We start from the raw sequence: 118,880 nt of genomic DNA on the forward strand, positions 1-118,880 counted from the left end.
AATAATTTTGTAAAGACCAGCTCTGCCCTGATTTATAGGCCATGTAGTCCTATTCATTTCCCAAGATGTTAAATTTAAAGTGATTTCAGCTAAAAATCTAATTTGTGTTCCATTAATGATTTACTTTTTGCACTGTGATCTGTTTGGCTGCTGTTTAGAATCAATTTAATTTTTCAGTTCCTTCCCCACCAGCACGCTTGCTGTTTTCAAGTGATTAAATACTTTTTAAAATTAAAGATTCTAGTAGAAATTTGTATCGGTGGGAACAGTTCTAGTTTGGCCAACTATTGCTTTTTGGGTCATAAAACCAACAGTGTGGGCCTGTGTTCACCTGACACCATCCCTTTAATCATTCACCGTTGAAGATCACCGCTCCTTTAACTGGTACCCTGCACAGTTTACACCCTACCCGCTGCCTTTGGGAATGGGGACGATCACTTCTGGGGTGAGATGGCGTCAGGCTTTTTCTCCCCTTCCACAGGCCAGCTTTGAAAGCGGCCCAGCTTTGCCCGCCGCCGCTCCTGCCGTGTCACAAACAGACCGCATGTCCGAGAGGTATTAATCTTGAACAAATATTTAAAAAATTCTGTAATGTACAATAAAGCAGCAGGGTTCAAATGCATATTTAAATTAGGGATGGGCCGACTTTTAAAGGGTTCTGATTATCACCCTCCTGGCCGGATGTCTAGCTGAACCTCAGGGGCCTGGGTGGCACCATGGCTGGTATGTCCTACCCTCCCCAGGCCCTAGCTCCCTCAAACCAGCTGTGCTGTTTTGACTCAGCCGGCTACTCCACCTTCTCCTACCAGGTCTCTTCTAGGGAGTGGAGAAGTGGCACCTTCTCCTTCCTTCCCAGTATTCCTTCAGAGGAGAGCCGTAGCCCTACCTCCGATGCAGCAGGAGCCAAAGGATCAGCTGCTGGGTTTGTCTTAACCGCCCCAGCACTGGAGTTCAGAGGTTCTTGAGAGTGCCCGAGGGTAAAATCCCCATGAGGTTGGCGGGATCTGACGTACATTGACTGGTCTCTTATATTTTATGGTGATGGGCTAATCATTGCCCACCACAGAGGCTCCCATTGCACCAAAGCAGGCTTCCTAGTCAGACTCCTAGAAACGAGACGCCAGTAGTGGAAAAGGAGGAGCCATCATCTGTTCTCCTGCTTCACCAGCAAGAAGATCCCACAGTGACCGGGAGGGGTAGTAAACTGCCCAACCACTCCTTCTCCCTCCAGGAAACCTACCGCTGTGGAGCATGGAGGGAGACCCTTCTCTGCGCTTTCAAGAAAGGTTCTGTTCAGGGCTTATTTCTGAGGCTGGGCAAAGCTGCAGGTTGGATATGCCCATCCTCTCCCATCTATCATTCAAATCTTATTGTAAGGTTTGAGGTAGTTTGCACATGTAAATTTCAAGCTTGCAGCACCTGCATGTTCTCAGGAATAAAATGATTCCAGAGCCTCTCGCTTATTTCATTCGCTCTGTATTTTACAAACTGACTTAATAAAAGGGGTGGGGGCAGGTCCGATTCAGCCGAATCCTAAACAATACTGTAAGGGCCTGCTCCGAAGCCCACTGCAGTCTTTATTGACTGTCAATGGGTTTTGGATCAGAACCTAAAGCTGGGATTGCCAAAGGAGTTAGACATCTGGGCCAATGTTTTCAAAAGTCACTCACCTTGACATTGGGAAGGGCCTGATTTTAAGATAGTGCTGAGCCCCTGCCTTCTGAAAACTGGGTCTCCTCTAAGATGTCCCAGCTTGGACACCCAGCAGTTGTGGCATCTAAAAAATCGCAAGTCGCTTCTGACAATTTTGGCCTTCAATTCCCTAGCAAAATCCCAGCTGAAATTAACAGTAGCACTGCTATGTTCACAGGCCAACTGCTTTGTTCATTCCTTCCAGACCAATCTCAAGAAGAGAGTGAATTAGAGTGTCAAAAACATTATCTGTGCCCTCTCAGGAGCATACGTGTTTCACAGGATCGCACCGATTTCATTCAAAAGAAAAAAAAAAAAGAAAAAAAAAATAAACCTCTCGGTTACTATATGCTTTAAAAAAAGAAGAAAGTTCCAAAAAAATAAAAAAAGCCTATGAGGTGTGTGTACCATTTCAAGGGAACAGTAAAGCAAATCCTATTAAAAAAAATTAAATTAAAAAAAGTCTTCAACTGTCTCATACCAAGTCTGCGTTTCTGATATTTTTTTCCCCCAGAATCTAAAAATAATCAAAATATTTGGAGCTAAACATTTTAAAAAAAAAGACTTTTCTGGTACTATATTACTAATGTTTACTGTCTTTTTCTTGCTTAAAAAAAAACCAAACCAAAATCTAATGCCCAGGAAACATAAAATGTAGCTTAAAGGCAGTTTCTTTTTAATATTTACACTGAACTTTAGTCAATTTTAACTCCTTAAAAACCTTCCAAGTATGTCAATTTGGTTAGGTTGCAATTATCACTGCCAGCAAAGGAGCACATCGTCCGCCATGGCTGCTGAACCATAGCTGTGTTTTTAATTGCCGAGCAAGTGTTCAGAGTTCAGAAGAGAAAAATACTGTGCAGGCTGGTTTAGTCATTTTTGCCCCTTGCTGACTGGCATGACAAGATTATGATAGCACTAGGTAGGTGAACCCAAAACTATAGTGTTGTTTTAGTTACTCCTAATAATAATACTTTGCACTCTATATGGCACTGAGGATTGCAAAGTGCTTGAAAAAGATTAATTTGTTAATCCTCACAACAGCCCTGTGAGGTAGGTATCATTATACCCATTCCACAGATGGGTAAACTGAGGCACAGATAAGTGGGTTATTTTATTTTTTTTTGCCCCTAGGCCACAAAGCAAGTCAGTGGCCATGCTGGGTGCAGAACCCTGTCTTCTAACCACTAGACTGCACTGCTTCCCTCATTTAAATTCTACACCTTGGAGCTACCTGATGCATTAGAGCCTCCACCGTCCTCCAGAATGAACCCAGATTCTGTCCCACTTTTTATTCCCCTCAAGTTTAAAACCAGGGAACTTTTTCAAACCCTTTGAAAAGGATCTACAGAAACCAAACCAACCAAATTCACACTTAGTCGAGGAAATGTGCATGCTTGAGAAACTCTGCTGCTTCTGCTATCATAAAAATGAGGCGCCAGCTCAGAAGAGATGAGATATTTCTCTGCTCCTCACCCTGTCCAAAGCCAGCCCTGGCTCTACAGCGGATGATGCTCCTGGTACTACTTCCTTTCTGATTTCAAACCTAAAGATCCTGCCACTTAACAAGGGTTTGCCTCCAGGGCTTCTGGCGCCTGTTGTTCATGTTTCTTTTTAATTCTTGGTTGACTAGAAATGTATTTGCATCATCAGGTCCCTTTTCCTTATTATTCATTTAGGCCTGGGTCAAAGCTCAGTCAAATCTCCTTCCATTGACTTCATTGGGCTTTGCAGCTGGTCCAAAGGGCTCCTTGCAGAACGCTGGAGTCTAGGCTGGTGCCAGAGAAATACAGTAGGTGCACAGTCCAAGAAACTACACAGGACAGGCCGGTTGCCTACTGGGAATAACTTCACTGATACTCAAAGCAACTTGGGTGTGCAGAGTTCTGCACTGGGAGACTTAGCTCTCTCTGACTCCTTAAACAGGTGCCTAAGTCCCATCAAAGTCAATAGGATTAAAGCCTGTGTAAGTGCTTTCCTGAATCAGGGCCTCAGGGAGGAGATAAGTGATTTGCATAAGTCCACAGTGTAGAAACAGAATTCAAACTCAGGATATCCTAGCTCCCTGGCCTGTCCAGAAACTACTAGGCAATGCTGCCTTCCTTAATGGAAACTGTTATTTCTAAAGCATTGATCCCAGCAGAGTAATCACAACTGATCTTAAAAGAAACGAGGGGGGACAAAGATGCCCCCTTGAACATATAGAAAAAGTATTGCAATGGTGCAATGCTTCTAAACATTTTACAGGGTTAGGCCTGTATTATGGAAAACACCAGAGGTTCCCATTGAATAATCGAACTCTGGGTAAGTGGCAGGACCCCCCCTCAATAGAACACTGCAACAATCAGATTTACAGTACTGTGGGTTTGTTTGTTTTTTCTCTTGATGATACAGTTTGAACCAGTTATCAAAAATGCTTGCTGTTGGAAAATACAATTCACCGATGTCTGAATAAACTGTTCTGTGAACGTCTGTAAAAGGTAGAGCCAGAGATTTAAAGAAGTAGGAAACCATTTTTCGTAGGACAAGATGACAAATGCAGGTAAAAGAAAAAAAAAATCAAATCAACTGCATCAACTTGAAATCTATTCCACGTCTTTCCTGTCTTGTAACTTTCTGCCCTCAGAGGAGACAGGTGCAAGGAGTCAGAAATGAAGGCCTTGACTACCCAAATCTTCCAGTGGTAAAAAGCAGAATTAGCATCCTGCTTTCTCCTCATTGGGGCTTTGGAATGTGTCACCCACTCAAAGGAGATTTTTAACTCTTGCTGTTTGTTTGTTTGACATTCCCTGTCTCTACAGAAAAAGGGTCATTACTTCTTTAAAGCTGCGTACACTTAGGGGCTTGATCCAGCGTTCTTCACACACCCAGAATTCCCACTGAGTTTTGGGGGCACGGGACGCAGGTTCAGCCTCTTTAGAATGGATTTTACCACCACGGATCTTTTAACATGACATTCTAAAAAAAAGGGTTAATTTCTGCAGGTACAATAAAAAAGTAGCAAGATGTGATTAAAAACGTGAACCTTTCTAATAGCGATAGCTGGGTTCACATCTCTCTCTCTCTCTTTTTTTCCCCTTGTTGTCTGCATGTATAAAATTTTGGCTCCCATTTCTCTCTCTCTCTCTTTTTAATTATTTGTTTATCCTCGGTAAAACTGAGGCAATCTCTGTAAAATACTTAAAGCATCATAGTGGAGAAGATGGTCTGATGCTGCCTATTTAGATACACGAGGCCGATCCATTTGGGTTGGTTAATGAAGTATTTAGAATCAGAGGGGTGGCCGTGTTAGTCTGGATCTGTAAAAGCAGCAAAGAATCCTGTGGCACCTTATAGACTAACAGACGTTTTGCAGCATGAGCTTTCGTGGGTGAAGTGCCACAGAAGTATTTAGACTACTTGGAATTACCACAGCAGGCCAAATTCGTTAAACATACCAGTCAGCCCCTCCACATGCCAAATTTCATTGCTGATTTCAATGGCTAGCAATTACTGCTTGATAGCAAATCCATTCTACTCTCTTGCCCTTTCATGAAATGTTTCAAATCTAAGACTCTTTAACAGTTTGGGTACCTGATGGACTTGGGTTAAGCGTAGACTTTATTCCAATGGCTAGTTTTAAAAAAAAAATTTCCAAACAAAAAGTTGGTGGGTTCTAACAATCAAAATCCTAGATGAATTTCTACAGCCAACTCTTGCATCACGGTGAAATTAACCACCCCGCTTTAAAAGGCCAAAAATCAGCGGCTGCCATCTTTTCCACTATGTCTGAAATTTCTGTCGTTCTCAATAGAGAGCTCATAACACTTGGTTACCTGCACATAACTCCTGGCTCATAAGAAATTATGAAACGTAACTTCTCTTTTCATTAAAAAAATAAAATATTCAAGACTATCAGCTTTTATATAAAATATCAGCAAGCCCCAAAAACAAAACAAAAAACAATGGCTGAGGTAACTTCATACCTTGAGGTAGCTTTTTTTTTTCTCTTTTCTTACTCTTTTTTTTTTTTTAACTTGTTGCTAAAACACACAGCAATACCTGACTTTCCCCACATCTTCTTGTTGTTGCAATGTTTAAAGGACAGTAACTGCTTGTATGTTCCCTTTATCAAAACTAGCAAGCATTCCTGCAGCTGCGTAATCCAAATTCAAAGACAGTCATAACTCAGGCTATGTCTACACTATGCGATAGCAGCTTATGTAGCCAGACCTGGGCTAGCATCTAGCTAGCTAGCATGGTGAAAAATAGCAATGAAGATAGGGGGTCGTGCACGTCAGTGTGGTCTCCCTCGGTACGTACTTGCATTGCTATCCTGTGCCACTGAATCTTCACTGCTATTGTTAGTGGTGCTAGCTAGCTTGGTGGGCACACCAAACCATGCTGCAATCACATCTCTGATTGCAGTGTAGCTATAACCTAAGCAAGATGTACGAAGGAATGCACCAGCAGAACAAAAGGTCTGGTCTCCCCTACAAAAACAAATCAATGCAAGGGTGGTTCCCGGCTCACTTCTCAGAGCCTAGACAGATCATCAAATTCCAATAGCCCACCCATCCTTTGGCTACACAGGCAGAGTTGTTCTCAGTTATACTCTGCTTCTCCCAATTCTCCACTACCCTGCACTTCGTGAGGGCAGAATCATTGTAAAACGCTACCAGATCAGAGCGGCCGCGATTGCAATTGACTCCCGTGGATTTAACTCTGCTTTTACACCGGTGTTACGGAGCGCAGCATTGTAAATCTGGAGTTAAACAACAGACTTCAATGGAGTCTCTCTGGATTTACCCTGGAGTCACGGAGAGCAGGAGCTGACCCCTATAAATCCTCCTGCTTGTATTGAAGTCACTTCTACCTGACCTCAGTGGGGCAGGCTTGGGCCTGAAGGCTGCCCTATCCCAGCTTGTTCAGTGCTGTGTGGGTGAAGGGTAAAGCAGCACTTCAGGGGCTGCTTTCAGCTCATAAGCCATGCCGAGGGAAGACGAGACCTTGCCCTGCATCTAAGATGCCATCACAGCAGTTACTGTCCCTTCCAAATACTCATATAAAAATCATTAAAATATATTTAAAATATAAAAATCCACATAAGAGTGACTGGATTCAGTAACCATATTACATTCTTTTGACGTATATATTTGGTTTTGTCTCATGAAAAGAAGGTATTTTTTTACTGCAGAAAAGTTTTGCTTGCGGGTTTACTTTTTTTTTTTTTTTTAAATGTGCCAAATTTCAGGAATTCCCCCACCACCTAGAGAGACTAAAGGGAAAAATAAAAGACAAATATCCCCAGGAGAGTGTATTTGAATTGGGATCCTTGTTCCTAGTTAGCTTATAAACCTTCCCTGGGTGTTTTCAAAGATTCTATCCTTTTCTGTTTAGGCTGCAATTTTCAGAGGCCAGTGGGAATTGGATGCTCAGATCCCATTGGATGCCTCCTGTCTGCAGTGAGGTAAGCAGGTGCCTGATGATGATGATAATAATAATAATACCTAGATTTTATCATCCATAAATGTCAAAGCATTTACAATGTCAAAGCATTTGTAGATGGAGAAACTGAGGCACAAACACTTCCCCAAGGCCACCCACCAGGCTACTCGCAGAGGGGGGAATAGAACAGGAGCTCTCACCCTTTTTCTTTCTGAAGCCCCCTCAACATGCTATAAAAACTCCACGGCCCACCTGTGTCACAACAAATGTTCTTCTGCATATGAAATCCAGGGCTAGAGTTAGCGGGTAGCAAGCAGGGCAATTGCCCGGGGCCCCACGCTACAGGGGGCCCCATGAAGCGAGCTGCTCAGGCTTCGGCTTCAGCCCTGAGTGGTGGGGCTCAGGGCCCCAGGCTTCTGCCCCACGTGGTGGGACTTCGGCTTTCTGCCCTTGGCCCCAGCAAGTTTAACGCTGGCCCTGCTGGGCGGACTCCCTGAAACCTGCTTGCTGCCCTGCAGAGGGCCCCAGTCCCCTGGCTGAGAACTGCTGGAATCGAATACAAGTGTCCTGTCTTAGTGCAGTGATCTATCCACTGGAAAGCACTGCCTCCCAGGCGTGAGCCTGTCAATTCATTTCTGTAGGAGCTTCCAGGTTTTGGCCTCTCTTGAGGTGTGAAGCCCTGCCTTCGGCTGGACACCTGACACTCTCAGGGTTGGTTAAAAATCCTGGCCTTAGTGTTTTTTTAAAAATAAGATGATTATTAAATAGAGGAAGGTTTAATCATGTTTCCTACAAAGCAGTTTTTTGGGGTAGGGGTGGGGGATGTCGTTTAAAAGAGGGAGGGACCAGAACTTTTTTCCTCGGGTGATTTCATTCTTGTGAATAGTGTCACTTGGTAGGATGGGGCGTCATGCCTGGTTCTTTCCAGTGCTGATCACCCAGAAAGGTTACTGTTTAGGTTTGCCTGTGCTAGGGTTAGCCTTGGCATTTCTTCCCAATTCTGCAATCATTTCATAGGCTTAGTTAAAAAAATAAAATTAAAAAAAAAAAGTCATCCTGGAAAATATAGCTGCTCTCCTGTCTTATAAGGCTTTGCAAAGTCATTGCACTGAGTTTGGTACAAAATGGAAGAGAGTTCTCTCTCCTCCATCATGTTCTCGGATGTTCTAAGACTGATCAGTGCAGGGTTCCGGTGTTATCCGAGTCCATTTTGTTCTAAAACCTTCACCCACGCTAGATTTTACTGCGAATGGGAGTAGGAACCATCCTATCTTTTGGAATTTCTAAAATCAGCACTAAGAAAAGTTACTTTGCTCTAAGAATTTTTTTGTTTTTTTTGTTTTTTAATCAGTCTCATTTCTATGTGTAACGTGATGGCCAGAAAGCCGCACCCTGGAACTCTTCTACGAAGGGTATGAGGGCACCACAAGTTTGGGGTGGACTGGCCCACAAAAGTCAACTTAAATGAGCATCTATGTTGCATCTGCTGCAGTGCGGGGGGTGGGGCGGGAGGGGACGGACTGTTTCCAACTTTAATTGCTACGCACTAGATTCACTGCAGCGCTGCGGCAAGGGATGGTGGAACCTCCGTTGCTAGGCGCTGGCCAATCACAGCAGCAAGAGGATGTTGGGGGGTGACACACACCGCAGCACATGTTGCTTCATTTAAGCAGCTTTTGCGGCATATAGATTGTTTAGCTAATTGATCCTTTTTTTTTTCTTTTTTTTTTTTTTTTTAAATGTAGGCATCTACCTTGGAAGCCAATCAAACTGCCTTTTAATCTCAATCTGGTCATGAAAAGTTATCATCTGTCTACGGTAACTGATTCCCAGCCACTCTTAAGCCCGGCATCGACTCATTCATTTTCCAATTTTTGTCACAGTCGTCGCGTGCTAGCGGCTCTTATTTCCTCCGCGCTTGCGTCTGACCGCTCTGTCCCTTCTGATGCTGCTGTTTCACTTGGGCCAGGATATCGCGTATCTTGCGCTGCGCCATCTGGGGGAAGAGGAGCCGCGGCAGAGTTAGCAATAGGCAGCGTGGTCTGGTGCTCAGAGGGCGGGACCGGGCGTTAGAAGATCCTGCCTCAGTGCACTTCATCGCTCCCCGCCCCCCCTTCTGTCTCTTTAGACCAGTGGTTCTCAAACTGTGGGGCAGAGCAGGGACTGTTTCTCACTCTACGTCTGTACAGCCCCTAGCACAATGGGACGCTGATCCTGGCTGCTACAGCTGTACAGCAGAAGAGGGAGAGCGAGTGGTGGTCACAGTTTGGAACGTTATATGTTAGTCCAGTGGTCTCCAACCTTTTTACGCCCAAGATCACTTTTTGAATTTAAGGGCAACCCAGGATCTACCCCGCCCCTTCGCTGAGGCCCCGCCCTGCTCACTCCATTCCCCCCCCTGCCATCGCTCGCTGTCCCCCACCCTCACTCAGTTTCACTGGGGTTGTGGCAGGGGGTTGGGGTTCAGGAGGGGGTGCGGGCTCTGGGCCAGCTCTTTGGGGCTGAGACCATGTCCAGCCCATTGGTTGCACAGTGCCCGGCACAAGGGGGCCTCGATCCTGATTGGACCCTTTGGGGCCTCTCCAATACAATATTAAATAAATAAGTCTAGTAAAAATTCTCGCCCTTTCATTGGCACCTTCCACCGGAGGATCTCCAAAGCACTTTACAATCATTACTGAGCTAAGCCTCAAAAAACTCCGCAGCTGCGTTCCATTATCTCTGTTTTACACATGGGGAAACTGAGGCACAGAGTGGGGACATGACCTGCCCACGGTCACACAAGGAGTTAGTGGCAGAGAAAGAACAAGAACTTGGGGACCCTGCGAAGGTGATAACTGATGTCAATTCATGTCTTTAGGAACTTCTCTCTTCTGGTCTTAGCCTCTGTTGAGCCTCAGAGGTTCCCTCTGCTGGTGGTAGGTCACTTCAATTGTAGGACCACGGACTACCCTGTCCTCTCCCCTCAGTGATGGTGCATGCACAGATACAAACACACCACTGCAGGCAGCTAGCAGGACTTTATAAGTTTCCATCTGCCTCCTGCAATTCTCTCCTCTTCCTCTCCTCCCTCCCAGCACAAGCCCTGCACAGGGAGAGATTCCGTTCTCCGTACCTGGCTGGCATAGAAGTGTCCAATGATTTTTACGATGACTTGCTCATTCTCATCAGGAGTCTGGTCCCGTGGCACCACCACCTCTGCTGCCGTCAGGTTCTGCAGTTCGTTGACCTACAGGAAAGCAGCAGAGCCCACTCGGTTACTGCACCATTTCAGGAAGAAGAATTAAAAAAAACAAAAAACCTGCTCCCCAGGTTTATAGTTATAGAAATTTCTCCAATTGGCAAAAAATAATAAGAATAAAAAAATCACTCCCCACCACCACCCTGGACTTTGCATGGAGCTCAGACTGCGTCAGAGCCGCCCTCCTCACAGTGGGATGGTAAGTAGGACTAGCTGGTGAAATCAAGGATGCTCACAGACTGGCTGTGCCAACGGCCTCCTCTCTGCCTTCATACTTGTCCAGGAGAGCACCAATTGAACCTTGGATCTTGAGATAACCCTGCCTCCTCTATGGCTCCGCCCTTCTCCACCCTCTCCTGTGGGTTACCAGCTGTTTCTGCCTGACCTGACCCTCCTGCCTTCCACACTGGTATGTGGGAGGAGAACAATCCCCTGCCAGGTCAGCAGAGGAGCTGGGAAACAGAAGCACCAGCAAAAAACCCCTCCAAGCAATAGTCTTGACCCAGGTCTGCCTCACAGCATCCCCTCCTCTCTTCCCTCAGTGACGGCTTCCTAGCCATGACAGCCAATCCTCAAAAGCTTCCACACCTGGGGATGAACCAGCCTCCTAACCCCGTCTCCCTGCAGCCCTGATTCTCTCTCTCTCCTTGCCTTTACTTACAGTTTTGCCTCCTTTGCCGATAACTCTCCCTGCGGCCGAGGCAGGAACCCTAATGTGCGTCTCCAGCTTCACTTCTTCTTTAGGCCCAAAAAAGTTTTCCTCCTTGAGTTTGCCATAAATTCGTCCTTGTGCCTGTGAGAGGGGGGTGGGGAATGTGGTTAAACTTGGCTTGTGATCTCTGGATCCGAGTCTGTACTTCTCCTGGGGCTTTTTCTCCCTCTGGCCTCGGGGCACAAAGTTATGGATGAGGCCAGACCAACCTGAGCTCTGGTCTCCTTGTACTGTTGCTAGAACAGCAATCGGGAGATAAGCTGTGTTGATACAGTCATGCAGCTCTCTAAGGCTGGGGGTTCTCAACTGGGTGGGCAAACAGGTGTCGGGGGCTTGCATGGGAGGGGGATCCCACTAAAGAAAATGGGATCCCAGTAAGGAAATGGCTGAGAACCACTGCTCTAAGGGGCATTAAAAAAAAAAAAAGCCTCAAGAAACAAAATACTAAGCTGCCCAGACACCATGGTGATGGGTGCCCATGTAAGAGAGGGAGCAACACTACACTCAGGAATGCCAATCCCAGGATGCATGGCCACCCAGACCTCCTACCCTTTTCTACATAGAGTTATAGAAATGTGGGGCTGGAAGGGACCTTGAGCGGTCCTCTAGTCCAGCCCCCTGAGCTGAGGCAGGACCAAGTGAACCGAAACCATCCCTGACTGGTGTCTGTCCAACCTGTTCTTAGAAACCTCCAGTGACGGGAGTTCCACAGCCGCCCTAGGTTACCTCTTCCAGTGCTTAACCATTAGAAAGTTTCTCTTAATATCTAACCTAAATCTCCCTTGCTGTAGATTTAGCCCATTACTTCTTGTCTTACCTTCAGTGAACACGGAGAACAAATGATCACAGTCCTCTTTGTAATAAACCCATAACCTATTTGAAGACTGTTATCAGCCCCCCTCTTCTTTTCTCAAGACTAAACGTGCCCCCATTGTTTTAAGCTTTCCTCCTAGGTCAGGTTTGTTAAACCTTTCATCCTTTTGGTTGCTCACTTCTGGATCCTCTTTGTAAGAAAGAGACCCCAGTGAAGAAACATCTGCTCACAGGGGCTTTGTTCAGTACGGACCAAAGCAAACTAAGAACCCCAGTCCCCCAGAGTCACCTCCACGCACACCTTCTGTACATTGCTTGTAGACTGGAAGACCTTTAGCGCCTGTAACTAGGTCACATTTCTGTTGCTAAAGCACCTAGCACAAAGATATCCCCATCTGGATTAGGGCATCTGGACACTTGTGGGGATATTTTTAAAGGCACCAGGGGCTAGCTCCCCTTTGAAAAATCAACCGCTGATGCTGATTAATCCTTAATTAACAATCAGAACGGGACCCTGTTGCTTTCATCCTTAGTCAGATCGATAGAACTTTTTCCATAAGGGGGAAGGGCCCAGGGAGGCAAAGTGACTCGCCCAAGGTCATTCAGCAAGTTAGCGGCAGGGCCGGGACTCGAACCCAGGTCTGCTGACTGCCACGCCTGTGCTCTAGCCACTGGATCATGCTGCCTCAGAGAACAAACGCTTTATAGAGTACGCTCAAAAAATAAAATAATTATATCTAGCGCTTGGTGGAACCATCGCATCTCTAGCACTGGGCTTCGGCCTTGTCTGCTCTGGGATTTGAGGCTCTAATCTAGGTAATCCATATTATGGGCCACCCCTAGCGTGTGGTTTGCATGGGTGTTTCAAGCTGGGGAGAGCTGCACTGGTGAAGGTCACACAGGCACTAGGCAGCTACCCCCGGGCTAAAATTCTCATGCAGACAAGGCCTGTGGGGATTATAGCAATGGAGGAAGGAACCTTGAACTGAGCTTCTGGTGGGCCAGTGATTATAACCATGCGCACTTTGGAATCCGGTGTCTCGGGTGGTGCGATCTGAAAGGGAGAAGGGGAGACAATTTTAACACAGGGGAGGGAAGCATCGGGGGCAGGTGGTTTCCTCCCCGCCCCATGCCCTGCTTGCCGTTGCTATTCTATCTTTTCCACTGCGTTAAACAAACTGGAACGGAGGGAGATCCCAGCCTTGAGAGCACCGAGCACGCAGGGTGAGCCATGCTAGCAAATTCCTGCCCGGATATAAAATCTTGGTAGGACTGGGGAGGGAGGGAGGGGCGGGGTTCTAAACTGAATCACCTCCCGAGTTCTCCAGCTCAAGGGGCATAAGGGAGACGGGCAGAGAGCTGTCGTTGAAAGTCTAATTGGAAAAGAAAATTGCTGGGAATTATACTTCAGCCAGGCAGGGCTGGGTCACTAATGGGCTACGAAGCCTTTGGTCCCCTTCTATAGGCTGCCAGACAATAGAGACTGCAACCCATTGTCATCTGGTGGCTTTCTAGAGATCGAAGTGCAATGAGTTTGCCGGATCTCAGCCCAGCTCCTAGCCGACAAAGCGTCCACATCACAGAAATCACCACCGCTGTTGACATTAATTGGCTCCATTCACGTCGGTGAGACTCAGCCGAGGCCGAGGACCAGTTGGGTGGCGGGGACTGAAAACGAAGGCATTGTGTGCACCGGGGGAAGCATGTAGTGGTGCTGCATCTGTTCTGGGGAGAAACCTTCAGAGCTGCTGGCCCAGCCCTTTTCCCCGCCAGCACTAAAAGTACGGCCAGTTGTTTGCTCAGAGCTAACCTGTCAGAAGGGCTAATCGGGGTCACCGGACCATTGGCTGCCTGCCTGGCAGCCGGCTGCATTTTACTCACTAAAGGGAAATGCCGTTTGCGGCTGCAGCAAAGCCGCCTTGGGAAGGCTACCTTGATGGAGGCGCTCGCAAATCTGGAGAGCTGTTTAATGTGCTGTCCTTTCTTGCCGATGATCGCGCCGACTGCCTGCGCGGGGATGAAGACGTGCACCGTCTCTTGCTCTGGGGGCTGCCAGCACAATGCTCAGTGTTACCATTAAGGGTCAAATTCAATTGGACGGATCCAAACAAAGCAAACTGCCTAATGTAGCGGGCACAAAGCCGGCGGGGCTGCTAGACGGGCACTGTGTGTCCTCAGGATCCACGGACCGTCTGCAGTGAGCCAAAGCCAGAGACGGACAGACACCCTGGGTGACAGCCGGGATCAAGCCCGGGACTGTCAGCAGCGAGGATCTACTCCTGCAAAGGGCTGGGAGCCTCCTGCATGGTGCAGGGCAGAGAGCGAACAACACCTTCCGGGAGGAGAACGAACCACGAATTAGTAGTGGGCTCATCTGTGCCGGTCGCCACTAGAGGGAGACACAGACACTCAGCCCGTGAGTTGCACTTTGGAAGAGCTGGATCCATACAATCATTTCCCTGATTGCAGGGAGCCCAGGGCATCAGGGTCTGCTGGTCCTTCATGTTCTCTTCTTTGGAAGGGTTGGGGGGGGGTGTCTGCATTTCATCACACATCCCAGCTGTGCCGCAGCCAACTCTGTGTTACAAGGAAGCCCAGAGGTCAAACATTCCCTTTTCGAAGGAGCTCTCCAGACCGGGCACCCAAACGGACACCTGAGCTACAAGGGAGTCTGACTGGCGTTCAACCCACGTCTCAGATAGGAGCCCTCCACATTCTTGGCCTGTAAAACCAGGCAACCCAAGCCTGTCTCTGGGTACAATAAAACCAGGCCAGGATCACAGACACAGGGCTTGGGGAATTATCACCTGAGCAGCTAGCCAGAGCACGTCCAGCCCCGTTCCCTCCCTTCCCCGCCCCCAGGACTGCCACGTTCCTCAGTGCCTAGGAGACGCTCTCCCTAAACAAGCGGGACTGAGTCAAGAAACATGGCATCTGCCTACCATGAAGGAGTTATATGGCGCTGCCCCGGAGATGCTGCTTGGAGGCGGTGGCACCGCGTTGGAAGAAGCCGGGAAGAGTCCGACAGCAGCCAAGTTAAGGCCGGGGATCAGATGAGACTGTAGCTGAGGGAATGAGAGACAGGGATAAGACGGGGAGGGAAACAGAGGCACATCATTATTGGGATCACGGGGTGGCGGTGGGGAGGAGACAGACTTGTGGGCATCAGGGACTGAACCCGGAAGTGGAACAAGCTGCCAGGGGCGGCTGGGAGACTGTTCGCCGTCCGCTGGAAGAGAAGGTGGTGACACGCCAGGCTCACCCATGCTGCCGATGCCAGCACTGCTCGGTGCACACACCCGGTTTTCTCCCCAGTGGCAGGCGGCTCCTTGGCTCCACGGCCAGGGGAGAGAGACACCGAGCCTTGGTGTCCCAAGGGGAAATGGCCCTCTTTGATACTCACACTCATGGCAGCCACGTCATTTTCGTAAGCTTCCCTCACTTTCTTCATGATCTCCTGCTCGGCTTTGCAGCAGTTCTCGATGGAGCCCTTCACCGTGATCGTCCTTTCAGGGTTGTAGAGAGTCAGATCCTGCAAACTGGAAGCAGGGGGAGCCATCAGAGAGAGAGAGAGAAAGTGTGCCGCCGGCAGCCCCGCACCCTGATTCGCTGCCGCCACGGCACAGCAATACCTGCACGGATCTGATACAACATCCAGGGCTTTGTGACTCACCTTATGGATTGACCCAGAGCCTCCAAGCTAAGAGCAGGAGCTGCTACCTGAGCTTAAGAGCCATAGCTCCCTAGATGGAGCTGCAACAGACTCACATCGTCTGCGGATCGGTACCGCTGCGCGACACACACACACACACACACACACACACACACACACACACACACACACACACACACACACAGCTACAGTTGCCTGCACAGAGAAATGAACCCGCTGGGACTCAGTTCTTCAAGAGAAGTTAAGGGAACCTGAATCAAACGGGTGTCCCACTCAACGAGAGCTGTGTAATGGCGTGTGCTCCCCCACTCTCGTTCCCCCCCAAATTCCGCTGCCTCCTCCTGTGTGTAGGTATTGCCACGCAGTTTGTTTATAGCGCTCGCCCCACTTCCCATGTGAATGCAACAACTCTACTTACGGGGTCAGTCAGCTTCACAACCCCCTTCTCCCACAGGAGGGGAGAGATCTCTCCCCCCGGACACTGCCCTTACTCTGGTACTGCCAGCCCCCACTTTCCCCCCCAGTTCCTTCCCGGTTTCCTCTTCTACCCTGCCAGGCCAGGGCTACACTTAAAAGTTATGTTGACCCAGCTAAGAGCTGCCGTCCCCCTCCACCCCACACACGCACAACACAGTTAAGCCAACCTAATCCCCGACATAGGCAGCGCTAGGTCGCCGGAAGAATTCATCCATCAGCATGGCCACTGCCTCCCGGGGATGTGGATTCACTACAGTGACGGGACAGGTTCTCCCATCGCTGCAGAAAGGGTCTACACTGCCCCAGTGAATGGGGTAATTAGCTCTCCTCAGACCAGGCTGATCTGGTAATTAGCCCCTCCTTGCCACACTGGAGCTCCAGGGACCAGAGTGCTAAAAGCTCTGCTCGGCAACGTTTCGGGGGCGGGGAGTGAGAGAGACTTACGACGAGATGGTGATTTTCGTCTCCGTGTCCTGTTCCACCTTCTTCAGGTTCCGCCCCTCTTTGCCGATCAGCCGCCCCACAAAGTTATTATGGGCCAGGATCTTCAAGGGAACCTCGTCAGCTCTTGAGAAAGAGGAAAGGGAGTGGAAACCCGGCAATGGCAGAGGTGGGGAGTGGGTGTGGCCGAGCGGGGACTTGCTAGGCCCATGGGGGAAGCAGTGGGACCGGATGGGTATATTCGAGCAGCCCATTGGCTGCATCGCCAGCACAGAATCAGGGAGTCACAGTCAGGCCCCTGATGGCCCCTCTGCTTCCAAGGTGCAGAACGGACCTCACGTGTGCGGGAGAGTCAAGACCTCCCATTTGGTTTCCCGTCGGGGCTAGTTTTCTAACGTACAGACACTGACATCTAAAGCGTGGGGGGTATCAGGCTGGGAACCGCCTTTCCCCCAGCATTCTGTGGCCTGAAGGGGCGGACCTGGGTAGCTTTGCAGGATCTCAGGTGGGTGGCCAAAAAGCCTGGTGGCCGCAGTGCCTGTGGATAAGTCCAGCCCTGAGCTGTTACCCTCTTTCCCGGACAGAGCCTCTTCAGAAGTGTGTCAAGCCCCATGAGCTAAATCCATTGGCCCCTGCAACATCCTCTAGGGAAACCCCCCACTTCCAAAGGTGCTTCTAAGACATCACAGTGCAGTGAGTCCACAAAGGGGGAGCAGGAGGGGGGGGATGAGACCTCCTGCGTACAGCCAGGAAGCTGAAAGCCTTACGTCTTGGTGTCTTTTGCCTCCTTCTGCATAATCTCCAAGATCATCTTGCAGGCCGCCGAGCAGCCCTCGGGGGTGGAATGGATGCTGATGGCTTTCTCCGCTGCTCCCGCGTTCTCCTTCCTGTGCACGTCGATTCTGCATGGGTACAAAACACACAACAGTGAAACACACACACCGGGCATTCTGCTCCGTGACCTTTGAATGGCTTGAATCCCTGTTGGCGAGTGAGGATCAGCTGGCTCGAAATCTGAGCCCTCTCTTAATCGGGTCAAGAACAGCGCAGTGCAGGGTTTGCTCAATAACAGGCTGACCTGGAGCAAGTGCTTGGGGCCGTACGGATCAGAATCTAGACTCTGAATTCTTAGGCTCCACGGCTGTCTTGGAGAAAGGTGTAATGGGAACCAACGGCTGGAAGTTAAAGCCAAGAAAATTCAACTTAGATATAAGGCACCAATTTTTAACCGGCGAGGGTGGAACAAACCACCAAGGGAAGAGGTAGATTCTCCATCCCTGGACGTCTTCAGATCAAGCCTGGAGGTCTTTACGGCAGACGTGCTTTAGTCAAACCCGCTCAATGCAGGAGTAACTTGGTGCAATTCTCTAGCCCGGGCTAGACAGGAGATCTGATTAGACGATCTAACGATCCCTTCTGGCTTTAAAAGTCTATGGTTCTGAATGGACACTGCAGGGGGCAGGGTGGGACCCCAGTTACAACCAGATGTCCTAGGAGAGGGGAAAGAAATGGGAAGGTTCACAGAGCACAGCTCACATCTGTAGGTGGGTGGCGGTGGGGAAGAGCAGTTCGGTCTCTGTCTCCATTTGCTAAGGGATGGAGGAGACAGATGCAGCCTGGGTGGGAATAACAGAGGATTGGAGGCTCCGGGATAATTCTTACAACTTAATAATACCAGTCCTTCTCCCGCCCATGAAAAATCCAGCCCCTTACACCCACATGGCCAATGCTCTGAACTCCCCCACAACAACGTGCAAAGCAGCCCTTTCAGACTAGGGGCAGAGGACGGATGGGCAGGGAGGCAGCCAGGAGAAGGCGGGACTCACTTGGACTGCGTCTGCTTGGTGATGTTGCGGATGGTGGCCCCCTCCTTGCCGATGATGGCCCCCACGTACTGCGTGGGCACCAGGAGTCGGAGTGGGATGTCCACCGGCTGCTGCTTTACGGGCGCTCCTGCGGCGACGGGCGAGCCCTGCCTGGGGGCCCCCCGTGTGCCGAAGCCGCCCCGCCGCCCGTTCTCAGGCCCCTGCATGGACTGTTCGTCGGGGATGTAGGAGACTTTCAGTGCATGGTTTTCCAGCTGGTGCCCATTCAGTTTCATGATCGCCCTGATGTAGAGAGAGAGAGGAAGAACATCCCAGGTTATCTCTGGCTCTTCTGGCCATTCATTCCCTTCTACGTCAGGTGTGACGTTCAGAGATCACCCAGTGCAAAAGGTGTTTGCAAAAGCGTTGCTTTATTCCAGTGTCCGGTTCCAACTGGCTGGGCATAACAATATGACCTTCATAGCCCCCTGCTCAGACTCTCTGTCTGGGAAGCTCAGCCCTTAAAGTCACAGACCCCAACACCACAGAAGGCACCAGAACTCACGGCAGTCAGGCCATCACTTGACTTTGTAAGTGGATGGGGGAGGTCTTTAAGCTGATCATTCTGGCTTGAGCACTATATCAATCCAAGTTATGGAATGAAAACACAAAATGGCCAGATTAATTCCTGGTATAACCCCCCCACCCGCCACACACTGAAGCTGCCCCAAGGATGAATTCTGGCCTATTTTTTAATCAATTTCTCTCGTTTTAAAAAGCTGGCTGCAGTTTCACAAAGCTACCAATAGATGGCACTACCTGCATAAGCAAGAACCATCCATGCTACAACCCCGTCTATCCAACTCTCATTCAAACATCGGACCATGTGGAAGTGTCCTACTTTACCCAGTTAACCTGAACCCCCGTTTATCCAAGAAGTCTGATACTCCAACCCCCGTGAAACGCAGGATGACCAGACTTCCTGATATTATCAGGACTTTCCTGATATTAGGGGTTTGTCTTATATAGGCAACTATACACCCTTCACCCCCGAAAAAAAGTGTCCCAATTTTTCGCACGTGCTATCTGCTCACCCTAGTGAAACGTCCCCTATAAATGGCGCCATACCAGATGTGTCTGGTTCCTTATACATGTTAACTGCCATTCAGTGGGAGATTTGCTGAGCTCAGACTGGTCGGATTATCGGAAAGAAGATAAGGAAGTGACCCAATTACAGTCTATAAAGACCTTTGTGGGGAGAAGATATCAGATACTAAAGGGTGGAGAATGGCATAACAAGAATTAGCACCTGGAAGTTAAAGCCAGGCAAATTCAACTCAGAAATAATGCACAGAATTTTTAAAGGGAGGGTGATTAACCAACGGAACAAACTATCCAGGGAAGAGGTCGATTCTCCATCTTTTGAGGTTTTCAGATCACTACTGGATGCATGTATGGAAGATGAGCTTTAGACAGACACAAGTTAGTAGGCTTTACCGTAGGGGTAACCGGATGACATTCTATGGAGGTCTGACAAGTTGATCTAAAGATCCCTTCTGGGCTTTAAATCTATGAAATCCTCCTGTTTCAACTTAAATTTAAAATGGTCTGAATCAATCGCTCTCTTTTAGGGCTTCGGACAGAACCTATCTTTGTGGCACCTTCGCAAAAGGGAAATTTAATCTGTGCAGCAGCAAGATCCCAATTCACGTCACATCAACAAGCCATTCAGAATCGGAATCATCCTTGTGCAAGTTACATTTGGCTGTTGCTTCATCGGGGACTGGGGTGTGCAATTTAAAACTCATTCATACCATAGATCTTTCCTTCAGAGGCCCTAACTCTCGCAATCTTTGGCATATTCCTAAAGCCCGAGCTCCTGGAGTCCTGTGATTAGATAAGGAATCTCAGCTTTCTTTCAAATAAGTATGTTTTGAGCCCTTGTGATTGCACAGAAATGCTTGACCACCTGACCTGAGTGCCCCTAAAGGCTCAGCAACCTGGAGGCAAAGAAAAAGAACCCCAAATGTTTTAAAGAGGCTCATGATATTTAATCCAAACTCATGATTTTGGGTGGGGGGAGGGGCTGACACTTGATTTTTGAAGGCTTGGGGTTGGCCAAGCCATTTTCTACAAAATCCTAGAGGGGCCGGGATGGGGAAGGCTTTCTGTTTGGACAAAACCAACTCCCTCCTTCGTCACCCTTAAAAGAGCACGGGGCATAGGCGCAGGTTGATTTCACTTACTGTCTGGTCTGCTCCCGGTTTGAATAGGTGACGTTGACGACGGCCGTCTCACTGTCTGTGTTCACTTCGAGCAAAACACACATGAATTAGTGGGAATGGTGCAGAAGGGCAATTGGTTTGAGGTCTGCTTTTTAAATTAAATGACTTACATTTTAAATGTAAGAACCCCCCAGAGCCTTTTTCCAGTTAGGCCCAGAGTGTCGCCTAAGACCCATTGACTTCAATGCCTAAATATCTGGGAGGATCTGGGCCATACTGCCAACCAGCTAAGGCATCTGACTGCTCAGTTCAAGCAGTAGTGGCCCACAATTTTAGTTCTAGCGGTCTTGGGTTGAATCCCTGAACCCACCATAGAGGGCTTATCATACAAACTCCCTAATAGGGATTTGAACCCCCACGGACTGCTGACACTTGGGACAAGCTGGCCCAGGTCGGGGAGGGTGGGAAAGAGGGGAGTGTAACCCGCATTATCCAGCCAATATACCAAGGCGTAAAGCTAGAGGAGAGATCGGCTTCTGTGGCCTATTCAATCCTTGACTCCTCTGCTGGTTCTTGTTCTTTGATCATCCATCCTACACGCGGGGGACCTGACCACTGGGAACAGAGATGCCCAACCCAACTTGTTTCACAAAGGACATCGAAGAGCCGTCATTACTCCAAGGAGTTTTAGTCACTACCAGATTTGAACCAGAAGGGAAAGGGTTATGGCAGTAGTCCCCAAACTTTTCCGGGTGGTGGGCGCCAGATGACGAGCCACCGAGGACCGTGGCTTGCGGACAAGCATCTGCCGAAATGCTGCTGAGAAGCAGCAACATCAAGAGGCATCACCGCCAAAATGCCGCCGAAGTAGCGTCATCAAGAGACGTCGCCGCCAAAATGCCGCCAAAAATCAGCAGCACTTCGGCGGCGACGCCTCTTGATGATGCCGCTTTTCGGTGGCATTTCGGTGGATGCTTGTCCGCCGGCCAGTAGGCGGGTGCATAGATGTGCCTTGCGCCCACGGGCACCGCGTTGGGGACCACTGGGTTAGGGTTTCAAAGCCTGGAGGTCTTTACAGAAGACGTGCATTAGTCAAACCCACTCAATGCAGGAGTAACCTGGGTGAGTTACTCCCTACTCATTCCCCATTTCCTCTCCACATGTCCTGTTACAGGTTGAGGATTTGCCAGGAACATGACAAGATTCAGAAAGCGACTGGGCGTGTATGTGGGGAACAAGAATGTCCACAGTTATAACAAACATCCGGGAGGGAATATAAAACTTCCTGCTTCAGGGCTGTAGCCCTAATGCTCTCTTAGAGACCAGGCAGAGACAGAATAGAGGGAGCAGATTATCCCACTTCTACCTACTGGGGGGCTCTTACCTCTTCCTCTGAAGCATCTGGCACTGGCCACTTTCAGACAAGACACTAGACTAGATGGCCCTTGGTTCTGATCCAGTCTGGCAAGTCCAGATTTTGGATCAGCCCCAAAAAACTTTCCTAGCGCGCCATCATAGGGAAAGTGACCGGGAGTTACAGAGGAGATAATGACAACCCATTGGTCAGACGCACTGAGTTAAGTTTGCCCCCGGTCAGAGGACCAACCCAAGGCCTATGAACATGTGACCCTCTGCACAGGATTAAATTTCACCCTCTATGAAATGACTGAGCAAAGAAGCGTTTACTTCCCAACGGCTTCTAAACCGAATTCTACTGACTCTGGAAAAAGTTAGTGTCTAACTTTAGAAATAATCTAACCGAACACACACACACTTACACACTTTCTTACCTTGTTCACAATTTTCTACAGTACCATACTGAGCTAGCAAACCATCCAACACCTATAAAAGGAAAGGGAAACTACATTACATGGGTTGCATATGACCAGACCTGGAAGATAAAACAAATCTTCAAGCAAACCCGGTTTCTCATGATCAGACGGCCTAACTTTGGCAGTTCTATAGCATGTGTGGAGAAGGCATTGGACTGGGAGTCAGAAGACTTGGATTCTATTCCTTGCTCAACCCCTGGCTTGCTGCATGACCCTAGGCAAGTCATTTCCCCTCTCTGAGTGTGTCAGTTTCCCCTCTCACCCCGTGTCTGTCTAGATGGCAAGCAGGGAGTGTTTGTACAGCCCCTAGCACAATGGTTGCCCAACCTCAGTTAGGGCTTCTTGGTGCTAGGTAAGACAAAAAAGGGGTGGGTGGGTGTCCGTTCATTCATCCAGCTTGTAGTATGAAAGCCACCATTTCCAAACATGGCCAATGATTTTGGGCACCTCCATTTCTTGCTGCCCAATTTGAGACACTTTAAAGGAGCCAGATTTTCCGAGGGCGCTTTTCAGCAGTTTCTGAAAACCAGGCCCCTTTAAGGCATCTCCAGCTGGACACCAATAATCACTTGTGGCTCTCGAAGCCCCATGGCTCAGGACTAGAAGGGATGAGTCCACCATAGGTTTTAAAGACCAGGGAAGTCAATTTGGAACTGCACCCTGACACCAACCGGGAGACAGTGGGAGTGTTGGCGGAGGGTGAAGCTTCTCATGTGCATCAAAAGCAGCCAACACTTTGATCAGGAGAAACAGAACTCGGGGAGGTCACGGAGATGGAAGATGCAGCAGTCAAGGTGATCCAAGCACAGTTTGGGTACGTCTTCTGGAGATTTTTGTACCTTGAGTTAATTCGTTACCAACTGGAGGAGCTTAATACATTTTAAAAGGCTTGTGTGGCTACTCCTGACATTTGTCTCAGGGTACAAATGTTTGTTCATCACCCTAGAGAGCAGACTAAATTCCAACCAATGAACGAGAGGTGCAAAAGGCTAGTGAAGACAAGATCAATAGATCCCTGCACGGATACAAAATTTGTATCCGCATCGGATCCGCAAACACAGACATCCGCAGATTTGCAGTGCTCTAGATACAAAATTTGGATTTGCATCCATCCGCAATCCACAGGTATAAAGCGGAGATCTGCAGATCTGCAGGGCTCTAAAGATCAAGTGTCGGTATTTAAAAGGTTTGTACGTCATAAGTCAGGTCTGCAGTTGCTCAGTTGTTTCACTCACCTCCCATCGTAACTGGGGTGGGATATTTCTTATCTGAATTTTGCGGCTCCTGAAATAAAAAGAAAATCAATTTCAAGCCCTGGTTGTTGTCGGAAATGAGGCCCTTTGCATTTCAAAATACTTCACTTCCGTACACTGAGTAATGTGCTAACACATATTTGCCCCAAAGCACTTTATGGGCATCAGTTAATCAAGCCCCACATCATTTAATGCCGTTTTGCAGACAGAGAACCTGAGGGGCAGAGAGATGAAAGTCACTCATGAAGACCATGTCTACACTGGAAACTTTTGCAGGAAAAGCAGGGTTGGTGAGGGGCATGATTTCTTTATGACATTTCTGTACCAGAAAAAACTTTGGGGTAGACTCAGTTATACGGACACAGAAGTGCTTTTGCCATTATAGATTCATAGATTCTAAGGCCAGAAGGGACCACTCTGATCATCTGTTCTGACCTCCTGCATAACACAAGCCATGGGTCTTTCCCTGAATTAATTCCTGCTTTAACAAGAGCAGATCTTTTTGGAAAATGGACGGTCTTGATTTAAAAATGTGTAGTGAAGGAGAATCATCCACAACCCTTGGTTAACTGTTCCAATGGTTAATTACCCTCACTGCTAGAAACTTCTGTCTTATTCTTGGCCTAAATTTGTCTAGTTTCAATTTCCAGCCACTGGATCTTGCTAGACCTTTGTCTGCTAGATTGAAGAACCCTCTATTATCAAATTTCTATTCTCCATAGAGGTACTTACAGACTGGGATCAAGTCACCCCTTAATCTTTTCTTTGATAAGACAAACAGATTGAGCTCCGTTAGTCTCTCAAAATAGGGCATGTTTTCTAGTCCTTTGATCATTCTCGTGGCTCTTCTCTGAACCCTCTCCAATTTACCAATACTCTTCTTGAACTGCGAAGACCAGAACTGAAAACACCAGAACTTTATGCCGGTGCCAAATACAGAGGTAATATAACCTCTTTACTCCTGCTTGATATTCCCGTTTATATATCCAAAGATTGCATTCCCCTATTCAGCCACTCCATTGCACTGGGCTCATGTTCAGCGGATTATCCACGAGGATCCCATGTCACTGCTTCCAGGATAGCATCTCCCCGCTCCTGTAAGCATGGCCTGGATTCTTTGTTCCTAGACACGTGACTTTTCATTTGACCTTTTTGAAATGCATATTTTTTGCTTGCACCCAGTTTACCAAGCAATCCAGATTGCTATTTCAGTGACCTGTCTCTTATTATTTACCACTCCCCCAATCTGTGTGTCATCTGCAAACTTCATCACTAATGATTTTCTGTTTTCTTCCAGGTCATTAAAAATATTAAATACCTTAGGGCCAAGAACCGATCCCTGCAGGACCCACTAGAAACACAACCACTCAATGACAGTTCCCCATTTACAATTAAATTTTGAGACCTATCAAAGAGTTTTTAATCCATTTAATGTGCACCATGTTAATTTTGTACCATTCTGTTTTTTTTAATCAAAATGTCATGGAGTACGAAGTAAAATGCCTTACTGAAGTTTATTACATTAACATTATTACTTTATCAACCAAATGTGTAATCTTATCAAAAAGATATTATGTGGATTTGAGAAGATCTATTTTCCATAAACCCAAGTGGATTGGCATTAATTTATATTACTCTTCTTTAATTCTTTATCAATTAACGCCGATATCAGCTATTCCATTATTTTGTCTAGAATCACTGCCAGGCTGAGAGGGCTGAAATTACCCAGGTCATCCCTTTACCATTTTTAACTAGTGGCACAACATGAGCTTTCTTCCAGTCCTCTAGAACTTCCCCAGGTTTCCAAGACTTATTGAAAATCAACTAACAGTCCAGAAAGCTCCTCAGTCAGCAATTTTAAAGCACTTTAAAGCAAGTGATCTGAACCGGCTGATTTTAAAATGTCTAACTTTAGCAGTTGCTGCTTATCAACCTCCGTAGCGATTGTTGGAAAGTATTTCATTGTCGTTTAATATGAATACATCATCTGACTTTTTCCACAAGACAAAACAGAAATATGTATTGAACACTTCTGCCTTTTCTGACTGTTCACTGTTCACACTTTGGTTTGTTTTTTTTTAAATGATCCAGGGTACAATTAGCAGAAAAATGATCCATCAATATATAGTTTATAGAAAATCTTGAAGGAAATGAAGGACAGGCCCAAAACGAAACCTACGGCTTCAAATACCTCAACGCTTGTGTCGTTCGGAATCTGGACCTAGGTTCCCAATACTTTGGCTGGAGTCCACCTCTACAGAAAACTAAAATTTTATCCATCTAAGGCTGATCCCAAAAGCCAAACTGCACTGTAAGGCCTGATCTACACTGGGGGTGTGTGGGGGGGTGTCAATGTAAGATACGCAACTTCAGCTACGGGAATAGCGCAGCTGAAGTCGACGTATCTTATTTCAACTTACCTCCTGTCCTCACGGTGCGGGATCGACAGATGCGGCTCCCCCCCGTCGAATCCGCTACCGCTGCTTGCCCTGGTGGTTCTGGAGTCAATGGGAGCGCGTTTGGGGATTGATATATTGATCCCCGATAAATCAATCGCTACCCGATCCGGCGGGTAGTCTGGACATACCCTAAGTAAGTGAGGTGGAATCCCTGGAGGTCATACAAGACTGAGGGGAATCTCTACACAGGGGTCAGAGGAAAGGACTATAAACCATGCTCTAATTTTAATGCTTTAGAAGAGAAAATATTTTTTTTTTAAATTTAAATCACACGTTCGAGTTGAGAACAGGCCACTTCTCCAGTCACATCTTGGCTCTTTCTAACCTCGAGTTCCCAAAATAGAAAAGAATCTTTTTTATTTCAAAGCCAAATTTACCTCACTGACTCCCACTCCGACGCCGGCCCCTTCGCAACAGCTGTCACAAACAGCTGAGATGAGCGCAGCACTGAGGGGCTCGATGGGCTTCCTGACGTTTATTGCAGAAGGGAGCGGAGGGCTGAGGCCACTGGTACTGCAGTGAAACGCGTAGACACGCGGCTCTTTGGAAAGCTACTGATGCATAGATTGTTACCTAATGTCAAATTCTCAGGAATGGTTTCAGAGTAGCAGCCGTGTTAGTCTGTATCCGCAAAAAAAACAGGAGTACTTGTGGCACCTTAAAGACTAACAAATTTATTTTAGCATGAGCTTTCGTGAGCTGCAGCTCACTTCTTCGGATGCATAGATTCTATGCATCCGAAGAAGTGAGTTGCAGCTCACGAAAGCTCATGCTAAAATAAATTTGTTAGTCTTTAAGGTGCCACAAGTACTCCTGTTTTTTTTCCTCAGGAATGGGGTTCCCCTCCCCCGTGGTTAGATTTAATCCCTTTAAATCACCTACCATCATAAGATGGCTCACAATGGACCAAATCCCGGGTGACGCCGAGCACCCTATACCCAGGCTAAGGGGAGGTGAAGGTATGCAGTTGTCCCATGCTCAGTGAGCGATCTGAACTACAGCACACAGATCCAAATTGGGAGTCCACCCCATTCAGCAAAGCCCTTAACGCTCATGCTAAAATTCAAGCTTCAATGGGATTTAAGTGCATGCTTTAAGGGAGTGATCCAGCAAGAGGAAGGATGGTTCATTGGTTATGGCGCTAGCCGGCGACTTGGTTCAAGCCCCTGCTCTGCCACAGATTTCCTTTATGACCTTGGGCAAGTCACTTGTCTAGGTGGACAGTTAATGCTCAGCAAGCTGGGGTATTAATCTATGCCAAGCAGTGTGCCGTGCACTCTGTGTGGGACCCTGCTGCCACGCTCTAAAAGCTTCCTACTGTGCTTTGCTCTACTGCCATTTGAAAGGGACGTGAGATCAAAGCATGCAAGGGAACCTCTAGTAAGCAGTGGCAGGGTCCCCACAGGCAGCTAGCGAGCAGCAGGCTAATGCACTGGCGATTTTCAACCCCAGCCTTACTGTTCTCTGTGCCTCTATTCCCCAGCTGTGAAATGGGGTCATAGCACTTCTCTCCCTCTCACCGGGGCGTTACGAGAATAAAAGCTTGTGAGGTGCTCTGACACTACACAGTGGGGGCCATATCAGTCCGTCACATCTGTAAGCAGCCGCGTTTCCACTGATGTCGGTGGACTTTCGATCATGTCCCAGGTGCTTTGCTGAATAGCATGGAGCTAAATGCAGTGCTGAATGCCTTAGGCAGGACGCACACCAGGAGTAGTTAAGGATGCATTTAGCTTTTTGATTTTATTGTCTTTCGATGTAGAACAATAAAAAGCTGCCATGTGTACCGGCCCTGGGGGCCTGGCTATTGATTTGAAATTACCCAACCAAATACTAGTCAAAATGCTCCCAGAGAGCAAATATTAGGTTTGCGCATGCAAATGTGCTGAAAGCATGATATAGGTTATGTTCATATATCCAGGGAATAGAAACCCTACTGTGTGACTTGCGATCGTAACTGTATCTATCGATGTGTCCACCATGGTGTTTGAGAGCTCTTCAACCAACAGAGCTCAGCGAACAAGAGAAAGTAAAGGGAATTGGTTAAATCTGGTTGGCTCATTCTGAATTATTAATAAATTCCAAAAAAAATTGCGGTAGAGTTTTGCAGACAATCCCCCAAATCAGGATAAATAAAAACCTCTTGGGCTTCGTTTTTAATCTGAATTTTTCATTAAATATATTTTTCCTTTTTAAAAATAAACCTATTTAAAATCCAGTGTGAAATTATGACAACCTATATTAAAGTCTAAATTTACTATAATTTATTAAAATCATTTAAATTAAATAATAATAATATTCAAGTAGTGCATGTTAACTGCTGATGTTTTAAAGAAAGCCAAACCCACTGAACTGGTAGAAATCATTCGTTAAGCACCTGGAACCAGAGAATTTGTTGAAGTGCTAAACCAGTTTTTGACAGCAATAGCTTCTTCCGCAGGTGCAGAGAGAATATTTTTTACATTTTGATTTATTCAACTTCTCCAGCTCAATGACTACTTCGTTCAAAGTTGAGAAATTGACTGGAAGTTGAAAAAGCAGGAAAACTTGTTTTTCTTTTCCAATCTATGAATAAAAATGAGGTGTGAGAGGATGAGATCTACTAGTTCTAAAAACTTGAAGGACAGGATGACCAGAACAATCCATTCAATTCACTAAATACAGATCCTCTTTGTTTCATATAGCAATTAGTTTTAAATACAAATCATGTTTTGACAAATATACTCTGATGTATCCAGCACATTAAAGATTGTTTTTGTTAGTTAAATAATCTATTTTAAAATGCTGTTATATATTTTTAATTCAATTCCAATTTCCATCCAAATACAGCTTGACACAATTCAAGAAGGAAAAAAAAGGAATCATCTAGTAAAGAAATGTAATATTCACCCTTTTTCTAACATAAAATGTAAAAATTAAGAATAAATGTATGTGAAGCTATATAATTGCTTAAATAAATGTGTATATATTTTGTGCATCTTCCTAGCTAGCAAAAAGAAGCACACTATTTAGTGCAAAGGCAATGTTTAGTTGCAAATCAACATGTTTTTAATGGATACCAACCAATGAGAATCAGCCTTTCTTTAGGAAAATAACTAAAAAGTACAAATGCCAAAGAAGATTAAAATTGGATATTTAAATCAAGGTTTCCTGCTTGCCAATTTCAATCACTTTTGATTTCAATCGATCCACTCTGCCCCAAAAGGAAGGCAAAATGGAGAGCCATCAAATTATTTCATTATGAGTTGTTTGTTCTGCTCATATAGTAACATGCAGCACCACCACTCCAATAAGCTCTATGCTTGGGTGAGTTTCATACCATGCCCAAAAGGTCAAAAACTCGGACCCAAGCGGCATGACTTTCAAAGCTCAGAATTCCCCAAGACTAAGAACCCCCTAGCTCTTAGCATCCAAACGTCCAGATCTAGGAAACGGTTAGCTTGCACATCACTGCGAATTAACTGTCTTGGCAATATAAGGAGAGAGGATTGATTTCCCAGGTAGCTGACCCCCTACATGACTCAAGCGCTCAAGAGCAATCAGTCCACTTACTGAACTGCATCCAGAAATGACCTGGAAAGTAGTGCCATCCTGGGAACATTTCACACCAGTGCATCAGCCAGCCAGCAAGTCGGCCAGTGTGTTCTAAGACACCGGCAGCTTCCAAGCGATTTTCAAGCATTAGCTTTACTGAACCTCCCCGACGCTGGCCTATGATCCACACCGCTAGAAAAATATCCATTGCCTGCCCTGGCACAGAACTATTCAGGGGGACATTTGTACAAATCTATCTTATCGTAGCCGATGGCATGTTCTGCGTTAAGGAAACCTGCAGCAGTGTAACAAAAGATCCACTTTAGGAACATGGGGGCCTTACCCTGCTTTCGTGCAGCACCATTCACCAGGGCACAGCAGCTGCATTAGATAGCCAAGGCGCTTCTATGGCTGCAGTATCTGAGCACCTCGCAATCTTCAATGTAGTAGCCTAACACCACACTCCTGTGAGGCCAGGCAGTGCTATTATCCCATTTCTGAGGGGACATTAAGGCACTGAATGATTAAGCAATTTGCCCAAGGTCACACTGGGCGTAGATAACCAAGGAGGGAATTGAACCTAGGTTTCCCCAATCACAAGCTCACAGCCTAACCACTGGAGCATGCGTCTTCTATTTAGGAAGCTGTTATTGTAAACAGGGCCTACAGAAAGACTAAGGGTTTGAGTGACCCTGCTGTAAGTGACTACACAAAGTGCCTGGCGATGGAAAATCTGGACCCTAACAACTATATAACAACAGGTAACCCCACTGAAGCCAAACCCAGCGGGATTGAGAAGCAATTGCTAGGGCGGCTCTGCCTCCAAATTCCCTTGCTTTTACCTCTCAGACGTCTTACTTTGCTAGCAAAGAGTTGGCATATCAATTAAACTTATTTTAAGGCATTCCTGTATCAGCCCTTAGCTGAAGGTCATGAGAAGGGATAAAGCCTTGAACTATCAGCTCAGACAAATGGGCCTTTATGGACATGATTTCACATGAGTTAATTTACTTAAGCTAGTAGCAGTAGTAGACTATTATCCTCTATTGACACAATACATTTAGCTGGCATATTACATGGATAAATATCTACTTCCTTTACTACACATAGAACTGGGTTAAATAGTGCAAAAAAATGTCCACTAAAATTCTTTCAAAATTTTAACTGCATTTGCTTCAACAATGTTCCTCTCCTTTTTGCATTTGCTTTTCATGATCATTCAGAATTTTCAGACCGATAATTCATGAGAACCAATCAGGGAGCAGAACCAATGACACATGACTCCTCTAACCCACTGCAGCCAATCAAGACAGCTCAGATCTGTTCACAATTGCCCCAGAATTAAAGAGTCACAAAACTGTCAAATAAGAAGAATCAAGAACATGAGATTACACAACCAGAAAGAGGGGATGTATATTATCAGTCATTATTGATTATTTGCTCTAATTACATGATAAATCTGTAAATTAATAAACATTCAGAATATGGTTTAGTTAATTTCTAAGTGTGAAGAAGAAATGTTCCCAAATAAAGAGGCCAAATCAATTTCCAATATTTTTTCTCCTACAAGGCTACCACCATATTCTGCTACAACAGTTTGTATTGATGACAGGGTGGATTTGATTTCAATCATGATTTAAATCACTAGTCAGGAAGACTCGATTTGATCATGGTTTTCTACATAAAAGTGCATTCTTGTTGGTTGTTATTACCTTAATACATATTCATCACAACTCAGAGATAGATGTAGGTTTCATTTTTAGAAGGTACACACGATACATTTTTAAACAGTGATTTATTTTGAAAACTTTTCAGATGAGTTTTACAGCTATATCAGAAAATGAACGATTGTTTGGTTATTTCATTTACCAAAGGTAATTGAAGCAGATATTTATGAAGTCATTGGGAGGTGAACTCTCTCCAATTCAACAGGTTAATCATTAATATTTGGAGGATTTTCTTGCCATGCTGAATTAGGAGAAAATCACCAGACAGACATTTAATTTGTTTTATTTAACTAAAACAACATTAAATATTCTGGATTTTTTTCTTCAACAGCAAACATATAATATTTTAACAAAACAAGCATATGTCCCCGCTTCCCAATTTATCTCCAGACGTCTTCTCCTTCTCCAGATCTATTCCGCCCCAACAATCTTCTATTCATTGAACTTTTTGAAACTTTGCACTTGTAGATAGAGGTAAGGGATTGTCTCTGTGTACACAAATTTGCAGAGGCACGACAGAGTTGAGGTCTGTTATTTCTCACCTCTATATATTATTTATTTATTTAAAAAACATTTTTGCTGTTAACAAGCATGTTACCTCTGGAGACAGGGATCCACAGTTTGAGAACTGCAAAACTAAGCATCTCTGATGGTATCTTCTAGACTGAGCACTGAGTCCCATTGGGTAGATAGAAAAAGTAACCTAAATAATCTATACAGAAGCCACTGGAACCCCATAAAATTGGATCCCTAATCCATGAATTATTGGAACTCATTTAAAAAACTTTTCTTAAACATTACATGAATATATTGTCTCATACTCTAGGATTAGAATTTCTAATCCCTATTCCATGATGAGATATCTTTGAGCTATAATGTATCTTAATTAAAACTATCTTTAGATAGGTTTTTTCCTCAAAAAGCATTTTATCAAAAAAATCATTGATTTTTATCCACCCTCTTGCACACAGCAAACCTTTGAATGCGACCCCCTCTTAGAAATGAAAAACACTTTTTTTATATTGAATGCTGGAGGTGAAGCAAGGTGTGGGGGGTGGAGGCTGACAGCTCACGACCCCCCATGTAAGCACCTCATGACCCCCTGAGGGGTCACGATCCCCAGTTTGAAAACCTTGGTGCTGCAACATCACAAATCTGTCGTAGGTTTCACCATGAACAAAGGGTGAAATCCTCGCTCCGTCAAAGTTAATGGCAAAAGTGCCACTGACTTCATGGGGCCAGGATTTCACCCCCTCTAATGAAATCTGACATGGAGCTGTGTTGGTACAAACAAAATATATACTTTTAATGGCCCAGATCCTCGGCTAATTTAAGTCGGTGGAGCTACACTGATTTACACCAGCTAAGGCGCTGGCTGAAATAATCTAAATCACCAGTGACATTAAAGGATCCCCCATGGGTTGTTCTACCCCAAAAGGAAAAATATCTGAGCTTGGAATGATCCATATTACTAATCTGAAAATGCCCCATATCCAACCCTACGTCTTCCTTCCAGCTCAGTGAAACCAAATGGCTGGAAAACTGTTTACTGAGGTCTCTCAGCTGAACTGGAAAAAAAAATCAAATCAACTCCATGCGACCCAAGAGAGGAAATCTTTTAAAAACTATGCTTTTTTCTTTTGGACGTTCAAGTCAAAATGAGCCATAAAAGGCTTAAAAAGCACTAACCAGTTCAGGAGACAGGAAAGTCCTGACATAGAAAATGCCACAGAAGCCAATGGGTTGGGTTAGAGAAACTTCAGTCTGATTTGCGATTTTCTTTTGGGGGAAAAGTGCGATATGAAATCAAATCCCTTGCTTGGATGTTGGCTAATCCATGTCCCGAAATGAATGGAAGAGCGATTGCTGAAGAAGTCGGGAATGCAAGGAATGTCACAGTTCAGAGAGGGTCAAAAGGATTTAAACTGATAGAAGAAAACATGTGTCTGACTACTGCTTGCCCCTAAAACTTCTTCCGACAGCTACAAGCATCCGCATGCTCAAAGAATGTATTCCTCACATACATGACCATAATCTAGTCTCCCGCGTATTCCCCTGTGCATACGAGAACTGCTCATATCCCACCCCCTTGCCATGAGTTTGTAGATGGAATCTGATTTTTCTTCATACAAACAAAAATTCCCTCTGATTGCAGCTTCTGTAGATTAGCAAGAATGAAAGGGGGGGAGGGGGAGAATGTCTGTCTGGTACCTAAATCTAGGTGAATGGAGACCTCAAGGTTCTATTTTCAGCTCTTGCAGTCTTGCTGGGTGACAGATCGGAAAACACTTCGCTCCCGGACTCAGTTTCCCCACAGTGCAAAGGATATCTGCTTGCCTCCCACAGCGGCTACTGAGGCTTAATTAATATGAGTTAATTAACTTTAAGATCTTCTAATCAAAGATGCTACACATTATTCTTCTTAGGCATCCTTTATCAGCTTCCTTTCCATTCCTCACATTTTCTCTCTTTACATCTATATCTGAACATCAATGACTCCTAAAAACCCATCTAATATAACAAATCATGGCAACAACAAGGACAAGACCCCTCCTGCCCAAGAACAACAGAGCTGTTAAATACTTAACCCAAACGAGGTTATAGCAGTATAGGGCTTATTACAGAATTGTGTAGTTTCAATTCTGCCCAGTAGAAGGCAGTGGTACACATATACAGCAGTAGAATATATGCCAGGGGTAGGCAACCTATGGCACGTGTGCCAAAGGCGGCATGCGAGCTGATTTTCAGTGGCACTCACACTGCCCCTGTCCTGGCCACCGGTCCGGGGGGGGGCTCTGCATTTTAATTTAAATTTAAATGAAGCTTCTTAAACATTTTAAAAACCTTATTTACTTTATATACAACAATAGTTTAGTTATATATTATAGACGTATAGAAAGAGACCTTCTAAAAATGTTAAAATGTATCACTGGCACGCGAAACCTTAAATCAGAGTGAATAAATGAAGACTTGGCACAGCACTTCTGAAAGGTTGCTGACCCCTGATATATGCCATTATACCATAAGGGATATGGCTTGAAATGAAGTTCGCCAGCCGTGAATGACACCCCTACACCTTCCATTGTTGTTTGCAGTGCTGTTGTAGCCGTGTTGGTACCAGAATATTAGAGAGACAAGCAGGGCCAGCTCCAGGCACCAGCCCAGCAAGCATGTGCTTGGGGTGGCCAACAGAGAGGGGCGTCATGTCTGCCTCTTCAGCGGCAGTTTGGTGGTGGGTCCCTCACTCCCTCTCGGAGCAAAGGATCAGCCGCTGAATTGCCGCCGAAGACTGAACCGGAGGCGGTAGTGCCGCAGATCGTGATCGCGGCTTTTTTTTTCTTTTTGCTGCTTGGGGCGGCAAAAATCCTGGAGCCGGCCCTGGAGACAAGGTGGGTGAGGTAATATATTTTATTGAGCCAACTTCTGTTGATGAAAGAGACAAACTTTCGAGCTACAGAGTCTTCTTCAGGACCTGAAGTTGGTCCAGTAAAAGATATTATCTCCTCCACCTTGTAGCTCTACTCCCCTTTCAGTCAAAGACTAACAACCTGTTACATTCTGGCTCCTTCTGAAATCTCAGCAATGGCCAGGTCTGATGGGTGAAGTAATGAATAAACAAAGCTATAAATAAACCACTGTCTTATTTTATTTAAAAAAAAACAGAGTGGAACCTGCTTACGGGAAACTCCAATAGCGAAACTCCATTCATTGCAACACTGAAACGGACGGTCCGATCCTGCTCGCTCTGACCTCCGCTCAGAGCACGGCTTTTACTCCAAATAAATAACTCACCAGCAGGCAGTTCCCTGGCATTCAATTCATGATGTGCCAAAGCCGGAGACTCCTGGGACCTCTTCCCTTTTGCGGGGCTGAAGTATCCTTGCTAACGTATCATGACCAATTTAATTGGCTTGGCAGCAGGGACTGCCTCTCAGTATGTGTCTGATATAGGGTCTAGCATGCCAGGGCCCTGATCTAGTTTGCAACTGGTAGGCACCACCATAATACCAATAATAATCCGGTGCCCCCTGTTTCCTGGGAAGCTAGCGGCTGCTAACAGCAAGGAAGGGTTTTTTTCCCCCAACGGCACAAACTAGTATTTGTCTTACGCTGACAGCAAGATCCCACTTCAAAACCTTCCTTACATTGCAAGTGGCGATTCCACCTGGTGAAATGCGTCTCCCTTCGACTCTCTGTCACAGGATTCTGTCCACATGCTGCTGCTTTTTAAAATAAACTAAAAAGCAGCTGCGGGGATATTCGGGGGGGTGGGGACCAAACAATTCCCAGAAATGCCTCAGTGCTAATGGAAACTCTTGCATCTTCCCAAGTTTGCTGCTTGTATTAAATATAAAATGCCAGCAGCAGATTACAGCATATCCCGAACACCTTCCTCCTTCATTCTCTTCCAGACACTTCACTGACCCCCATGTATCTGTGAATTCCAAAAGCAAACTTCTTTCAAGTTTAGGTCCTTCTATGGCCTGTTACCAGAGCAACTTCCAGTCTTTAAGGTATTCATCTTCCCAAAATCCTTTACGTTAGGGAAGTGATATTACCCTCATTTTACAGGGAACAGAGGCACAGGCAGGCTAAGGGACTTGCCCAAGGTCACACGGGAAGTCAGTAGCAGAGCAGGGACTTGAACCCAGGTTTTCCAAGGCAGAGACTAGTGCTCTAATCACTGAACCAACCTTCCTTTCACAGCTCTCTGCAAATTTCCCCAGCTGGGGAGAGGGGAGAAAAGGCAGAGAATATCCACCCTGTAGATTGCTTAATGATCTATAGATGAAGGGAAAAGCACGATGTTATGCAACTTGGTGTAACAAATCTATGACCAGTCAGAACTTAATGCTTTTTACCATGCGTTGCTTTGTGGGGGTAGAAACAAGACCCTCTTTCTCCAAACAGCACAGGTCTTCTCCATGGAGAATCTCTGTTATCTGGTAGCAGTATAGCGTCTTTGACATGCATTTGCTAACTGATTTAAATTTCCACAATTATAGGAAATTACTGGGGGTAGGGGGCAGCCATCAGGGCAGAGGAGGAAATCAAACGATAATTATTTAATGATAGTTGGCACTGAGATTCAGAAAGTTAAAGCTTTATAACTGTTAAAAAATTGTTAACATCACATATCAAACACACAGAGCAAATACCAAGTTCTCAAGCAGCATTTTTCTTACTTTGGCTATCTGTAAATTTTTATTTTCATTGATGAAAAATGTGTGTGCGCGCACGCGGGGTGAATCAATGTTTACCAACAGTTACCAATAAAAATCAAATCCTTCCAAGCCTAAATATAATCAACCCTCTCCCTCAGCCAATATGGGCTCATTGTTTCCGTCTGCTCCCCCCATCTATCTGTCTGTCTTCCTCTGTTGTCTTGTGTCTTATTCATAGACCGAAAGGTCTTTGGGGCAGGGACTGAGTTTTTGCTCCGTTTCTACAGCACCTAGCACAATGTGGGTCTGGTCCATGACTGCGGCTCCCAGGTATTACTGCACTACAAATACAATTAATTAATTATAATTACTAATTATAATTATTATTATATTAATACCATCTTTAGGTTCCAAGGTGCCTTATAAATACCTAAGCTATTAAAGGCATAGTCTGAACACAAAACTAGGAGCCTCAGTTTCTCCACCTGTACAATGGGCAGAATGACACTTACCATTCTTTGTCGAGCACTCGGAGATCGATGGAGAGGTGCTAATTAAAGACAAAGGATGAAGTGTGGCTATTACAGTCCCACGGAAAACCTGAACATTCCCTAGCAAGAGCACGAATGCTCTCTGAGCAAAATCTAGAGTCATTTGAGAAAGAGTCCTCAAGGAGGAGTCTAGATTAAGTAGATTCATTAGCAATGTCAGCATGTTACATGCCTTCCATCACAATGATCACCAGGAGATCCCCCTGTTCAGGACTCTTTTCCTTTAAATATCACTGTGAAATACACACGGCCAGGTTCAGCTATCAGACCCCAGAGCAGATCTCCAGAAACCGGCTTTATTTATGCATTCGAGAGAGTGACAAGAGCCTCCCACTTAATTGAGACTCTGGTGGTAATTCCCCTGGAGCAGACTGGCACGTCAACAGTGGCATGGCCCCAAAAAGGGGGCATGGCCTGGTTATAAGTGGGTGGGGATGGCAAGGTGCCAGCTTCAGCATGAACTAGGAGGATGGGGACTTGCAGGGTATGGAGTTTGGCAGGCACTGTTGTGCAGGGGAATCTGCACTTCTCCTGAACCAAAAGCAGGGCGGGGGGAATGGGGATAATCCCTTTGCCGGAGAAAGAGAGTCAAGTGGAGGTTTAAAAGCAATGCAGCTGAAGAGAAGAAAAAGCAGCTTCATTTGGGGACGGAGGGTGATTGGATCTGTGCTGAGCATCTCACTGGTGCTTTGTTGTGCATCCCTCTTCTCCTGCGTGCGTCACGGCTCGGCTCCAACGTGTGCTGCCGTCTCCTGCTTTCCCACCTCCTCCTCAACTCAGATCTGCTCTGCGTAGTCAGAGGAGCTCCCCGCATCCTGTGCTCCACTCTCCAGCTCACATCTGAATGACTCATTGTACGAGAATCCTGCCTAGCGGTCCCCAGCTGAGATCAGGGTGCTTTACGTACATATAGAAAGAGACAGTCCATGCCCTGAAAAGCTCACAGTCTAAACAGACCAAAGGCAGGAGAGGAAACAATGGCTCAGAAACGGAAAGTGACTTGGCCATGGTCACACAATGGGTCAGTGGCAGATCTAAGGACATGACTCAGAGCTGCAGCATTACGGGAGTCCATCCCCCCCTCCACTGCTTTTCCATCTCCTCCCTCAATGCCCGGGCTCTGAAGCCCCAGCAATATCGCACTACGATACCGCAGGGGTTGCCCCACTTTCTGCTCTCTTTGGGCACTAACCTGCAGGACGATTTGGTTTAACTTAAGTCTGTCCCAACTGTAGCGGAAGTAATTTTTGCTCCTGGGAACCCTGGGTTCCAAAATCCAAATGCCGAAAGCTAAGGGGGCACCGCGCTTCTGAGAAGTGCTCCCTTTTCAGCACAGGTCTTGGCCGTGTGTAATCATTAGAGATCCCCTGGCACTTTCCATGAGAAATGGGGAGGCCCGCGAGATACCCTGGTTAGCTAACGTCCTCCTTGCTGTTTCGGCTGGACACGAGATTCTCTCCTGGCGTGTCACACGGGATTCCTGTGTGCTGTCACCAGCTGATCTGAGCTGCCCGAAAGGCAGCTGCATTTCAAACGTGACCCTGGTGCATACACAGGGGCCAAACGTGAAAGCCTCCCTCCCATTTTAGCCCAATAGGAATCTTGTCTGAATAAAGATTTCAGGATTGCACCAATCGTTTGGGGGGAGTGGAGGGATGCAAGAAGCGCCCCTGTCGTGTGCAATGAACGGGGCCTCCGAGAGAAACCAAATGTGTGACCCTCTAGTAATAGGATCTGGCATGCAAGAGACAGCCTGTGGATCTGCAGAATTCCCTGGAGGACTTTGGTTCTACAAACCAACTAAGGATGGTGGCCAGACCAATACCCCAGATCCCAGCCCCCTCAGCCTTTGAGAGAACGTAGGTCTGAATCCAAAGGCGCGTCTCGCATTTAGATGGCGCAAGGATGGTAAGGGATATTTATGCGCCTACACAGGACACTTCCATCCATAGACCCCCCAAGCACTTTACAATGGTATTAGCAGCCTCATATTGCAGCTGGAGAAACTGAGGCAGAGAGAGTCGTGATTTGCCTACGGCCAAGCTGGAAACAGACTGAAGTCCAGACCATGCAGTGCTATGGGGCCATTCTGTGCCATAACTGAACACTGGTTACACCCGTCAAGCCCACAACGAACGAATGACAAAGAGCTCAAACCTATCCTTTATTTGCTCCCTTATTTGATTTAAATGAAAATCAAACCCGCTTTCCTCAACACAGCCCTCCGGAAGTCTGAAATTTTCCACAAGGGGTGAGGGAGAATCAACATAGAAATAAATTTGTCATCATCTTTTAAGTCTTCTGGTTTTCTGCCAGGAGCATAATAGGTGCAATGTCCCCCAGTCACTTAAGAACCTAAGAACGGCCACACTGGGTCAGACCAATGGTCCATCTAGCCCAGTGTCCTGTCTTCTGACAGTGACCAATGCCAGGTGCCCCAGAGGGAATGAACAGAACAGAGAATCATCAAGTGATCCATCCCGTTGCCCATTCCCAGCTAGAATTAAATCACGCGTGAGAGAACAACAATTTTTTGTGCTTTTTCATCCAGACGTCTCAAAGTGCTGCACAAAGTTGACATCATCCCCAACTGACTGATGGGGAAACTGAAGCACAGAGCAGAGCAGTGACTTGCCCAAGGTTGGTGCCACAGATAGAAATAGAACTAAATTATCTTGATTGACACTCCGGCTCCTCACTATTATTTTCCTCTAGCCTCTCTGTGAGACTAGAAGGGATGCAAGGTTCAGGCCTTGTCCACACTAGACAATTCCGCTCTTAACATTTTCCACCACTGAAACTGGAATGACACCCCTTGCCTAGGGCTGTCTGCAGGGATTGAACCAGCACCTCTAGGGATATAAGCAGGTGTCTCTAACCTGCTTGAGCTGAAGCCCACCTCCATAAGCTCGGAGGCAACAGCAGACTCATAAACCTCTCTACGTCAATCTAGCCTCTAGTGGGAGACAAAGAGAAACACGGCATTTGTGGGGGTACGCTATGGCTGTTGCAAGCTTCCTGTCTATAAGACAGGAACAATAAGACACTACATGCCTTTGGAATGGGCTCTGAAATCTTTGGATGGGAGCTGCTATGAGAACAAACGATGAATTAATTCAATATTATTTTTATTTTGCCCTATGGGTGTAAGTTAGCGTCTTCCATCCACAGCTTCGGTGAACAAGCAGGAAGTGAACACACACGGTCAGGTTTCAAAGGGAACTTGGGTTTCTGTTTAGGCACCAGTTGGATTTTCAGGGGGGATCAGCGTGTGGGGTGCTGAGCTCTTAAAAAAAAAAAGTGGAAGCTGCCAGGTGCTGATTTTCTGGCTTGCATTTAGGCACTTACGTGGAAGCTGAGTACTGGGGAGAATCTGGCCCTGACAGTGCGTGCTGAACACTTGAAAGCCCAGCTAGAAACTCCTTCAACTATCTGTCCCATAAGGCCTGCCCCTGCTCCTACTCCCACTTAAGTCAAAGGCAAAATTTCCATAAACTTTAACGGGAACAGGATCAGGCTGTTAAACTTCTCCTTGATACTCCGGCTTCAACCATCTTCTCCCCCTCTAAGTTTATCAGCTGTTTTGCTGACCCTGGGAAGAAGCCTTGGGCATAACAGGTGCTATCGTCTGTCCCATGTGAGGAATAGCTCTGTCCACTCCCTACAAACGATCACACAATCATCCACGGCTGTTGCCCTGCAATCCCAACCTCCAGCAGAACTGTCCTCCGTTGACGGACGCCTGGGAAGTATTTATGAGCATGCAGCTGAAAGGAAGGCAGAGAAACCGCTCCATAAGGCCACAAGCCACTGCATTAAAGCCCTGGCTGCTTCCTATCTTTGGTCAGGAGGAAAGGTGGAAAATACAGAATGAGCTGGGAGAAGCTGAGAGAGAAAAGGGGGTGGAACGTGGAGCAGGCTTGGTGGTGCGGAGAGATAGGGAAAGGGGGAAGGAGATAAAGGTCCATCTAGCCCAGTATCCTGTCTTCCGACAGTGGCCAGTGCCAGGTGCTTCAGAGGGAATGAACAGAACAGGGAATCATCAAGTGATCCATCCCTTGTTGCCCATTCCCAGCTTCTGGCAAACAGAGGCTAGGGACACCATCCCTGCCAATAGCCATTGAGGGACCTCTCCTCCATGAACTTATCTAGTTCTTTGTCTACATTGCAATTACAGCTGTGTTAAGGAATCCAGTTACAACACAGCTGCATCCAGGCCCCCGTTGTTCTGGAATCATATACACGTAGGGCTGAAAGGGACTGAGAGAGGCCATCTAGTACAGTACAGTGGTCCTCAACCTTTTTTCATTTGCGGACCCCTACAAAATTTGGACTGGAGGTGCGGACCCCTTTGGAAATCGTAGGCATAGTCTGAGGACCCCCAGAAGCTGAGAAGCACTGATCTAGTCCACACTGAGGCAAGAGCAAGTTTACCTAGACCTAGGTTATCTCACAGTTGGTTTTAGACCATGTCAAACTGTGTTAAGGGAACCATGGTCTATACATGTGTATCACTAGGGTCTTAGGGTTCCAGACCAGGTCTATGCTACAAAACTTCATTGTGGCCTAGTCTACACACACATTATTTATTATTTGTATTACCAGAGCACTTAGGAGCGCCAGTCATGGAGCAGGATCCCACTACGCTAGGGGCTGTACAAACGGAACAAAGACGACAGTTCCCACTCCAAAGAGTTTATAATCTCACGCTTAACTCATTTTTAAGAAAAAATTTAAAATATTTTCAACATTTTTCTAAATAGGAAAATGTGGTTGTTAAAGCCACAAACGTTGGCCGGGTGAGTCAGACAGGTGTAGAAGCTGAAACTACTTTTAACTTGTTCCTTTTTATAATATGAACAGATTTCAAGTTGTCAACAACTCTGTAAAGATAGGAGAATATTATTATAGCCACTTCAGAGAGAGGGAAACTGAGGCACAGACAGACGTGTGCCTTTGTGTATGTCACCCAAAATCAGTGGCATTGCTAGGATTTGAACCCAGGAGTCCTGATGTCCCATTCCCCTGCTTGGACAAAATCCCATGTAAGTTTTATTAAATCCTTATGCCTTTTCTCCAGAATTCTGTACATCTTCCACTTTGCACTATCGACTAATATGTGATTTCTCTTTCTGGCATTCTTATTTTTTAATTAAGCAAAATACACTATGCACTTCACAGACCATATAAGAATGCAAGATCCTGCCCAGAAAAATTTACAGATTAGCGAGACACGACAAAGCGCATGTTCCAAGCTTCACCAGGTGATGCTACTGAATAACCAAAGTTTCTAAATTCTGTGTTTAAGCCAATGCTTCCTAAAGTGTGAGCCACGTGACCTCGGGGGCACAAGGGAATAGTCCTGTGGCATGGACAGACAACTTCGTTGTCCTCCAGAATCTCAGCTTTCATTTCATTTCACTTCCCCCCACCCTTTTGAACAGTAAGTCTCTAGCTATTATGGTTGTGAAGAAAACCTTCAAAACATGAAGTGAGCATACGTAACCCATGCAGAAAGCGCAACCCATGCAGAGAGCCTGCTTGAGTTTGCAGAGAGCCTGAAACAATAGCTCTGAGGTTTGAATGGCCCCATTCATTTCAACGAGTGCTAACTCAGCGCCAGCGACAATATATTTGAAACGTCAGCATTGCTACCTATTTCACTGCTCACCAAAGCATGTGAGAGAGGAAGTATCATATTATGGAGATCTGTACTAGCATTTCCCAAAAGGGATAGCAGCAGGGAGGGGGCATGCAGAAGACATATAAATTAAAAAGATGTGTAGGCTTTTAGCAGCAGAATTGCAGGGCAGACAGGGAACAGTGTCCAGTTTTGGGATGTGGAAAAATTGGAAAGAGCCCTGCAGAGAGCAACAAAAATGATTAGGGGGCTGGAGCACATGACTTATGAGGAGAGGCTGAGGGAACTGGGATTGTTTAGTCTGCAGAAGAGAAGAATGAGGGGGGATTTGATAGCTGCTTTCAACTGCCTGAAAGGGGGTTCCAAAGAGGATGGATCTAGACTGATCTCAGTGGTACCAGATGACAGAACAAGGAGTAATGGTCTCAAGTTGCAGTGGGGGAGATTTAGGTTGGATATTAGGAAAAACTTTTTCACTAGTAGGGTGGTGAAGAACTGGAATGGGTTACCTAGGGAGGTGATGGAATCTCCTTCCTTAGAGGTTTTTAAGGTCAGGCTTGACAAAGCCCTGGCTGGGATGATTTAGTTGGGGATTGATCCTGGTTTGAGCAGGAGGTTGGATTAGATGACCTCCTGAGGTCCCTTCCAACCCTGATAGTCTATGATTCTATGAACAGAGTTGATTTCATTTTTCTGAAATGGGACTCGACTTTCAAATTTTTGGGAAACCCTAATTTTGTTGTTGTTATTTTTCTGTGTTACCCACTGCACCTAGGAACCCTAGTTATGAACCATGTTGCTGGACGTTGTACAAACACAGAACAAAAAGAGAGAGGCCCTGTCCCACAGAGCGCACAATCTATGTACAGGGTAAGAGAGAACAGGTGGCTACAGAAGGAAAGGGAGGTGCCAGGAAACAACGCAAGAACGTTGGTCAGCAAGAGCGGCAGCGGTCACAGCATAGCAGCAGCCTAAACGCGGTCACGTTTTTTGTAGGCATCATGGAACTAGAGAGTTGTCAGGAGGGTTTGGAAGGAAGATAATCAGTTTCACGGAGATTCCTGGGGAGCACCTCCCAATGCTTGGCAGAAAGCACAAAGGTGCTTGTTTGAAATTTTAACAAGAGGCTGGGCTCCCGGGCTGATCACTGGTGAGACCAGTAACTTTGCCGCCCCTTGCTTAATAAAAGGGGCCGGGGGGAGGAAAAAAGACAAGTGCTCAAGATCAGAATGATCTTCCTGGGCTCAGGAGTTATGTTTGAACCCACCCGTGCAATGAGATTATTCAAATTACTTGATAAATATCTGTCCCTTGTCAGATGTCGTCTTCTACGAGCAACAGGCCAGACAAGTGTCTTGCAAGAATTTTGCTCCTTGCTTTTCTTTCCACAAGAGCTGCAGTGAGTTACTGGTCAGAAATATAACCTGCTAATCGAGCAGCCCCTTTAGGATACCTCCGCAAACCCGCACACGCTAAGCGCCTCTGTTGGGCCATTAGACCCAAGGTTGTGAACCTCTGTGGTGGACTCGGTGAGCCAGCAAAAGAAAGAGAATATTCCCAGTTGAGCACGTGTAACTGGGGAACCAGAGCCATGAGGCGGCTGAAGAGAGCGATTTGGGGGTGGGATAAAAGGAAGAGGAGGTTGCGGGAGTTACCACTGAGGAAGAAATCTGTAAAAATAGAGAGAGTCACTAGGACCAGTTCCTTGGAGATTCACAGGTGCAGAGAAGATGACGTCTAGGAAACGCATGCTGAGGAGATCAGGACATGCAAGATCAACAAAGGTGTGAAGATTCTGGCTCAAACCTTGCTGCAGTCACAACCTTGGGGTATCTCAGAGAATCATACACTCGTGTTTGTGTGTGCGGGAGGGAAAGACAGACAGACACGCACAATTCTATTTGCCCAAGCCCGTAGTTATTTTTGAGAGGCAAGCACAATAGCATTAATTTTTTCCATCAATCAGCTTGGTAAAGGATAGGCAAGTGGCATCTGTGCTTAGATTGGTGATAACCGATCTGTGGCTAGAGAGAATCACACCTAGCAGTAGATATAATACGGCTCTGGGTAGGTCTCCATTAGAAATGGAGTTCTTCCGTCCCTGCAATAAATCCATCTGCCCGGAGAGATGGTAGCTAGGTCAATGGAGCAAATCTTCCTTCAATCTAGCCCTGTCTATAGCAGGGCTTAGGTCGCCTTAATTAGGTTTCTCAGGGGTGTGAACTTTTCACACTGCTGAGCGACACAGCTGAGTCAACCTAACTTTCTCGGGTAGACCGACCCTCAGATTTTCCAAAGGGATGAAGAGGTTCAGGTATCCAAATCGCATCGTCCTTTAGGTCCCGTTGGAAAATCGCAATCTAAATTATTCTCTTTTTTTCTTACCCATCCCAAAGGTGAATTCAGAAGGAAGGGCACCCTCTGGTGGCTAGAAGACAAAGAATGATCTGGGTTCTAGTCCCAGCTCTGCTAGGCAGTCACGTCACTTGCCTCAGTTTCCCCCATCTGTAAAATGGGGATAAAAATATTTTCTTACCTCACAGATGGTTGCCAGACTAAATTCATTAGCATTTGTAAAGCAGGTAGGGATCCTGGGATTAAAGGTGCAATATTAATATCAATGTATCTCATCAGAATTGCCACCCCAGACCCGTGGTCCATCTAACTCAGTGTCTGACTATGGTCAATACCAGATAATCCAAAAGTGCAAGAAATCCCATGCCTCCTCGAACAGGAAAGTTTATCCTGCACTTGCCCAGAAAGGAACTCTATCTATTAATCTTGCGTACAGTTACTGCCAAAGTCAATACATCAAGTATCTGTGGACAGGGCCAATTTAACAGTAAGTAATAGGAGGGAAGATAAATAGGTTTTATACGTGTCCATTTTGCATTATTGGCCAATTCTAATTTGCTGGCAACCTGCCACATATTGAAAGGCTCTTTCTGCTGTTCTCCATGGGCCGACGCCAGGAACTGCAGCCCCAGCTCAGCTCTTTGTACAACCACCACCAATATCCTAACCCCACAACTGAGATGGGGTTCAGCACAGTACAGTAAGGACCAAAAGTCGCTACCATCTAATGGCTGTTCAGTGGCCCACGTGAAATAAGTTGGTAGGTCTCCACCCGGCCACCAATAACCACTACAGATCTGCCACCTCAACTGGTACTAATTAGGTCCCCTTGGTGGTGATATTAGCTCAGAGATCAAGGACAAAATGAACTCTATTAATGGACTACTAAATTCACCCCATCATCCATATGCACCATCTACTGTAGTATTTAGCGCCACATTTCCTTCAAGGGCGGACTGATATGTATGAAAATAGCTCCAAGATTCACAAGCTGGATGACTAGAAATTAAAACTCCAGGACCTTGGAAAAGGCAAAACAATTCTAGACTCTTGATCCCTTTTGAGGTTCTCTTGATCCACATGTACGTCGGGAGGGGGATGAAAGAGGGAGCAGAACGTTTACAAGAGCTGTGAGAGTGGAAACGTTTATTTCTGAAGGCTGTTCTATGTATGAAATTGCACCAGCTTAAATACAGCAGTGATTTTACTGTAATTTAGTGAAACAGGTACGATTTTGTACGTGGCTACTCTTAAACCTGACTTAGATCAGTTCAGCTTGCAGAGGTAAATTCGCAGGTGCAAGTTAAGCCATATAACCAGTTTTAAATCAACATAAGAGTGTCCACACGGGGTTTTGCACCACTTTAACTGCATCGTTTTTTCAACCAATTTAAGTTAAACTAGCATAATGATTGCATGTAGCCAAGCCCCAGGAGACACAGTGAAATTGGAAAGGGAATCAATGAGACTATTGAGAAGCCAGAAATTACAACGTGGGTTGTGCTGTCTCCTGATGCCTTTCCCAAGATTCAGGCTCGAATTGTTGGAACTGTGTGCGTGTTCATCAACCATGAAAGTGTGAGCCAATACCTGGGGACTGACTCCATACCGTGTCTCTGAGAAGTATCTATTTTAACCTGAGCTAGTTGAATATTAAGCTAGGTATTTTCCACCAAAAATTTCAAATGGAATGAACATTTTTCATTTCATTTGTAATTTTTCATTCCCTCCATCCCACCTTTTCTCCTTGCCCTTCCCCCCCCACTGGAAAAGAGGTGGGAAGTGAAAAGGAGATGGGGGGAGGAGGGGGCAAGATAAAAATTTTCAAATGAACAAAAAAATTTGCATTTCATTTGAAAATTGTAGGGGGAAATATATTGCATTTTTAAACCAGCTCTGGTGAAATGAACACAAACCAAAAAAATCTCAAAACCATCAAACACCTCCCCCCCCAAAAAAACAAACAAAAAAAACCCCATGGTGTTCTTTTTTTCATTTGAAAACACGACAAATTTCAACCAAAACTAAAATCTTCCACAAATGTTTTCATTTTGGTCAAAAAGTCATTCTCATAAAAAAATGCTTCAATTAAACAACTAAAACCAGCTTTAATTTTAAGTTATACAAAGACACTAATGATTTGAGAAGTATACCACCATTTCCACCACCCCTCTCAAAAAACAAAAAAACCCACAACCCCGCTTCCTTCCTAACAGCAACAAAAAAGCTCTATTCGACATAAAATTCCCCAGCCATTTCAAAGGAGACTATTCCCTCCTGTGAGACAGGAAATACAGCCACTGAAGGGGAAGGAGTGGTGTCCGGGAAGCAGTTTAGGATTTGTTTAAAAAGAGACCATGCTGCTGAGTTTAGTTTGAGGACCACAGACTGGGGTTTCATCAGTATGGAGGGACAACCCTAGCCCAGCTGGGCCCTTTAAGAACCACAGGGAAAGGGTTGCTGGGAAATGGAGTCCCTCCTGATAGCCATATTGTAGTCCCAGGCTGTGGCAAGGCATGCTGGGAAACAAGGAGGCGTATATATACTCTACCTTTCTGCAGCTGGAGACAAACTTGTAAGGAGACAGGTTATGAAAGTGGTCTTACCTGGATGCAATGGGCAAATAGGCCCAGGCTCTTTTTTTAACTTGCACAGAATATCAGGGTTGGAAGGGACCTCAGGAAATCATCTAGTCCAACCTCCTGCTCAAAGCAGGACCAATCCCCACACAGATTTTTTTTCCCCGGATCCCTAAATGGCCCCCTCAAGGATTGAACTTACAAGCTTGGGTTTAGCAGGCCAATGCTCAAACCACTGAGCTATCCCTCCCCTCCTAAAGCCAGCATCTGTGATAAAAGCAGCAAAGAATCCTGTGGCACCTTATAGACTAACAGACGTTTTGGAGCATGAGCTTTCGCGGGCATCCGACGAAGTGGGTATTCACCTATGAAAGCTCATGCTCCAAAACGTCTGTTAGTCTATAAGGTGCCACAGGATTCTTTGCTGCTTTTACAGATCCAGACTAACATGGCTACCCCTCTGATACTTGACATCTGTGATAAGTGTCTGATCCAACTTTCTGAGACATTTTGGACAGGATTTTCTGGAGGTTGGGTGAACAGACACTTATCACAGATGCTTGCTTTAAAAAGCATAAATATTATGCAATTTAAAATAAAGCCCTGAATCGGTGGTTATTTTTGTTTGTTTGCTTGTTATGCACTGATATGGGATTTTTTTGTCTGGCTTGTCACAAGGTCTCTGTGCACTCAGAGATGTGACGCAAATATTAACTACACTTTTCTTTGATGGTTGAAGTGAAAAACTTGGCATTGCAAATCCTCATGGTGGATTATTGAATTGCTTATTCTGAAGGGGAAAATAACTAGTTATAAGTAGAACTGGGCAATTTTTTTTTAAATGTCAAAATCCTCCCCCCCCCCAAAAAAAACCCAACCAAACAAAAAAACAGGAAAAGTAAGTTGACGATTTTCATGATTTTTCTGAGCCATTTTTGGACCAGCTCTAGTCTGAGCACGCTCAGTAGGCATCTACTAAGATGCATTAGAATCTAATGTAGCCCCACCCACTCTGTGACATCACTACACATTCTTCTGGTCTGACCTGACCAAGAGGCTCTGGCAGGAGTTGGTTTTGCTGTTGGGACAATTAAATATTTACCCCCCTGGTACGAACCTTAAGTGCTTTAACATCCGGGAGGTGAGATCATCATAGGAATGGGAGCAGAGGGGGAAGTTGCTAGTCTTGCAATAGATGCTGCAACTTGTTTTGCACGGCTGCAGTCGCTGACATTACTTCGATTGTAAACTCTCTGAGGCACGGACCATCTGTTGTTCTGCGTTTGTACAGCACCAAGCACAGTGTGGTCCTGGTCTGTGACTGGGGTTCTTAGGCACCACAGCAGTACAATTAATTAATTAATTAATAAGTAATTCAACACATTTCAGGATTGGAGCTTTGGCGCGTATCCTCTCCTACGGCGCCACTGTAAAATATTCTACAAATCTGACACATATTCAGTTTATAGCCTCCTCTTTTGGGAGCAGGCAGCCACCACGATGCAAACTAACAATGCGTGTATGGATTACAGACGTTTCGCCCCTAAAATTTCCCCTCCTTGCTATTTGTGGCTTAGCCCCCACCTGTCATAACTAGCGCAGACCAGCTGCTGGCGCGCTAGGCACTGCATTGGCTAAACTGGCTTGTAATAGGGCTAAATGACACAGTGGTTAAAATGTCCCCCAGTCTCTTGTAGTCTTGCACTGGAGATGAACAAGTGGTAGAAGCCATTATATAAAAGCAGTCAAAAAAAAATCTATAGTATAGATGAGGCCCAGGAAAATCATTTCCATTCATCCAGCAGCAAAGATGGCACTTTTCCCACACTCCCTGCCTGTTCACCTTAATAAGGTGAAAAGGCAAGTGCCTAAGGAGGGTCTGGGAAATGTTGACACTAAAATACAGGCAGCATTTTTTTTTAAATGCAAAGTTAGGCAAATCCTGCACAAATTGTCTGAATATTTGCTCCGATTTTTAAATTCGTTCCCTTCAGCCGTGCTCGTCGTCCTCCTCACCTTTCCTGTCTGCTTTCCGTGAACATTCACGTGATCACATTTTGTTGGCATGGATGTTTGCGGAAAGGAGATTTCAAAGTTACATCCGCAAGTATTCAGGAAAACCCAATGTAAAAGTCTCACCTGCCTGCACACTCCTCCTGGCCAGGGGGCAGAAACAGTACCGTGTGGCTTATCTGACCCATAAAGGATAACCAAAGAGAACTGTCTGATCAATCCATTGCGTCAAAACATACACGCAAATTCACTACTCTCAAATACGCATTTAATGAAAGGAAATCATTAACTATTCGTGTCTGCGCCACAAGCAAGGAGAGAGGCTACATTTGTCAGATACATTTCTTGAGTTACTTGTTCTGCTGCAATGAAATGCTCAACACTGGTCTTCACGTAAGGTGTTACATCTAGGCTGAGATTCAGCAAGGTGTTTAAGCTGGGGGAGGGGAGGGGGGCAAACTTTTTGGCCTAAGGGCCACATCGGGGAATAGAAATTGTAGGGCAGGCCATGAACGCTCACAAAATTGGGGTTGGGGTGCAGGAGGGGGTGAGGGCTCTGGTGGGGGGTGCGGGCTCTGGGGATGAGGCGTTTGGGTTGTAGGAAGGTGCTCTGTGCTGGAATCAAGGGGTTTGGAGAGTGGGATCAGGGCTGGGGTAGGAGGTTCAGGCGTGGGGAGAAGATCAGGGGTGCAGGCTCTGAGCGACACTTACCTCAAGCGGCTCCCAGAAGCAGCGGCATGTCCCTTCTTTGGCTCCTATGTGGAGGCGCGGCCAGGTGGCTCTGCATGCTGCCCCATCTGCAGGCACCGCCCCTGCAGCTCCCATCGGACCACTGAAGGGGGCCATTGGAGCACATAGGAGCTGGAGGGGGCCATGCCGGGCTTCTGAGAGCCAAGTGGTGCAGCCCCCGACACTGCGCCCCAGCTGGAGCAGGGCAAGCCCCACACCCCGCTCTGCAGTGGAAGCTCGCGGGCCGGCTTAAAACAGCTCCGGCCCGCGGACCGTAGTTTGCCCACCCCAGTTTAAGCACATGCCTCATTTTAGCTTGTGAGGAGCCCTGTTAACTTCAGCTGGAGCAATCACATGCTGAAAATGAGGCCACATCTGTACTAGGAGCCAGTATATTCTATACTTCGCCAGTATAGCTACACTGGCCTATCGCACTGGTAAAGAGCTCCGTAGCGTGATTGCTTTTATACTGGCAAAGCTGACTTTTACCAATTTAACTTATCCCACCACCGTGACAGAAACAAGCTATACCCCTAAAAGCACAGGTTTGCTGGTAGAACTGTCTACTCAAGGGGCTTTTGCTGGTACAGCTATGGTCAGGGATCCCACCCCTCCCCAACACAGCTATGCTGGGGCAGGTGTCTGGAGCACAGACGTGGCCTGAAGCTTGTGCTTAAATACCTTCCTGAATCAGGCCCTGAGTCACTAGAGGTCAGAAAATGCAAGCAGCAGGTCCAACGGCAGAGCGAATTGAGCCTCAGTGCACACCCCAGGATGTGGAGGCAGAGAGAGAGAGGTGTACGTAAGTATTACTGCTGTAAAATCTGCATTACAAAAAAAAATGACATAGGGCCTGATTCTGCTCTCACTTGCTCCAATGTAAATCAAGGCTACGTCCGCCCTGAAATCAACAGCATTCCACTGAGGCACTATCAGAATTGGGGCCCCCATCACTGCTGCATTGGCTTTCGCATTTGCTGACATCTTGTGGCTCAGCTTGTCACTTTCACTGTGCGTGAATATGAGGGCGTGGCTTATTTAAGGGTTGGTTTTTACATGTCATGTAGCCAAAGGACCTGATCCTGGAGCCTTTAGTCATGCAAAGCGAGTGGGCATTTTGCCTGATTACGGAACTTCTGCCTCCACGGATCTTCTCTGGCCCATGTGACTTAGTCGGATCATCATTCACTTCCCCCTACCCAGCCAAACCTGATATGAAATAACTTTGTACCAAAAAAAAACTTCATCTCAAAGGAGTTTTTATCCTGCAACTTTCCAAAAAAGTCTGACAAACCCTTAGCAACAGCAAGAGCAACTGAACTGGAAGTCTCGAGACACCAATTCCAGAAAAACCAATTGTATTAACCATTTAAAACATTGATTTGGCTCTGATAAAGTAAGTAGCCTTTTAAACAGCTCGACCAAGAAGACTCTAAGAGCACACCCCACACTAAGAGATCACCTCGTGGAGCCGGAAAAACATCTGGCATATGGTGGGGGGGGAGGGGAAGAGTTTTAGGGGATGGATGCAGACAGGAAAACTTGGCTTGGAATGGAAAATAAGATGCTGTGTACAAGTGCCATGTACGCTGCCTAGTTTTTAAGCACACGTGTAAAGGAATCAGCCTGCTTTACAGGAGCGGTAGACACGCACTTGGCTTGATGGAATAAGCTACTTCACTTGCTCCTCTCCAGGTTTGAAAACAGCTTGTTATTCATTTTAGATATTCCTGGTTTTAGAAAGCTTTACTCTAAAGGGGGGGGGGGGCTGCAAATGCTCCACCCCCTTCTCCAGACCCTGTGAAAGCACCTCTGCATGAGTAGGTGCCTCGTGAAGATGAGGGAAGCGTCATTATTCAATCCCCACCCCCCACACACGTGTGTCTAAAGGAATGCAGCCTGGAGGGGTATTAATTCAAGGCTCCAGTGTCAATGTTGCCCCCTTCATGATGGGAGAAAGGGGGCATATTTTAAAAGAAAGCAAGAGGCAGAATGGAGGAGCTAACCCTCCCTGGGACTCATAGGGAGGATCTGTGGCCACGGAACTTGTGCATGCATAGGGTTGGCAGGCTAAATTCCCTCACTTTTCCACAGCATCCCAAGCTCATCACAACAGCGGAGCTGGGAAGACTTCAAAGGAACTCTCCAAGCCTTTTCAATGCCTCCTGGGGAGCATCTCTGGGCCATGGAGGGCAAGATTTTCTTGAGCGCTCAGCACCCTGGGCGCTGAACATTTTTGAAAAGGTGGCTTCCAGTTAGAGGCTCAAATGGGAGGTGAAAAATCTAGCCCTGGTTCTTGACAAAAACTGGCTCTCAACCATTATTTTCTTGTCTACTTTGAGGTCTATTAATGGAGCCCATAACCATAGGATCTATGCAACTGACTTTATAAAATGAAATACAGCAGGCTCCTCTTCAGAGCAACCCCCCCCCTTTTTTTTTTTCGCACCGCTCAACTGAGTTCTAATCTGAAGTGCTGTTTACACCTTACAATACACCGAGCCGACTCAGGACTTGCATCTCGCTGCACCAGACGTGGAGTTTCGCCAGAGCGGAGTGGCTCCCTTGTTATATGTTCGCGTGTCAAACTGTGTGTGTGTGTATTGCTCTACAAACAAAAACCCACCCACTGACTTTTTTAAATCGCCATCACGTGTGTTGATGGGAACCCCACAGCAGCCAGAAAAGTGTGAAATTTCAGCTCCAACCATGTCATGGCTCACCAGTGTCAGTTACAATAAAATAAACGACCCATTTCCTGCAGGACCAGGAGCACTCTTGGGAGGGTTGGGGTTGGGTTGGGTTTTTTGGAGACAAGCTTGGACTCCCCCTCTCGAGCTGCCCTTTTTGAGAGGAGGCAGGGCATGGATTAAGGATGCGCCGCTAGCTGAACCGGTCCGCCAGCAGCATGGCTGCTTCTCGCTGCCCTCAGCTCGGGATTAGGGCTAGCAAATGGGGAAATTAGAAATACCTGAGCCGGCTACCCACCTCCGCGGCCGTAGTCCTATCGGTGCCCCTCCCCCACCTCTTCACTAGGCTCCCTCAAGAAGCTCAATAAAATGTCTTCCACTGTTCAGATATTATTGCCAGGCCTGTTGGGGAAACCCCCCGGGGGGGGGAGGCTGGAAAGGGGGCAATTCAAGGCAACTGCAAAAGCAGGAGCGGCAGAGGCTACAGGCACAAATAAGAGTCAGGGGTAGAAATGTCAAAAGCACCTAAGTGACTTAGGAGCCTAGGTCTCATTTTTCAAAAGGCATAAACACTTAAGAGCCTAAATCCCATAGACTCTCAACGAGACTTAGGCGCCTAAGTCACATTTGAAACAGGCGCTTAGGCTCCTAAGTGACTTGGGCACTCAGGGTAAGATTTTCAAACGTGCTTAACTCCCACTGAGAGTCGGGGACCCAGTTTCTCTTTGTGCCTTTGAAAATCCCCCCCCCCCCACCACACACACGATAAACTGAGAAAGTGCCCCATTGTTTGAGACACGTTAAAACTAGGCTGGACAAAGCCCTAGCAAACAGACCATAGGGAACAATTCTGCATTGCCCCCTGTGGGGAGGTGGGGGCAGGGGGATGGACTAAATGAGCCTACCAGGGGCCCTAAGCAGCCTGGCCCCAATCCAAAGCACAGCAAGTAAGTGCTTAGCTTGAAGCAAACGAACAGTCCAATTAAGTCAATGGAACTAGTCGCTGCTTAAACACGTGCTTTGCTGGATGCAAACCAGAATACTGCGAGCCTTATCTACCCCTGGCCTTCTCCATGCAAGAAAACTGCTCATTTAATTTAGGCTGCATCTACATTTAAACCACTCCAGCAGCACAGCTGCAACATAAGAATTATTCCGTTGACCTAAAAACAACAACGAGGAGTCCGTTGTTTAGATTTAAAGACTAACAGATTTATCGTCAGAAGGGGATTTTTTACCCACGAAAGCTTATACCCAAATAAATCTGTTAGTCTTTAAGGTGCCACCGGACTCCTCGTTGTTTTTGTGGATACAGACTAACACGGCTACCCCCTGATCCGTTGACCTAGAGATGTCTACACCACGGCTTAGGTTGGCTGAATTACGTTGTATGGGCCATGAAATTTGTCCCAGCCCTGAGCAATGTAGGTAAAGCCAACCAAACTTTGTAGTGTAGTCCTGCGTAGCCACCTAAGGGCTTGGCTACACTTACAAATTTGCAGCGCTGCAGCAGGGTGTGAAAACACACCCTCTCCAGCGCTGCAAATTGCGGCGCTGCAAAGCGCCAGTGTGGTCAAAGCCCCAGCGCTGGGAGCGCGGCCCCCAGCGCTGTCCGTTATTCCCCACAGGGAGGTGGAGTACGGGCAGCGCTGGGAGAGCTCCAGTTTCAAAGCTTGGACTGATAGAAATTGGAAGAATTGGAAGAATTTTGCTGAAAAGTGAATGAGGGTCGACTAGCTATGCTAAAAGTCTATCGTAGCTGATCATCTTATCAATGAATATAACACATGGCGAGTTCTCTCTCTTCCAGGTGTTCTCTAGCCGAACTCTTATTCTAAGGCATTTCAGAAATACTTTCCAGCAACATTCAGTCTGTTAACGAGGGGTATACGCTTCATGCAGCCTGCATCACTGCAGCTACACTTTGAAACTTGTAGAGTAGAACAAGCAGCTATAATTAAACCCTAAAAATGTTTCCCTAGATGGATTCCCAAGAGACCTGGACACTTCTGGGGATAACAAGAACACCCAGAACTGTAGCAAGAATGAAAAAAAAAAAGTTTGGATTTTATATAAACCTTCAAACTTCAGGGCATCATCCAACCTCTGACTGATACAATTAGGAAGAAACTTTCCCTAAACAGACTAGTCCATAACTGCCTTCTGCAAGGTTTCCTACAACATCCCCTGAAACAGCTCGTACTAACTGCTACTGGAGACAAGACCCTGGATTAGATGAACCCCTGGTCTTACCTAGTATGGCAAATCCTATATTCCTCTTCTGCCTTTTTATTTTAAACATTTTGCATGTTAAGTAACTTTTTTTTAAAGTATCAGCATTCCTTTCTGGAAGACCCTCCCTGTTCATTCACAGTTTTCAAACCAAAAGCAGGTGGAATAAGAATTCAGAAGAACAAGTGGGCTCATGGACAAGACTGACAGAACATTGACAACAGGGGCAGAATTTTCAAACGTGTCTAAGGGCTGGTCTACACTAGACAATTAGGTTGGTGTAATTACATTGCCTAGAGCATAGAAAATGCACCTCAGTCCCTGTGCATTACCTACACGAGGGGGAGAAACCCTCCATTGGCACAGGTAGTGTCTACACTGAAGCGCTGAGTGGTTTAAGTGTAGACAAGTCCTAAGTGACTTAGGAGCTCATGTCTCAGTTTCAAAAGTGACTTATGAGTCTTGGATTTAGGTATCCAAGTGTCTAAGTCACTTTTGAAAATGAGACGTGAGCTCCTAAGTCACTCAGAGCTGGTCAACGCTACGGGGGGTGTGTGTGTAATCGATCTAAGTTACGCAACTTCAGCTACGGGAATAATGTAGCTAAAGTCGATGTACTTAGATCTACTTACCACGGTATCTTCTCAGTGAAGTGGATTACCCAGTGGTGGCTCCAGACCCCAGCACGCCAAGGGCGTGCTTGAGGCGGCATGCTGAGGGGGGCGCTCTGCCGGTCGCCAGGAGGGCGGCAGGCGGCTCCGGTGGACCTCCCGCAGGCGTGCCTGCGGAGGGTTCGCTGATCCCGCGGCTCCGCTGGCCGTGCAGGACCAGCACACCCTCCGCAGGCACGCCTGCGGGAGGTCCACCGGAGCCGCGGGACCAGCGACCGGCAGAGCGCCTCCCGCGGCATGCTGCCCTGCTTGGGGCGGCGAAATGTCTAGAGCCGCCCCTGGGAGTACCAGAGTCGACACTAGCGCGATTGTCGGTCAGTTTAACTCGTCTATACTAGACACGATAAACTGACCCCCGCTGGATCGATCGCTACCCTCAATCTGGCCGGTAGTGTAGACAAGCCCTTGACCCTTTTGAAAACATTACCCCATCTAAATAAGAAAACAACTTATCAATGACTTTCTGGGTAGGTTTTGTTTTGTGTTTTGTTGAGTTGGTTGGTTTGTTTGTTTGTTTTTCAGGAAATCATGTGCTGTAGAGCTTAAGCTTTTCCAATCACTGTTAAAGTCTTCATCATCCCAATTCATCTGCCTTCCTCTCTACTGTAAGAGAAGCATGTTGAAGAATCCCTTGGTATTGACAAAACAGTTTTACACGCATCATTTCTTCATCATCAACATTTTTTTCACACTTTCTTGTTTGTAAAAGCAACATCTCCCTAAGAAACCCACAAGTTGCCACAAAATGCGTGTGTGTGTGTGGGGTGAGGGTGTTTAAAAAAAACAATGGCATCATTAGTGGAGACTGAAAACCTTTTACACACTGACACTGAGTGAGGTACCTTCCATTCATTAAGTCAGCAAAACCTGTAAATTACTACTAGAGGTAGAAGGGGACTCTTTCTGTTTCTTCAGCCTGGAATTTCAAACACTGGACTAACTCAATCTTATTTTTCAACAGCCTCTCCTGCTTTCTGAAGTTTCCTAGGTCCTAGTGGCACATTCTGGAAAACATTAACATTTCTATATCTGAGGGGAGGAAGGGGGATGGATGTCTTCTTAAGTGTCTAAATTCTTAAAGCTGTAACTTTTTTAAGGAGAAAAAATATAGTATTTTTTTAAATGGTTTTAATCTAAAAGGCAAAAGTATAATCAATCTCTACTGGAGAAACCGATTCAGAAAGGGCATCTACAGGACTTCATTTTTCATTGGTCCAAAAGCTGAGACTAGAAAGTTTGCAATTAAGTTGCAACTTCTGATAGACACTTGCCAGTTATAGTTCTTACTGGGAAATGAGGGGTGAGCCAATTGCTTCAAACTGTAAATTGTTAAGATTATCTTTTATTTTCAGTTATATTAAAATTGCGCACATCTCAAGTGATCAAAACTTTAAACCTAATTTTTCAAATTTACTCCAGAAGAACATGGAACTGACAAATTATTTCTATCCTTCATGGTTGGAAATCACCAACAGTGTTCATTTACTACAGCTATTGAGGGTGTATTAATCGGTATTAATAATCACTGATTTAAATGTACTAAATCCAAAGAGAACGTATTAAGATAACCAAAAAGAAGATCTTAAATCAAAACTTAGAATATTAAAATGGAAGTTTTTTTCCTTATCTCAGGCATTTAAACTTTCAGAAACTGCTCTAAACAAGAATGATGCTAACTTCTCTGGAAGGCAGAACCTTTAAAAAATAAACAACCTCTGATTTGCGGGAGGTAAATAACCTCAAGAATGGATTATAAATTTAATTTGTCTCAACATTCAAGAAAGTTTTCCTGAATTAAAAAATAAAGAACTACCTAGATTTTCTATGAACTTTTTGTAGAACCAAGAAATCAGAAGCGAGTAAGATGCAATTTTTGTCAACTAATACTTAAAAAGAAAAAGGTGCCACTTGCTGTTTAAACAAAGTTTTAAAATATTTCATTATGAACACACTCATCGTGGGATTATGCATGTTCAAAATTATATTTCTACACAAGTATTAACTTGAAACAAAGACTGGGGGGAAAAGGTAATACAACCCCACTCAAGCAAACTTGTTAAATTATATCCAGAACAATACAGCAGACAATTAAATATTTGCTTGTAATTAATAAATGTCCTTCTTCTGTTTGGGGACAAACTTTTCTGACTGTATCTGTTCTTTGCTTAAAAATAACCTGTGCAAATCCTTTTAGTTTTAAGTGTATTTTTATCAGCCATATTCACTATTTCCCCCAAATTACTAAATTTCATTCTCTCTGGGCTACTCACTTCCACATTCCTCATATTTGGAATGTTTGCTTGATGGATTCACTTCTTTCATTCTTTCTTTCTCCCCCCCCCCCACCCTTTATTCATTCTTTTTTTTTTTCAAATCTATCCACTTAAGTCTTTTCAGTTTCAGACAGATCTACCCCCCTAAAACATTTCTTAATCTTATAGGGGTTTGGGGGGTAAATCTCATTTATTGAAGGGGTCATTTCTTCAGTAAGCCTTTCAACACACACAATTTTTCAGGTTTTTTGTGTTTTCTTTTTAAAACATAATTCCTAATTTTGCCAATTCCTCTTCAGTAAAGTCACAGAATAGCAATGAGAGAAACTTTAACCTAAGCAAGTTTAATAAAACTTTCAGTTTTATAATATTAATCTCCACACAATGACAGTGTATATTTCGCATCAGAGTGATTTCTTTCTTTTTAACCTAATATTTTAAAAATATTTATTTAAAATGGTTTCCCATCAGCATTAACAAAATGAATGTGTTTCTCTTATATTTTGGGGGCAGGAATACATACCAACAATTCTCTTGTGTACTGTTAGTTTATTCTGCATATTTTAATTCATATTTATATTGAAGTGAGAAGAGAAGAAACATTTTAAAGAAGAAAGGAAACCCTCATGAAAGATGAATTCACTATATGAAGTTTAATCAAATACATTCATTTCCATAAACATCCTTCAATCTTATTGAGCATTATTTTTTATTTCTAATCAAACAGATCCAATCCATAAATCAACTTTTATTTTTAAAATTCCCAGAAAAGTAAATGAGTGAATGTAACTTTATTTTTTTAAATTCCTGTACTTAACAACCTTGTCAGGTTTTATTTCATTTTATTTTTAAGAAATCACAGTAAGAACATCTGATCGAATCCTTGCCTATCCTACTTAATTAACTAATTCCTGTTCTGTATGTCTTTAGACTGGAAAATCCAAACTCAAAACAACCAGAAGAACAAACTCACACAGAAACACCGCCTCTAACATAATATCACTCTGTATTTAAAAAAGAGAAAAAATATGGTATACCACCTAGTAAAGATTATATTTGCCTAACAACTTCCAAGTTTACTAACATTTTTAGAAAAAACAGAACTACAAGCCTGTCTTAGAAAACTGAGACAAAGTTACTTTATCAAACCATAATTAAGTGATACAAGAATGTATCCAACTTGAACACCACCACAATATCGTACTAATAAAAGTTATTTGAAGTTAAGCACTTTAAGGAGAACATCAACATCAAAAATGGCTTCTGTAGCTTTAAATAAAGCAGACAGTGTGTGTATTTATACACACACACACACACACACATATATATCTAATGTGTGTTCACACAATCACCACACCATGGCATATAGATTCTATATGTAATAAATTTTATTTCTCTTGTTTCTCACTAAAATTTGCTAACTAACCTTAGATCTGATTCCTCTTATTATAAACTTTAAGCCACAATTTGTTTGAATTACACTGTGTTTACATTTAAAGAATAGCTGCTCTTTGACATTATTAATAAAATCCAAAAAGGGTTAGGGGAAAGGGAAATAAGAAATATCTTGAAATCTACTGTGTGCCACACAACCTATTGAGTACAGCTGCTGTTTGATATTGTTAATAAAGTCTGAAAAGGGTTGGGAGAAAGTGAACTAAGAAAGAGCTTGAAGTCTGCTGTGTTCCACACAACCTATTGATTTTCTAGCAGTGCTAAGAAAAAAAAATCAGACTTTTTTTTTTCGATTTTATAATGTTACCTTTCATACTGTAATTGCCTTTCCAATAACATTGCATTCAATCGAAATTTACACCACAACCAAGTATTTGAACACGGTAATAAGCAATAATTGATCACCAATGCATACATTGGGGGCTTACTACTAAAATATTTTATATTAAATGATTAGATCGGTTTTGAGGTTTGAGCTAAACCTGCTGGGTCTCACTGACCCATAGAGCACCCTGCTTTCAGCCTTGCAGTCTCTGGGATTCAATGGACATATTGGTGTGTAATTTTAAAAGGCCAACAAATGGGGAAAAAAAAGAGAGCTGGGAAAGCAAAAATTAAGGCTTACCCTTTGCTAGTAAGCCAGATTCCAAAAGAGTCTTCAGGTATTTTTTTTCAGTCATAAAAAAGCTAAAACAATCTTTTAAGAAGCCACCTCCCTCCTGCTCTGTTGTTGAAGTAACTGCCTAGTCACGTGGCTCAAGCATATTACAGATTCTGCTAGAATTCAACGTAGACTATTTGTGTTTGGGGCCAACTCCCCTGCTTCCTGCGGGGTAGGGGAAATGTGTCTTTGCTAGAAAATATTTATTCTCCTTCATGTGGCATCTGCCCTAAACTGCAAAATATCTGCTGGTCACCAGAATAAATCATCAGCCCAAGGTGAGCACCCAACAACAAAAGGCCAAGAACATGGAGAAGACTGTAGACTTCTGAAAAAAAATCTAGTGGAAGAAATTATACTTGTAAAGAAGGGAGACACATTTTCATGTTTAAAGTAAAGATAAAGGAAATGTAATAATTACAGCTCAGTGAGAGTTCTTCTCTACAAGAAGCTGGGTCAAATTTCCTTAATTTAAACTACACCTTAGCATGAAATGTGAAAACAAGCCCCCCCCCCCTTTTAAATCCAATTTAACTTTTTTCAAATATTAGGTGAGAAATTTTAAAAATATGTGTAAAAGGTATTTCAAAGTGAACAAGACAGCAGGGAGCCTTCAGCAAGATCTCAGCAATACTGTACACCAACTTGGCCAAACCACTATTTAGTATCTGGGTTTTTTTAAACTTACTTTCAAAGTAACTTAAACAAACAAAGACGAAATGTAAAAGTTGATCATCAGAATTGACTCACGCCTAGCTTTGGGCAGCTCTAAAACCCAATAATCCCCTCTTAAATTTAATTTCACATGCCCATAATTGTGATGATAAATCACTCCTCCACCTCACCCCCCCCCATTAGTTTAGCTATAACCTTCCAACAGGGAAAAATAAGAGGAATTAAAACTCTGTATTACCTTTGCTTTTTGGGTACTGAATGTTCAATCTCTAGCTGTTTTCCATGTAGCTCCACTTTCCCTAAAAACAAAATGTGTCTTTTTTTTAAATCTGAGCAGGGGTGGGATGCAGAAAGGTTTGGGTAACATTCTTTGCCCCTAAACCTTTTTATTTTAATTCCAATTACAATGGGCCACACAGCACAAATCCATGTTTTGATTCCTCTGCCAGTGCACTTTATTAAATACAAAACTGGTTTCAAGCTGGAGAGCATTGGGAGGTACCGGCCAGTGGCTCCCTGGACAATGCTGCTTAGGAATATTTGATTCCTTCGCTTGGCCTGAGCTGTGTTTTGCACAGAGAAGTCTGCTTCAGAGAAAGAAAAAAGGAATTAAATGTTAAGATCCATTCTTTGCTGCTGCTGCTTTTTGTGTGTGTAAGGATCTCAGGGGCAGAGTTTTTTGCACACAAGGGCTGAAAAGATAAAATGTTATTCAATGAAATGAAGGGATTTCTCCCTTCAAAATGGGGAGATCTGCCTTGCAACTGATTTATTTGGGGGGGGGGGAGAAGAGGTAGAAAAGGAGCATTTGAGTTTGGGAGATCCTGGCATCAGCAAAAATATATATATATATATATTCTTCTCTAGTAGTTTCTCTCTGTGAGAACACAGCATGGCGACCTTCGCGCTACAACACATATGCCCCAGGAAACCCCACGTTCAAATCAAAATGGCTAAAGTCCCACGCCCCCCTCCCCTCCTGCAGATGGGACCCCCCGCCACACACACGGATTACGACCCCCACGCCTTGGGGGGAGCCAAGCTGGGGGCGGGGAAGGCTGCTGGGAACCCCGAATGGCCTGGTGCTGCTTGGAGGGAGGGGCTGGATGCAGGGGGACCCCTCCAGCCCGGATACGGGGTGCTCTGGCTGAAGGTGGAAGGCAAGAGTAGGGGGGAGCAGAGGGGAGAATCGGTCTCGCCCATCTTCCCAAGCTTGTCGGGGGGGTGGGTGGGAATCGGGGAGCTCAGCTCCCCCACGCGCGACTTTGCTGGGGAATCCCCTGGTGCTGGCCCCGCGTGGCCTTCGTCGCACCCACAAGATTTGCTGGATTGGGGGGGGGAAGGAGACGGTTTCGTGATTGTGGTTTCTTCAAGGCGATCCGTGTAAGGCCCTGGGAAATGCAATGGGATCCGGCCCACTGGCGAACCAGGAGGGCCATGGCTGAGTGGGTGCGTTCATCAGAGATGAACTGGGGGCGCCGTGAGAAAGAAGGGAGGGGGGGTTAGAACAGCAGACCCCCCCCTTGATATTATTTTGCAGGGACTAAGAGATTTGGTGCAAAACCAGAAAGGAGGGGGGGAGGGGAAGGAAAGAGAGAGAGAGATAATCTGCTTACCAGAAAAAGTTTCGATGGCTTTCATAGCCCATTGCTCATCAGGGCAGTCCACAAAGGCATAGCCCGATTTCACCAGAAACTGACCACTGAAGGAGATCTTGTGGTCATTGAAGACTTTCTCCAAATCGCCTGGAGTCACGTTTTCGTTTAGATTCCCAATGTACAGCTTGTTCATGGTGGATCACAGGAGATGTGGATGGTCGGTGGGTGGGTGTTAAGAGAGGGAAGGGGGGGGGAGGAAGGGTTGATAGGGCTGGGGAAGGGGAAACAACTTTTCTTTACGGATTCTTTAAAAACAAAAAAAAACCCACCCCCACCCTTTACACAAAAAAAGGGAAAAGTTCCCAATTCAAACTGGAGCACAACAACTGGGAAAGCGAGTTGGGTGTTTGGTGGTGGTGGTTGTTTTTTAGGATTTTCCTCTGGGCAGGGGCTGGGGGGGGGGAGGAGGTGGGATTCCTGGTGATTACAGGCTCAGTGGGGGAGTTGGTTGGTTCAACTGGGATGGCGGGCTGGGAAAAGTGCGGCGGCTTTTTCGGCCGGCCCCCCAACTCCTTTGAGTCGCACTCATGTGTCACAGGACGTTTGGTGAAGCTGCCTGGCACCGCCTCTAAATAAAATCGACCTGAAAAAATGAGTGAAAATGTTTGCAAGAGGAAGCCACGTGGTGGTGCCGAAAGCCCAGCCCCTGCAGTGGGAGGGGCGGGCACCGCCAGGGGAGCCTGGCCCTTTATTTAAAATAATAATAATAATAAAGAAATTTACTATTTTATTTACAATTGGCCACGGGAGCCTTTCGAGCTGGGGACATTGGCTTCATCTCAGCAAGCAGCCCTCCAGCTTCCCTCCTCCCCTCGGCCTTCTCTAAACATCAAGCCCACCCACCCCCCAGCCGGGCTACCCTCCCCCCATGGCTTCCCGGTGTAAACTTCTTAATCAAAGGAGAGAGGTGGATTCCCTGGCGCCGGACGGGGGGGGGGGGAGGCTTTGCACAGGGTTGGCAAACAGCAGCTCCACCACACTCTGCAGGCAGTGGGGGCACAGTGTCCTGGGGAATGGGGACCATAAAAATCCCTCGATCCGAAGAAGAGAGGTGCGGGGGTGGGGGGAGCTGATCTCATCTATGATGGCTCCCTAGGACGGGCAGGAAGATGGGTCCCTTTATTCTTTGAAATCTTCTGTCGAGGATCACTCAGCTGGGGGGGGGGGGGAGAAATCAAGCCATATTGGTGACCCTGGGAGGAATTCTCCAGGGACTCACCGCCCCCTCCGCACGAAGGACAGGCACAGAGACCACGTTGCGGAGAGAAGGGTGAATGAATGAAGCCCTGGCTCCCCGCCCCCCCGCCGCAGCGATTTGTGCTTCTTTGCATGCTCCATGCGTTGAGAGCACCGTGGGGGGAGGGGAGACACACAGGGCCATGCACATGGTCTTTTTTTTTTTTTCCTCCAAAGGGCGCATGTTTTGATCAGCCAAGAAGCGAGAGGGTCGAACCCATCCAGGATGGTAGCAACAGGGGGATGGGGAGGAATGGCTTGGGCTGCGAATGCCCTGGAAAATGTCACTAATCCCAGGCTAAGGGATGGGAGCTCATTCGTCCCCCGCCTCTCTGAACGGCTGGGGTTCTCTGAATGGCAACGGAATTGAACATCAGGCTCCCAATAAATAGACACACACACACACCCTCCCCGCCCCCCCCCCCGCCGCTTTCCAGCTTGCCCTAGTCTCAGCCTTTCTTCTTTGCAGACTTTATTTTTAGGAGCGGTTTAAAATAGCAACAGCCGAAATCATTCCTCCCACCCCCACAAAAGAGAGGTGGGGGTGTGAAGAGAGCCCAGTTGTGTTCATTCCTTCCCCAGGCGCTGAGGTTAGATTTCATGAATGGAGTGGAAGCCGGTGTGTAGTAGCTGATCGCTGTGAAAACAACAACCCCCCCCCCTCCGCCTTAAGCATCCGTACAAAATGCTTCCGCTTCACACCCACCCCCTCGTGGCAAACGTCACGTGTAGGTCCCCCCCTTGCGGGGGCTCCCACGCGCGTTCCGATGCTGAGTGGGGAAGGTTCTTGGCAGCTGCCTCCTGGGAGTGGAGTTCCCTTCATTGTCTGGGGGAGGAGGGGGTCAGCTAAAGAGTCCATGATCTTGGAAGTTAAGTCACCAAGATGGGGGTCGATCTCTTTCAGTTCCTACAATAGCCTGGGCTGAGGCCAGCCCCGTCAGTAAAACACCGGGAGAGGAAGGAAGCCGCGGAAAGGGAGAATTTACAATCTCCTTCCAGCTTCCCAAGGAAGAAGAGGTGCCGCCGCAAAAGCAGTTAGCCCCAAAAAAGGCAACGCGCTGGTGGCCAGTCCCTTTGCTGGATGGGATCTTTTTTTTCTAAACGTGCCACCCCTCGGTGCAAAAACCCCGGTGCGGAGCGAAGCGGGTGGCTGGTGGTTGCAGAGAGGGAGGCATGTGCGTCTTGCATCTTTGGACTCCGCCAGCTAAGTGGCGCGGATGAGTGTTTCTAACCGGGTGGCATGAACCGATTCCTTTGCAAGCTTGGGGATAAGCGCTCCAGCTGCAGGTTGTTCGTGTTTGGAGTGTGTGGTGCGTTTGGGTTTGAAATGCTACGCGTCAACAACAACTGCTGCCTGAACTGTGGAGTTCGATACTCATCCTTAACCATTAGCCAGACTTTTTTTTTTTTTAAATCCCAATAAGATCCACTGTTTCTGAAACAGACAATAAAGCAAAAAATATCCTCTGCCCTTTTCTGATTTGTTATGAACACATTCCGGACAGGCAACAACTGATTTATAAACTCCCAATAAGAGTATACACCAGGCTCTCCCCTTTTATTGTCTTTAAACAGATCCTAATAACATTTACCAACACGTGTTTTATTTGGGGGGGGGGTGTGTGTGTGCAACGTATTTCATTATGTTAATGTTAGGTTTCAAAAGCAGTTTAGTAACATGTGCATAGCATTTCAGTTATTTCAATCCATCAAGTAAAACTCATCTGGAAAATCCTTGTTTAAGGATTATTATCGGCATCATATCTGCATTGATAATCGCCCAGAAACTTTGGTATATAAAAAATACTTCCCAGTTTCTTTTCTTTTGGTAACCATTTCTTTAAACTGCTTACTTTGGTTTTGGAGGGTTTTTTTGGACACTAATTGAACGATACATGCCCTACTAATATATGCTACTTAATTTGGTTATTCTCTAGAAATACATTTCCATCTTTAACTTATTTGATTTTAGTTTTTAAAATAGTATTTATATTAAAAATTGCTTTGATGAGGGTTTGCATGCAAAGGTTGGTAGTAAACAAACTTTGAATCACTCCAAGATATGAAGTTATCTCCTGCATGTAATTTACTTGTATATCCAAGAGAATGTGTGAATTATATGCCACAGATACCTAGGAGCTTAATAAAAAATGACTTGTGAATTACTTTTTGTCTTAGAATTTTTTAAAAAACGATGTTTCACCTCCACTTCATCTAAACCAGTTTGTTTAGATCGGAGATCCTTTCTTTTAAAAAATGTGTATACTGCTGATCAGGATAAAGTTTGTTTCCTCCCTTCCAGCTGCATTGCTTATTCCCTCTTTTAAAAGAGCCAAACTAAATTCACCAGAGGACTCTTTACAGGGGAACTGCTGTGGCCATATGCATGTTATTAAGGCATTCAGTTTGTAATTCAAGCTTGAAATTTACAGGTGAAAAGAACAGAGCAGTGAATTTTGTAAAGAAACTTGCTAGGGCAGAGAATAAGTCCTTCAAAACTTCTTCTTTGCAACTGATCTGAAAATTCTGCAACCTCACACTGAAATGTGTCTGAGATAAATGCAGTCAGGTAAAATAAATGAGTTGTTTTGACCACTACTTAGTTCAGATCTTTTTCAAAACTTGACCAAAATACTTTTGTTGTAGTTTATTAATTTCCAGAGGACCGACCCCATGTAACATTACCCTTTAAAATAACGAAATCAAGGGAGCCTCTCCTAAAAACAACCCAAACAAAGAGGGAAGTCTTTAATTTAGATCTGAAACAAGAAAGAATATCAGTCAAAGGACTTCCCCTTGGTGGAGCATTCCAGATGCAAGGTATTTAGGGAATGCAAACAGAAGAGGAGGCTAAATCATTGATCTGCTTGGGGAAAATAGACTTGCATTCATTCACTTCAAGAAGATAGTATCATACAATGTCAAACTTCCATGTCTCAGCTGAATGTGGGGAAAAAATATACTTTTGGTAAACCAATCTACTATGAGACAAATTTTCTCATGGCAATTTAAATGTTCCTACTAATTGCAACAAAAACCCAGTAAAGAAGGCTTTATAAAATGAATGTCTTAAGCAACAGTTTTCCTGCAGTTTAAGAACACTGCCAGTTTTATAAATGTGTTGTTTTTCTTAAATATTTCCCTAAACATGATTGTATTTCTTTTTAAAGTCACTTCAGACAGTTGTATTTTTTGTATATTGTTGAGGCACTATGTAGAATGGAAGCTTCTGTACATTTTTTTTTTTAACATCAGCTTAAAGTTTGTCTTCATAAATGTATTCTGATTTTTAGCATTTGTTCTCTTTTTATTCTGGCATCTTTTGCTTAGGCAAAAAAATTGTTCTTATGGAGTTTTAAAAGTTTGTCTGCAAGTATAGTATAACAATTATTTTTCCTTAGATGTTTAGGAAAGTTTCTTGGTATGGAATGTTGCAAGTATTTTGGAAAAAATGTGCATGACATTTCATTGAAATGTGGGATTACTATGAAAAAGCACACAGTCTTCTATTTTCTATTTCAGATTAACACCAATAAATTCTTTTTGGTCTATCAGTAGCAAACAAGAACAAGTTAAATGCAAATAGTTCTCTACAAATTCTCATGTGAACCTTTCATCAATTTATTTCTCTAATTGCTTGTGCAGTAACAAAAGCTTATTTATACAACATTACATTTGAATTAAAAAAAAAACACAAAACCTTGAAAAGTCTAAATTTAGAATCAGTTTGAAAGTGTATCATTACTAGCGCCAAACAAATGTGTGCTGAGAGCTTTAAATAAAATACTCAGTACTGTATATAAAGCAAGAAGAAATAGTGGTTTTATTTTTCATTTAATTGTAATTAACCATTTCAATTATATAACAAATCTCTGGCTTGATCTGAATATAAAGCAAGAGCCTGTAGAATATGTAAGTGAGAACTCAAGACAAAAGAAGTAAGGACCACTATAATTGTGAAGTATTTCATTTTACTGTAAATGGAATCACAATTTAAACTATATTTTGTTCAGAAAATATTCCTGAGAGGGAAAAGAAGCTCTCTTCTCAGAAGATTCAGTTGATGATAGCTATTTCTGACAGATTTGTTTGTATTAAATTAGCAGTTTGCTTTTACACCAGATGAAGGTCTGAATTAGCCTATTAATAGCCTCTGAGTCGCTCAACATTTTTAACTAAAATCTGTTCATTTAAGTAATTTTTTGTCAAAACACAGGGGTAAAAGATCAGAAATGTACTTTCCTTCTGTGAAAGGACACTTAAATCAGGAATATGTGTGAGATTTAAACATGGAAACAAGTCTGCATCAAAGAAAACTAGTGGTTTTAAGATGGAAATGGTTACAGTTGCAGCTGCCCTGGGGATCTGAACATCTCATAAACTTGTAGGTGCTTCAGTCAAAACCAAAGCAAACACTGAAAGGGGCTTTGACTCAAAAACCAAATCACATCTGAAAAAGTTCCCTTACCTTTGTTACTAACACCAGCTCGAATTGTTAAAACTTAAAGATGGAGTTTTTTAAAATCTATATTTCTCTTCATCACTGTTTGTTTACTGTTTTTGCATTTGATGCAGTCTCCACTGGTCAGTTTCAGGTTTGTCTCTAGTCAGTTTCAGTTTCTGGCTCTCCAGGATTAAAACAACGTGATGCTGTGTTTGGGTTTACAAACTTTCAAAGAAAGGTTGTCATTTAAGGAAAACAAAACACCATTTTCATTTACATGTATCATGAAAATGCTTTTGTTCAGCTTTGGTTTTGCAAGCCCCCCTCCTTCTTTGCTTTAGTAGAAAACTTTAAATTTGGCATCTTAAGTAGGTTGGGGAAAGACCTGTAACTGTATTTCAAGAGCTACTGGGAAAAGATTCCACATTCCCTATAAATTTTCCCCCAAATTAACAGGTTACTATGTTTTACAGCAGAATATTCTAACCAACAAGTTGTGGTCTCTCTCTCTCTCCCCCCTCCACAGTTGATGTGAAAAAATGCATTGGTAGTTCTAGGGGCTTTCCCCCCCCCGCTTGAATGAGTGATGAAAAGATTGGGGTTTGATACAGTGAATAAGCAAAATTTACAGAGCTCATAAAGCATTTAGGAGGATGAATTCTGCCCCTGCTGGACTCCCATTGACCTTACCTCAAGGAGGCGGTGATCTCTTTAAAGCTCAAATCCCCCTCAGTGGTTACAAAACAAATGAAATGTTGTCCTCACAGTGAATATCTCTATAAGATCCTGATGGAGTTTGCTTTTTAAAAGACAAATGTATGATCTGTGAGATCAGGTCCTGACCTCACTCATTCAGAAGCTAATGCCCCTGTTCCAGATTTACACTACTAAATGAATTCAGAATCTGGCCCTGTATTTTCAAGTCATAATTCAAATCCTCTACTGAATGGAGAGACCTCTAGCTTCAAATGTCCCCCAGCCCCCGCACCTTTGTAAACTCTCTGTAACATAGAGAAATTAGTTGCTTGCTGCCTAATGCCATTTGACTTTTGTCTAAAGCTAATTAATCATGCACAAAATCATTGCCTCTCATGGCATGGGGCCCTCAAGCACCAGTTTACATTGTGGATCACTTCATAAATTAGAGATCTCTCCCTAGACCAACCCTTCAGTCCCAGCCCTACACACCTTTCTTGTGGCAACAGTAATACTTGCCCACAGAAAAAGTGAAGTAAAGATAGTAGAAAGCTCACTTTACTGCAGTGGCTGCTTGGTCCAACTCCTTCCTGGTATAACTGTGCTGTTCATTTCCTCCCCCTGCCATGAACACACTTCATCAGGACCGATTCTTTCCCCTTGTTACCTGAAGCTCCCATGGCTCTAATCTCTCCAGCTCAATTCACTGTTTCATTCCAGCTAATAAACAACATCTTAATGGAGACAAGTCACAGGTTGATTTTACCTTGATGGCACTAGTCCAGGTGAACCCTATCCCACTATCTGGGGTATACTTCATCATCAGCTAGACACACTGAGCTAAAAACGACAGGGTTTTGTCTCCACTAAGATTTTTACATTAAGGTAGCAAACTTGATGTAAAAATATACTTTTTTTTCCTTTGCATTTATTTAGCCTTTAGTTTTTCTTTCTTTCTTCGTATCACTATAGAGCCCAGCAGCCGTCGTCATGGATCAGGACCCCCTTGTGCTAGGGGCTGTACAAAAACAGAACAAAAAGATGCCCCCTGCCCCAGAGAGCTTGCAATCTAAGAGCTGGATACAGAGAGACAGATGGGGGAGTATAAGGAAGCCTTTGTCCTTTTCTGTGTTGTACTCCAGTTTTTTGGATTTGGCAAAATATCTTGCTGATTGTGGTTGAATTTTCAGCAAGGAAGGATCTGGAGCAGCCAAATAGGTGAGTATAGTTGGTCAAGAACAACCTCTGGAAACCCTAACAGATTCTAGGGCTTATTTGCAATTAACAGGGAATGTCACTGCTTAATGACATATCAGGTGTTTCACCTCTGTAAGGAAAACTGCTTAATTGACCATCTGTGAGCTCAGCAAGCCAGGGCAGGAATGCAGTTTAAGATCCAGCACAGAGGCTGAAGCAGTGTTCTTCAGTTGAGAGATTCCCCGGGAGCATGATCTGAATCTCACTTGATTCTGAATTCAGAGAAGTTTGATTTTTTTGGGGGGTGATTTTAAAGGCACGCGACAGGTTTAGGATGCTGAGGCTGGCAAATACCACCACAGGGATCTGGAACTGTATTGGCAGGAGAGATGTAATGACACACTCCTTGGTGGGATCAAATCTGGGGGCTCTGGATCTTAAAGCATAACCCTCTGCTGCCTGATCTAAAAGACTCGCCTTTGCTAGCCAAGACTGTAGCAGATTTATCAGCTTTACTAAGGGGGACGGACAACGCTCCACTGAAGGGGTTTAGGTCGTATAAACTCAAGGGCTGACACAGAAGATGACACTAGACAACGCACCTGCCAAGACACAGTAGGAAGTGTGGGAAGGAAAACCTGCCCTGGGGTTTCATCCTCTGCAAATTAACTGACAGGACCCATTGACTTCCAGGTTTACTTGTGTCTTAGGCAGGGGGAGAGAACTGGACCCTGAGATTCCCATGCCTCCAATCCCTTCTCCTTTACAAACAGCAAGGCTTGGGTAAGGATGCGACCAGGTCTGAGGTGGAGCCTCTAGTTACTACAAGCCACAGGTGCATTGTAAATGGGATCGGTCATACTTTGACATGACCAGGAATGTGGGCTCACCCCACAGCATGAAGTAGTTTTCTCACTGAAAGTACGTAACGACTGAAATCTGTGTGGCCTGGCACAGAATTGAGATTCTTTGGGTGGAGGCAGCATTGGTTGGAGCGTGCAGGTTTAATGCTCCTACTGCCAGATTCCACCCCCACCCATCTACTCCCCACAGCCTCGAGCCAGCATCCACCTAAGTCAATGGGGATCTTTCCATTGCCTTCAGGGCAGGCTTGATTAGCCCCCATGTGTAGATCCCTGGACCCATGGAAGGATGATAGTGTAGAGGTGGTTAGCCCCATTAGGAAAGGATAAAATCAGCATGTAGAAGGGCCCCTCTAAGTGTGGATTTCAAGGGGTTGGGGATGATCAGGCAGTTAGGAAGTTAGCAAGGGGCCTCTGCATGGTCTCTTCCGACACAATGGATGGGTCCACACAAAGCAAGGAAGCCCATTGCAAAAGTCCTGAAAGCATACGATGCTCATCTCACTTGCCCGTGCGATGCTTCAGTGCCGTGTTGTTTCTGATGATACCATTGGGTGCATCCCACACAGCCGGGCTTGTCCCAGTGCATGCTGGGGCTCCTGAACCCCATTTCCCATAAGTCAGCTTTGCTCCTGAGACGGGGGGCATTGGAGTCACCTCCAGTCGTGAAGCGACGCATGGTGGGTTAGGGTTACGGGGAACATGGAGAACTGGGGCAGCTGCGGTTCTCACGGCTTCCTGTGTATGCTGCAGAGAAACCAACAGAGGCTGCACCGGTTGAGCGAGACCAGAGCTAAAAGCCTCATCCCAACCAAATGGTCCGACTGCTGCTGGTGAGATGCCTGCGGTGAGGGCTGTGTGAGGCCGTGCAAAGGAGTTTCTAGCACAAGGCAACCGAAGCGCTGGGCTTTTGGCAACATCTTTTTGCCTAGTGTAGACGGGGCCTGCGCTGCTGTTGGCAAGGAGGGCTATCTTCTTATTGCCGTGGAAACCAGGAACGAGGAGATGGAACGGCTGCTCTCGCTGAGCTCCAAAGGGTGTATAGCAAGTGTGCGCTCTTAGCAGGGCCTCTGTTCTGCAGGCTCACCTGAGAACAGGGAGGAAGGAGCTGTGGGGCACTTCCCAGCTGGGGTTCTTGCTTGGGAGGGTTGTGAAGCCTGCAGATTCCCAGCAATACAACCAAGTATTTCAGTGCATTATCCGTCAGAGGTGTAAACCCCAGCTGAAGACAGCTGGCCGTATTAAATTGCCCTAGGACAATGCCCTAACTCAGCGGCTGTTTCACCAGCTCTGGCCCAACATCCCATGTTACAGTGAAAGAGAGAGATGGCAGCGTCCAGGTGCAGGCAAGGCCAAAGCCAAGGAAGATTTTGCCAGTAGACAGACAAAGGTAATGAGTTGCTGGCCCCATCTGTACAGGAGTTTTATCGGAGCTTGGAAGCTGCTGCTCAGATACTTTAGAACAGGCAGCCTAATATATATGGAGATATACCTATCTCATAGAGCTGGAAGGGACCCTGAAAGGTCATTGAGTCCAGCCCCCTGCCTTCACTAGCAGGACCAAGTACTGATTTTGCCCCAAATCCCTAAGGATTGAATTCACAACCCTGGGTTTAGCAGGCTGATGCTCAAACCACTGAGCGATCCCTCCCCAGAGATGGTTTTCTGGGTTGCAGTCAGGCTGTTATCCAGAAGTCAGACCGGCTGGATCACAAGGTAGGATATCATGCTTATAAGCACAAGCCAAGTAAGATACACATCTTCCTGGGGTAAAATGGTCGGTATTTTTGCCTGGCCAGACACAATTTTTAAGTGTGACCAGCCGGGCGAAAATACAGGCCATTTGGCCACTCAGGTGGTGGGAGGCCTCCCAAGCCAGCTGGGGCTCATTTGCTGAGCTCTTCTAAAAAAGTGGCCCAGTGACCCCAGGCATTTGCCTTATACCTGGGGTAGCCAAGCCCAGATCTGAGCATGCCCACTGCAAGCCTTACCTGTGTCACCGTGTCCTCATTGCTTCTGCACTCACCTCTGTGTGTCCCAGAGCCTGTGCGCTGAGACACTCGAGGATTCTTTCCCTGGCTATTGTGTCAGTTGCAGGGGAACTTTATTCCTTCTTCGGGAGGACTATCAGCAGGTGATTTAGCCAGTGTCCTATCTGCAAAGAAGACGGGTTCCAGCTCGGAGGGTTTTCTGTGTGGAGGGGAGAGAGGGTTGGGCTAAAACCCAGATAAGAGCCCAGGTTAACCATGCAGTGAAGATGGGTGACTTGCCCACTGCCCAGAATCACAACGAGTGTGTGGCAAAGCAGGGAATTCAGCCAACGTCTCCACTGAGTCCCACTCCAGTACTTCCTTTTGTATGTATCTACTTTGCAGGGTTTGGCTAATTAATTATTTCAGATGCTTTGAAATCCTCAGCTGAAAGGTGCTACAGAGGTGCAGACTGTGATTACTGTTAGAGCATACCGAATATTGAGACTGACAGGCAATCTTGTACCGCAGATTAGTTAATGGTAAGTACGTGCTTTCGTTATTGGCCTGAATTAGTACACAAAGATCACCCATTAGCATTATTAAACCGTGGATAGTTGGGGAAACAAAATTAAATGCAGGCAACGCAGGTTCCATTCTTTAATTTCAGAGCAAAGCAGCAGTTCAAACGGGCTCCCAGGTGAATGCACTGAAATCACCCTCACTCAGAACAGCCGGTCAGTATTTAATGTTGCTGGATTTTTATTTCACCCTATTAACTCCACATCCTACAGAGGAACTTAATGAAGGGAAAACAAATGTGTTGCACTTTGGAGAAACAAGATATCAGAGTTGACTGGGAGTTCAGTACTCAGAATACATATAATAAAGACATTGGGATATACTATTCCAGCTTATTGATTAGCAACCACACTCAGAGCGCAAATTGGTTATTTGTAGTTATTTAGCACTCTTATATTGCATCATTATTACAAGGACATTAAGGTAGCAGCTGGAGGCATAATGGACCATATGAGGTTCTTAAGCTCTAGGTCATTGGTTCTAATCCAGGCCAGATTAAAAGCTGTTACTATTTGGTTAATGAATAATTTCCCCTCCTCTCACACATTCTACCTAAGGATCTCAAACACTAAAGAATAAAATCTCAGCACCTTTCTGAGATAGGCAGATGGGGAAACTGAGGCAGGGCTCAAACATCAAGTTGGTGGCAGACCCAGGAAGAGAACCCAAGGTTCCTGTCTCATGGTGGAGAGCACTGATTTTTCTTAGTCTCAACCACTTCCAATGCTTCACTAGCCCAAAAGGCAACTGCAAGGGTCCGTATGGTACACTATGAAATTGCCAGGCATGCTGGAACAAGGGTGTAGTGTGATGTAGTGGTTACAAGCTTTAATAAGGCATATGAAAAAGGGCAGTGCAAAATGAGATTGTGTTTCTTACCCTGCTGCCATGCGGTTAACGAAATGGCTTCAGTCGTTACCATGTTATGATCTCTCCATTTCAGATCCGTCCATCTGTACCCACCTAGTTAAGGAATGGGATAGCGGGGCTTTGAAATAGCTGGCACACACCTATATGCTATATATTCAGCACCTCTCTGAAGCTACTGGCTTGTATTCCAGAATCTGTTTGATTTAAAAGGAAAATGAAGGCCTTCACTTGAAACTTTTGCCAGGACAGTGATTTTGCTTTCGGGGGTGTGATTTTTTTTATTTTATTTTTAATGACATTTTTATACCGGCAAAAGCCCTAGTGTAGATGCAGACACCATGTCCTTCTGTCAGGATAGCTTATTTCATTCATGGAACTGGTATAAACTGTATGGACAAAAGCATTCTGTTGCTGATATAAACTGTATCTCTATGGTGCAGGGAGAGGGTAGCTGGCACAGCATTAGTAGCAAACCCTTTCTAGTGTAGACAAGATCTGAGAGCTTGTCTACACTTGAAACACTACAGCAGCACAGCTGCAGCTGCTCCACTGTAGCACTTCAGTGTAGACACTCACTACAGGCACAGAAGGGGTTCTCCCGTCAATGTATTTAATTCCACCACCCTGAGAGGTGCTAGCCAGGTTGACAGAAGGATTTTTCTCTTGAACTAGCGCTGTCTACCTTGGGGTTACGTCAGCTTAAGCTTAACTACCTTGCTCAGGAGGTGTGGATTTTTCACACCCCTGAGTGACGTAGCTAGGTCGACTTAACTTTTGAGCATAGACCTGGCCTGAATCTCTAGCTGTGATGGTTGCTAAGAAAACCAGAAAACTTGACCCAAATGTAATGGATGTGTTGCTGCGTGTGCAGAGAGCCTGGAACAACAACTCCAAGAGGTGTGAAACACCCCATTCATCTCAGGATTTGTCTGCACTGGAGCTGAAACATGTAAGTTCCAGTTTAGGTAGACATAGCCGCACTAGCTGTGATGGAGCTAACATGCTAAAAATAACAGCGTAACCACCATGGCACAAGCAGTGGGACAGGTTGGCCATCCTCTTAAACCCTAGGTATGTTCTCAGGGCGGCTAGCCCCTCCCACTGCCCTTGCAGCCATGGCTGCTATTTTTAGCTCGCTAGCCGGAAGTTACACCTCAGGCTCCAGTGTAGATGTTAATGCAGATGCCCAGTAAAGATCATTTAAATATCAACACTGTTAACTATTTCATTTTATAGGTCTGGTCAACACACATTCTTGTACCAGAATAACCTTTTTTGATTGGTCAGGGCGATTTTTTACCAATATAGTTATACCAGTGCAGCTCCCAGTGTGGATGCAGTCATACAATGTGAAAGTGCCTGATACCAGTATAGCTTATTCCCCTTCCTGTACAGTTTAACCATGTCCATGCAAGACATTGTCCAGGTATAAATATATCAGTAAAATGTATAGACCAGGCCTATGGAATGAAATATTTGACAATGCTGACATTTACATTATCATCAGTGGGCATGGGAGTTAACATCTCACTGAGATGAATGAGGTCATTCACACCTCTCAGCGCTTGCAGCCTTAAGATTTGTGGCTGTCTACACCCAAGCCCTAAGAAAGGTGAGGGAGAGTCATAGACCTGCATAAGTTGCTCTGAGGCATGCCTCTTTTTGATGCCACAAGTGGGTGGAGTTTCAGAGATACCAACTCCCCCCTCCCTCCTTTTTTCCCCTCAATCAAGAAGGGGCCAGGCCCAAGACCATGGGCATATTATTTTGTGGGCAGAGCACGGAAAAGGGCCTCCACCTTTCCCCTTCCCCCCCAATCTGACCCCAGTAATAGGGGGAACCTGGAGTACCAGCTGCAAACCCGGCAGCACTATTACTGGTACATGTGCCAGATAGACAGATAGACACAGCAGTAGATAACTTGACAAGTCACAATAGTCAGCAACGTCAGACTATAACTAGGGAAACATAGTCTAGATTAAATTGCTATAAAGTGGATGCACAACTGACTGAAAGACTGTGCTCAGAATAATTATCAATGGTTTGACAGCAAACTGGGAGGGATTATCTTGTGGGGTCCTGTAGGAGCCAGTCTTGGGTCTAGTACTGTTAAATATTTTCGTTAATGATTTGGAAAATGGAGTGGAGAGTATATTTATAAATTTTGCAGATGATACCAAGCTGGGAGGGTTTGTGAGCACTTTGGAAGACAGGACTAGAATTAAAAATTACCTTGACAAATTGGAGAATTGGTCCAAAATCAATTTAGATGAAATTCAATAAAGGTTTGTTCAAAGTAGCAAAGAATCCTGTGGCACCTTATAGACTAACAGACGTTTTGCAGCATGAGCTTTCGTGGGTGAATACGACGAAGTGGGAATTCACCCATGAAAGCTCATGCTCCAATACATGTTAGTCTATAAGGTGCCACAGGAGTCTTGGCTGCTTTTACAGATCCAGACTAACACGGCTCCCCCTCTGATATTTGTGCAAAGTACTTCACTTTGGAAGGAAAAATCATATGCACACCTACACTAGGGGGAATAACTGGCTAGGTGATTGTACTGCTGAAAAGGAACTGGGGGTTATAGAGTAGCAGCCGTGTTAGTCTGTATCCACAAAAAGAACGGGAATACTTGTGGCACCTTAGAGACTAACAAATTTATTTGAGCATAAGCTTTCGTGGGCTACAGCATGCATCCGATGAAGTGGGCCGTAGCCCACGAAAGCTTATGCTGAAATAAATTTGTTAGTCTCTAAGGTGCCACAAGTCCTCCTCTTCTTTTTGGGGGTTATAGTGGATCAGAAACTACATATGAGTCAACAACATGATGCAATTGTGTAGTAACAGAAGCATCATATGTAAGACCCAGGAGGTAATTGTTGTGCTCTACTCTGCACTGGTGAGGCCTCAGCTGTAGTATTGTGTCCCGTTGTGGATGCCGCACTTTAGGAAAGACGTGGACAAACTGGAGAGAGTCTGGAGGAGAGCAACAAAAATGATCAAAAGTTTAGAAAACCTGATTTAGGAGGAAAGGTTAAAAAACCTGGACTTGTTTAGTCTTGAGAAAAGAAGACTGGGGGGGGGGGACGGGACCAGGGAACAGTTTTCAAATATGTTAAGGGCTGTTACAAAGAGGACAGTGATCAATTGTTCTCCATGTCCACTGAAGGTAGGATAAGAAGTAATGGGCTTAACCTGCAGCCAGGGAGATTTAGGTTAGATGTTAGGGAAAACTTTCTAACGATACGAGTAGTCAAGCTCTGGAACAGGCTTCCAAGGGAGGTTGTGGAATTCACAAGAGGTTTTTAAGAACCGGTTGGACAAACCCATCTCAGGGCTCGTCTAGGTTTACTTGGTCCTGCCTCAGTGCAGGGGGCTGCATTGGATGACTTCTCGAGGTCCCTTCCAGCCCTACATTTCTATGATTCTATGAAACACGCTGGTTCTTATTTGATAAATTTACGAATGGAATTATATGATGAAGTTGACGGTGATAACAGGAGATTGAACGTGCTGGTCCAAGAGGTCCTTCCAGCATAGGTGCTGAAACTAGGCCTGCTAGGGGGGCTGCCACACCCCGTGGTTTGAAGTGGGTTTCATCATATACAGGGTTTAGAGTTTGGTTCAATGGCTTTCAGCACCCCACGTCCTATGTTCTTTTCACATACACCCCTTTTATACTGGTATAACTCCATTGGGTCAGATTCTGTGCTGCACCTCACCGCTGATGCAGCACTGGAGAGAGAGGGAAAAGGTGGCTTTACCTCCCCCGCTTTGTGCTCCCTGAATTCTAGCACGGTTAAGAGCCTGCCCACCTCAGCGTCCCCAGGGGCAGCTCTAAGTTATGCAGGTCATGTATAATTGCCTACGAGCTGCTCTGCAGTCCAGAATAACTGCAGTCCAGAGCAGGGCTGCCCAGAAGATTCAGGGAGCCTGGGGCAAAGCAATTTTCGGGGCCCCTTCCATTAAAAAAAAAGTTGCAATACTATAGAATACTATATTCTCATGGGGGGCCCCTGTGGGGCTTGGGGTCTGGGGTAAATTGCCCCACTTGCCCCCCCTCTGGGCAGCCCTGGTCCAGAGCCCTACTACCATGCCTCTGTCCTCCCCTGATCCAATCCCTCTCACCCCTGGGCACACCCCAGTATCCAGGGCTGCACAGGAAAGCAGAGTAAGGCAGCCTACAACACCTCTAGGCTGAAGCAGGAACCCCCCCCATGCCAGGTGAATTCCCCAGGGATTCTATCAGAGAAGCATAATGGGGCCATAGTGGGGGAGCCAGAATTGGAGCCGCTGGCTTTAGTGCAGTGACTCCTGCTTTATACCAATGTAAATGAAAAGAGAATCAGCCTCTGGACTGATTAACAGCTGCCATTTGCATTTGGTAGAGGAAGTGAGGGGAATTAAGTAACATTGCCCCACTTTATCACGCCCTACGAAACTGGATCTGAAAGGAGGCACCATGTGGAGTTCAGTTCTGGGCCAACATGGTTTATGCCATGTCTATTACGCCCATAACGTGCGCTAGTTCTTAATTTTGTCATACAGCCATGCTTAATTGCCATTAATGTAAACATATTTTAAAAGGGTATTTTCCTGCTCTGTAGGTCAATGGACCTAATGTAGCTGATCTAAGTGGCTTTGATTTGTTTTAATTAGCTGGCTGGTTTCCTGTTTATTTCATGGAAATAGAATTGGTTCATCACACCTGGTGTATATAAAGGGGCTGAAGGTCCTAAGTTGAGACCTGAATCTGCTGGAGTCCTAATTGCTACATCGGAGGACCAGGAAGGTAAGAAGCTAAAATCCAATCTCTTTATTTTTGTAATCTCTTCTCTAAAATAATAGTGTGATGGCAGCAAAGGGCTTTGACATTCTCAGGCAGAAGGAGGTGTAAAAAGTAGGAATGTGAGAGCTGCCTTACTGGTCAGATCAATGGTCCATCTAGCCTACTATCCTATCTCTGACAGTGGCCAGTAACAGAGCTTCAGAGAGAGTGTGCAGAACAGGACAATTTTGGAGTGATCCACCCCCGTCTTCCTCTCCCAGCTTCTGGCAATGAGAGGTTTAGGGTCACCTTAAGTATGGTGGTGTATCTCTGATCATTTTAGCTAATTGCCATTGATGGATCTATCCTCCATGCACTTATCTAGTTCTTTTTTTAACCAACTATACCTTTGGCCATCCCAACATCCCATGGCAATGAGTTCCACAGATTAATTGTATGTTGTGTTAAAACGTATTTCCTCTTGTTCGTATTAAACCTGCTGCCTATTAATTTCATTGGGTGACCCCAGGTTTCTGTACTGTGGGAAAGGGTAACTAACACTTCCTTATTCACTTTTTCCACGCTATTCATGATTTTATAGACCACTTTCATATCCTCCCTTAGAACCGTAGCTCACTAGTGGTTAAAAATCTCCTGGCAAGGAGTTCCGCAGATTGACTGTGCATTGTGTGAAGAAATACTTCCTTTCATTTGTTTTAAACCTGCTGCCTATTCATTTCATTTGGTGACCCCTAGTTCTTGTGTTATGAGATGGAGTAGACAACACTTCCTTATCTACTTTCTCTAAACCAGTCATGATTTTATAGACCTGAATCTTATCTCCTCTCAGCCATCTCTTTTCCAAGCTAAAAAGTCCTAGTCTTATTAATCTCTCCTCATACAGAAGCCGTTCCATATGCCTAATCATTTTTGTTGCCCTTTTCTGAACCTTTTCCAATTCCAATATATCTTTTTCTGAGACGAAACAATCAGATCTGCACGCAGTATTCAAGATGTGGGCATACCATGGATTTATACAGAGGCAACATGAGATTTTCTGTCCTATTTTCTATCCCTTTCTTAATTATTCCCAGCATTCTGTTCCCTTTTTTGACTGCCGCTGCACATTGAGTGGATGTTTTCAGGGAACGATCCACAGTGACTCCAAGATCTCTTTCCTGAGTGGTAACAGCTAATTAAGACCCCATCATTTTATATGTATAGTTGGGATTATGCTTTCCAATGTGCATTACTTTAAATTTAATGTTGAGAAAGGCAATCTGCCATTTTGTTGCCCAGTCACCCAGCTTTGAGAGATCCTTTTGTAGCTCTTCGCAGTCTCCCTGGGTTTTAACTATCTTTAGTAATTTTGAATCATCTGCAAATTTTGCCACCTCGCTGTTTACTGCCTTTGCCAGATCATTTATGAATATGTTGAATAGGACTGGTCCCAGAACAGATTCCCGGGGGGACACCTCTGTTTACCTCTCTCCATTCTGAAAAGGGACCATTTATTCCTACCCTTTGTTTCTTATCTTTTAACCAGTTACCAATCCATGAAAGAACCTTCCCTCTTATCCCGTGGCAGCTTCCTTTGTGTAAGAGCCTTTGGTGAGGGACCTTGTCAAAAGCTTTCTGAAAATCTAAGTACACGATATCCACTGGAGCCCCTTGGTCCGCATGCTTGCTTGCAATACAATGCTTGTTCTGGGGGAATTCTCCCCGTATACCATCAGGATAGCATATAGTGGCTGATAGGTGTGGGGGAGGCAAAGATCCTTCCTCTAGCATCTTGGCACGGTGGGAAGGCTTGTGTGTTCCGGTGACCCCGGGAGGTATGTTGGTGGGAGTTTTAACTCCTGGCAGGGCCACCCAAGCTGGATAGGTCAAAGGGTAGAGGCCAGACGAAAAGCAGACCACTTGCCCTTCAGGTTGGGAGTGGAGGGACAGGCCAACTGCCTAAGCTCATAAACAAGTTAAGTTATAGTGACACAACAAGGTAGCGATGCTGGCAAACAGCATGATGGAGGGGGATGGCAGAGCCTTTTTTATGCCGTACGCGGTGGCTGATAGCGTGGGAGCGATTTGGATTCAGAATTTCATACCAGAACCCCAATCCTGCAATATCGTTAAAAACATCATCACATTATTGTGCTAACTCAGCTCTGATTTTCATAAAATCTCTTAACAGTTTAAACCTTTTCCCCCCTTGCTCGGGTAAACGTAACATAATCTGGGAATGTTTTATGACATGTTTTCCTTCTCTTTCATACATGGTACAATTCCACCTCTATTCCAGCTTGACCAAAAATTACCTTTTAAGTAAAACAATGTTCTTCCACAGATTAACTATTTTCATATATGTAACAAAAAGCATTTGAAAAAAGGAACACCACCAATTATTTAAGCTTGATGCCTTTTAAAATTCAAAATTAATCAAATACTGTTCAACTTTGCATTTCATGTAGCTTCTTTTTGTAATTCATGAGCACATTCTGCAAACATTTGTCTTCTGTTGTTTTAGATATAAACATTTTAAGGTGGTTGTTTCGCTATACATTTGATTTAAACATGAAACATTGGATTCTTGACTCATTTGACCTTGATACATTTGATGTAAACACTATCCCTTTGATTTAACCACTATAATGTGATCTTGAGTCATTTGATTTTTGATATATTTGATTTAACCACTATACCTTTGATTTAACCACTATCCATCTGATTAGTTTTCACTTAATAAAAGGGCTGCACAAATATTTTTTAAATGTCCTGTTTTTCCAGAAGTGAAAAATGTGTCATTCATTAAACGGCATCTAAAATTTTCACAATTTCTGTAAATCATAATTAAGGGACTGATCTTGGAAATATTTAAGAATATAAGTAACTTTACTGATGTGACTAAAGTTACTCTCATATAAAAGTGCACCTCTACCCCGCTATAATGCTGTCCTCGGGAGCCCCAAAATCTTACCATGTTATGGGTGAAACCGCGTTATATTGAACTTGCTTGCAGCCCGCCCCCCTGGAGCACTGCTTTACCGTGTTATATCTGAATTCGTGTTATATCGGGTCGCGTTATATCGGGGTAGAGGTGTATTTGCAGGACTGGACACCTAAATGCTGATATATAATCTTTTTTTTATTGGTGTTAATAATATTAAAACTCAGCACTGCAGCACATTTTCCAAAATATCTGTAAAAGAGAGTGAGATGCCGAACAACAAAATGCATGTTTTCAATGTGTTTTGCTATAAATACAATGAAAAGACAAGACAATATTTTTGAGGGGGGGGATAGCTCAGTGGTTTGAGCATTGGCCTGCTAAACCCAGGGTTGTGAGTTCAATCCTTGAGGGGGCCATTTAGGGACTTGGGAATTTAGTTGGGGATTGGTCTTGCTTTGAGCAGGGGGTTGGACTAGATGACCTCCTGAGGTCCCTTCCAACCCTGATATTCTATGAAAAGCATTTGCAGAGCTGAGATCTTAATTCAAAGCAGTCAAATGCCCAGTGAGTTTTGAACTTAAATCTGGAAAAAAAACCACATGGACCAGTGACAGCTCAAAGACCATAACTTCTTGGGGACTGATCCAAAGTGTTTTCAAATGAACAGGAGCCTCTCCATTAACGTCAATGGATTTTGGCTTATATCTTAATTCAAAATCCTATCCAACTGACTGGAAAAAGGCCCATTCATCTAAATAGAAATTAGATTGGGCTCATAAATCCTGCAGAAATGTTACACAGAATAATCTTCCTATCAAGCTGCCATATTATTACCATTTATTATGTAAGGTCCTAATCTGAAGCTATTGAAGTCAATGGAAAGACTCCCACCGATTTCACTGGGCTTTGGAGCAGCGCCTAAAGCAGTGTAGGGATATTCGCAAACGTGGAGGAAGATAGGGTCTTTGGGTTTGTCTATGCTATGGGGACTACATAGGGGGCAGCATAGCTCCGGCACCTTGGCTATGCCGTTATAACCCTGTAGCGTCGTTGCAGGCTACAGCAATGGGCAGGTTTTTCTGTTGTTGTAGGAACTCCACCTCCCCGAGGGCAGGGGACCCGGCACTTCGGCGGTGGGTCCCAGGGCGGAAGGACCCCCCGCCGTGGGTCTTTGGGGCACTTCGGCCGCAGGTCCCGGAGTGGAAAGACACCCCCCCCCCTGCCGCCGAATTGCCGCAGAAGACCTGGAGCAGAAGAAGCTCCGGGGGCCCAGGCCCCGGGAGAGTTTTCCGGGACCCCCGGAGCAAGTAAAGGACCCCGCTCCAGGGACCCCGAAAGACTCTCATGGGGGCCTGGGGCAAATTGCTCCACTTGCCCCCCCCCCCGGGCAGCCCTGCCCAAAGGGTGGTAGTTTGGTCTATGGATGGGTTGTCCTGGTGTCTACGCTGGGAGGTTAGGTCAGCATGGCTGTATTGCTCACAAGTGTGACTATTTCACACGCCTGAGAAATGTAGCTAGGTCAATCTAAATGTTAATTAGATTAATTAGTTAATTGCCTCAAGGAATTTACAGTGTCCCATGTATTGATGATTCCGATATAAAACCGTAAAGTGGCAGGGAAGGGCCTTGGGAATGGTGTGTGGGGAAGTCGCTTTGTGTTCAGGAGAGAAGCGGCTGTTCCAAGCAGAGGGGTCAGATTCATGCATTACAGTCACACACGCAAATTACACACGTCTCCCTCAGCTTGCTTTCCTGTTAGCAGATCACTTGGTCGTCTGGCCTTGTTGGTCATCTGTATTGCCAGTGCTTTCCGTCTTCCTTCAGAGAAACAAGCCAGGAAAATGACGTCCTTGAAAGTTCTTGCTCTGCTCATGGTCTCTCTGAGCCTTGTCCTGACGGAGGAGAATGACTTCAGGTAAGCCACGAACATTTTCTGTGCACTTTAGACCTCCCAGTGATTTCACTGGGCACTGGGTCAGATCCTTAGCTGGATCTCACGTGGTGTCTCTCAGAGCACTGAGAGGTGAGCGGAGAGGAAGAGTTGCTTTTAGAGATGATCAGGTATGAGGGAGATTTGTCAGCCAAGTGCCCTGAGCACGGGGATGGGAGCCAAGAACTCCTGAGTCCCCAGCTGCAAACTTCTCATGCAAATGAGCTAGATATAAACGAGGCTGGCTAATTCCTCAGGGCTGACAGGCTTGGAAGGCTCTCATGTTTTGAAGCTGTTGAAGCCACAGGCAATTATACAAAATGGACATATGATATAACTCCTCCCCCCACTGTAAACTCGCTCCCCCATAGGACACAAGTGACTCACACTGAAATCAACAGGAGTTACTTGTATCCTAGGGGATGGAATGGAAAGCTGGGAAAGGAGGATCCGGCCCTGGTGTACTTCATTAATTTGGGCAGGCCCTGGGGGCCCTGTCATGGCATTAGAGATATTGCAGCTGGTCATGAAATGTCACTAACCACCATCCTTAAACGGGGCATTCGCCTTGAGCTAGAAGCAGGGGGGCCTTTGCAACATTTTCACTCTGCCTGGCCATGACTCGCTCTGTGCATCTCCTGCATTCTCAGTGCCAACCCGAAGAGTCCCGGCGCCAGAGCCGTACAGCGACGCTACTCCGAGGCCATCCTGGCCAGCGATTACAGCCGGACCATGGATAACATGCTCAAGAAGAACTTTGTGGAGTGGCTGTTGGCCAGAAGAGAGAAGAAAAGCGAGTGAGTCTTTAGTGTTGCCGTTGTCCAAATTTCAGGCTGTCGGCGGCCACACTGAGGCGTATGGAGAGTGCAGAGCCCGGAATATTTTTCTTGCATGACAGCAGCAATGATGCAGGTGCTTGAACTCCAGGAAATGCTTCTGTTCCATGGGGGGAGACACAGCACAGCAAATCTCCCCTCTGCTATCTGAGGCTTCCTCCTTGGCCTCCAGTGCTGCTGGTAGATGGCATGGGGAGGGAGAGGGGGTCAGAAATCACGCAAGGGAAGCATGTTAGCACACTCTGGTGGAATCCCAAGGTGAAGTCCTCTTTTAATTTTGCCTTTCCAGTAACGCCATCGATCCATCCAAGAGGGAAGCTGAACCCCAGCTGTCAGCTGTCAGTGGTCAAGGTTTGGAGCTGGCCTCCCAAGGGGCTCAGGACTTTTTAGTCTGGCTTCTAAAAAACAAAAGAAAACAGAGGTGAGTTAGTTCTGTGACTGGAGAGCTATTTGCTTGTGGACTAGTATCCCCATGGCAGGACGGGATCCCCAGCGGCCAAGTGATTTGAAGGAACACTTTCAGATTACAAAGCTTTGCTAAGAATTAGAGATAGTTGAAATTTGGCATTTCTGATCTTTCATCGGAACGCTGGTAGCAACATGACTCACAACAACAAATTCTGTTGGAAAACGAAGTGTATCCCTGGTGAATTCCAAATACAACTGTCCATTTATTCCATTCATGGCCTTCACTTTTATGCATGGCAGAAGGTTTAGGAACAGGCGTGGGGGTGTCAGAGAGTTTGTAGAATACCCCTCCCCCACAAACACACTGGTCACCGTGCACCCCAGAACTGCAAAGAGGAGTGAGCTCAGCCCGACGGACGATCAGTGCCACATTAACGACTCTGTCTGAAGGGTTTGTCATGTCGGAAAGGGGGTTAAGTCACTCACGTTTCCTTCCTGGTTAGTCAGCAGGAACGCCCCCCAGCCATTGAGATGTCCTCTTCATTCTGCCTTCCTCACTGAAGCTTTTATTTTGCACAAGAGAGCCTGGTTATTAAGACCAAAATGCCCTTTAATTTAAACTGCCTGTCACTGCTTATCGTTTTGCTGGGATGCTCAGACAGCAGCATGAGGGTTTCTATTAAGGAGCAAATGACCTAAGGGAGTTTGTCTTGCCTGCTGCAATAACCAGGACTCCAAGCGGCATCTTGAGGGACAAGACTGGATCCATGCAGGATTACCTAGGTTTTGGTCCAGATCAGGAGGCAGAGATTTATTTGGGAGGTTCCTCAACGCAGGGGGAAGACGGAGGGAAAACCATGTTGTGGTTTCAGAGGGCAAGAGTGTGGAGTGATACATTTAGTAAAGGATAATACAGAGCACTGCGAGATGCAGAGAGGAGGGAAACGCGTGCCCCTCACTGGGGAGTCCTTGAGCAGTTAGATCCAGACAGCAGATGAATTTAGACAAGACCCTGAGCTGCAAAATTTGAATCGGGCTCTAAACTTTCCCATTCAGATCCACGGGGTCCAACTCTAATTTATTTGCAGAGTGAAATTCCCTCGGCGTTGCCCTCTGATAAGCTAATCACTGTCCAGTCTGTCCAGCGGTCTGGCAAAGCAAGTTCTCTTTGACATTGGCACTGCTACCTTTGCAAAAATTCTCACCTTCAAACCTCTCTGCTGGGCAACCTGAATTGCATGAGCAAATCTTCTAGTGAAGACAAGACTTTGAAGCGGAGAAGGAATATTGGCAGGGGGCAGAGTGAAGGAAGCTTGCTCTGCCGATGCCCCATCCTGTCTCTGTCCAGTGTAGGACTCCAGTCTCCAGAGCTGGCAATCAAACATCTTCCAATAGCATTGAAGTGAGTGACTATATTTGTAAGGGAAGGAAAACACAAAGCTGCCGGTCCTGGGGGGAGATTTGTATTCGTGGATCATTATCAAATGAAACTGGATTATCTCTGTTCCTCTGATTTACATTTGTTGCAGTCTTACTGCTCCCAAAGAATCTGATCCCTCGAAAGACGTTCTGAGCCAGGAGCTATTGGCGTGGCTGATGTCTGCTGATCTCTGTAGACCAACGTGAGTGGCTGTTCTTCCTAGTCTTGTTTTTTTTAATGCTTCGCTTCAGTTCCCATCCCCTCTCCCTCCCACTGTACAAATAGCTGCATAAAGGTGCTGGGCTGCTTTGGTGACAGACTTTAGATTTCTTCAGATAATGTTCAGGCCAGATCATTAGCTGTGCTGGCACAGCTCAGGAGGCACAGCTCGGGTGACCAGATGTCTCGATTTTATAGGGACAGTCCCAATTTTTGGGTCTTTTTCTTGTATAGGCTCCTATTACCCCCCACCCCTGTCCTGATTTTTCACACTTGTTGTCTGGAAACCCTAGGCACAGCTCAGAAATAATGTCTTCATCCCACTGTAATAATAACATAACATACATGAGAACAGTCAGACTGGATCACACCAATGGTCCATCAAGCCCAGTATCCTGTCTTCTCACAGTGGCCAATGCCAGAGGTTTCAGAGGGAATGAACAGACCAGGGCAATTATCAAGTGATCCATCCCCTGTTGTCCAATCTCAGCATCTGACAGTCAGAGGCCTAGGACACCCACAGCATAGGGTTGCAGCCCTGAACACCTTAGCTAATAGCCATTGAGGGACCTATCCTCTATGAACTTATTTAATTCTTTTTTTTTTAACCCAGTTATACTTTTGGCCTTCACAACATCCCCTGGCAAGGAGTTCCACAGGTTAACTGTGTATTGTGTGAAGAATTATGTCCTTTTGTTTGCTTTAAATGTGCTGCCCACTAATTTCATTGGGTGAGCCCAGTTCTTGTGTTGTGAGGGAGTAAATAACACTCCCCTATTCACTTTCTCCATCCCATTCATGATTTTGTAGGTCTCTGTCATGTCCCACCTTAGTTGTCTCTTTTCCAAAAATCACAGTCTTTTAAAGTGGCGCAGGCTGAGGGATGTGCTGGCCACCCTTCCCGCAGCCCCCATTGGCCTGGAACGGCAAACCGCGGCCAGTGGGAGCCACGATCATCCGGACCTGCAGATGCGGCAAGTAAACAAACTGGCCCAGCCCACCAGGGGCTTTCCCTGGACAAGCGGCAGACCGGCTTTGAGAACCACTGGTCTAGAGAAGGAAGATCAGGAATTTCTGTTCTCACAGTCTCATAACACAAGAACAAGCTGGCATTTGATTAAATTAAAAGGTGGGAAATAAAAACTGATTGAAGGAAATATGTTGTCACACAACGTATGATTAAACGGTGGAACTTACTGTCCCAGGAAGGTGTTGAGGCCAGGAATTTAAGAAGATTCAAAGACAGATTGGACACTTTGGTGCACATTCTTGATATACATCTATGTCATAATTAATTATGACAATTTTCAGAAGGGATATTAAGCCTTGTGCATCAGGGTTTAAGCCGATCTCTATTAGAGACCAGGATGAGACCTGGAGGGTGGGGGACAGATTATCACATATCTGCCTACTGTGGGGTTCTTGCACCTTCCTCTGAAGCATCTGCTGCTGGCCACTGTAGTGGACAGATTTTGGATCTGATCCAGCCTGGCTTGAATATAGCAACACATAACATTGTTCCTTCTCCCAATTATCTCTTTTCCCAGGACTCAGTAGCCCCAAGACTCTCCAGAGGAGCTGTCTATGCACTCTAACAACGGACGTGCTAAGAATGAAGAAGGATTTTGTAGCCACTTAGCTCAATATTCCCCCTCTGTGCATATTGTGCTCTTTGCTACTGTAAACAATAAAGAAGGTAGTCTGACGCTGAAATGAGACTGAGATTATTATTTTTTTTAATGAATGGAAATATGACAGGGTGACTGGGAGGATTGCCAACCCTCCAGGATTGACCTGGAGTCTCCAGGAAGTAAAGATTAATCTTGAATTTAAGATTATGTCATGTGATGAAACCTCCAGGAATATATCCAAGCAACACTGGCAACCCTACCAGTGGTCCCTTTAAGAGTGAGTGAGGTCCAGGGTACCAGTGATTGGTTACCTTCTGCCCAATTGGGTCTAAGGGATGGCCCCTGGGCCTTATATAGGGAGGAGACACAAAAACAAAGAGGAGAAAAGGAAGAAGGTGAGTCTAGTAAGAGACACCCAGAGTCCTGTGCTAAAGCAGAAGCTCGTCTCCAGAAAGAAAGCCCTGAAAAGACACCATCTGTGGAAAGGTGTCAGGGTGCAGACCATGCTTAAAGAAGAAGATTATCTCTAGAGGGAAAGCCTGATGAGAGAGCACCTGGTGAGGGGGCAGTGGGATGTCTAAGCTTTGATTTAAGATGGTTCGAGGAAGAGTGGGGTTGTTGAACTGGAGAAATTGAAAGGAGAAGGAGAGACCACTATTGTCTCTGGACATTGGGGTTTAGAACAAGGTGAATCCTCCTGTCTGTGGGAGTGAGAAGGTGACTTTGTCCCAGTAAAGAAACCCAGGTTGATCATCAGCATGGATCATCCTGGTGTAATTCTAATGGGGAAACCCTAACTTGTGGGGAAACTGAGGCAAGAAAGGTGCTGCAGAGCCACACTTGGCCAGAAGGGGACGTCACAGGGCAGGCACGCCCTTTTACAGGGCGATAGTAAAAGAACACAACACTGTGTCCTAGGATCTCTAAGCACTTTAGGAACATTTCTTAATTTTATCCTCATTTTACAGATGGGCAAATTGTGACACAGACCGGTTAAACGCCAGGTTTTTAAAGGCCCAGCTCCCATTTAGGCACCTGAATAAGGGCCTGATTTTCAGAAGTGCTCAGCAGGCTGAACTCTTCTGCAAGTCAAGCCCTGACTGTGGGCACTGACCTTTACTAAAAACCTGTTCATAAATGGCCTGCTACAGGCATAGAGTGATCTAGGGCAGGGGTCGGCAACCTTTCAGAGGTGAAAAAAGAACAAGAGTGCTTGTGGCACCTTAGAGACTAACAAATTTATTTGAGCATAAGCTTTCATGGGCTACAGCCCACTTCATCGGATGCATGCAGTGGAAAATACAGCAGGAAGATATATATATATATACACACAGAGAACATGAAACAATGGGTGTTACTATGCACACTATAAGGAGAGTGATCAGTTATTATCAGCAGGATCATGGCTCACCTTAACTGATCACTCTCCTTATAGTGTGTATAGTAATACTCACCATTGTTTCATGTTCTCTGTGTATATACATATCTTCTTGCTGTATGTTCCAGTCTATGCATCCGATGAAGTGGGTTGTAAGCCCACAAAAGCTTATGCTCAAATACATTTGTTAGTCTCTAAGGCCTGGTCTACACTGGGGGTGGGGGGTCGATGTAAGATACTCAACTTCAGCTACGGGAATAGCGTAGCTGAAGTCGATGTATCTTAGATTGACTTACCTCCCGTCCTCACGGCGCGGGATCGACGGCCACAGCTCCCCCATCGACTCTGCTTCCGCCGCTCGCCCTGGTGGAGTTCCGGAGTCGACGGGAGCGTATTCGGGGATCAATATAGTACATCTAGATCAATTGGTAACTGCCAATCCGGCGGGTAGTCTGGACGTACCCTGCGGTGCCACAAGTACTCCTGTTCTTTTTGCGGATACAGACTAACACGGCTGCTACTCTGAAACCTTTCAGAAGTGCTGTGCCGAGTCTTCATTTATTCATTCTAATTTAAGGTTTCACGTGCCAGTAATACATTTTAACGTTTTTAGAAGGTCTCTTTCTATAAGTCTATAATATAGAACTAAACTATTGTTGTATGTAAAGTAAATAAGGTTTTTAAAATGTTTCAGAAGCTTCATTTAAAATTAAATAAAAATGCAAAGCCCCCTGGACCGGTGGCCAGGACCCGGGCAGTGTGAGTGCTACTGAAAATTAGCTTGTGTGCTGCCTTTGGCACATGTGCCATAGGTTGCCTACCTCTGGTCTAGGGCAGAGTCTGAAACAGAACCCAGATCTTGCCTATGCTCAGACTTACGTCTTAACCACAAGACAACCTTGCCTGTCCACACTCTTGGATCCTCTTGCACACTCGTATATATTATTATCCCAATAGGGTTTGGCAGTGCTGAGACCAAAAGTCCATTGCAAAATAAATCCTGTGTTAGAATCCATTGCAGAATAAAAACTCTTGCCTGCAATGGTTCTAGGCCCTGATCCAGCAAAGCACTTAACCCAAGCATTGCTGAATTCACACACCCGGAACATTTCAGGATTCTAGTTTGATTGGCTCACCACTAGAGGGGGGGCTTATAAAAGGAACACACTTTACCAAGCTCAGTTTACTATGGCAGGGCTAACTAAATTTATCCGTGGTGTAACTTAACTGAGGCCAGGTCTATGCTATGTAGTTTTGCCGACACCGCTATATTGGTAAGAGCTGTGATCCTCGACTGACATAGCTGCCTGCACCCAGATTGTCCCACACAGAATCCTCTCACCCCACACCTGGATCCCCCCCTCTGATCCCCTCCACACTTGGATCCTCCCTGGTTGAGCCTGCCTGCCCCATACCTGGTGTGCCTGGCACAGAGAGGCAGGGCCCCAGGGTGTTTCTGGGGCAGGCCCAGGCCTTGCGGTGTGTCAAGGTCGGGTGCAGCCTCACGGCTGAGTCTGTGTCCGGGGGAGGGAAAGGCGGGGGGCTGCAGGATGACCTCCCACCATCATGCAGCCTGCGGCCTGTGCTTCCCCACTGCATTTATTTATTGACAAATAAAACTTGCAGAATTTTAAAGTATTGTGTGCAGCATTTTTAATATTTTGGTGCAGAATTCCCTCAGGAGTATTACATTGCAGGGTAGACAGACCCATAGAGTTTGAGGAACGGCAGGGGGTACAGTGAACCCTTCAGGGCTGAGGTCAGGGGAAGGAAGGAAGCAGAGAACCGCAGGGGGCAAGTGGGACTCAACCTCCTCTGCTGATTATTTCGAGGGTGCCTGTGGAATTGGTCTCCCAGGAATCTGGTGAGTCAGCCCCCAGATTTTGGAGGGGATGCTAGCAGGATTAGCCCCCCACACACACACACTCAGGAGTCTGGAAGGAGGGGAGATTAGATTCCAACACCCAAGATTTTGGTAGGAAGTTGACCCCCAACATTTTGGGGGGTACAAATTGGTATGAGCCCCTCCCCCAGGATTTGGGGTGTATGAGCCCCTCCCCCAGGATCTGGGGGGACAAATTGGTATGAGCCCCTCCCCCAGGATTTGGGGATACAAGGGGGTATTAGCCCCCCCCCGATTTTTGGTAGCAGTAGGATTAGCCCCACCCTATAGAATCTCGAGAACGGGGGAGTCAACCCCCACTGCGATAAGGCGCAGGCGCAGTGGCTGGGGGGGTTAGCCCCACCCCTTTAGAATGGGAGAGCGGGAGGGAAAAGAAACCACTTCCGGTCGCAGGGAGATGACGTTGCCCGCGGGCATTTCCGGTTCGGGATCCCCCAGAGCGTTTCCCGGGAGCCGGGCGCTTCCCAGCCGCCGGGATGCACCGGCGCGGGGTGGGAGCGGGCGCCATCGCCAAGAGGAAGCTGGCGGAGGTGAGAGCCGGGGCCGCGGCCCCCCACTCAGCCCGACCCCAGATCCCGGGGGGCCGAGACACCCCTCCGCGCACCCACCTCCTCGGCAGGGGCTGAGACCCCCCTTCACCGGGGATCGCCCCAGATCCAGGGGGCCGAGTCCCTCCTGAGCCTCCCCCACCCTCTCTTGTCCCGGACCCTGCGGGTGCTGAGTCCCCTTCCTCCTCCCCCCTTCTCCGGATAGAGGGGTGCCAAGTCCGCCCCTGCGCCCGGATTCTCGGGAGGCTGAACACCGCCCCCCCATCCCAGCCGCCTTGCCCTGGACCTTGGAGGTGCTGAGTCCCCTAGTTAAAGGGGGTGCTGAGCCCCATTCCTCCCACTTCATCCTGGAGAGGCTGAGCCTTTTTCCCCTCAAGCAAGGGGGTCTGAATTCTCCAGATCCTTGGGGTGTTGAGAGTCTGTACCCCTCTGCTCTAAACTCATCTGGGCCTGAGTACCCCTTTTGACAACTTAAAGTCCACTGATGTCGGCCTCCCTCCTCCCCCAGCAACTTTGAAACTACTGGTTCTTTTCTCCAAAGCAACTGGCTGTAGGACACCCAAACTAGGCGTATTCTCTCTTGGTAGGTGGGGAGTACGTCTGGGGTGGGTTTTCTAGTTTAAAATGTGGACGTACTGCAGAAATGGTGGTGGTACAGGTGGGGGACGCTGCAGAGGAGAAGTGGTCTCAGCCTATGTGGGACTGCTGAAAAACTTAAATAAAATGATTAGGGCAGGGATTTGGAGCAATCAGATTTTTTAATTGCTCCGCTCCAGCTCTGGGCAAAAACTTACTGGTCCGTGCTCCAGCTCCAGGCACCGCTCCAAAACCCTGGATTAGGGGGATTTTTTTTCTCTCCTAGGCCAAATACAAGGAGCGAGGGACGGTTCTGGCTGAAGACCAGCTGGCTCAGGTGAGATACCGGCTCCAGGTTGTGTGTGTAGGGACCATCGCTGGTATGCGGTGGACTTGAAAGTTGGAGGGATGTGAGGTTTTGCAGCATGCTCTGAAACTGGAGCTGTCCACCTATTTATTATTGTGGCTTGATGCGGTGATGTTGGTGGGGAAAACAAGAGTATTGCACCTGTTAGTTTTACCTGATTTTAGGCTGGAAATCTGGAAGTCATGGATGACTGTGAGTCCTCCTCCCACTTACATTTTAGGGCCCTTCTTCACAACAAGAACTATGCTTAGAACTTCCTCTTCAGTGTGCACCAGGTAGGCCTTCTAGATCTCCGCCCCCACCCCTAAAACAACCCCAACAGTCTTTTCAGCTGGCTTTCCACCCCATATCTTGCCTCCTGTGTAAGGTTGGTATTTTCCTAGGAAAAACTAGTTTAGGGCAGGATGCAAGTAAATACCAGCTTAATCCCAGTTTAAACTGGGAAGTGGGGAAAAATAATTGAAAAGAACGAACCTTTTCAAACTTTGGATACATCCATTCAAAAGCTCAGTCGATCCACTACATCAGAGTTGGTCCATTACAGAAAACTGCATGACCAAATGGACCTGAACTAGTAGGCTGCAAATCTGCCTGCTTCTGCTTGCTTAATGCCTTAAGCCTACAACTCTGCATTATTGGCATTTTCATATAATCAATTCTTTGACTTTTGTTTATGTAATACTGAAATGAGTCATTACATATACAGCTTCCTTGAGGAAAATACTGAACCAAAATGTACACAGACATTCTGTTCAGTATTTCAATTACCGCTATTATTATTGCACCCACGGCAGTTTTACTTCTTATTTGTGCGACCTTAAATTAATCTGTGCATCGACTGTCTTATGTAACCACAATTTGAATATGTAATGAAAACCAAGTGTAATATGGTGTGCGTTAATGAAACCGTTTCTAAAATAGAAAATGCCTTAAACTGGGACTAACTACTTTTTTCGGGGACAGTTTAAAAAAAAATAAATTTTTATCTGGTGAAACCTGTCCCTGGTAAATGCCATGTCATCCCTGCTCTATTGTGGACTACACTATTATTTATGCCTGATTGTTTAAGTATAAGGATTCTGACTTCTCATTATGTCTTCTATTATCATATCCTCCATCTAAGATCCCTATGGTCAATTGTCGTCTTGTTGTTTTTTAAATGGCTCCAGAGGCAGTCCTGGAAATTACAGACCGGTAAACCTAACTTTAATACCAGGAAAATTGGTTGAAACTGTAGTAAAGAACAGAATTATCAGACACCTAGATAAACACAATATGTTAGGGAAGAATCAATGTGGCTTTGGCAGTCATGCCTCGCCAATCTATTAGAATACTTTGAGGGTGTCGTCAAGTCTGTGAACAAGAATATTCCAGTGGATATAGCGTACTTGGACTTTTAGAAAGCCTTGAAGTCTCTCACCAAAGGCTCGTAAGGAATCCTGGGATAAGAAGGAAGGTGCTCTCATGGATCAGTAACTGGTTAAAATATAGGAAACAAAGGGTAGGAATAAATGGTCAGTTTTCACAATGGAGCGGTAAATAGTGGGAGTCCCCTAAGGATCTGTACTGGGACCAAGGCTGTTCAACGTATTCATAAGTGATCTGGAAAAAGGGATAAACAGTGAGGTAGCAAAATTTGCAGACAGTACAAAATTACTCAAATAGTTATATCCAAAGCTGACTGCAAAGAGTTAAAGGGATATCTCACAAAACTGTCCGACTGGGCAACAAAATGACAGGTGAAATTCAATGTTGATAAATGCAAAGTAATGCACATTGGAAAACATAATCCCAGCTATACCTACAAAATGTTGGGGTCTAAATTAGCTGTTACCACTCAAGAAAGAGATCTTGGAGTCATTGTGGATAATTCTCTGAAGATATCAGCTCAAATGTGCAGTTACAGTCCAAAAAAGTTAAGTGTTAGGAAAGGGACAGATAAGGCAGAAAATACCAAATGCCACTATATAAATGCATGGTATGCCCACCCCTTGAAAACAGCAGGCCGTTCTGGTTATCCCATCTCAAAAAAGATGTATTAGAATTGGATAAAGTATATAGAGAGGCACCAGAAACGATATTGGGTATGGAACAGCTTCCATATGAGGAGATGTTAAAAATGTTGGGACTGTTCATCTTAGCAAAGAGATGATTAAGGAGCAATACGATAGAACAGTGGTTCTCAGACTTTTGTACTGGTGACCCCTTTCACATACCAAGCCTCTGAGTGTGACCCCCCCGCCCTTATAAATGAAAAACACGTTAATATATTTAACACCATTATAAATGCTGGAGGCAAAGCGGGGGTTGGAGTGGAGGCTGACAGCTCGCAGCCCCCTCCATGTAATAACCTTGTGACCCCCCGAGGGGGTCCCAACCCCCAGTTTGAGAACCCTTGCAATAGAGGTCTATAAAATCGTGAATGGGCTGTAGAAATTGAATAAGGAAGTGTTATTTATCCCTTCACATAACACAAGAACCAGGAGTCTCCCAATGAAATGAATAGGCAGCAGGTTTAAAATATACACAAGGAAGCACTTCACACAATGCACCGTCAGCCTGTGGAACTCATTGCTGGAGGATGCTGTGAAGGTCAGAAATATAAACTGGATTCAAAAAAGAATTAAGACTCCATGCTCTGGGTGTTCCTAAACCCCTGACTGCCAGAAGCTGGGAGTGGATGACAGGAGATGGGTCACCTGATTATTCCCGTTCTGTCATTCCCTTTGAAGCATCTGGCACCGGCCTTTGTTGGAAGACAGGCTACTGGGCTAGATGGACCATTGGTCTCACCCAGTATGGCTGTTCTTGTGTCGGTGTAAGTTAAACAGGGACCTTGTCATGTTTTGTACCAGTGCCATGCTGTGCTTTTCTAAAGCCTTACTGTTTTATATAACGTTACAAAGCAAGCGTTCAGTCATAGATGCTTCCCCTCTTCACTCGTCACTTACAGATGTCTAAGCAACTGGACATGTTTAAGACCAACTTAGAAGAGTTTGCCAGTAAACACAAGCAAGAGATTCGTAAAAATCCCCAGTTTCGGGTCCAGTTCCAGGACATGTGTGCAACCATCGGAGTGGATCCATTGGCATGTAAGGAATATGCTGGAGAGATTTAATGCTGAATGTCGTGATTGAGTTTGGAGACACATTATATTGTATTGTCTTTGCTCGGTAAAATCTCTCATTGAAGTTGATAGGAGCTGTGCTGAGTAAAGATGGTGGGATTTGGTTCTTTGGGCCTGTAAACTGATAGGTGGTTTTGCCAGCCTGGGAAGGGAAACAAGCACCAGGCCTAAGTCCTTTTAAGGCTTTTCCGTTAGGACATGTTTTATTGTTTGAACGAAAAAGACACGAACAACCCAAAATAAAGCAACTCAGCTGACAAATCTGACTTTCTCTGGCTGACAGACTGGAGACTAAGAGGACACATCCTTATACATCTTGCCTACCCTGTGATAGGAAGAGCTCCCTTAGCTCCTTCTGGGCTGCTGCATCACCTTATCGCAGGGCCCAATCCTGCAAACCTTCAGAGTACAGTGCTTGTGACAGAGTAGCCCATCAGTAAGGCTCAGATCCTCCAAGGTATTTAGGAGCCTAAATGCCTTGGAGGATTAGGCTGTTAATGAAGAATAGTGCTGATGCTTAATCTGATTTCCCCCCTCGCCCCCTTCCTTTGCAGCTGGTAAAGGATTCTGGTCAGAGATGCTGGGAGTTGGAGACTTCTACTATGAGCTGGGTGTTCAGATTATTGAAGTTTGTCTGGCTCTGAAACACAGGAATGGAGGTGAGGACTCTACATGTTTGCATCTTGAGCACAGGAGCAAATACTGGCTTCTGCCGGTTGTAATTTACAAGGCGCTTCTGGTACCTTCTGGAAACCGAGCCACGCTTGGTAAGGTGCTCAGTGTGGGGCGTACATTATTGGGTTTCAAAAAGTGCTGAGAAAATGGTTTTGGCTTTGTCTCCGCTCCAATAAAAAAAAGGGTGGTTTGGTTTTTACAGCAAGGTAGCTAACACACACGGCTTTTGTTTTTTCTTAGAAAATCCGTTGGAGGCAGGGTGGATAAAAATAAATGATTTAAAAAATAAATAAATCTGTTTTTATAAAATGCTTTTTGAGGAAAAAACCAATCTAAAGATAGGTTTAATTAAGATACATTCTAGTGCAAAGATATCATGGAATAGGGATTATAAATTCTAATTCTATAGTATGAGACAATATATTCATGTCATGTTTAAGAGAAGTTTTGTAAATGAGTTCAAAAAGTTCATGGATTAGGATCCCAATTTTATGGAGTTCCAGGGTCTTCTGTATAGATTTAGGTTACTCTTTCTATCTACCCAATGGGACTCAGTGCACAGTCTAGAAGATATTATCAGAGCTGCTTAGTTTTGCAGTTCTCAAACTGGATTTGTATCTCCAGAGATAACATGCTTAACAGCAAAAATCTTTTTTAAATAAAGAAAGAGGTGAGAAATAACAGACCTCAACTCTATTGTGTCTCTGCAAATTTGTGTACACAGAGTCAATCCCTTACCTCTCTCTATAAGTGCAAAGTTTCAAAAAGTTCAATGGATAGAAGATTGTTGGGTGCGGAATAGATCTGGATAAGGAGAAGTAGTCTGGAGATAAATGTGAGACATGAGGGACCTATGCTTTTTTGTTAAAATATTATGTTTGCTGTTGAAGAAAAAAATCCAGAATACTTAATGTTGTTGTTTTAGTTAAATAAAACAATTTAAATGTCTTGGTGATGTTCTCCTCTTAATACAGCATGGCAAGAAAATCCTCCAAATATTAATGATTAACCTGTTGAATTGGAGAGAGTTCACCTCCCAATGACTTCATAAACATCTGCTTCAATTACCTTTGGTAAATGAAATAACCAAACACTCATTCATTTTCTGATATAGCTGTAAAACTAATCTGAAAAGCTTTCAAAAGAAATCACTGTTTAAAAATGTATAGTGTGTACCTTCTAAAAATGAAACCTACGAGTTGTGAAGAATATGTATTAAAGTAATAACCAACAAGAATGCACTTTTACGTAGAAAACCATGATTAAATCGAGTCTTCCTGAGTAGTGATTTAAATCAAATCCACCCTGGTTGGAGGCAAGGCTCTGTATCTTTTTGCTAGGCAAGCTGATAGTGTTGCTGTTGCCTAGCTACAATGCTGTGACCGCATGCAGGTAGCTTTCACTGATAGGATTTTATAGTGAAATAGCTAATGTGTGTTATTACAATGTAAACTTCCCACACCTTTTTTAGCAGCAAAGACACCGCTTAACAATGCCATAAAATATGCCTGGTGAGCCTGTAGCAGTACATCAAGTTCATAGCAAAGATTGGAGGATTAGTAATTGATTTTTTATTAAACTATACATAGAAAGACACACGGAGGGGGAAAAAATGAATTTCTTGCCCTCTATTGCTAAATAAATTGACAAAACTCTTATTTTAAAGAACTGGCCTGATATCCTGCTAAGTAAAAGTAATAAATAAGGGCCTGATTTAGAAATACTTCTGACATCTAGAGTAAGCAACTTACTGTGCAAGCATTTATTGTAAGGTAATGTCACATGTATGGCATCTGCTGTTAGTTTGTACTGCAATAGTGGCTAGCAGCCCCAGTTTTGGACCAGAACTCCATGGGGGTAGGTGCTGGACAAACAGAACAAAAAGACAGTCCCTGCCCCCCAAGGATCTTACAGTCCCTTTTTAATTAATTAAATGTGCCTGATCCATTAATGGGAGAAAACAGCAACTAACTCCGCAGTACTCTCAATCTGGGAATAGAACTGTTTAGATATTTAATATCCTGTCTAAAGCTGTGAAATCGAATACAGTGAAAACCAGATTAAAATGACTACGTAAATGAAAGGAACATGTAAGATAACGGCGAATGTGAAAAGGAATGTCAAGTGATATATAAATGCTACCAGAAGAACCTTTGCTCTGTATTAACATCACCTCCCTCATTTGTTCTCTCTAGGTCTCATAACCCTGGAGGAACTTCATCAGCAAGTGCTAAAGGGAAGAGGGAAGTTTGCCCAGGATGTCAGCCAGTAAGTATCGGCTTGAACTGTTACAATCAAGGGGAGCCTGAAAACAGCATGAATAAAAAGTGACAGTAAATATAGGCAGGCACCTGAAGGTTCTGCTGCTGCTAATATAACCCCAGATAGCTCCATAATTATAAGTCTCTCAGTAGTGAGTCCATAATTAAGGTTGCAAGCAATGCCCTATTATAAATGATATGCCTGCTGGAGGGGCCCAGCATGGTTCCTGCCCCCTTCCCTCCTCTCAAGATTACATTATACAAAATATTTTTAGGATAGCTTAGATACTCAGCTAATAAGAATCCGTATTTGCAAATCATACATTAAGACAAATTACACTGAAGTCCTACAAGTGAAACATTAGCTCAGTCTGTAATGCAATGTAAACAGTCTGTACGTGCATCAAGGAGAATTGACAGACTAATTAAAAAAACCTTATTTTTGACTTTACATTGAGTTACTTAAGAGGACTGCTAAGATAGGAAAATCTGTATTTAGTATAAAGAACAGGAGTACTTGTGGCACCTTAGACTAACATTCATTTGAGCATAAACTTTCATGGGCTTACAGACTAACAGCTGCTACTCTGAAACCTGTATTTAGTACGTTGTGTAACATTTTATGAAAATTAGATTCATACTTTTGCCACAGATTCACTTGGACAGTGAAAATAGACGACAGTTTCACTTTCTTCTCCTGCATTAGCAAGGTTTTACTGTCTACCAGTCCCCAACCTGCTAGAGAGTATTACTTGAACAAATAACAGTTTCTACTGAACTTTCATTATTTCAACTTTCTTCTGCTTGGAGACCTTTCTGTTAAGAGTTTGCAAAAGGTTGTCTTACAGGATCTGAATGTTAGGCCTGACCTTGTCTTTTGAATCTTTTATTTTGGCAATTTAGAGTTTGAGTTCACAGGACTTATATAATGAGTGTTCTAGACAGTTGTGGAATGAGTTTACTCAAACAGTTTTAGTGATCCTGTTGGAATCAGAGCACACCTTAAATGGAAGGAAGGCAAGCAATCTTTTCAGTTGCTGTTGCCTCTTGGTAAGTATGAATGAAAACGTAAACCAATAGCAGCTGACTTTTCAGAGCTGCTTAGCAGGAGAAGAAATTACTATAGCCACTCAACATGCAGGGGTGGCCTCTGCATTTCAGACCTTAACTTTGCCACTTGTACAGCTGTTGTCCCTTATTTACTACATTACTTAGCATCTGGTTCAACTGAAGAGCAAAAGCTTTTCTTTTAAAGTCTTATATTCACTCCCACTGCCTCTTCAGGGATGATCTCCTCCGTGCTATCAAGAAGCTGAAAGTTCTGGGCAGTGGCTTTGGGATTATTCCTGTTGGAGGGACATATCTGATCCAGTCTGTACCAGCTGAACTGAACATGGATCACACAGTGGTTTTGCAGCTGGCTGAGGTAATGTGGCAAGAGATTCTTTAGTATAAGCTACCCCTGAGGGACCACAGAGTACCCTTGAGACACTAGGGCAGGCTCCATGGATAAGGAAGAGATGGTATGAAGAGTGTAAATTCTAATATGAGCAAGAACCTAAGGTCTCAGCTTGTAAAGATATGAACATATAGGCAAGTAGACATCTAAAACATGGACTCTAAGTCCTGCTGCTTAGCAGCCAGTAAGGAGCTTTAACTGTGCACTGAAATCATTTTCCTTCCCTATTCCAGAAAAAGGGGTATGTAACTGTCAGCGAGATCGAGTCCAGTTTAAAGTGGGAGATGGAACGTGCCAAGCACGTGCTGGTATGTATGTAGTCCTTGTGGGTATGCTTGTTTGGTTGGAGTAAATGCCATTGTAGTAGGTTACATTTACACTACCACATCCACCCTAATGGTAGGACACAGTAAAAACAGTTTAATCCCATCTAGTCTGCAAGCCCAAACCAGGGAGAAAGTAAATGGGTTCTTCACCCCTGTAGGACTCAGTGTGGCCAGGATGTGAGGTAGAATCCTCTTAATGGCAGGTCCAGGCCTTTGATGGGTGCTGCTGTGAACTATGTACACACTTCACTCCTGCCACCCCTCATTGCCTGCCTTGGGATTGGGGCTGCACCTTCCTTAGGTCTGTAAAATTTACTCACCGGCTCTGGCTTTGCTTCCATGGTTGTAGAATACATTTTGAACATAAACTTCATCTGTCCCCACCCAATGCAGTATGTGGAGAGAATGGAGGTAACTGTAGTGAAGTGTTTCTGCAGTCAGTATAGCCACTTGCCCTTTAAATATTTGTAGCGGGTGAGAACACTTCCAGTAGCGGAAGTGGGGATCACAGTTGTCTGAACTACAAGCAGCTAGACTGAGTGGGGCAAAGGAAGCCCAGTCTAGTGCTAACTTGAGTCACGGGACTCTTCCTTCTCCTGCCTGTAGAAGAGCTGGAATGCAGAAGTGGTTCTTGCCTGCTTCCCCCTGGTTGACTTTTTTTTTGCAGATCCTTGTTTTCTCCATTCAGCTTCTGAGACCGTGGTCTGTTTTGACAGGAACACTTGCTGAAGGAAGGCATGGCCTGGCTTGACACGCAAGCTCCAGGGGAATCTCAGTACTGGCTGCCGGCTCTCTTTACAGAACTTTACTCTCAGGAAATCACTCCAGAGGAAGCAAAGGAGGCAATACCCTGACTGTTAAGAGGAAAACACGGAGCTGTACATATTCTCCCTGTGCTGTATTACTTGAAGTAGGACATTTAACTTAAACAAACTTTAAAGTTCCTAGGTTTACGCATTTAATTGGTCAAAATTATACATGCTTAACTTTAAATTTCCTTTGAATTGTACCAATCAGCAACCTTTACCAGCAGTGTGACTTAAAGGGCTACTGTTCTAAACTAGAACACGAAGGATGCAAAAGTGATTCTACCTCCTTAAAGTATAAATTCCACTTTAAGCTTTTATCAGCTGTGGAGACTAAACTGTTCCCACCAGCATCCCTGCTCAAGTGTTTTAGGAAGCTCAAGTCACTTTCCCCATGAAAAATACAATAGTCTAGATTCTGCCAAAACAAACTTTATTGCACAAAAAAATCTTATGTACAATTGTATATAAACAAGGTGTTTTATAGTGACTCTTGTGCATATATTTTCAAATCATTAGGTCTAAAATTCTGTCACTAAAACATGGCTGCCTAGAGCAGTCATTGAGGATTGTCACTTTGAAATGGAAACATTCAGAAACAGCAGAACGGGTAACAGCGCTATAAAACTAATACGTTTACAGCCACATGCTTAGGTGAATGGTGTCCACAGTAAGGCGCTGTGTGTGTGTGGATGGTAATGCCACATGCATCACATACATATTTCTGAACAAGATCTGCCTTATGAAGGCATTAGAGGCCCAGCTCTAACCCATTTTAAAGTGGGGATACTATTGATTGATGGAAACAGTGAAATTTACAATGGGATTAAACAGGCATCACAGTAGCACAGCTCATCACTTCTCATACAGATATGCCTCCATGAAACCTTATATCAAGGAATAAACTGCTGTATTTACTTCCAGCTGGGGTGTCCTATGTGAGTTTCCCTTCAGAGAAGATTGGGTCTGTCATTGGTATAGTTTAGAATAGAACCTTAGGTGAGATTTTGTTTGAGGGGAAAAAAAAAGTTGTTAAATGGCACCTTGAATTCAGGAATGTTTCCATCTTTCAACTTCTCAAAGCTACTTACGCAGCAGGAGGCAGGCTTCTGAAAGTTTACAATAGTTGATATTCTACATAAACAATCTGTACTGAAATTAATTCACCAACACATGGGACATTGAAAACAACTGCAATTTGATCTACAAAGAGATTTTTTTTTTTAAGAACAAAATTACCTGGCCTGGAGTTTCTTTCCATGCCACACTAAATCAGAGAAAGGATTACAGCAAAGGAATTTTTTTTGGGGGGGGGAGGTGGTGCTCAACTTTTAATCAATGCTCTTGTAAAACAAGATTAAGCCCTTCATCTGAGGAGCATTTTACCACCCAGTTTGGTGATTTTATTTTGTTACCAAATCAGGCCTATTTATCTGCCTGCTTGACCAGGTATGTTTCATCTCCATGCCCCTTACTTTAAATACATCCTTGATGTAATGGCACGCGCAGCCAGACGCCACCTGCCCAAGAGGTATGAATTGCTCAGAAAGGAGACTCTGCTGTTAAAACTAATTCTTAAAGCTTTGATCATTCTACCACTGGCCAAGTTTGGCAAGGGAATGTTCTGCTGCTATTGACATTCGCTCCTCCCCTTCTCTGTAGAACTCCATCAGAAGATGGCTTCCTGCTTACAAGTGTCCCTTATCCTAGCATTTAATTTAGCCTGGATCAAAATATTAACCGAAAAAGGAAAAAAACAAAACAAACCACTGACTTCAGGGGCTGAAAGCAAACAGCGGTCAAGGAAACAGCACTTCCATTTAGAAGAGCCAAAGTAGAACATGTCAACTCCAATCAAGATCATAAAAAAACAAAAACCTTGATTTGTGGGGGGGTGGGGGGTTGTTTTAAAAGAACCGGTGATTCTCTTTCTCCAATGTTTCCAAGGTAAAGGCATCTGCTCTTGATTTATAAGCTTTTATAGTTTGCATCCATTTCTCCCCCCACTTCCCCTTTTCCACCTAAAGTCCAGCCAGCAAAAGCCACCCAGGGACTGGATGAAGCTTTCAGAAAGAAGCCTAGACTCCACCCTGTTTATCTTTGGTCTGTCTAGAAGAGACATCAGCAGGTAGATGGGCTTATGCAGAGCACCTGTGCCCCACCTCTCCCCAGACAGAAGTTAACCCTGGGCAAGCAGCAAGTGGACCCCTTAGTATTATGGGCTCCACCCAAGTGCTCCTACAGCTCTGGTCCTTGGGAGTTCAGCATGGCCAGAGGGAAGGGCACATACTGGCTATTTAAGAACTGAAAAGCTGTAAAACGGACTTGCATTCTACATCTCATTGTTTTAATCCAATAAAGAAAAAAAAAAAAGCCACCCAGTATAGGTGTTTCCAAAATAACCTGATGCCACATGCTCCAGCTTTCTAGCATAGGAAGTACCTTTTTGAGTAGCCTGTCACAAGCTTGGCTTTGTCTACCATGAAGTCCTCTTGTTCAGTATCCACCAGAGCATTAAAGGAGACAGAAGACCTCTTCCAGCTCTAGCCACTCTGGGATTGGCTTGGTTCTCAAGTCTGTCAGGGGTAATTCTAGAGTTCGAAGACAGAACCATCCCCAGGATTGGGTTTCTCACTTAGAGAGAGACCTCTAAGCCTTGGAGCTCCCTTGAGTGTCCGTCTCTGTCTCCGAGGAGCTGCTGTCAGAGTCTATTTCTACATTCTCCTGCTGGTGTTTCTCTTGCACCTTCAGCCGAATTCCTTGCAAACGGATTAATAGGGACTGATAGTCAAAGTGGCCTCGTTTCTCACCAAAAGGATCCTGGGGGGAAACATGTAAGATTTAGAGACACTTGTACGGTGCCAAAGTACATCACACTCTGTGCGGCATCTATGAAATACACCCACCGCAAGGGCAGACAACTGCATGGCAAGGAGACGCATTTTGGCCAAAGACGCTGGTTAAACCTCTCTCTGCCAAGTGTGTTAGGGGTTTGTCAGTGTCAAAGAGCATATGGGACCTTGGCTCTTTTAAATGCTCCCATCTGAAAAACCCCGGCAAAATAAATGGGAGGGAACGGAGTTTACCTTCCACAGCCAGATGAAGGCTTGAGTGGACACTGGCTGGATTTGAACCAGTTTCAAAGAACTGATGAATTGGTCTCAGGCAGGAGGGAGTGACAGTCTCAGTAGGAAAGACTACGGACTTAGTAACTAACACCTCACGTAGTGCGATAGAGGCTTTATAAAGGAAGGCAAGTATTATTATCCCCATTTTACAGATGGGGAAACCAAGGCACACGCACAGCAGCAAACAGGCAAGAGAGATTTAGCTCCTACTCTCTCACCCTGACAGGATGACACTGACAGAGCGATGGGGAGGAAGCTTGCCCTGTACCTGCTCTGGGATAAATAGGATGACTTTAGACTCCAAAACTGAAAAGCCAGCTTCTTTCCCAAACACTACGCTCATGTGGGGAAGCTGACGACGACACTGAGCCCAACAGTTTGGAATGGCTTCGTTTTCACACAGTTCATTCTTTTATCTACAGTTCATCTAATGAAGTGTCTATGCTACAATTTATGACGGGGACAGAAACACAGCAATCGCGACCACTGTAAGACCAGCACTGTTTGTGTACAGCGCCTAGCACAGTGGGGTTCCAAGGTGCTACAGTAATAAATTGAACCTCTGCTCCTTGCAGCTGCAGCAGTTATGACCGTAGAATGTGATCGGTGCCATTCCTGAATAACCCCTCAAGTCTTGTGGTTTTACAATACAGCCTCTAGTCGCTGTACTAAAGATTCCAACTGATGGGAGTCAGACGGTGTTGTCAAACACAAGCGGTCTGCTTTTGTCAAACTCTAATTTTATGGATTATGGGGCTGTTTGTTGACAATGAAGGGCATGGGTAGATACTAGGTTGTAAAATTAACCACCTTCCTCTTTCATCAATGGCGATATCTTTAAATGAGCAGACGGGAGATGGCTGATTAGAAGCTTCTTCTGTTCTATTCATACCAAAATATCTTAGCAATCAGCAGTAGGAAAAAAACAAAACAAAACAGGGTTTTTGCTGATGAGGGGCTCAGGAGCAGTGCTAGGAAAAGCTCAATGGCTTGTACTGGGTCTGCGAAATCAATGGAAATTGAAGGTACTCGGCACCCTTTGATTCCACACTTAGGCTAGCGCGGATAAAAATTACAAGAGTTACCAGCTGGTTCTCAGGATTGGAGAGTGGGAAGAAACCTCTCCCCCACTTCCCAGGATCGTATTGCATAATTACTAAGTAACATAGCGATGGGGCCCTTCAGAAGAGATTAGCAGCATCGCAGGAGTTTTAGGATGTCCTCTAAAGTACCCAAAATAGCCAGAGCCAGCAGAAAAACACCAGCTAGCTAAACTTTTGACAGGGACATAGGAACTGTCTTACTGGAATCACACCATTGTCCAACTGGTGGTGGTAGTTTCCTATTCTCTTAGGATGAGTCCAAGGATAGACCAGCAGTTCTAAACCTATTTACCATTGTCGGCCACATATGTGGCCCACAATGTGTTATGTGGGCCACATCCAATACTACCTGTATGGCCCTGATCCACATGAAGAGGACATACAAGCACATTTAAGCTGGTGTATTCCCCCGCTTTCTGGCTTTCAGGGGAAACTTTCAAAGGAAGTACAATTGGCACCAACAGAGAATTAAGCAGACGACTGTTTTTCCTCTAACAGAAACAACAACAGGAATTTCTCATAGCCTTATTTCATGGCTGATGCAAAATCAAAGCACATGTCTGGAGAGAATTTAAGAAATTCTACCCTTCAAGGAACTCCCATTCTCCTCCCTCCTAAAGTAGCCATGGCGAGAAGCAAGCTGATTACCTCCTTCAGCCAAAGTAGCCAGGATAAAAAGAGCTGTGGCCCCATCTTAGCAAGCAGACATCACTTCACACCGCATAGGTTGTAAGAAATGAAAGAGTTGATGTGCCAGCTAACAGGTCATCAAACTGTGCCCTCCTAATTAAGTCATGGCATGGTTGCCAGCTGCTTACCTGCATTGTCTGTCCTTGGAGGTGAAGTCTCTCTTTGCACGCACCCTCGTAGAAGTCAAAGTATTCCATGAAAGACTTCTCCATAACACCCCTGGAACGCCACAAAAGAGCACGTGGTCAATGCAGGATGAGCGAGCATTTAAGCAATGGTCTCATCACCTCCTGGCCACATGAGACTCCATTCAGTTAAACAAACCTGTCATTCATCTAATCCACAACGCTCAGTGTATGCCTTAAAGATTTACGAGGATGATCCAAGCATTCAAAAAAATCTGCCCTGGCAACTGAAGCAACCATTCTGCTGCTCAGCAGAACCTCAGACACGTGGGGTTTGCATTAACTTTGTGTCACTGCCCTGACTGAATCACAACATACAGGAACAAGAGTATGCAGGAAAGGAGTCATATAGCAACTGGATGTACAGTGAGACAAAAGCAGGGCAGGGAACAAGTACAGGGGGCTGTATAAATATTATACTCGATACACATCAGGAACAATTAGCCACCCGTGCAAGACAGGGACACGTCATCCCCCTTTACGATATGGGAACGGGAACAGACGGGTTTAGCGGTAGCCAGGGTGACACAGCTAGGACTGGAACTCAGAAACACCAAGGTAAGAGTTCCAACGTATGACACTGCCCCTTCAACAGAGATCCAGCCCCTAACAGTGACTCAGCAAGTGAACATGAAGCATATAGAAGCGCCCAGTTAAAGCGGACCCTGACTGTTCAGAGCAAGGTGGGGCCACTCCTCATCCCCATTACCTACCGTAAAGGATCAGGACAGGGACACTTTCCTTCCAGCATGTCGCACACAGCTACTCGGATGGTCTCATGCCGAATACACTCGTTATAGTTCTTACTATCCCCAGGGTGCCTCTCCTGTAAACGTAAAGTGCTCCACTGAGTCCAGTGCGGTGTGAATGGCTATTATCCCTTCCCCTCCCCTCGGGCCATAAGGATTTCACACTCCACAGCGAACTCTCCTCAGATCTGCCTGCTCAAAGTACACTGATCTAGTTTATGCTGAAAAGCTGGTAAGAGATTCCGCATGTTCCCAGAGCACAGGATTCGGGTAGCTGAGGAGATGGATCAACTCAGCTAAAGCCAGCACAAGTCTCTCTCTCCGGAACTGAAGGCCAGGATAACCTCAGCAGTTTGGTTCATGTAGGACATAACAATACATCCCAGGGAAGCCATTTACTGTCAGCAGAGATTGTCAGAACTAGGAAAAAACCCTGCAGATCTAGTCAGTTTCCTGTATATTTCCAGTTAATTCCACTACCTTACTTATAATGTAAATTAAAATGGGATCTGTGGCATTGGCTCTGCGGCATGAGTGCTAACACTTTTTTAACCCATGCTCTGTGTATTTAAACCAGGTGACCATTAGCACTGACAGGATATTCCACCATACAAATCTCAAAAGGAATTACAAACTTTTGAGCTCTTCTGCAAGTCAGGTAGCATCATATCCGTTTTATAGGTGGGGTAAATTGGGGTTTGGCACAGTTAACAGATTTACTCAAGGTCACAGCAACTCAGCAGCAAAGAATGAAACAAAGCAGGAATTTTCCAGTTCTCTAACTACTAGACAACACTCCCTTTTGCCCATAAGTATACACTTCAGCTACCATCGCTTGCATAGCCTCGGGATGACTGTCTTTCTGCAAAAAGGAATTCACAGTTGGAGTGGGGGAGCGGGGGGACGATGACGACGACACAGGAGTCAAAGTCATTTCAGAACGGGAGTAAACCGTGCTCCGATCAGAGCTATTACCTGCTCAAAGCCAGGTTCGTTGTGATAGGGGTTCTCAGTCATCAGAGACTGTATGGAGATGAGGACTGAAGAGATACTCTGTGCTGGGCTCCAAGCAGGACCAGTCCAAGTGCTGAAACATCATAAACACAGGAACGTATTTAAACACAAGACCTACAATATGACGCGGTGAGCTCCCCTTTCACCATCACCACTCTCTAAGTCAACAAACCCCAGTTCAGGAAATCAGAAAAAGCTAAGCGGGGACTACCCAGAAGGGGAAGTGGACAAGAAAAACAGGGAGCCCAAAAGAGCCCCCAATGATCTGCAGTGTGCCGAAGCTTTTATGGGTGAAGTTAGTGTTAGAGTTAGAATACTCAGGCAGACTTTCCCATTGCGGCAGAAGTTGGGATTAAACCTCACTGTGGTATTCCACATGCAGGGGTGCGCACCCCTTTATGCAGAGGGACACTGCTAGGAAAAAAAGAGACTCTGCATTGGCCGCCCTTAACCCTTTTGCTATAGATCCCCCCCCGCCCAGAATGGCAGCATTTCAAAAGAGGGATGCACCTGGCACATGAGATGCTTTCAAATCCTTTCATTTTTACTGCTCCCTTTCCCTCCACCTCCCCCTGCTTTTCAGTTTGATGCACGTTCCAAGAGCTTGAGGTGGTCTGCCTAACCAAGTGCCTCCCGCTTCAAACCCACCACCTCCCTTCACATCAATAATCTTCCTTCCATAAACCGTTGTTCTGGGTTTGCGCGAAGTTAGACCCCCAATCCTGAGAGACAATGAGCATCTGCAGGTTGCACTGGTTTCACGCCGAGCTGCACGGTGCTCAGTGACATTGTTAACGTGTCAGGGACAGGCTGATGCGTTTGCAGGATTGGGACCATCAATACGTGTCCTTTAAGCACAGTAGTCCAACTGAAGCTAATGGGACTGCTCACCTGCTTAAAATTAAGCATCTGCAGAATTGGAGCCTAAGTTTGTAAAAGCACTGTTTGAATAGGCAGTGCTCTACTGGGGACTTAAAATAATTATACTAATTATAATAATTATACAATCATTTGGAAGCAGAGAAGCAGTTAAACAGCTTTCCAAGGCGTTCTTAGTGGCTTTTTTTTTTTTAAATTTCTATTTTCTTTTTAAAAACCACACACGGGAAATTAAAACCACAGAAATCTACATTCAAACAACAATAAGGGTCAGCCCTCAAACCACAAAAGCAGAAGAAATGCAAAAGTTCAGGCCAAAACTCTATGGTGGGACTGGGAGATGGGATGAGTGCTGTGCTACTTAGGCACAATGGCGTAAGAAAACAGAATTTCTGTCCTGGCTTTTGTAGGTTCAAAGAGTCAGAGTTGTATTTTAGCTACATTTTGGCAGCGTTAAGGCCTCCATTGTACAAGTGACTTCATGCAGGGTCTATGCAGGCAGATGTCACTGCAGGATTGGGACCTAAATATGCAAAGAGGGACACATACGGCAGAGAACTGCCTGCGGCAAACTCCTGGCTTCCCCTTGAAACAGCTGACGTCTCCTCTTACCCTAGAATACTCAGGCAGACTTTCCCATTGCGGTAGAAGTTGGGGTTAAACCTCACTGTGTTATTCCCTGTTGTCATCAGTTTGACCCTTGGTGGGTGGATGGGATAATCTGGAGGACAGCGAAACAGGAACAAGAAGAAACCCCCTTCATAAGGCGTGTCAAATGGGCCTGTGATCAATGCATGAATCTGCAAAACAAAAGCCCATCTTGCGCACCACTTCAAAATTGCGCAGCACGGTGAAATTCTCAACAAAACCGAACGAGTGCAAGAAATCCCGACACAGACCAGGCTTCTCTCACAAGCACGTCATACACGGTCCACTCTTTCCCCTCCCTGCCAGACTCACTCATACCCTGAGCCACTGCTTCACATTTCTCTGCCACACCTGTGTGCGATGCGTGCCTACGTAGCCGTTTTTACAAAGGGGCCGCGGCAGCCGTATGCCTCGCACACTTGCACATACATCCGCTCCATGTCTGCACAGCCAAACGCAGAGTAAACAGTACTTCTTCGGAAGAGCTCGACTTTTCAAAAGTTAAAGGATTTAAAAACAAAAAAATTAACAAGAAAAACTAATATTCACCGCCTATTTCCATCCCCAACGCTTTACTTTCCAAGTTCTGAATTTCCGCCAGCAAGAGGATTTTACTTGGCTTGAAGATACTGCACTGATTTGTACTTAAACGGATCACTAACTTTCCTCAGCCAGGACCTATGGTTAGGAGCACATGCTCTCCTCACCGTAAAGTTACCTCTGAAAATCCTGATCGCATACAGGTGAAACTACTCCTCCGAGGCTATTAGTTGAGCAATATTATTTCCTTCCGTGCTTTTTCAAATGTGATCACTTGATCAACTTTAAATGCTTTTTAACTCCTCGTGATTTGCAAGAAGATGTCAATACTAAGACGCTCTAGGACATACGTGGTCAAGGATATAATGCATTGTTGGAAAACGTGTGTGTATTTTCAGCTTCCAGCATCAAGTTGGGCCAAAGTTATGATTAAAATACTGAGTATATACTCGGAATTTGGAGTATTCTTGTATATAGGAATTCTCTCAACTATTCCCTTGCAGTATCTTAAAACTCAAAGGCCTCAATTCAACCAAGGGTTAGTGCTGGTGGAACCTGGAAGTGGAAACTTTATTGGAGAGGTGGGAAAAGCTTGCAGCAACAGGAAAAGACGAGGCAACTTCTCCTCCACCATGAGCCTCCCAGGAAACCAGCGCAGCCCAAAGAGTGGATGTCACACGGAGGCTGGGAGATGCACAGCATCAAATGCATCCTGTCAGCAGCCATTGTCTGCAAGCTTACTAGGGGCACAGGGATGCAGGCTAGCACGGGGAGTGCAAGTTACACCTCTCTGCATCAGCTTGGGTGTGAATCATGGCCAATAGAGTCACTAGTCTGAAGTTTCTGATGCCACCTGACTACCACATTTACCATCCCCAGCTTCCCATATCCGGTAGCTCACAGTGGAGTCAGTTCTTCCTCAAACATCTCCACTGATCGTTTTCAAGCGTTGGCAGCACAAAGCCAGCAGGATTGGTGCTTTACCGAAGCCATGGAGGCGCTACTGGATTTATCTGCAGCGCCAAGGTTGATCACTTCACAAAGCCAGCTTCCTTGAAAGCCTCTTCCAGTTTTAAACACAACCCCTTCCCACTGTCCCCAGGAAAATTTAAGCTACTTTAGTCTTTTACAACCTTTTGAGGATGCTCTATGAGACTCTTACCCACCCCAACATGATACGGACAAGCCTTATATGGACTAAATCTTAAAGTAGCCAGCAAAACAAGATATACAGAAGGGGAAAGTTGGATCAGTTCTGGATATTCACTTACCTTAGTCATATCATGGGGATCAGGCACAACAAACATTCCAGGGGGTGGTTCCTTATAAATGGACATGATATCCCTGAATAAAGAAAACAGGAATTAGCCATTTTCTCCCTCAGGGTCCAGCCCAATCCAAGGAACAGAACAGAGTATATGAGAGAGAGAGCGCGTGAGAGTGAGCACATGCAAAGGGGTGTATTTTAAGAAGTAAATCTGTTACTGAAAGCATTTATTTTTTTATTTTGTTGCTGTTTCATTGTTTTCTGGCTAAGCTGTTCCTGCTTATCCAGAAGAAGAGCTGTAGGAGATAAGGAGTGCACACGCTATCAAAATATGTAACAAAAGAAATATGGAATCAGATATGACTCATTGCGAATTGGGGACATACAGCAGCACTCCACCTCTAACAGTGAAAGAGCTCCTCCCAGTGTTGACCTGAGTTGCACACAGCCACAAAAGGCTTTTCAAAAAGCCTTCCTGTTTGTAAAGAAAACTGAGCTGAGCTAAAGTTTCAGCAGTATGACTAAGCAGATGAAACTTCTGAAGTGACAGGAGAACCTCATCTTCTTACAAAGTATTAAGTTAGTGCTATCATCCATTTGAACTGGAAACAGTTTGTACCATCTTATGGTGAAGTTATAGGAGTTTTGTAACCGGCAGTAGAACAAGGATATGCAATCATTTGGCAAGCATATTGGTGATGAGGGAAGAGGAAGAATCTATTGACATAATGCCAGTATTTAAAACAATATGTTGTTGTATTGTTGTAAAGTTTATCAACATGCCAGACCTAATGTGAGCAATCCTTTTACATGCAGCCTCTACTACTGCAGTTAGAGGAGGAACAGCTGAATTGATCAATTAGCACCACTCAGGCAAATGAAAGAATAAGGTTATGGGTGGGCCAGTAATGAACACCTTATAATTCAATCTAGGAACACAAAAAAGAAACCCATTCCCCTATTGATCTAATACAAAACTCCTAATTTGCAGATGCACAGAGACATTGGGTTTCAGATCACTCATTGGCAGACAGCCAGCACGCACAATAGATTAAGTAGAGGTAGTTTTGGTCAGGTGAGGCATCATTTTATATTGAATGCACAGGACAGAATCAGGAGATCAGAATGCTACTCTTGTCTCTGACACAACTTCATCGTTAACCTTGGGGATGTCACTTTGCCTCTCTTGTATGCTCCTGTAAAAATGCAGTTGTGAGGCTGAATTCAATGTATGGGCTTCGAGATCCTTGCATAGAAGGGGAAAAACATATGCTCTGTTGAGTTGTATGAAGTCAGATTTTCCTAGCCACTGGTAGCAGCAAGAATGGTTTAACCATATGGGGACAGAGGGGGAATTTTCTGTTAATTCCCCCATTAAAATGATAAATGAAATAGACTGTGGCAGTTTTAGAAAGAAGCTGCTGATCCATATGAATTGCCAAATTTCAGTGGTGGATAATTCATTCTGTCTACTACATTTACCTGTAAGTTTCATGTGCACATGGGATGCTTCATTTCCTGTGCTGTACAGCACTGCTGCACATGGAGAACAGCTATCACATTCCACCCGAGAAGTGGATACATAATCTTACATGTATACAGCCTGCAAATCACTTTGGGATCCTTCTGGCTGAAAAGTGCTTTATAAATACAAAGTGGCATTAGCACGCTGGCTCTAGAGCAGCAGCAGTCAGCTGAGAGTAGATGTGTCAACAAAGCCAGAGGGAATCTAAAGCATTTTGATACACAGAACGTTCTCCTAACACTGGGCAAGCCTACTAAAACCTAGAGAGCTGCAGATACCTCTGGAGACAAGACCAAAGGGGTGATGAGTGAGGTAGCCCCACATTCCATTGTGGAAAGCTATAAGTGCTGCAGCATGAAGAAATGCATCCAGTACACTAGGATATATAGGTGGCTTCAGGCCATAGAGATCGTCCTGTTCCTAGCACAAATGCTGATGACATCCATGCAGTATAGGCTATCTAGGTGGTTAGGGCCCAATCCACATACACAGGCGGATGGGACAGTGTGTGTTGGTAATGCAAAGCCCCAAACCCTAGGCTCAAAGAGTAAGAAGCTGGAAGAGATCACGAGGGGTCAGGAAAGTATTTTAGAGAGAGGGGGAAGGCCCCAAACACAGACAACCGGCTCTTTTCGGGGGATCCCAAACAGAGCAACTAGTTATCACCATGACGGGGCATTTACTCAGAGGTGATTTCGCCAGGGAAGTCCCTGGCTATCCCAGCGAGGCGGGGCGGGGGGAGGCCGGCAGGAAGAGAAATGACTGCGGCACTGGGGGTGTCATTGGATCCGCAGCTGGCACGCGGGGCGCTGGCTGGGCCCGGAGCAGGGAAGACACTAGGCGAACGGGGGATTCCCCACCGGGGGCCCCGGGTTTGGGGCGCGCTATCCCGGGGGAGGCGGGGGTTGTAGTTACAGACCCCCCCCCCACCCAGGGCGGGCAGGGCTGGGCTCCCCAGCTCGATCCGCAGCCGGGGCCGGGGAGGCGGAAGGCCCGGGGCCGGCCGGCCGGCCCGCTCGCTCACCGTTTGATCCGCAGCAGGCAGGCCGGGCTCGGCCTCTCGCTGTCCCAGTCGCCGCTCACCGTGGGGCCCCTGACGGCGTTGTGACGGAGCAGCGCGGCCCCGGCGGCGGCGGCGGCGGCCGCTGGCTGCCCGGCGAGGGGGGCCCCGCCGCTCCCGGGGGAGACTCCGGCCCCCGCGGGGGGCGCCCCGAACCCGGCCGCCGCCCACAGCTCGGCCGGGATGAAGACGCCGGGGCTGCCCGTCCCGCCGCCCCCGGGCCCCGCCGGGACCCCGCCGCTCGTGGCGGCCGCCAGCACCGCCGCGGCCGCCGCCTCCTCCGCTGCCGGACTCTCCGCCATTCTCCGCCGCCCGTGCCCAGCCTGGGAGAGCGCAGCTTCCGGGACTCCGCACCAGCGAGTCCGCCGGCCAGAGCGGCCCTCCGCCCCGCTCCTCCACCACCGATTCCGGGCCAGAGCGTCCACCCACCCCGCCCTCCTGCCGCCGCAAGCGCGCCGCTCACCACCATAGAGTCGCCTCCAACTTGCAGAGTGTCGCTACCGCGCTGCCCGCCGAAGAGACGACTTTCACTAGAGCGCCCCCCCACCAACGAGTTGCCGACCATAGAGTCTTCCCTGGGAGCAGAGCGTCAAACCAGTCAACGAGAGGCCCCGCAGCGAGGAGGGCCCTGCTTTTCATTCCCGGGAGGCAATGGGCGTGGCCTGGGGGTGCAAGACTTTGCAGTTGCAAGGCTCTGTACAGCTAGGGTGGTGCCTGGGTGTCGTGACCTTTGCACTAGGGTGACCAGATGTCCTGATTTTAGGGTCTTTTTCTTATACAGGCTCCTATTACCCCCCATCCCAGTTTTTCACACTTGCTGGCTGGTCACCCTGCTTTGCACACAGCATTGTCCTCGGCCTATACTTTTTGTGGAGGGTGATGACGTTTCAGCGTGATGGCATTCATGATGTCACCACATTGCATCACAGCCTGAATGCATGCAGTGTAGGTATAACCGTGTGGGTCCCAGGATATTAGAGAGACAAGGTGGGTCAGGGAATATTTTTTTATTGGACCAACTTGTGAGAGAGACAGGCTTTTGAGCCACACAGAGCTCTTCTTCAATAAAAAGTATTACCTCACCCACCTTGGAATGTCTCTCCAATCACAGCAGGAAGACATTTTGAGACTGTGCATTCAGTAATGTTTTGTCAGTCTGTTGCCATGATGCTCTCCTGGCTACAATCATGCTGTGTTTTCACCACTCCCGAAGGCAATGATCCTATCTTCATCCTAGAATTTTACAGCCCTTTACAAACATTAATTAAACCTCAAAGTATCTCTGAAATATAAAGCATTATCATACTCAGTTCACAGAGATGGGAGATTGACAAAAACAACGAGGAGTCCAGTGGCACCTTAAAGACTAACAGATTTACTTGGGCATAAACTTTCGTGGGTAAAAACCCCACTTCTTCAGGTGGGCTTTTTATCCACAAAAGCTTATGCCCAAATAAATCTCTTAGTCTTTAAAGTGCCACTAGACTCCTCATTGTTTTAGTGGATAAAGACTAACACAGCTACCCTTCTAATACATGGGAAATTGAGGCATAGGACATGAAAATCTTACCCGAGGTCAGGCAGCAAGACAGTGACAGAGCTTTGAATAGACCTTAGGACTCAGCCTACTGCTGGAATTTAACAGTTACATTCTTTTGGATCAATATATATAACTTGAACCACAGATGACCTCAAATGTATATACTTGGCAGTAGTTACAAGTTGGAAATATTTGGTGAGCTTTCCTCACAGGATAATAATAGTCATGGGTTGGGTTAAACCCCATTAAAACTTCCCAGTGTAACAGCCACCCTTCCATTCAAGGTAAATGAGGGAGCAATTAAATGCCACTTTATTTAGCAACAGCCAAAACAATAGAGACCAAAGCCCAAAACACAGACCCACAGGGCAAGGCTGAGTGCAAGCTATGACATGCAGGCTCAGAGGTTTCCCAGGCACTTATATAGCAAATGCAGGGGCTGAGTACTCACTGAGGAAAGGGAATGGGGTGCATATGAGGCTATGTCTACACTTAAAAACAAGACTGTGGCATAGCTGTAGCACTTCACTGTAGACACTACAATGAAAGGAGGGATTTTCCTGTCACTGTTGTAAACCCATCTCCCTGAGAGGTGGTAGCTAGGCGACAGACGAATTCTTCCAGCAACCTAGCACTGTCTACACAGTGGGTTGGGTTGGCTTAACTACATCATTCAGAAGTGTGGATTTTTCACACCCTGGAGGGATGGAGCTGGGTTGATTAAATTTTCTAGTGTAGACCAGCCCTGAGACAGAGGCAGAAACAATAAAGCAGACACAGTGGCAGGCCATGGCCAAGAAAGCCAAGGATACAGCCAGAGCACCTACTGCCAGAGAGGAAAAGAGGGAGCTCACGTGGGATGATTGTAGAGTCCTACATGGCTGCTTCATTTATTTATGCTCAAGCCAAGCCTTGAGTGGGGGTTAGTCAAGCATGTTAGGAAACCACACCTATAACCAAACCAGCTCCTCGGAGGTACTGATGCACCTTACCTCCACTGAAGTAAGTTAGGTGTCTAAATACCTTAGAGGATCTAGGTCCCAAGAGTCTTTTCATTTAAAAAGTAGTTGATCCTGCTCCATGTACACTGATCCCCTCCAGCAGAACGATGTACATCCTCAGAACAGTTCACAACAGCTACCTATCTCAGGACAAGTTACATTCATTCCAAATCCTTTCCCCAACCTTCCTCTTTATTGGGATTTCACACAATGTTATTTGGCCCAGATTCCTCCTCTCTCCACACAGATACTTGCTCCCGACAATCACTTTCCTCAGAAAAGTGAGATACTGGGCTGGTGTAAGATAGGAAATACAGGGCAAGGCTCATGGTATGAAGTGAGTTTTAGCTCACTTAATACAGCAGTTGCCTAGGAAACACAACTGTAAAGCCTTAGCTATGGTACCACATGACCCTGTACACAAAACAGTTCCAGCCATGCAAGGGGAATGCCCCTAACTGGCTAAACACCAGGGCACAGAAGTCACCATACTTAAAATAGCACAGTCCTTTCACATTCATATATGTGAATTTGGCCAACAACTTTCAACCTGGAATCCTCTGAGATTCAAATAAGTCATTTTCTCCAACACAATCCCTTCCTCCTGAGAGTACTTTCTTACTCGTACAGGGGAGTTTTGGGATTCCTTCTGACTCCATGTTACTGTTTGCCTCACAAGGCTACTCCAGTAGGTAAGTAATGAGAAAGCACCCTAGTTATTAGTACAATCCATTTTAAAATTCACATTGTCAGCAAAGGTCATGACTAGAACTTCAACAAGGGCTTTAATTTACCAACAGTTGTTTTAGAATTAATTTATCAGAAGCAGAGAACCAGGTAAGATTTCAACAGAGCTGTGATCTTCCAATTTTTTTATTAAGATCATAACTTTCTTTCCAGCAGAAGTTTAATTGAGTTGATTTAGAACGTGTTAGAGCCTTGGTGCTTTCCTCTGTTCCAATCTCTGTTATAACACTGCCAGTCATGCACAGCTGAGGAAGTAAAAGCCATGTATTCATGTCTGAATATCAGTGACATCACATCAGAATTTTCAAAAGCCTTGCTGAGTGGAAAAATAAACCTTAATTGGTACCACTTTGTGTTATTGCTTACCAGAAGCTGATGCAAAGAACCCAGGGAGGGTTGGTTGATGACAGCCCTTTTAAACCCTGACCTTTGGCTCACCCCATTTCTCTAACACAACAGGGAAGTTAGACACATAAGGCATGTGTTGTTGGAACGTCTATGATGGAAGATACCTTACCCACATTCAATTACTACCACCAGATATGCTCAAATTCTCCTTCTGAGAATCTCAAGGCAGCCTGTTTCAGATGTTGCATAAGAAAGGCACCACAGTTAAGATATTGATATGAGAAAATGGTGCTGTCTCATATCAGCTTAAGCAGCTCTCTGCTTTAATATGGCAACATCTGCTCTATCTT

The 118,880-nt window shown here is 45.4% G+C and overlaps 4 protein-coding genes and 1 long non-coding RNA gene across 19 annotated transcripts; 3 read left to right on the top strand and 2 right to left on the bottom strand.

Moving 5' to 3' along the window:
- The first annotated feature begins 7,077 nt into the window (after positions 1-7,077).
- LOC120392295 lies at positions 7,078-10,315 on the top strand. The gene is made up of 3 exons (XR_005591656.1): positions 7,078-7,141; positions 8,865-8,937; positions 10,197-10,315. It is a non-coding gene; the product is annotated as an uncharacterized LOC120392295 (long non-coding RNA).
- On the bottom strand, positions 8,880-69,684 carry IGF2BP1 (insulin like growth factor 2 mRNA binding protein 1). Of its 2 annotated transcripts, XM_039516993.1 has the most exons (15): positions 62,618-63,235; positions 61,240-61,300; positions 23,574-23,622; positions 22,297-22,348; positions 20,528-20,591; positions 18,303-18,584; positions 17,244-17,378; positions 16,480-16,602; positions 15,289-15,424; positions 14,828-14,950; positions 13,818-13,934; positions 12,865-12,939; positions 11,022-11,153; positions 10,235-10,348; positions 8,880-9,115 (listed from the first exon to the last, which is right to left on the bottom strand). In XM_039516993.1, the coding sequence occupies exons 1-15, from the start codon at positions 62,790-62,792 to the stop codon at positions 9,023-9,025; spliced, it is 1,731 nt and encodes a 576-aa protein (XP_039372927.1). In that variant the 5' UTR covers positions 62,793-63,235; the 3' UTR covers positions 8,880-9,022. The 2 variants fall into 2 exon arrangements, with proteins under 2 accessions (XP_039372927.1, XP_039372929.1); XM_039516995.1 differs by lacking the exons at positions 61,240-61,300; positions 62,618-63,235 and adding an exon at positions 69,593-69,684.
- On the top strand, positions 66,423-88,746 carry LOC120392293 (pro-glucagon-like). Of its 11 annotated transcripts, none has more exons than XM_039516999.1 (8): positions 70,476-71,015; positions 73,471-73,607; positions 79,214-79,313; positions 84,061-84,151; positions 84,817-84,963; positions 85,292-85,423; positions 86,940-87,032; positions 88,597-88,746. In XM_039516999.1, exons 2-8 carry the CDS (start codon positions 73,605-73,607, stop codon positions 88,604-88,606), a joined length of 576 nt encoding a protein of 191 aa, XP_039372933.1. In that variant the 5' UTR covers positions 70,476-71,015; positions 73,471-73,604; the 3' UTR covers positions 88,607-88,746. The 11 variants fall into 11 exon arrangements, with proteins under 11 accessions (XP_039372939.1, XP_039372940.1, XP_039372941.1 ...); XM_039516998.1 differs by lacking the exon at positions 70,476-71,015 and adding an exon at positions 73,076-73,229; XM_039517008.1 differs by lacking the exon at positions 70,476-71,015 and adding an exon at positions 73,736-73,802 and having other exon boundaries at positions 73,077-73,607; positions 79,181-79,313; positions 83,999-84,151.
- Positions 88,747-92,357: 3,611 nt separating this feature from the next.
- SNF8 (SNF8 subunit of ESCRT-II) lies at positions 92,358-103,977 on the top strand. Of its 2 annotated transcripts, XR_005591619.1 has the most exons (9): positions 92,358-92,491; positions 93,372-93,422; positions 96,406-96,544; positions 97,134-97,238; positions 99,450-99,522; positions 100,800-100,941; positions 101,208-101,282; positions 102,017-102,210; positions 103,769-103,977. XR_005591619.1 is itself a non-coding variant. In XM_039516852.1 (8 exons), the coding sequence occupies exons 1-8, from the start codon at positions 92,438-92,440 to the stop codon at positions 102,152-102,154; spliced, it is 777 nt and encodes a 258-aa protein (XP_039372786.1). In that variant the 5' UTR covers positions 92,358-92,437; the 3' UTR covers positions 102,155-103,393. The 2 variants fall into 2 exon arrangements, 1 of the variants encoding a protein (XP_039372786.1); XM_039516852.1 differs by lacking the exon at positions 103,769-103,977 and having other exon boundaries at positions 102,017-103,393.
- UBE2Z (ubiquitin conjugating enzyme E2 Z) lies at positions 103,804-115,548 on the bottom strand. 3 transcript variants are annotated; one of them, XM_039516851.1, is made up of 7 exons: positions 115,379-115,548; positions 112,314-112,386; positions 110,467-110,654; positions 108,937-109,048; positions 107,926-108,038; positions 107,156-107,246; positions 103,804-104,926 (listed from the first exon to the last, which is right to left on the bottom strand). In XM_039516851.1, exons 1-7 carry the CDS (start codon positions 115,531-115,533, stop codon positions 104,756-104,758), a joined length of 903 nt encoding a protein of 300 aa, XP_039372785.1. In that variant the 5' UTR covers positions 115,534-115,548; the 3' UTR covers positions 103,804-104,755. The 3 variants fall into 3 exon arrangements, with proteins under 3 accessions (XP_039372785.1, XP_039372784.1, XP_039372783.1); XM_039516850.1 differs by having other exon boundaries at positions 115,358-115,548; XM_039516849.1 differs by lacking the exon at positions 115,379-115,548 and adding an exon at positions 114,859-115,256.
- Between the last annotated feature and the right edge of the window lie 3,332 nt (positions 115,549-118,880).

This window comes from Mauremys reevesii, linkage group 27 (assembly GCF_016161935.1).
Source record: "Mauremys reevesii isolate NIE-2019 linkage group 27, ASM1616193v1, whole genome shotgun sequence".
In the NCBI taxonomy this organism is placed as follows: domain Eukaryota; kingdom Metazoa; phylum Chordata; order Testudines; family Geoemydidae; genus Mauremys; species Mauremys reevesii.

Excerpts from the sequence above, each read along its gene's own strand:
- IGF2BP1 (XM_039516993.1), bottom strand. The coding sequence starts at position 62,792 with ATGAACAAGCTGTACATTGGGAATCTAAACGAAAACGTGACTCCAGGC. Across the intron at positions 12,940-13,817 it reads TTGCGAGCGCCTCCATCAAG|ATCGCACCACCCGAGACACC; the intron begins GTAGCCTTCCCA and ends TCTCCCTTTCAG. Across the intron at positions 10,349-11,021 it reads TCGGCAAAGGAGGCAAAACT|GTCAACGAACTGCAGAACCT; the intron begins GTAAGTAAAGGC and ends GCTTTCCTGTAG.
- LOC120392293 (XM_039516999.1), top strand. Across the intron at positions 79,314-84,060 it reads TACATCGGAGGACCAGGAAG|AGAAACAAGCCAGGAAAATG; the intron begins GTAAGAAGCTAA and ends GTCTTCCTTCAG. Across the intron at positions 84,964-85,291 it reads AGAAGAGAGAAGAAAAGCGA|TAACGCCATCGATCCATCCA; the intron begins GTGAGTCTTTAG and ends TTGCCTTTCCAG.
- SNF8 (XM_039516852.1), top strand. The coding sequence starts at position 92,438 with ATGCACCGGCGCGGGGTGGGAGCGGGCGCCATCGCCAAGAGGAAGCTG. Across the intron at positions 93,423-96,405 it reads CTGAAGACCAGCTGGCTCAG|ATGTCTAAGCAACTGGACAT; the intron begins GTGAGATACCGG and ends CGTCACTTACAG. Across the intron at positions 101,283-102,016 it reads AACGTGCCAAGCACGTGCTG|GAACACTTGCTGAAGGAAGG; the intron begins GTATGTATGTAG and ends CTGTTTTGACAG.
- UBE2Z (XM_039516849.1), bottom strand. The coding sequence starts at position 115,196 with ATGGCGGAGAGTCCGGCAGCGGAGGAGGCGGCGGCCGCGGCGGTGCTG. Across the intron at positions 112,387-114,858 it reads TGCCTGCTGCGGATCAAACG|GGATATCATGTCCATTTATA; the intron begins GTGAGCGAGCGG and ends TTCTTTATTCAG. Across the intron at positions 107,247-107,925 it reads CCCTGTCCTGATCCTTTACG|GGGTGTTATGGAGAAGTCTT; the intron begins GTAGGTAATGGG and ends GTGGCGTTCCAG.